The sequence below is a fragment of the Cardiocondyla obscurior genome, linkage group LG20 (assembly GCF_019399895.1).
Source record: "Cardiocondyla obscurior isolate alpha-2009 linkage group LG20, Cobs3.1, whole genome shotgun sequence".
Classification (NCBI taxonomy): Eukaryota; Metazoa; Arthropoda; class Insecta; order Hymenoptera; family Formicidae; genus Cardiocondyla; species Cardiocondyla obscurior.
The window spans coordinates 2,636,227-2,770,832 of NC_091883.1; the positions used below are offsets into that span (position 1 = coordinate 2,636,227).

General features: G+C 41.7%; 11 protein-coding genes and 1 long non-coding RNA gene across 32 annotated transcripts; 7 read left to right on the forward strand and 5 right to left on the reverse strand.

Moving 5' to 3' along the window:
* Nucleotides 1-19,010: 19,010 nt before the first annotated feature.
* On the forward strand, nucleotides 19,011-20,370 carry LOC139110359 (uncharacterized). Its single transcript, XR_011546987.1, has 3 exons — nucleotides 19,011-19,234; nucleotides 19,349-19,603; nucleotides 19,724-20,370. It is a non-coding gene; the product is annotated as an uncharacterized lncRNA (long non-coding RNA).
* A 3,343-nt stretch (nucleotides 20,371-23,713) lies between these two features.
* Nucleotides 23,714-68,329, forward strand: Lubel (Linear Ubiquitin E3 ligase). 12 transcript variants are annotated; one of them, XM_070670068.1, is made up of 21 exons: nucleotides 23,714-24,035; nucleotides 32,908-33,012; nucleotides 50,639-50,728; nucleotides 50,894-51,298; nucleotides 52,563-52,751; nucleotides 52,945-53,169; nucleotides 53,330-53,799; nucleotides 53,881-55,154; nucleotides 55,992-56,275; nucleotides 56,347-56,442; nucleotides 56,612-56,770; nucleotides 57,145-57,504; nucleotides 57,575-57,758; nucleotides 57,870-63,436; nucleotides 64,236-64,433; nucleotides 64,525-64,803; nucleotides 64,880-64,969; nucleotides 65,049-65,205; nucleotides 65,657-65,987; nucleotides 66,705-66,873; nucleotides 67,630-68,329. In XM_070670068.1, exons 3-21 carry the CDS (start codon nucleotides 50,666-50,668, stop codon nucleotides 67,657-67,659), a joined length of 10,530 nt encoding a protein of 3,509 aa, XP_070526169.1. In that variant the 5' UTR covers nucleotides 23,714-24,035; nucleotides 32,908-33,012; nucleotides 50,639-50,665; the 3' UTR covers nucleotides 67,660-68,329. The 12 variants fall into 12 exon arrangements, with proteins under 12 accessions (XP_070526169.1, XP_070526168.1, XP_070526170.1 ...); XM_070670072.1 differs by lacking the exons at nucleotides 23,714-24,035; nucleotides 32,908-33,012 and adding an exon at nucleotides 48,324-48,429 and having other exon boundaries at nucleotides 57,870-59,726; nucleotides 62,196-63,436; XM_070670067.1 differs by lacking the exon at nucleotides 32,908-33,012.
* On the reverse strand, nucleotides 28,331-46,517 carry Hil (peptidase hillarin). 2 transcript variants are annotated; one of them, XM_070670081.1, is made up of 12 exons: nucleotides 45,876-46,517; nucleotides 40,871-41,331; nucleotides 36,822-37,050; nucleotides 32,502-32,618; nucleotides 32,182-32,354; nucleotides 31,489-31,732; nucleotides 31,031-31,257; nucleotides 30,488-30,709; nucleotides 30,240-30,389; nucleotides 29,632-29,821; nucleotides 29,188-29,445; nucleotides 28,331-29,057 (listed from the first exon to the last, which is right to left on the reverse strand). In XM_070670081.1, exons 2-12 carry the CDS (start codon nucleotides 41,212-41,214, stop codon nucleotides 28,746-28,748), a joined length of 2,466 nt encoding a protein of 821 aa, XP_070526182.1. In that variant the 5' UTR covers nucleotides 41,215-41,331; nucleotides 45,876-46,517; the 3' UTR covers nucleotides 28,331-28,745. The 2 variants fall into 2 exon arrangements, with proteins under 2 accessions (XP_070526182.1, XP_070526181.1); XM_070670080.1 differs by having other exon boundaries at nucleotides 36,822-37,083.
* On the reverse strand, nucleotides 68,199-69,573 carry LOC139110358 (uncharacterized). Its single transcript, XM_070670092.1, has 3 exons — nucleotides 69,466-69,573; nucleotides 69,160-69,296; nucleotides 68,199-68,938 (listed from the first exon to the last, which is right to left on the reverse strand). Exons 2-3 carry the CDS (start codon nucleotides 69,246-69,248, stop codon nucleotides 68,305-68,307), a joined length of 723 nt encoding a protein of 240 aa, XP_070526193.1. The 5' UTR covers nucleotides 69,249-69,296; nucleotides 69,466-69,573; the 3' UTR covers nucleotides 68,199-68,304.
* Nucleotides 69,574-69,775: 202 nt separating this feature from the next.
* On the forward strand, nucleotides 69,776-72,400 carry LOC139110357 (type 1 phosphatidylinositol 4,5-bisphosphate 4-phosphatase). Its single transcript, XM_070670091.1, has 6 exons — nucleotides 69,776-70,038; nucleotides 70,135-70,319; nucleotides 70,412-70,621; nucleotides 70,697-70,837; nucleotides 70,933-70,987; nucleotides 71,088-72,400. The coding sequence occupies exons 1-6, from the start codon at nucleotides 69,954-69,956 to the stop codon at nucleotides 71,171-71,173; spliced, it is 762 nt and encodes a 253-aa protein (XP_070526192.1). The 5' UTR covers nucleotides 69,776-69,953; the 3' UTR covers nucleotides 71,174-72,400.
* A 129-nt stretch (nucleotides 72,401-72,529) lies between these two features.
* Nucleotides 72,530-74,652, forward strand: LOC139110355 (lipid droplet-regulating VLDL assembly factor AUP1-like). Its single transcript, XM_070670088.1, has 3 exons — nucleotides 72,530-73,005; nucleotides 73,277-74,184; nucleotides 74,299-74,652. Exons 1-3 carry the CDS (start codon nucleotides 72,965-72,967, stop codon nucleotides 74,526-74,528), a joined length of 1,179 nt encoding a protein of 392 aa, XP_070526189.1. The 5' UTR covers nucleotides 72,530-72,964; the 3' UTR covers nucleotides 74,529-74,652.
* Nucleotides 74,526-77,931, reverse strand: Ssadh (succinic semialdehyde dehydrogenase). The gene is made up of 2 exons (XM_070670082.1): nucleotides 77,792-77,931; nucleotides 74,526-77,645 (listed from the first exon to the last, which is right to left on the reverse strand). Exon 2 carries the CDS (start codon nucleotides 77,618-77,620, stop codon nucleotides 76,097-76,099), a length of 1,524 nt encoding a protein of 507 aa, XP_070526183.1. The 5' UTR covers nucleotides 77,621-77,645; nucleotides 77,792-77,931; the 3' UTR covers nucleotides 74,526-76,096.
* A 58-nt stretch (nucleotides 77,932-77,989) lies between these two features.
* On the forward strand, nucleotides 77,990-79,941 carry LOC139110356 (peptidyl-prolyl cis-trans isomerase E). Of its 2 annotated transcripts, XM_070670090.1 has the most exons (5): nucleotides 77,990-78,128; nucleotides 78,305-78,474; nucleotides 78,792-79,151; nucleotides 79,257-79,584; nucleotides 79,801-79,941. In XM_070670090.1, exons 1-4 carry the CDS (start codon nucleotides 78,095-78,097, stop codon nucleotides 79,572-79,574), a joined length of 882 nt encoding a protein of 293 aa, XP_070526191.1. In that variant the 5' UTR covers nucleotides 77,990-78,094; the 3' UTR covers nucleotides 79,575-79,584; nucleotides 79,801-79,941. The 2 variants fall into 2 exon arrangements, with proteins under 2 accessions (XP_070526191.1, XP_070526190.1); XM_070670089.1 differs by lacking the exon at nucleotides 79,801-79,941 and having other exon boundaries at nucleotides 79,257-79,628.
* Dhrs4 (dehydrogenase/reductase (SDR family) member 4) lies at nucleotides 79,859-81,213 on the forward strand. The gene is made up of 5 exons (XM_070670289.1): nucleotides 79,859-80,004; nucleotides 80,192-80,369; nucleotides 80,477-80,701; nucleotides 80,816-80,950; nucleotides 81,043-81,213. Exons 1-5 carry the CDS (start codon nucleotides 79,859-79,861, stop codon nucleotides 81,211-81,213), a joined length of 855 nt encoding a protein of 284 aa, XP_070526390.1.
* On the forward strand, nucleotides 81,213-98,731 carry LOC139110351 (BTB/POZ domain-containing protein 7). Of its 4 annotated transcripts, none has more exons than XM_070670078.1 (11): nucleotides 81,213-81,550; nucleotides 83,024-83,283; nucleotides 83,538-83,920; nucleotides 84,066-84,616; nucleotides 84,686-84,849; nucleotides 84,922-85,306; nucleotides 85,388-85,540; nucleotides 85,628-85,781; nucleotides 85,963-86,141; nucleotides 95,044-95,259; nucleotides 95,640-98,731. In XM_070670078.1, exons 2-11 carry the CDS (start codon nucleotides 83,045-83,047, stop codon nucleotides 95,934-95,936), a joined length of 2,721 nt encoding a protein of 906 aa, XP_070526179.1. In that variant the 5' UTR covers nucleotides 81,213-81,550; nucleotides 83,024-83,044; the 3' UTR covers nucleotides 95,937-98,731. The 4 variants fall into 4 exon arrangements, with proteins under 4 accessions (XP_070526179.1, XP_070526177.1, XP_070526180.1 ...); XM_070670076.1 differs by lacking the exon at nucleotides 81,213-81,550 and adding an exon at nucleotides 81,831-82,173; XM_070670079.1 differs by lacking the exon at nucleotides 81,213-81,550 and adding an exon at nucleotides 81,840-82,173 and having other exon boundaries at nucleotides 83,556-83,920.
* On the reverse strand, nucleotides 86,287-92,949 carry LOC139110354 (uncharacterized). 5 transcript variants are annotated; one of them, XM_070670084.1, is made up of 4 exons: nucleotides 91,745-92,949; nucleotides 88,668-88,848; nucleotides 88,085-88,213; nucleotides 86,287-87,994 (listed from the first exon to the last, which is right to left on the reverse strand). In XM_070670084.1, coding segments are annotated over exons 3-4 (1,227 nt in total). In that variant the 5' UTR covers nucleotides 88,087-88,213; nucleotides 88,668-88,848; nucleotides 91,745-92,949; the 3' UTR covers nucleotides 86,287-86,769. The 5 variants fall into 5 exon arrangements, with proteins under 5 accessions (XP_070526185.1, XP_070526186.1, XP_070526184.1 ...); XM_070670085.1 differs by lacking the exon at nucleotides 91,745-92,949 and adding an exon at nucleotides 90,680-91,737; XM_070670083.1 differs by lacking the exon at nucleotides 88,668-88,848.
* Nucleotides 98,732-102,213: 3,482 nt separating the features above from the next.
* Apolpp (retinoid- and fatty-acid binding glycoprotein apolipophorin) lies at nucleotides 102,214-127,548 on the reverse strand. Its single transcript, XM_070670075.1, has 26 exons — nucleotides 127,360-127,548; nucleotides 120,553-120,579; nucleotides 120,250-120,434; nucleotides 119,997-120,179; nucleotides 115,285-119,856; nucleotides 114,653-115,162; nucleotides 114,143-114,332; nucleotides 113,815-114,031; nucleotides 112,650-112,942; nucleotides 110,747-110,941; nucleotides 110,407-110,633; nucleotides 109,453-109,945; nucleotides 108,546-108,727; nucleotides 108,234-108,454; nucleotides 107,439-108,012; nucleotides 107,062-107,309; nucleotides 106,531-106,774; nucleotides 105,760-105,996; nucleotides 104,798-104,937; nucleotides 104,234-104,388; nucleotides 103,880-104,063; nucleotides 103,651-103,792; nucleotides 103,370-103,558; nucleotides 103,051-103,296; nucleotides 102,736-102,939; nucleotides 102,214-102,584 (listed from the first exon to the last, which is right to left on the reverse strand). Exons 1-26 carry the CDS (start codon nucleotides 127,427-127,429, stop codon nucleotides 102,561-102,563), a joined length of 10,152 nt encoding a protein of 3,383 aa, XP_070526176.1. The 5' UTR covers nucleotides 127,430-127,548; the 3' UTR covers nucleotides 102,214-102,560.
* Between the last annotated feature and the right edge of the window lie 7,058 nt (nucleotides 127,549-134,606).

The following is a 134,606-nucleotide window of genomic DNA, read 5'->3' on the forward strand; positions in this document are numbered from 1 at the left end:
GTACGTACACGCACGCGGACTTACGCTGGCGCGAATCGCGAAGGGTGCGCGTACGGCGACGGTGCCCTCCGCGAATCGAAACGAGCAGCGCGAGTTCCCGCGCCCCCTTCTTGGTTATTTCACGGGGTGCGGAGCGATCGTTACACCCCGCCGGGAAAGACCATTAATCCGACACCCGGTATGGCATCTCGCAATCCGGCTCGCTGTCGACGGCGATGTAGCGTTTGCCGATTCCTATCTCTTTCGCCGCCAGCCCCGCCGACTATATGACGTTTCTGCAACGCGGTAGCTATGCGGGACGTCCGAGGAATTTGGCAAAATTTCGATATGCAAAATCGTTGAACTTGCCTCTTTTTTTTTTTTATTTATTTTTCTTTTTTTTTTTTACGTGAAACGAGAAATATCACAACGGCGCATATCTCGCACAGGCACGCGACCGTCGCTCTTCCCAAACCCTTCCCTTATTTTTGTACAAATATTAAGAGACCTGACGTATATTAAACGCGTGGAAAAAAGAGTTTCAGGAAATATAGAAGAAACAATTGGGTTTTTTTTTTTATAGTTTATTAAGAATAAGTACATCGCACTGATTACTCATATGGCATCTTGTGCAGATTATTTGGTTGAGAAACGTACGATTCGCGTATCTTTGAAAATGTCTTGCGGTCCAGTGGTCGAAAAGAAATTTCGAGGCCAGCGGGGGTCGATAGCACGGTTTGTAAACTGCGTTTAATTGCCGCCTGCAAAATGCAAATTTCTCGATGACAGGCCGCGTGAAGCAAAATTACATTTCGGCGTATTGCACACGCCATGCGAATGCGCACGTTCGCGATACGGTAATTAAAGCGATGGCGGAATGATTATGAAAATAATTGTGACGATCCCACGGCGAGATTTTAATTAAGCTTAATCTGGAAATTCACATTTACGTATGACAAAGGCTTGTTAGCGAGCCGCCTATAAAATGTATTAACGAGCTAATAACATACCCGCGAATTGGGTCCGCGGCATAATTAAGATAAAAAGCCCTAAATGCAGCGAAATCGATAGCGCACGATATCTCCCGTCACAAGTACTCGCGTTTATCCATTCGCGTAATAACGTGAGCGTGCCGCGAGCGAGGGGGAGAGAGGGGGAGGCATTACCGAAGACACGAGCCATTATACAAATTAAGTTTTACGATCGCCCGAATCGCTCTGTCACCGCGAAATCCTCTCGCGATGGTTTCGCAAACCGGGCGCCGCGAGGAAAGTAAGAAAATTTACGACCGCATACGCACCCGCATGTGTGGCAATTCTGGAATAAATTTAATTAATGAAACCGTTGGCGCGATACGCTTTCCAACATCGGCGCGCTCAATCCCGACGCTTTCAGCAAAAGTTCCATTAATTCATAGCAGCTAATTAATTGCATTGACTCGTAAGAAATTTATAGACACAGGCAACTTTTAGTTTCGCCGCGGAGCACGTTGCAAATCGAATTACGTGTTAAATGTAAAAATAAACCCAGCTATTCCCGGTCACTCCGCTCTGCGGCCCCGCGATCCGTCGACCGTGCGAACTAAGCGTGTATCGCGTTACTCTCGGAACTTTACGTTGCGGCTCGTGACGTTCGATCGAGCCTGAAAGTTCTTCTTACGGATTCTGATAGGCCGGAGTCTCCCTCGTATCTCTCGGCCCGATCCATCACGAAATGCTGGACGACGTCGAGTCGCACCCGCCGCCGTATACGACATATGTTAGGAACGGCAGTTTCGAAGTGTCTCTCGGCCGAATAAAGGAGGAAGAGAGAGCGACGCGGGAAGCCGTTGTTACGCCGCGGGATACACCGACGTCCCGCGGCTCCTCAAGGCGAAACTCACCGACGACGCCGACTGCGGGAACGTGTCAAAGTGACTTACCTCGATGTCTCGCGGCTCCTACGTCCCGTTTCCGGCCGACGTGCCGTACTTTCGGGTGCGACTCCACCGAGGAGTCGCTCCCCTTTCGGAGGGACGAAAGGAGAGAAAGGCGCCGTGCCCTCGTACCTGCCCTCCGCGTCCGCGGCGAGCGCATTTTTTTTTTTTTTTTTTTTCTCGCGCGGCTTCCTCGCAGTTAACCCCGGGCCGCACGTGTGCCAACGCTATATCGCACTCTTCAGAATACATTACCATCTTTTTTATCGCGCCGCCCACGCCCGTCCAGATCCTATCCCTGTCGCGTCGCCGGGATATTGCGATACGGCTTGGCGCGGCACCCCCCGCCGCTGATAACAAAGCCGAATTCAGAAGGATACACTCCGCCGGATATGAGCGCGCACGTGTTTACCTGGCGGATCGATTTCCCCGTCGTTTATATCCGCGGCAGTTATAAACTCGGCGGAATACTGCTATTTTCGGATACCGGCCAAAGACGGCGACCGATTGTTGCGCGCGGTACCACACTTTCACCCAGGAGATATGGGCCACATCGTTTAATCGCCTTCGGGAATATATTACCATTTTTCCCTCTTGGAAATCAAACCGACGCTTAATCGATTTTTCTATAGGCTTGTAGTCGCAATATCATCTGATTGCTGTCTAAAAAAAAAAAAGAAAGAAAAAGAAAAAGTAGGGGTGAGAAAAAAAGAGAAAGAAAGAAAGACAGAGACGGACATTATTATTATACGCGTAGAATAATACTTTTAACGTAAGTAAATATTTTTCCAAAAACTCCAAAAACTAGAAAAATTTAACAAACTAAAAATTAAAAATCTCGCGATCTAGATAAGAGGCACGGTAGTGCGCTGCGCCTATACTTGGCGCGAGGCACTATCGTGCCTCTTGATATTAGCCGATGCTAGCTGACTTTCGCGATTGATAATTCGTACGTGTAGAATATCCGTGAAGCGAATATTTTACACAGAATACTAGTTTTAATCATATGGCAACGACAGCGCATTTAATTTTCGTCATTTATACTAATCGAATACGACTCTTTTTGTTTCAGATGGAGACCCGGAGGACTTTCGTTGAAGGGGAGCACCAGCCTGGATGGAAATATGCGGAAATGTAATAAACGTCGAATGTTCTACCGTTACAGGTATGTAACAATTTTCAAACGTAATTACGTAATTCAGTTATATATGCCAGTTCCGAAAACTAGACGCTGCGATACATCATTAAATTGATTTATGTCGAACGATGGAAGTACGCTTGCGATCGCGTGTACTTGTACTTTCGGGCCGCTATGTATCGTTTCGAATACACGCCAAGAGTTGCCTCCTAGGTGCACGGTGACATGTATCTAGCATAGCATTCCGGAACTTCGTCCCGTGAAAGTTAATGGCCGTAATGGAGGACGCGCAACGATTGTGAAATAAATTTTACGGGTTTTTTTTCCTCTTCATTTTTTTTTTTTTTTTTTTTTTAACGACTTCCACCGCGCACAATGAAAGAGTCCCCGTGATGACTGATCGATACCCGGCTACGGTACTAACCAGTAGTCAAAATGATCGATCTGCCGTTTCGTTCTTTTTTTATATTTTTTTCTTCTTTATTTTACCGAACGCCATAAGAAATCTCGCGTTCGACGCGACAGCGGGATAAAAGTTACAGCCCCCGACGGGCAAAAGCATTGTTTAATCGTCCGCGATAAAGGTTCCTCGATTGCGCGTCGCGAAACTTTAAGGTCGTCGTCGCCGAGAATTTATCATCCCCGCGGACGTCCGCGTATTTCCATACGTAATGAAAATGTACGATTATCGTGGGGAGGCGATAAGGCCGCATTACGGACAAATTACCCGGCCGCGGCGGCGCTTCGCCGCGTTGACTTTCTTACGCGAGCAGACGCGGTAACATCTTTATAGGCGCATGCGATTCATCGATCACGATCAAGTTAGGCAGGCTACTCTTTCACGTGGTCTGACGATTGCCGTGTAAACTCATTACTCCGATCGGAAACGCCGGAATGATTAAAGGATAGGCTTTACCTGAGGCGTCCGGGAAGACAAATCGAATTCAATCGACCGGCGGTCGATAGTCGTTAATCATCAAAACTGCCACAGTCATCTCCGTCATTATCACCGGACGCTGCCCGCTTCGAATGGACCGGATAGACTCGTCGATTTTGAACCATGCATTCTGCCGAATTCAATATTCGGCCGTGAGTTCAATCAAGCCCCGTGAAAAAGGTGCTCGTCAAGATTCCCGGTCATTATGCGTCTTATTCAGCGCCCCGGCATTCGCAATCACCGGCATTTTTAATATTCATTGACACGTCGGGCCTGAATAAAATTTGAAAATCAACTATACACCTAATCCTTTAACGATCTAGCTATACTTCTGTTTATTCTTTTTCTTTTCTTTTTTTCTTTCTTTTTTTTTACCGCTATTATGTTTTATTGAAATCATAGACCTCGTTACAACTCGACAATACATTTGTAGATTATTTCCGAAACCTGCAACCGCCGCCGTTTGTTTCGCACCGCGAGTTGTCCGAGGGGCAACGTAACTTTGACCAAAACGTACAGGAAACGACGGCTGGATAATTTAAATTTGTAGCGCGTTTGTTTCCCCGAAAATTTCTGGGACACGGCGAAAATCCATTATCGAAGCGAGGCGAGTTTTATCGGGGAATACGAGCACTTTCGGCGAGCTCCGTCCCACTTTGGGAAGGCGAAGAGAGAATCCGCGTCTTTGGCCTCGCGCCAAGGTGCCGGGTCGGTATCTTCGAGTCGTGCGTTCAGTCGGGATATATATTTACGCCGAGAGAACGATCAAATTTTCTCATATTGGCAAGAATCGCGCGAGTCCTCTTGCCGCTAACGCCAAACCCGGAGAAAGTAATTTGCATTTACTCGTCGCGAGAGCATCGTCGACGCGCCGCGCCGCGTTTAGAACGGAGCCGTTGTCTCCATCCGCGGAATTTCCGCACGGCCGTCCGCGACGCGTAAACGGGTCGTGTGACAAATGACAATAACGACACCGACAAAGAAAGCACGCGAGTGCATATGGCGCGTGGTCCCCGTGTTTATTCACGGTGGTGATAGGCGCGCTGTCGTATATAAAAAGCGAACGGGACGACGAGACGATACTCGATGTACGTGTACGTTAGGCAGGTATCCGCGTGTGCGTGTTCCGTCGTTAATAATATCCAGTGCACCACAATGGCCACCATGTGGCAGGTTGTTTCGCGGTGGACTGAATGAGGCTGATTAAATTGAAGGGTCGGGGGAAAATAAAAAAAAAAAGGGGGCCTCACCCCGCTTCCCTTCCCGTGGGTGAAGCGTGCTTGAGCTGTGAAGGGTTGCTACTTGCTCGGTGCACCGCGTGCAGCCACAGGACCGTGTCATCGGCCTTATGCCGCGCACGGAAATTAGCCGAATCGTTTTGCCTGCTCTTTTGTATTCATATCGTGTCATCGAAATATCTAATCGGCGATCCAGCCGGCCGAACGAATCGCCACGTTTACCGAATTAACGCCGTGTGTATATATAATTTCTAAAATATTCGCGAATCTCCGTTCTGCGTGATTAGCGCGATTAAATCGCATAATTCGAGCGGGCGCGGGGAGCGTAATCTCATTCGCGGGTATCGTTATAAACCGCGAATGTAATACTATAATATACATTTGTTATTTATTATTTCGGTATTACGCAATCTCGTTATTACAATGCCGGGCGCTCATTAGCATCGCGCGCGCTACATATTCCGCGTATATTCCAAGAATCCCGCCGCGCGTTGGGTAATAACAAATACCTCGTGGACGTTACCGGGGATGTCATAGGGGCGCGAGTGTCATTGCACGTCGCGCGCGGTCATTACTCTTTCGTTTACGCGGAGATTAACTAGCGACACTGTCGCCGGCTCGTCATCCGTGTTACGTCATCCGGCCACGTCTTTTCGGGACAAAGGACACGGCGCGCGGCCATGGAGACGAATCGTTCACCGTTACGCCCGCGGCCGTGATAATTCATTATCGCGTCGCGCGCGTCTCCCCCGTAAAAGTAGACCGGGTGATTCAGCGGCTTCGCCGCGCGGTGAGAACATCCCAAAGATAAAGGCTCGGACCCGCGGAATGCGCCATTGTGAATATTCTTTTCAAGGTGGGAAGAAATTTGGGGAGGGGAACCCCCGGGCGCGGCGCGTCGTCACGACTCGTTTGCCACGAATGTCGGCCCCGAATGCTCTCCGCGTGACAAAACGCGCGGAGAACTTAAGAAAGTCCGCGCGTTTTGTCACGCATCATACGCGTCTCTCCCGTGCGAACAAAAGGACGCGCGGGGATCGGTGGGACGGACGGAATAACGCGCGTGGTGGCGACTTTTATTCAGGAAACCACTTTCACATCCGTCACCCAGGCCAACGTCTAGGTCTAAATAAAGGGAAGAGCCTCTTCAAAACGAAGGGAGAGAAAGGACAAATATTTTAGCCTAATTGAAGCTGATTTTCCGGTCGGTTCCGCGCGAGTTCTCCACGAACTGGAGCGATGTTTCGTACCTTTTCTTTTTTTCTTATTTTTCTTTTCTTTTCTTTTTTCTTTTTTTCTTTTTTAATCGCGTCACATCGGAATTTTAAATTAAATTTTTCTCTCCGCATTGGACAAGTCAAATATACGGGGATGTTGGATTTTTGAATTCGACGCGAGTCCGCTACATATCCCTGATGTTGCGCGGTACTCGAGAGCATTTTGGTAACATAAAGGGCGGCAGATGGGGCAGCATCGCCCGTGCCGGCCGCATGTCAGATGTTCATGCAGATGAGAGCTTAAGAGACCGCTTTTAATGCGACTAATTCGCTCGGTAAACGCCGCGAGGCGTTTAGCAGAATCGCCTAACGCCCAACGATCGGTCGGACGAGTGTCGCGCCGTGAGAGATCCTAGAACGCGCGAGTTTAACGGCACGTGAGTTACAATACCGCGATGGGCTCTCGTAGGCAATTAAACGGCTTATTAATACCTCGGGCATTGCGCCCGAGATCGGACGCGATGCACCACCGGCCATTATCGAATCGCGCTCGCCCATGAGTCCGCAAAAACGGGCGCCCGTGTCTCTGGTACGTGTTTAGCATGCTGACGCCGCGGAGATCGTAATCTGACACGAATCGCCGGCCGATGAAAAAAGTAATTTTACGATTATTAAATTCGCAATAGCGTCGAGCGAGATTACTTCTCGCATAATTGAGACGTTGCGCGTTCGAAAACGATCGCGCGTCTTCCGAGAGGTCGGTTTCGCCGCTCGCGGGGATTTATTTACTTTTTATCATCCGTAGAAACAAGGTGATCGTCTAAATCGCCAGCCGAGACCGCTTTCGACTTTACGCGCCGCTTTACGCGAGCAGCGTTACGCGTCTGCACGCGCAATTAAACAGCGCGCGCGTAAAATTCGCGCGAGACGGGAAATACTAGATAATCTCTCGCTGACGGACTCGCGCGAGAAAGATGAACGCCGCGGATACTTTAGCAATAGATATCCGTTAAACGCCACGTGAGTTGGGTCTGGGTTTAGAGGAAGGATTAAAAAAAAAAAAAAGAAATAAAATTAAGGAGGAAGCCGCACCGAGATAACTCGCAGATAAAACGGACATCCAATTTTCGTCATAAATCGTTCGCCGCCGCAGATGCGCATCATAATTCGCGGGGTAATTGATGCGCGTGATTATCCCCGGCCCCACGCTCAAGGAATGCCTATTCTAGATAGAGTGCTCAGGCTTCGCCGGTGTGTGCGTTTTTTTCAAAACCGCCCCTACCGCGCCGCGATTACGGCCGGTAGTTTGCGGTTTGCCGGAGGACGTCGCTCCGACGATCGACGATAAGCGGGGTCCCTACGCTTATTTTTATTTTTTTTTTTTTCAACGAAGCGACGCACCGTGCGCCGGGCCGCGTTTCTCGTCCCGCCGCGGATTCTCAGGGAGCGCGGGACCGCCGCGATAACGGCGCGATGTAACGTAGCTGGTGGATGACGGGAAATCGATGCGGGATTTCGCAGGCTTACCGATCGCCTCGGAAGGGACGCGGGAAAGCGACGTCACGCGAGATATTTTTCACGCACGTGTAATTATTTTTTTACGCTTTTTCCTGACGCTCTTATATTTCTGATATTATATTATTTTTATTAATGTATGGTTTATTTTGTGAATGTCTATTTTATCGAACGCTTTGACACTTCCACTGGTCGATACTTTGGAGTTTCATATGTGTGTGTTTTTTATTTTTTTTAATTTTTTTAAATTGATTTTGATATACATATAAATTAGTTTTTTAATATTTTTTATTTATACAATTAATGTAATATATTTTTTTATTTAGATAATTTATCTCTTGTAACAATCTTTCTTTTTTTTTTTTTTTTTTAAATATTGAACGAACATTTCGCTCACGGTTACATCTGCGCGAAAGAGTGTAGGCGTTAAATAAATATTCACGTGCGTTTGATTGATAAGCCATAGACCCTATGGTGAGATGCAATCCATTGGTCAATAAAACAAGACTATTTACAGTGCGTATCAAAGCTACCGGGAACACATATTGATGATTATCTTGATCGAAAAAGCAACGACACCGTTGACAGAGAGTAAAACTTTTGCAAATACTGACCCGTCAATATTTGTTTCTATTGATCCAGGTTACCGCATCACCTTGCGTTTTCAATTTGTAAGCCTCAACGTTGTTCCACGAGTCTATTTTTATTATTTTTACGCTTGAATATTTAGCTCTTGCATGATTAAACGCATATTTATTTTCGAAATAAAACATCGGGATTTTGTCTAGCGATAATTTTTCTTTTTTTTTCCCCCCGCAACAGTTTATTTGAAAAAGAAAAGCTTTTATACGCAGCTGGACACGTAAAGCAAAATACAATTTGTAATTAAATCGTCGCAGAGGTAGCAATTTTAATCCTTAAATTTTCCCGAATCACGCAACGGATATTTAGCGCGACCCGGAAAACCGCGCGATTACCGCTGTGCAGAGTGTTTATCAGCGAATGTACACCGGTACATTGAGTTGCCGACGTTGTAAGGTCGCGCGTCAATGAACCTGACGGTCGTAAAGAGTACGGCGGCGGTGTAAAAAAAAAAAAAGGAGAAAAAAAAAAGGAAAAAGGGGTCACGTGCCCTCGGCTACGCAATGCGGTAGAAGATACCGCGAGGCCGCAGACCGCAGACCACGAAAAGCCCCGCGGTTGTACAGCGAGCGAGCAGCCGGCCTTTTCGTATTAGGAAAGTCCTCGGGAAATTGCGGCGGGTCCCGCCTTTCGAAGAAAAGTCAGCCCGGAGCTGAGAAACGGGGCTCACAATGGACCGTGCGATTTGATCGCCGCCAATATTTTGACAATGCACCGGCTATTGACTGGCTGGGGTGCCGCGGGAGACGCGCAGCCACCGTAGAATCCTCCCGAGGGGTTGCCCCGGTCTCTCCCCCCTCCCCTTTCTCTCTGGTAATGGTGTTGGTGCCCCGTCGTCGAAGGGAACGTCGTGTACGCGCTGCTCGAATGAAAGCGATCGCGCGGAGGGTCGGTTCACCGCGGCGACACAACGCGTCGGTGTTGGTAGCGGTTTTATTGTCCGAAATCCACAAAGTATCGGCTCAATACGGGAACGCAATCTGGCAAATGTCTCCCGGCCAACTGCACCTCCGGTTGCCGGCACCTAAGGCACCAACCATCTTCTTCCTACCGGCCGTACCCTATCTACCTACCTACCTATCTACCTTTCTACCCACCTACCTACCTAGCCACAATACCTTGTTGCCGTTGTTTATGTAATCCTATTATTCCGTATTGTGCCGCTCAAGAAACATTCCCAGGGATGCTCATTTTATCGGTGCGGCGGTGGAGATGACAGGCGGCTTTCTCTCCCTGGTAATAGGATTGCGGATTACGTAACCGCGCAATTAATACATTTTTTAATCCGATACTTCTTCCTCTCTCTCTCTCTCTCTGTTTTATAATTTTGTAATGACAAACGTGGACTGTAGAAAAATTTAAGCACGAAGATAAGTTTGTTTGCACGAAGCTTCTTCGGGTACTTTAAAACTTGATACTTATCAAAGTTATTCAACGTATTAATGATTATTATGATATTAATTTTATAATAAAAAATTTTTTTATGTTAACCGGCGTGAATTGGTACATAGGAAAAATCGTGATGTACTCGGGGATAATCTGAATCCCTTTAGAAATCTTCGCGCCTTGTAAAGTATGTGCGGAATAGAGAATTATGAGTTCCTCGCCGGGTCGAGTGAGGACACGAGCTTGAGAAACTCTGACCGCACGAAGTCAGGTATGTTAGGAAAATATATAAATGGGTTCCCCACAAAACGGAGAGAAGTCTGGCGGTTGACAGGCAGCAGGGTGCACGATGCCTCATTGTTAGCTCATTGTTGGCGATTCCTTGTGCTTTATGCGCACGTATCTGGCTATCTTCTCCGCCGGCACGGTTCTCCAAATTACCGAAGACGTCGCGCGGGCAAAGAGGAACGAGGTTGAATTTAGCATTCATTGTGAACGGCCACGGAACTGGACACCCCCACTGCGATAGAAACACCCGCAATGTAATAAAAAAAAATTAAAAAAAAAAAATATATAAAATAAAACCTATACATATGTAAGACTGGAAGGAACGCGACACCTACGACTTTAGGAAAGAGAAAAAGAAAGAGATAAGAAAAGGAAACCCTTCCGCTTTTCAATGCTGTCTCGCGACGGCGTATCTGCGACGAATCGGCCAGTGGTTCCTCGAATAAGAGCCGGCTGTTGTATCGCGTGAAACGTCCCACTGCGTTTCAATCAAAATCATCCCTTGATGAATTCGAATTATATTTATTATATCGCGGGATCAAAAAAGAGGATTATTACCGTGGGAATCCAATTACGATTCTGGATTGTACGGGTTTGAGATTGTACCGATAAAAAAAAAAAAAAAGAAGGCCCCCGAGATGTTCGACAAAGATACCTAAAACAAGGTTTCCGTAGCAGCTATAATCTAAATCCGGAGAAAAGTCTTTATTACAATTTATCTTTAAATCTCGTTAAAGAGCAGATGGGCAGTTGTTTAATTTGTATAACTGGATTAATTTGCGAAACATTGAAACCCATTGAAAAAACTTATCTTCGTTCGATTTGGTTTACTCTGTTCGGTAAAAAAAAAAAAATAAAAAGAAAAAAAAAAGACAGGAAAGCGCGATAAAAAAAATTTTTTTTAATTAATAAATAAAAAAAACTGCTGCGCGAAGTGCAATCTGACGAGCGGAAACTTTCGCTCGACGTTACGAAATCGGGCTCGACGCTCAAAGGCTCGCGGTCATTCGATGATGGCACACATTTGCGATGCACAATGCTCCTCGTTCCATTCTCCTCGCCACGTACCCGTAGGCCCACCCAAGGGTCCCGAACGCACCCGTGCGAGGCGAGAACCTGAGGCCGTCGTTCCCCGTGACAGGAGGATACGGTTGCCACGAGATTGTTACTCTTAAGATATGAGACGAGCGTGAAGTAAATAAAGTATCCGGCGAAGAAAGCCAACGCGGATTCCGTCCGTCAATCGGTTAACAAGGTTGATTTTTAGACCGGCCCGGGGAGTACGTGCGATAATAATAGCAATGACTCGTAATCGATCTTAACTTTACACGGGAGATGAATCACGGAGCTTAGAGGAAAAATCTTACGTCCAGCGCGAGCGCGAGCCCGGTGATATACAACCTCTAATTAAGTTCCTGTCCTTCGCGCGATATCGCGGCGAGAAAAAATTAAAAAAAAAGAAGAGGAGAAAAAAAAAAAAAAAGATTTTGCCAGATACGTTATGATCGATACGCCACATCGAAGTCACGTCAGGTTAGCGGGGTTAATTATCCGACAGATACGCGCCGAGGAAGAGGATGGCACGCCGTCATTGGGCCGTCAATACCGGTATCCTCCCAAATCTGGCTGGGTAAGAACATTTCCATGCGAATGGATTGTTAAGGATGCCGTTACGCCTTGATAAAAACCGGTTCTCGAATCGCGAATCTAGCTATTCTTGCGGCGCTTCTCTCGCGCGGCCCGGCGTGACTCGCCGTATTACTCGCCGATTCGACTTTTAAACCGGCTGATGCTGACCGACGGTGTGTTTTATCTGCCGTCCGATCTGACGTTTCTCAAACCCGTTTAGAATACCGAATTTCGTGGCCGGACCGCGGGCGCGCGTCCGCGGTACGTAAATATTTCGTTTTCCCAGGCGCAGAAGGGGAGGCGAGGTGGATTATCGCCGGCTTGTTAATTTTAAAACGTTTAATTTATTCCGCCGATCGTTCCAGCGTCGTTTTCGCCGGCGAGCCGCGTGAAATAAAATACCCGCTCATCAGACGTAAATTATCCTCTATTGGGCTCTTAACGCCAACGCCAATTTATACAACGCGTCTCTATCTTGACGCATAATTAAGGAATTAGGAGGATAACCGCGAGGCGAACGACGCCGGCGACACCGCGACGTCTCTATTTATAAATAATAATCCGCTCTTGCGTTATTATTTATTGCAATTTCCCCAGTTAGTGCTTGCGGCGCGATGGGTAATTTAAATTGCCGGCTCGGAACAACGGGCGAATGAAAATAATTACGATTTACATTTAATGCGCGTGTCTTTTTAAGACAATTTTCGAGAGGTATTAAAAATTAATTTGCGATCGTAATTAAAAGATGAAAAGAATTTTTATATTTGATCTCTTGTTTTTGCTTAACTCACGTCGTTCTGACGATGTTAAACTTAATTCGCGCACCGTCTTCGGTGCTGGCTACTGTAAAGTGAGCGGCATTTTTATATTAAACTCCCGAAATCCATGACCATTAAGATAATTACAGTAATTTTTGAATGACAAATTTGTTTTCGGCGCAGTAATAACGCGGAATGTCGACCGAGCACGGACGCAAGTTAATTTAAGCCTATGCGCGCCGATCGAAAAGAGAGAGAGAGAAAGAGAAAAAAAAAACTGTTAAAAACTGACGGAATCGATTGAGAAAGTATCGCACGTAAAAGGAATTCGGGGTAAATTCGCAAACACATATCAGGTAAACGAGGGCAAACACGGTACGAAAATATTTCCGCGGCAATTTATTCGCAGCACGTTATTCCGTAATGCACCTTTTTGCTCGATAAACATTGGGATCGGTGTATAAACGCCGCGGCTTGAAATAAAACATACCATTTCGACAAATCTCCGCCGTTAAACGAGACATCGATCGTATTTTTCTATGTTCGAGAAGAATGTTACATATAAACTGCGTGGTATAATAGACGCAGGGGGAGGAAGAGGGGGGAAGAGGGAGGGAAGGGGTGCGTACCCTGTAACCGCAGAAATGTCGAATATGCATATATAACGTGTGAGAGCCGCCCCGTTCAAAGCCCGCATATTCAAGTAATGTATGACGTATTCGCGTACGCGCTCCAAACTGCATATAGAATATGCATATTCGCCCGTGCAATTTCGAGCTATATTACGCGCATATTTTTCTTTCCACCCCCTTTTTTTTCCACCTTTTTGTGTAGACCTTTAACCGGCGATGCGCGATCTTCCGTTATGTAATCCACAAACATTCGCGCACTCTTGTTCGCAACTTGCCTGATGAACTATCTTCATCAGCATATGCAGATATTCGACGTTCGAATAATATTCTGTTGTCAACTTCAGCGAAAATAATTCTCTTACAAACAAACAAACAAACAAACAAAAAAAAATAAAAAACTGTAAAAAAGGAAAACATTTGTTTGAAAAATGAGGTAAATATTCAAATTAAAAATTGCGCCACAAAATAAAAAAATAAAAATAACCACCGACGAAAATAATCGCACGAGTTTGTGCTCGTCAATTATTAATCTAGCTTTAATAAAAGAAATCCCCCGCGTTTTCGTACGGTAATCTTCCTCGACTCTGTATCCGAATGGAGTCTCGGACAATCAATTCGCCACGGTTCGGTACGATATTGACGGCGTATCAGCCGTCCGCGTTACGAGTAAAGGTCGCGAAGTAAATCGGCGTCTAGTAGCCCGGTAAATATTCCGCACCCCTGGAATTAACTATCGGTGGATGGGTTTAGGGGAGGTCATGACGGTCGCTACGGCTGTTTGTTCTGCTTGGGAAATGACAGCTGACTCGCAATCCCAGTCCTCAGAACCGCTCTAGCGCGAGAGACCGGCGGAAATAGAATGAAAAGGGCGAGCGGCGGCCCTTCTCCGAGTCAATATAGCGACGCGAAGTTTCTTTTGCGTACGTTTCCAGTTGCAAAAATGACTCGCGCTTCCTTCGGCAAAAGGACGTGCCGCGGAGGAGCCCTCGTACTGGACGCCTTAAAGTCCACAAAAATTGTTGTTCTTCTCCCGCCTTTCGTTCCGCGCGCAAAGTGCATTTTCTGATACCTTACCGCGGGGTGGAAGGAATTAATTCTAAAATTTTCAGGCCGAGAATTCCCCCCCCCCTCTTCCCGCCCGCCGATGCACTTCGCGGAATTAAGGGATTCAAAATAAAACTGCGTGCACGGCTGGGCTTTCAGAAATTTTCCCCCGCGAGGAATAAAAACGTTACGGTGATATTTTTTCACGACCGCTTCACGCAACGCATACGTTGAGTACACGTAAGTCCGCTGAGTGTGCAAATAGCTGTTTCTACATGCAGACGGTGTTGCGAGATCGTGCTCGCGAAGAGCACTTAGGCTTTGTCTTTAGAATCCGGATTTTCGAGTACTGTCGAACATCGGCGGATATATCGAAGCTGCACCTGGACGTACGTGGTATAAATTAAATGCACACGCTGCGCACGCGATATTACGTAGATGCGATATATATTTGGCTCAATCATATTTTTGTACTTCGTAGATTTTTCTTTTATTTTTTTTTAAGAGAACATTGAATGTTACAAACGAACTGTATCTAAATCACAGGGCGAAGACGATATAAAAACATTTTGGCGGAACGGCCTGGGGTTCGGGGCTCGTTACGCGCGAGTTATCGGCAAAAATCGAAGTTATTTGACACGGCTACGCGGGAAGGATCCAATTAGGTATACAACGTGCGCATTCGCGAATTTATTTACCGTCACATAAATCTCGTCAGTTGTAATATTTCGGTCCCGTTCCATCTTTTTTTTTTCCTCCCTTTTCTTTTTTTCCTTCCCCTCCGCCCCCAAATGTTTTCGTCGACGGCACTCGTACAGTTCTCGCGCGCGCGCGTAAGAGAGATATTTTTTTTCGCTTCTCTCCGACCGGGGAGAACGAGAGACGATGCGCCACATATTGCACATAAATTTCGCACGCTTCGTCATAAAAAGTCCACCGCGTCTCTGTGCATTATATCGCCATAACGGTGACCAAGGCCGGGCGTGCCTCGCTTTTCTCTCTGTCCCGCTAAGGCGGAAAATAAGATTCATTTTTTCTTTTTTTTTTTTTTTTGACAATGGCGATCCGACAAATCGGCGGCGTGAAGCGCGATTTTATACGGAACGCCCGAACGCCCGGCACCGGATGAGTAAATAATCCAGACAGGGTTGTCTCGGGTGGTTTATTTTTTACCGCGTGGCCAATCTCGTTTGGCCGCAGAACGCTAATAATGACCGATCGTCCGCGCCGTCATGTCATCGTTCTCGAATTCGACATTCTATTAAACGGTAATAAATGCATGCGTCCCTCCGGGCGCGATAACGCATCTGTCTGAGAGATATCGCGAAAGACGCTGTAATAATTGTACGTTCGTACTCCGTTTGGCGCGCGTATGAAGACATAAATATTTGATAAGGCTCGTGAATACGTATAAATACGTATAAAGCTAGAGCGAAAACCGAACGGAATATAGAGTGTAGATTTTAGCACGGAATTTTAGCTAATTAAATGCGTGTAATGCATGTTTCGTTGACGTCGGTCTCGCCGGGGCTGCTTTAATTCAATCTCGCAATGGTGAAACTGATTTTCTTTCAGATAGAATCTTTCCACTGCATATGCAATTCGTACATCGCCCAGCGATGACAAGGTTGGAATTCGAGTGGCGAGGAGAAATGATTTTCATATTGTTAATTAAATAATTTAAATTACCGAGTAATAAATGCATAATAAAAGGAATAATGAAGGCACGGTCGTAAATTTATCTCGTTACGCACGGGATCTTTTTTTTTTTCCGAGAAATTGATTAAAGTTGCGAAGAAATTAAAATGTTAAAAGAAAAAAAGAAAGAATAAAGGTTGGTTTAATATCTATCCGAAATGATGATTTAACATAATAAGCTTTTAATTTATTTCTTTAATTTTGCAAGTAACACCTTCGATCTCGTCGCCGGCGCGATATTATTCCGTTGTGAAATTAAAATGCTAATACCGCAACTTCCGCGAGTTTATCGCGGGATTAATTGGCAGGTGAGGGCTGGGAGGGCGGAAGGTGGAGCGTACGGCCCAGGCACGAAGCTCCTCATTTAGATAGTTATTTAACCCGCGAGGAGTATATCGATAATCGGACGGGAAGAAACGCACCAAGTGCAAGGGACGGTGTAGCCGGGCGCACAAAAGCGCGGAGTTCATTTCATCTTCGATGGGCCTGGACGCCGGACTTTTTCCGATCCCGCAACAACCAGGTGGATCGATTCGATCGATAGTCAGTATTCGGAAGATCGAACCGATCGATAAACGATCCGGGAAGCCGTCCTGGCCACCTTTTTCTTCCGCTGCATTTCTCTGCATAGGGCCATATAGGAACCGCTAGAATTTTTCTTTTTTTCTCTTTTTTTTTCAAGCGTTTACGGGACGCAGAGGGAAGGAATCGGCCGCGATTGGTTCACGAGATTGCACCTTCTCCTAAATGAACCGTGCGTGCCTCGGATTGCGTGAACCACGCGTTCTTCTCGAGTTCTTTCGAGCAGCGTCTCATCGCCTTTCCTTTCTTTTTTTTTCTTTTTTTTCCTTCTTTTTTTCTTGGTATGCCAGATGCCGCCGAATTTTCTAGATGGTAGTTGATAAGGTAATAGGGGCCAGTGAAAAACAATCCGGCCACGTGAGGCTGCTGAATTTTATAATTAACCGGGCCGGCCAGCAGGATTATCGGTTTTTGCTCCGCGCGGCGCGATAGTATTTGGAAAATAACTCTATATCGCGCACCCGTGAATTTATCTCTTATTATTATACGTATATAATTTGTTATAGGTTTAATATTATATTACAGAATATTATAATGTACTGAATAAAACGCATATCGTCAGAGTTCTTATTGCGGATCTTTTGTGCGGAAAATTTTGCAATATCCCCAGGAATTTATGCCCCGTAACGTTTTATAGTAACATTTTAATCTGCCGCATGACGATGTCAACTCCACGTATCGTCGGACACGTCATTGTGCTGTTGTGACGTTACAGTATTGACAAGCAATTACGTGGGCGTTTAACGTGGCTTATAGATTCCTTCGGAGATTCTTCGATAATGCATTTTAAGAGATGCTCGTATTAAATATTAAAAACGCTCATTCTTAATACGTTTCCCTAAAAATAGGTAGCGAAAAAAATAGAATAACGTAGTATTTATTATTAGGATCGATAAATGGTGACGTTACAAATTTATCGCGCTCAGATTTTTCGAACATTTTTATAATCGACATTCTAGAACGAATTTCACAGCGAATTTTATCCGACAGTTTTTAATCCACAACATTGTAAATATCTCGGTAATTAAATTAAGTTTTTTATCGTATAAATAAAAAAAAAAGGAGTATCTAGTCACGAATTCTATCTTAATAATTCTATTTTAAGTTCGAACGTCCCGAGAAGAAGCTGGACACTCCGACGGGAGGTTTAATATTCTGAGAGGAGGAGATGGCCATCGTGCATCAACGGAGCAACTCCAAAGGTAAGAATCACTTTTTTGAAATACAAATCTAATAGCTCATCGTTAGAAAAAATTTATTTTTAATTATTTAATTAATATACCGCGGACATTCTTCTTTAAAGATTAAAACGTATCTGTAAACGGGTGTGAATATATATGTGGCATTAAAAATAAATCTGTATCATATTAATTAACATCAAGATGTAAAATACGCGTAAGGGTGAGACGTACAAGGGGAGCCCGGGGACAGGTAGGGTGGTGAGAGGCGGGGGTGCGAGCGGTAGGCGGCTAGCGGTGAGCGCGAGCCGCCTACCGCTCACACGTACGTGCTTCCCCCACCATCTCACTCGTTCGGCACATGTAGACTGTACAGCACGTAGTTAAAAGAGCACGCGGTCGTACCGGAAGTAAGGTGATTATTCGATATAGAGAGACATATCCCAGCAAGAATCGCATCTTCCACTCTTCCCTCAACACGGAGAATACGGGCGAACAGTTCCCGTTCCTTTAAAGTAAGTTTAATCCCCGTTTACGTGTTATACGCATATGTGTGATATCCGAGGCGGTCATCTTATTGTTAGCTCGTCGATTGCTGTAGATTCTGTTCCGGTCAAGCTCCGAGCAACCCGATTCGGTATATATTCGGTATAAATTTCGTATAAATTCCGTCGTGCGACGTGTACCTGGGTGAAGCGGGTGAGATTGCAGCGGTCGCGACACAAAACATCGCGTGGTATTCACGTGATAACCTTGATCGCGCTAGCTGCCGGTCGAGGATACAGTTAGAACGCATCGACAAATATCGTCATTTAATAATCGTTGTTCTCGTTTCTGTTTTAGATGAGGAGAAGCTGCAGTACCTATTCTAGACATTTTGAGAGGAGGAGGAGGCCTCGTGCCTCGTGGCCTCGTGGAAAGGCACCGTGCTTCGACGGAGCAGTTCCACGGTAAGAATTATTTCTTTTTTATTTCTCTGATATTAATAGTCTGTCAATAAATATTAATGTGAACGCTCCTGCAATTTAATATTAATTTTTGTGTTACAGGATCTTGGTCTGCTTTACATCCCCGACATCCTGAGAGGAGGAGGAGGTCTAGGAAAGGCATCGGGCATCGACGCAACATCTCGAAAGTAAGGATCACTTCGGCTTTACTTAAAAATTTTTTTTATTAGACTGACTTCATTTACAGAATGTTACTAATTTCTATTTTGTATCTTTCTTTTGTTACAGATATTATAGTGCCGTTATCGCCGAAATAAATGATTTGAACGAACCGCAGCCGGTTCGTCGGGCGTTCGGGAGTGCCGCAAGTTTTCCGGCGTTTTTTTATTACGATCTTTTATACGGAAATGCGTTCGCGAGTGTCCAGTGCGCGGAAGGATGGCTCGTCACGTCCCATCTGAGTGGAGGAGCAGGTCCGGGGGACATCATGCATCGGCGGAGCAACTTATAGGTGAATATCAATTTTTTAAATTAAATTAAAAAAAAATACTTTTACTTTTTTTTTTTGTTAAACTTATAAACTAATTAACACGTCTACATTAATTTTTTTTTCTTTATGTTACAGCCACCGGCAGTATTTTACAACTCCGCTGTCTTGCAGATTGGGTAAGTCAGTAACTTGTATTTTTTTCAGGATTTTCTTTTTCAGGACTACCGAAATATAACGCGCGAATGTAATCAGTAAATTTCGGGTTTCTAAATTCACGGTCGGGGTGTTCGCGAGTGACATGTGCGCGGCGCGGAAGGATGACTCGACACGTCCCATCTGGGAGGAGGAGCAGGCCCGGGGGGCATCATACATCGGCGGAGCAACTTATAGGTAAATATAAATTTATCTTTATAAAATCTGTAGAAAAAACCTTTACCTTTTTTTTTTTATTAAATTTATTAATCGATACATCGTCATGTCTACATTAATGTTTTTCATTTTATGTTACAGTCAAAACTCTACAACTCCGCTGAAGGTGAGTCGCATAATTTTTCTTTTCGTAATTCGTAATTGAAGTCTTAAAAAATAGCGCGCGCGTATAGTTTCTTCTGATTGTTAAAAAGGAACGAGATTTATATAAAGATTATACACGTCCCGAAGCATCGTGCATCACAATTTGTCCACGTAGATTAAGAGAAAATATTTAAACATCACGCGCGTATTGCCCAGCGTCGGCCGGATGCCGTTTCCATGGAATTTGCTTCGTCCGTGGGACATCGCTGACAATATACCCGTAATCAACTACTCGTTTGTCTCGCGTCAGACGATAATAAATGTCTCTCTATACATATTTCGCCCCTCGACGCCCGCCGCCGCCGTCGTTTCCCTGGGTGGTCGCGCCGCAAACTTTTGCCGGACAATAAAATACCGAGCCACCGTAAACATGCAAATGGAAAGATTCGCGCCGGCTTTCGGTTAGATCCCGCGTTAGGCTGCGACTAATGGGCCCCTACTTCGTCATCCATATGAATTTATATCTGCCACGGGAATAAGCCGCGCTGATACCTTCCGCACGCGGTGGAAGCTAGCGCGGTCACGTAGTTTAAGCGGTGCGGAGTTTGCTCTTCCTAGGGAGAAATAAAAGGGGCTCTTAATGTTTCATGAAACTTTGTAAAAATTGTATTTACGAGCCCCATACATGCTGTTTAAAATTTCATCACGCGATATCCTTGTATAAAAAAAAAAGGAGAAAAAGGAAAAAAAAAAAGAAGTATCCTCAACACGCGTGTCCGACGAGATTTGTGGAGGTTTTGTAATGAGCAAGGTAGAGCAATTTCGAGCTTCGTTTTTATTTCTAAGAAAACGAGGAAATTTTTTCAAATGAAAGAACTGAACTTATTATACATCCCGTTATATTATACGTCCCATTTCTTAATGTGCGCAGTTTGCTCAACGAGCTCAACGAGCAATAAAGAGTGCTGCCTTTTTAACGTACGGGGAAATTATTTCAGCCAAATTATAACAGTAAAAAGATTTGTAAAAAGCATATTCCGCGATATGTTACGTTTAGAACAGGAAGTGATTTTTTATTCCTTTTTTCTTATTTAAACAACAGATCTTACGATATTAATTTGTAATGTATATCCGAACGAATTAAAAATTAATTTATATATTATCAGTTAATCGTGCGTAAGGAAAGAATTTCTATACGTCGCTTAAGATTCTCGTATACGTACATAAAATTACGCGTTTCATTCAAAAGTATATAATCAGCTAAAGTGTAGGAACGTATAATCAAAAGATACTGAATACAAGAGGAAACTAATTAGAATGATAATGCGAAGGAAGGAATATTAAAACGCGGGTTCGCTTTCCATTAAGCATATAAGGCGACACGTACTCGTTACAGAATAGAACGTTCGTAGTTTGCATCGAATCATGTCGATTCGATTCATCGCGCGATAAGGTTTCCTTTTTTTTGGTACGACGGCATTGTTCGACTATTGGTGTCCCTTTGGCGAGCCCGGTATGTCTCTTCTTTCAAATGCATAACATACATTTTAAAGAATATCTAGATTACCTTCTCTTTGTTTCCGAATTATATTACGAATAAAAGAAGGAATAATGTAACAACTGATTATCATATCGTTTACATAAGTATGCTATACGTATAATATATCGCCAGTTTTTATATAAAATTAAATTTCCGGTCACGTATAATTAATATAACATTAATATAACACCGCGTATATTTCAAGATAGTATACAATTTAATATCTATGTATTTTTTATTATTTTTTTTTTCTTTAATTAAATGACGGTGAGTTAGCATTTCGTATATTATTCGGGCACTCGTTTCGGGGGAGATGCTTCGTAATTCAGCGATCGGATAGCGGAATCTGTTCTCCGGTTTCTTCGGTAGAGAGGGCCACGGCGGACCGATATGTGGAAATCGTTTTCCTCCTCCCCGAATTGATATCTCGATCTCGCGATCCTCCCGGCCGCGGGCGATTACTTTCGTTTCGGATTCTGGATAAATAATGCATCGTTCGATCTGCCTTGGCCGGGGCCAAGATCGCGTTCTCCGTCTCGCGTGAATGCAGAGGAAGGCCGCGGCGATGTATCATCGTGATGTCGGGCGCGAAGGGACGACACGGCTGCGTTATCATAAGGGCGAGGGGGAAGAGATGTTCGCGCGCGCATGAAATGGTACCATTACGAATAAATGACGCTTCCCTCCGCCTTGCTCATCGAAATACCCGACGAAACGCCCAGTGGACCGATATTGTTATTATTTGACAAGTCTCGGCCCTTCAGTCATTCTCGTTCCGCGACAACATCGAAGCACTCTCACGCTTCGTTTTATTAACACACCCTCGATAGGTTCTTTGCGTTGTCCCTTGTCCTAAGTGTTATGACTTTCCTAAGTGTCGTTTCCTTCGTACTTCGGACGCTCATCTAGTAATATCGAAGAAAGGATTCTTTAATTTTATTCGAATAATACTCTGTTAAATAATTTTTTATTTGTACTGCAGGAAATATTTATATTGCTAAACGCAAGATGATCAAATTCAATCTAAGAAAAAGAATAATGGGATTATGTGTAAATTGCTGTTAAGGATCGCTTTACAATGTGTGATTTTTTAGGAAAATATATATTCACGCAACAGAAAAATATTTGGATTATTATATTATTTTTGGAGCTTGCTCGAACAGCAATTTTATAAGTATGACGATCGATTTCGCAGCTCGAAAGTAACAGCTGATCTTGAGAATCGCCAGAAAATATACTCTAGCATTAAGCAGGACGCATTTCTGTTTTGGGAGACTCGTCTCGAGCTCGACGAGCGCATAAAAAAAATGTAAACAGATTAACTCGGCGTCGTGGTCAGTATTTCCGAGAACTCGGCGCGAGAAGGACAGCGTTCAATAGACGATCGCACCTATCGCTGTCTCACTCTCTTCACGCGGTATTCTCTTTCCCTCTAACGGCCATTTTAGTCTAGTTGCGGAGATTCGGGCGTGCGGACGTGTGCTAATCGCTCCGCAATTACGCGTATTTTTGACCGCGCATAGGAAAGTCTCGCGTACGAATAAACGTCGACGTTATCGAGTCGGGAACGGAGAATCATTTTTTGCACGCCTGAGTTACGTCAATCGTCGTTTTGTGCTTTGTTTCGTACTCTGAAAAAGTACGTCGGAAGGATAAAGTTACATGGCCGGTGCAGCGCAACGAGCGTCCGACGTGAATATCTCCGCGTATTATTCGGACATTTCCGACGCCGAGCTTCCATTACAATTTTCTTCGGCGGGTTCCGGTAAATCGCCATAGTCAGAGTGTCAGGAGATGTGCACTTTGCCCGCCTTTTCCGTCGCGTCCGAGACTCATTCCGTGTATAACAAGTGACTGTCGAGAAATTTTCGGAAGAAAAAGTGCGCGGGAAACGTTTTCTATCGCGGCCGTCTTGTTCGCCATCTTCTTCGGCGGGTTCCGGCGATTGTCAGTGCAGAGTGCGGAATCTGAACCTCGCCCGCCTTCTCCGTCGCGGCCGAGACTCTCATCGCGTTTACAACAAGTGACTATCGAGGAACTTGAGGAAGAAACAGTGCGCGGGGAACGTTTTCTATCGCGGCCCGTCTCATTCGGCGGGTTCTGGCGATCGTCAGTGCAGAGTGCGGGATCTGCACCTCGCCCGCCTTCTTCGTCGCGGCAGCGGTTCTCATCTCGTTCGAAGGCAGTGACTTTAGAGGAACTCGAGAAAGAAAAAGTGCGCGGGGAACGTTTTCTATTGCGACCGTCTCACTCGCCATCTTCTTCGGCGGATTTCGACGATCGTCAGTGCAGAGTGCGGGATCTGCACCTCGCCCGCCTCCTCCGTCGCGATCAAGACTTTTATCCCGTTTACAACAAGTAACTTTCGAAGACTTTGAGGATGAAAAAGTGCGCGGGGGACATTTTCTATCGCGGCCGCCATCTCCTTCGGCGGGTTTCGGAGATTGCCAGTGCAGAGTACGGGATCAGCACCTCGCCCGCCTTCTCCGTCGCGGCCGAGGTTCTCATTCGGTTCGTAGCAAGTGACTGTCGAGGAATTTGCAGAAGAAAAAGTGCGCGGGGAACATTTTTATCGCGGCCGCCATCTCCTTCGGCGAGTTTCGGCGATCGCCAGTGCAGAGTGCGGGATTAGCACCTCGCCCACCTTCTCCGTCGCAGCCGAGACTCGTCCCGCTTAGAACAAGTGACTGTTGAGGAAGGAAGGAAGGAAGGAAGGAAGGACGGACAGACGGAAAATAACCTGCTCTAACCTAGCCGGATAATACAAAGGTAAGTGAACTGGCAACACGCCGTCATAAATCACTCAATTGCAATCACCCAAAATAAATTAATACAATTAATCAACACCCGAATAACGCGCTCAAGTCGCGCGCTCTATATCTCTATCATCATAAAACCTTAATAACCTCGTAAAAAATTATTTCCCGTAAAGATTCATATTTTATAATATTTTACATCTAAAGAACAAAAACAGAAAGCACACATGGCGCGATAATTGTGTAAATGATTCGGTCTGATATCCCGCAATTTAATATCGCTTTACCGCAATCGAATTATTAATAAAAAAAACTCGCCTTGTATTTCCGTATAATTTTGCTGACGTGAAATTAATTGCTTTCGGTGCATTTCGTGCTTTGTTAAAATTATATTCTCCCCTTTTAAAACGCAGTTAATAAATCCACAAATTTTTTTTTATTTCCTCTCTCCTTTTCTCTCTTCTTTCTTCCCGCGATATTCGCCTCTATCGGAAAGGGCGGCTTTACAGATTTTCGCCCCGGCACGTAAACTCGCACGCAAGGGGGGGATCGTGTTTCCAAGCTATCTTATCCCTTTACCGTTTCCGTCTCGTCGCGAGAGATCTTCAACGATCAGCGGCAACCGTTGTCTCGCGTGACTCACCGTCGCGCGCGCGATTCGAGGGTGCCTTCGCCCCTTCGGGATAACAGCTCCGCTACTTTGACGTCCGATATTTCGACTCTTTCTATCCGCGGCCCCCTCCGAGGGGTTGCGTGGGATTAGAAATACCCTCACGGCCCCGGCATGCATTATAGATGCTCGCGCCTTAGATTATAGGCGACGGTGGGCGTGTTGCACGCTCGGCGCCCAGCAAAAATAGTCCACTCGTGAAGGCAAATAGCTTTTACAGCATGGCGTATATATTTTAAGCGAGGCGACATGATGCGCGGGATTGCGGTGTAATGCGTCTGATGTTTTGTTCGGTGGATTTAACGAAAGGAAAAAAAAAACAGAATGGGGAGGGCCAATTAAGTAGAATTACATTTGCACGTTGTACTTTGATGTAAAAGAGAAAATTCTTCACGCTCCGCTGTGAAATTTCTTCGCTCGACGTTGCGTAATATTTACGCGGAGAATATATGTTTGTAATAAGGAAAATATGCTCGTTAGAAATTCGTCGATTAAATCAATCGCTGTTTTTTTCTTAACGCGGAAGCAGCTAGAGTAAATGACGCGCGCGCTCCGTAATGTCTATATGTATATTAATAATAATAATAAAATAGAAATAAAAATATTTTATAATTGTAAAGCATCTTCTCTTTTGCATCGTTAATTAAACTTTTAATTAGCAAATTTTTAACGGCACTAAATGACGTTACATAAAAAGGACGGTATTAAGAAAGTACATCAAGCGACTGCTTGATATTTGCACTCGACGGTTATTAAGATGTTGCAGCTGGAACACCAGCAAATAGACGTATACATTAATAGCCGTCCATTTGCGGTGAGCAATTATAAAGACGTTTCGTCTAACGGAAGCGTGCGGAAAGAATGAAAAAAAAAGGAAAAAAAAAAAAAAGGAGCAAAGGAAAAGGCTTGTTAAACACTTTGAGTCCATATCATCTTCGCGTGGCGTGTGTATAGAGCGTGAAATACTAACAAGCAACCATCATCAAACAATGGAAACTGAAACGAAAAGAGAAACACGTTTCAGCAGTAGCTATCAAAACCTTTTAATTGCTCCCGCGCCACAATAAGCCGGGTAATCAAATATCACACAATTTTTAGCACAAGAATATCTCGCGCGAACGTGCGCTCCAGCGTGGAAAGAAAAGAAAAAAAAGAAAAAGAATAAAATAAAAATTTGCGGCCTCGTGCTACGCGTACAATAAATCGCCGTCGATCGAAGTCCCTCGGCAGCATCGATTAAATCGCGTTATATCTCGTAAGAGTACTAAAGACCGTAATTTTATGTTAATAAAAATAAAACGCGGACACCTCACTCGCCCTCTCCCTTCGCGCGATAAGTTCTACCGTAAGTGCCATTAAAAATTCTAGCCGCGCCGTCCGCCGCGAACAGAAATTCCCATTTCCGCGCGACGATAAGGCGAGAGCCAGCTTCTAAATCCCGCGTCCTGTCTCCGCGGCCGACGCTGATAATAACAATAATGGATGCCCTCATCTGCAATTACAATAAGCAGTTAGCGAGCTATAAATCACAAAGTGGTCCGCCCGCGCGATGAAATCTTTCTTTTCCGCGCGCACCGCCGTGGAATAAGGAAACTTCTACCGCGTCCCGGCAATTCCGAGGGATATCGTCCGCCTATTCCGGAAGTTGACGGAGGGGGGAGGGGATCGTGCTTCTGACCAGGGGGACCGACTATTTAATTAGCGACGAACCGACGACCCGTCGTCGCAGCGCGAATAAAGAATCCTCGGCCTCGGATGACGATTCATCTCCGAGCTAATGCACGGAATGAATCCCGGTAAATTAGTTTTCACAATAAGTAGGCAGGGAGAAGCTACGAGTCGGTTCGAAGGGAGGGAAAAAGAGAAAAAAAAAATGTACAGACGAAAAAGTAGACGTTTTACCTCGTAAAATTTTATTACGATAAGTTTTATTCGGTGACCATCGCGCGATACCTCGGCAATCCGCTTCGTGAAAGACGATATTCCCCACGTTATTAAGTATATGTCTATCGTCGGTATTTTTGACGGCAAATTTATTAACAGATCTGTCAAAGGTCGTTGCCTTTGAATCTTTCATTGATTGCCACTTATACGACATACGTATCCGCAGTATTTTCGGCTACGGAGTTATATGTCAATGTTAAGCATGGAAAAAGGTTTCCAAAATAAGAATTAATCGATGGATAAAAATCTCATAAAGTGTGCAGCTTACGTCACATGTTTGACGATTGATATATCTTATCTATTAGAGAAATTATTGATTATTCAGTTATTTTGCGACATTCAAATTTACTGCCGTGTTACGTAAAAGTTCAAAATAATTTCCATCTGAATTCGATTATTATTTCATCACGATTGCGAATGTAATAAACGGCGGGAAAATTTGGGTGGGGAAACACTTGGACGTTTCGCTAAACAAGTCGCATGTTATTTTTGTGGAAATCGATTTATTAAATCTCTATACAAGAATATCAAATTTTATTAAAATTAACTACAGTATATAAAAAAATTAATTTACATACTTATAAACGTTAATAACAAAATAGGCTTTTGTAAATTTGAATTACATCTATTACGTAAGGCAATTGCGGGGGGTTTTCCTTTGTGGTTAAAATTTTAATTAACAACAAGATTAATATTACACGATTAACAAATATATACCGCTCTTTTTTTTTTTATATTTGTCACGAACGACGATTTTGCTCGCATAGTCGACGGTGCGAAATGCTATCCTACATACCTAAATAGTTTTACGACTACTACTCGATCGTGCGAATAATTATAAATGATAATACAATATAAAGTATAGCACCTGTGCATTTCGAAAATTGCAACTTGAAAATGTGTCGGCTTCCAAACGCGGATCGAAATTTAACAAAATCGATCGATATAAATTTCACAAAGAAAGCAATATACACTTAAAGAGCACAAGAGAGTGAAACAAAATTAAATACGTACTTTTTCAGATGTAAAACAACGTTGTCTTTTTTTTCTTTTTTTTTTAATATATAGATAATGATATTTTCAAGTCGTAATTATACGTACATTATATATACAGAAGCATCTTTCATACATAAAATATATTATATTAGCTCACGATATTCGATCGACGCGTCACGCGCTTTACAAATCCGCGATCGGGGGGATGTGCATTATATTTAAGTGGTACTGAAAATAATGTAGTATTAGCGATAAATATGTATATAAATCTGCCGGTGAAAGTAAAGCTCCGAGATGAAATTGTTACAATGGAATCGCAAATCGCACATGATTTATTGCTCGCGCGAGAGAGACGCGATCGCAGGAGGGGAATTATTATACGGAAGTGCTTTGGATGATGCAAGGGAGCAGACCGTAAACACGCTTCGAATGCACCGGGTGTCCAGGAAGCCGCGTTAAACCTGCCGTTTATACGAAGGTATATATTCTCGAGGCACGTCGAGAAAGGCGCTTCCCCCGGCCTCAAATAAAAAAAGAATTCCAGAGTTAGTTTAACATTAATAATTATTTCCAAGTCGTAAGCTTACTGTTAGACTCGAGGTAGCGGAATTGCATAAAAATAGTCCTTGAAGAATGACGTGAAACGTCACTGCTTTCACCATTGTTTCTTCGTCATCATCGCCACTTGACCGACCTCATTTCTTTTTTTTTCTTTCTTTTTTTTCTTTTTTTCTTTTTTCTCTTCACCTCATTTCTTTCTCTCTTCTCGTATTGACGATAAAGCGCCGTTGATTCGTTATTAATAGTCGATTCACTTTCGGTACGATTACGTTAATTAATCCTTCGCTTTCCACGGATAGAATGAGTTCGTACGGCGAGCGTAAGTCCCTCGGATTATTTAAAACAGTTGTCTCATCGCGATGACGCGCGTGCGTTTTTTTTTTTTTTTCAAATCGGTTTTCCATTTCGAAACGTTTTCCGGAAGTATTGCGAGACAAAGGCGTTCGTTGTCGTTTATCGGCGGGTAGTTGGAATTTCGCTGGAAATGATCGTCCAGGGCTGAAGTAGATATTTCCGAGCCGAGCCGAAGCCTTGAGAAATCCCCGCGCGTCTTCAATTCCGTTTGCTGGAGTTGATGAGATACTTGCAGCAATGCGTGAGCAAATGCTTCTCGCCGGTGACGTCGTGTTGAGTGGCGGGCGAAGCCGTGGATTCCCTGGTGTAGACGTCCAGTCCGTACTGGCCCTCTTCGGGGAAACTTATAGAGAAAGTGACCACGTCGTCGTCGGCGATGGAATGCGTCACGTACTTAGACAGGCGTTTCTCCTCGATGCCGTTCTTGTGCAGGGTCGCCATGAAGTCGGTCAGCGGCCTCGACATGCGGAATTGAATCTCTAGCTCGCGCCCCGCGAACACCAAGGCGTCCTGAAATCATTCAATCTCCGGGTTAATATTCATTTTTTTAATGCACGCGGAATAGTTGAAACTTAGTCTATGAAATTTACACGCCGCGGTACGCGACCCCGCGTTTATCGACTTTCTTCCGCAATTTTACCTGATGAGTTATGGGTATAAGACCAAATAGTCGGGTAGCTTTGGTAGGGCCCCATTCACCGCTGGCGCAATCTGGTAATGGTACCATCACCGTCTGCAGTTCTTCGCAGGCGATTTTGAATTTGCAAACGCTCTTGAACTTCATCGGTTCCCCAGTCAAGTATTCCTTCGGCGTCACCGCATTGGCGAATATGTCCAATAGAAAAGCGCCGGAACACGGAGCGTGGACTCGGAACGCGACTATATTCCCCACGACAGACTAGAATTTAGAATTTCCAAAATTAATTAACGTTACATTGAACTCGTTACGCTGAACGAAGCTTAATGTCATCAGGCGTTAATAATAATTGATAAAAAAATTGCAGAATTAAAGACGTAAAAAAAAAAAGATTAATTAAAATCGAAATAAATCATCGCGCAAATAAGGGAGGTTTGTTCGATTTACCTGCATGACGAAACGCTTGAGCGACACACCGTCGTAGCCGTCGCCGTCGTTGTCGTAAAACTTGAGATTGTAATGAAAGATAAGGGATGATTGCATATGCGCCGGCATCGCTATCCTCACGGTCGCAGCGCCGGTGGAATCCGTATACATAACGGCATTCGTATTTGTATCCGGAAAGTAAAGGCCGTACCTGTGCACGCAGAATTTATCCGTACGGTATTTTCGCCGCGCAACTTACGGTCATTGTTAATAGACCAATATCTCGCGCGAGATCGGTTTAATTGCACGCTCTAACGGTCTTTAGCGTGTTTCAACGGGCGGATTTAATTTGCCGATATACGTTGCATACGAAGAATTTTACTACATACCGTATACTATTTTTACAAAATTTAAAATAATGCCGAGCCGAAATATACAAATAGCACGACGTCGAGTGATAAATTCCGTTAAGCGAAAAAGCAAGGCATAAAGCATAAAATTATAGCGCGTAATTACTTCAATTTATGTATGAACGTGAATTTTGTTTTTTATTCTTCGTGTGCGTTTCGGAAAAAAAAAAAAAAAAATTAAAGAAAAACCGAAAGAGAGAAATAGGAATGTTGTATTACCTAAAGAATAGAGACCGGACGAAAGGTAATTCCTCGAAATCCTTGAGTGAAATCGGTTGTTTAAGCAACTGCCATTCCTCTTGCAGGGGGAAGAATTCATATATGAATTCCCGTGGGTCCGTCAGGAAGTAATGATCGTCGTATTCGTACCTAAATGAAACGTTCTCTCGTGATCTCATCGATCGTTTTATTATTTGCGCACGCGAGCGTTACAATCACGATACCGCGGACTGCGGTGTTGCCCGTACCTGAGGCTGTCGTTCTTAGCCTTCGCTTGACCGGGACGCGGCACTTCCTTGGCATTGACGAGATGTCGTGCCCCCCAATTACATTGGACAAACCGCCACGCACCTGCCACGTACACGGCATTCCAGCTGTTCCGGAATCGGTTGTCCTCGAAGCAAACGCCCGGCTGATAGCCCGCCGACTTGCTGTAACCCTTGATGACCACGCAATGCAAGCCCGCATAACTGCATTCAGTGTTATTTAGCAATTTAACTGCCAGTTTATCACGAGAGGGCAAAACATACGAGAATGCATATCAAATTTTTACGATTAATCGTTAATAAACTTTGTTGTGCACTTGTTGCATGGATAATGCAATACGAGTAAGAAAGAAAAAAAAAAAGAGAGAACGTTTTTCGTACAGGTTTTACGTTTCCACGATATAAAATCTCAAATTATTATATGTTATTTTAGGAAACGATCATTCTTTCGTTCTGTCGTATTATTTAGTACAGAAATTACTTATAAATTTATTTATTTTATAATATTATCGTCGGCGAAATTACCTGCACAGTCGTTTGAATAGAACGTGATAGCTTTCCGTCCCGTGCTTGATACCCCTCAACAAACCCATGGGAGTGTCGCCCCGTAAGTTTTCGTCGAACTGCATGGTATTCAGATTTTTCACGGTTATCCATCGAAATATCGTTCTCGCCTTTTCAATATCCGATCCGCATCTGCTCACCAACTGTCGCACCAAGTCGGTGAACGTCTTTTGATCTTCTTGGGCTACCTAAGAGCAGTAACGAGACATTGTCAATCGCTTAGTAAAATTTCAAACAAGACTCGCGTATTTTTTTTTTTCAAAAAATCTAATTAGATTAAGCGCGTGATGTACTAGATTTAGCGTATGATGCGACGATAGCAATGCCCGTCGGAATACTTGCGAGATAGACGATGCGTCGGAAAATCTGGTCCCGGCGACGCGCAAGGTAGCTGAAAGAATTCCGTAGTGAGGTCTTACCGAAATAGCTATCTGATCCATGTCGGCGAACTCCAGGGGATCATTGTAGATATAATACTTGGCGAGGGCTGGCGGCTGCGGAGGTGGCGCACGCGATGGATAAGGCGGAGGCGGCGCTTCCTCGGCATAACCGTCTCCTTCGTCAAGATATAAACTCTCCTGCAGCATGTACTCGCTTCTCGCCTCATTGATCAGCTCCAACATCTCCGAGCTCTGTTTCTCCACCAGCGCGGCGGTTGCCGCCCTATAAATTGATCAGGAGTAACGAGAAGCTTTTGTGAGTGCGAAAACTTGGCTTCCCGGTTCGCGAGCGCCAACGCACGCGAGCTTGTTTATCGCCCGAAAAAAAAAGAGGGAGGGAAAAAAAAAGAAAAAGAAAAAAAAACAGGGGGAAAAAAAAATGAAAGCCACGAAGCCGAGCTACCGCGGCTCGTAACGTGTTACACGCGTAAACTCTGCCGCGCGTTCCTCCGCAACGAGAAATGAAATCGATATTCGTAACCCCGTTTGAGATATTCTGTTAATATAATTAATATTAGTTGGTATCAACGCAAGATTCTCCCAAGTTAGGTATTTCACCGCGCGAGGCGCGTAAAAAGTATCGGTTAAATTGCGACCGGCGATGCAAACGTTATCTCCGTGGATCTAAAAGCTAAAGGGCTGGATGTCGCGTTAATTACATATAATAAATACCGTTCGTGCTCCAGCATCTTGCGCGTGAGACTTTCTTTCTTCTTGTCCCTGCGTAGAGTCATGTTCTTCTCCAAGTCCTCCTTCTCCTGCTGAAATTGTTGGGTTCGAACTCTCCCGCCTTTTTCGCGTTCCCATCTCGCCGACAATTGCTCCAGTTCCTTCTCCCACTCGTCCTTATTATCAAATTATGCGTAAGTAAAATTGCGCATCGATTGTTTTATTTTATATATATATATATATATATATATATATATATTATAAAAAGATAATTTTTTTTATATAGAATAATTACATAATTTTTACTTGGATATTATACATACCCGGAACTCCTCGCGAATTCGTCGATCCTCCTCTTCGCGATGGTGCGCGAACTTTCGATATAAATCATCCTCTTCCTTCCGGTGTTTCATCTCGAGACGCGTCTGCTGCTCGCGATCCTGGTGTAAGAAAAATAAAAACGATGTAGAATTTAACATTTTGCAACTGCGTTTTATTTCTATTAGTGGGGTGTCTTTCTTTCTTTTTTCTTTTTTTTTTCTTTAATCATTGCAAGCACGGTAACGTTAAAAGTATATCAGCGTGTTACATAAAATTCAAGTTGTGTTATGTAAAAACTTAGAAGGTGAAATAACACACCTTGAAAACTCACGGACTCGGTGCATAATTTCGAAACGCTAATGTATACGATCGACATGGAGCTAATTAAGGATTAAAATGTCGTTGCAGGTCGGGAAGCATTCCGCCGGTCGTAAGAAGACGGAACTCGTAGATACGGTCGGACGCAATGAAACGTTTCTATTTCTTAAAACGCCTGCAGCACTGGTCTTAGAGGTAGGCACTCTACTTTTTGTATAATTTACTTTCACGTCGCGTTTCTGCTTTCGTTCGCTTCCGAGAGAAGTCGACTCGGGGGAGTCGACAGCCTGCCGGTCGACAAAAGTGAACTAATCCTCTTCCGGTGTATTTTTTCGAAAACGGTACGAGCCCCGCGACCCTTTTCGCTCGTTGTAGTCACAACCGGAAATATTAATGCAATGAAAATACGAGGCAGAGAGGGAGGGGGAAGGAAGGGGGAAACGTTGCGAGAGACAAACGCGTTCTTTTGAAGCCGCGCGACGGGATTTCTTCAGCGCAATTTTTTTCAATTCAATTTCGAGGCGAAGCGAAGAAAGGGAAGTAACAATTCGTTACGTATAAATAATTGATAGCCATCCGCAAGAAAGTTGGCGTGCGCTTTACAAAATCTTATATTCGTTTACGCAGTAAAGTAATGTATTGTATAATTTTTTCTCTCGCACGTGCCCTGATTAAACCTGCTCGGGACGTTTTTCGGAACGAGACCCGCAAAACACGGGAGTTCATCCGGACATAATTCAGGGACGCTTCTCTTTAATCGTGTTTTCGGACTCTCCGCCCGGGGAAAGCCGCGTTTGTGCTAGGAACAGACGGGAATCACGCGCGTTCCGCGTGGCGGAATAAAATTTTTTTTATTCGAGGCTTTTAGTCGCTAGCGGTGCACGCTCTTCCCGCGGAAAGACGTTGCGATTTCGCGGCGAGATCTGTCTGCCGTTTCGGAGCGCGTTCTCGGAAATGGGACAACGGCCTTTAATGGATTAATTTTCCCTAAGCGTTTACGCGCGAAGGCGCGTGAGAGGCGGCCGGGGGCAACACACGCGCTATCCTACCGCCGGGCTCTTTACGCGGCCCGGCAACGATTCTCTAATTAGCCATCAAGTGCAGAAGTACCGCAAGCGGAAATAATTCTGCCTGCCTGCCCCCCACCCCCGCCTCTTCGTCCGCCCGGCTGCAGACGTAAAGCCTTACTTCGCGTGCACGCGGCGCGGTACATCCCGACCCGACCCGGCACGGCGGTTTCGCGCACGGGGGAAATAAGACGACGACGGTACACGCGTTCTTCCGTGATAACGATTTGAATAATCATGAACGACAACGACGCGCGGCGGCGCCGGCTCGCGGCATTGTTCTCACGTCCCGAGGAAAACGCGCGCGACAAGCGACGGGAGTTTAACTCAGCTCTTGAAGAGCCACCGCGACGTCTTGTGTTTTGGATGCGTTGTTCGATTAAATAATTACTTAATCTCGTAAGTGTTTTTTTATAATTAATATTTCAATGATTCTGCGGTATTATCGTATCGTTGCAAAGAGGAAGGGTTAATGTAGACGGTCAAAAATCATGATACGTTTCGAAGACAGTCCTTATTAAATTTCGGGATTTTAAATTTGCTGGTTGTTGTATTTTTATTCCTTTTTTTTATTTATTAAAAAAATCTTTAACAAACTGAGTTTAATAAATGGAACGTAATTTTCTGAAACGATGTACGTTTAAAGAAGGAATTTACATTTTATCGAGGAAGAGGAAAAAGTTTCGCGCCCAGCGCATCCAATATGCTGCGTTTACATTCTTCGCAGATTATTATTCGTAATAATCAGTATAGTTTCGTGCCACGTGCTTATTGCCAACGCGAAATTCGGCCAAATATTCCTCATTACGAAATTAAAGGGGAAAAAAAAAAGAAAAAAAATTAAATATGAAGATATCTAGCTATATTATTAAATCTGTGAGGTCAACCTTATTATACACAAACACTTTCCGAGGTTTCCTCTCAATCATTCTTTTTTTTTTTTAATTAGAAAGTGAGTTTCTATTTTAAATTTTAGCAATAAACGCACGTTTACGTGCTACGGTTTTCCGCTCGCTTTTGATCCCTATACCAATTTGAACCGTACGGTTCTTAATTTCGCTCGGCTCGCGGTGGTACCTGACACACCGGAGTATAAATTGCGGTCGCTCGATCACAGTCACGCTCGGCGATCTGTTACGCGTTCCCGTCGCTCCTGAGATTCCCGGGGGTGTTTCGCCAATTAAACATAATATCGATGGCCGCGTAGCCGACGCGAAAAGTCGACTCGATCACCGCGTCGCGAGGTCCGACTCGAAACAATTATCCGACGACCGGCAGCGTGTGTGGGCAGCGAGAGTTCGTTCGACTGTGTCGCCGGCGGTGCGCGAGTGTAGGAGGGCCTCCGCGAACAAATACCGGATAGATCGCGCCCGTTGATTATTCCGCCGCGGAAAGAAAGAATCGCGATTGTCTCGCGTCTCGGCGGGGAAGCCTCCGCGGCATTCCGCGGTGAATTTTCGTAGGACGAAGGGAAGGACGCGAAAGGATCCCGATACCCACGCTGCTTACGCTCGCGTAGTCCTACGTGGGCCGGCTGGACGTTTAAATAACTATATAAATAAAAGGATCGATCGGCGAGCGGCGATCTCGCGGCACGCGAAGAGCGCATTGGGAGAAAACGCGGCCGATAGTGGAGCGACTAGCGGCTCGGCCTTATTACCCGCGGCCGGCGCGCGGATGGGAAAAGCGGTAATCTCATTTTCATGTGAGGTCCGTTCTCCCGCGACGGTTCGCCGCATTCCTGCGCCGTGCCAAGCGGACGATTATTCGCGTATGGAAGTCACGCGGCGACGCGGTATGTATGCCGGATCGCACTCTCGTGGATTTCGGATATTCGGAAATCCGCGGTACGGGAGAGGGCCCGCGGTTACGCCCGGCCGAGAACCGTGAAACGGCGAAATTTCGAGTTCACTCATGCGTAACCTGCATCTCCGGTGCTGATTATCTCTTGTACTTAATTAATTACGAAGCGATGCACTTCCTCGATCAAGGTGTAATTTATCGACGTAATGCGCGATACAGAAATATTTATTATTACTGTAATCATTTACGTTATTCTATTTTTTTTTTTTTTTTTTCATTCCGATATTGTATAAAAATACTTCAAAGCGAACTCCGCAAATGCGTTTTACATTTATTTGAAACGAAAATTAATTTCGAGTTTATTATTAAAAGAAAATAATGTTTTTTTTTTTTTAATTTTTTTATTTGAAGGTTTTTTTAACGCGCGGTGTACCGAGGCGTAACATATTCGATTCGTTTAGCCGCGGTTTAATTAATTAACATTTGTAGAAATCAGCTGAGAAGAGATGCTCGGTAATGGCGTTGCCGTCAAACGCAGATATCGTTGAAAAATTAAAAGAGCCGCGGCCCGCGTGCCATTGATTCTGAACTTTATTACTAAGTACGGAAGTAGCTGGCAGCCTATTGTGCGTATTTTCGCTCGTGCACACAATGCGTCTCCCCTTACCCCTTTACCTTCATTTCAGGAAGGAGCTAATAGCACCAGCGGACGGCGTATGCGCGCAAAAAGTCAATTACCACATCGCCATTGTTCGCTTCCCTACGCGCTCCAAAATTATCACTGCTAACTCGCGTTATTAATTACCGATTATTTTCGTAAAACCCCTTCGTGCTGCCTCGCGCCGCGCATTATCGAAACGTCGTCGCATCTCGCGCGGAACGATCCTCGCCCCGACGTATCGCTCTCTTCGAAGATGCTGAGTCGCGATCTCCGTCGAAGAGAATGGTCTTCCGGTTTCTCCAGGAAATTGCGTGCTCGCAACACGCGGCGCGTTTAAACGCAATCGCGTAAGCTCGCGACGCGACGCCGGGGCGCGCGCGTGTGTCGGAATAGTAACGTTCTCGTCCTTATACGGCGACGACCGTGACGGGAGCGGTTACATCAACCGCGTTGGCTCCGACCAAGTGACTCACCAGATAGTAATCGATGGGCTTCTCGCGGGCCTTGCTGTAACCCTTCTGTAGCTCGGTCTGCTTGAGTGCATGGGCGATGTGTAGGGCGCTCGCGTCGAACCTGCCGTACTGATAGCTGCCGTCCCCGGAATAATTGTGATTGTACGGCGATGAGGCGCCGGTGCCGCCGTGGATGCCATCGCGCTGGGACGAGTTAGCCGCCGGCGGCGAGCCGTGCCCGTTCAGGTGCCTGGCATAATTAGGCGAGTCTACATTATCGTAACTGCAACAGAAGCGTGCACACGGGTCTTCAGGGGATTGCGAGGGTTCACCGGGCACGGTGGACCGCGCGCGGCGGTGGGTCCCCCGCTGCGGGGATCGAGAAGCGATAACGCGTTAACTCTTCCGCATTAGCGGAAATAATGAGATTAGTCTCACGGCGATCTCCCCTTTCCCTCGGACTTTGAATAAATTACCGCCTCGCTGCTGTGTCGGCAATTTTCGTGCAAACCGTATTAATTATCCTGCAAGTTAATCCGCGATATTGCACAGCTCCGTAACTCTGAAGAGAAACAAAAGAAAAAGAAAATAAAAAAAGAGAACTTTACCGAAGATCAACTCTTTCCTTTTCGGATATTGTAGTCGTAGGAATGTGGGAAGTAAGAGCCGCGTAAGCCGTAAAAGCCAAGAGCTGCCGCGGGCGACAGGTATTAGTATCGATAATGGAATAAAAGCGAACACTCGGAGGTAACGCGGTGTCCTTGATACGTTGCTCGTTACACGGCGACGTTGGCAAAGAATCCGGGTCGACGGATTACGTTAACCCACATATCCGCAACAATCGCCGCATCAACCCCCTCTTTCCCCCCCCCGTCCCGCGCGTCTGACCCATAATTCCGGATAACTGCCATAATACGCGTAATAGACGCCAATTACCGCGACGCGAGTCGCGTCGCAATTAGCGTTGCGGTTAAGCTCAACGGGCTGCGATAAATAAAAGTCTCACCGCAGGCGCGATACTCCGCGCCTCGCGTTTGTGAGAATTTAGTGTATCGCTTAAATGAATGTGTGCTACACCTTTCCCGCTCGTTCCTGCTGGGTTCATTCACTCGCGCGAGCAGAGCCTCACGCTCTCTTTCTCTCCGTCTTTCTCTCTTCTCCTTTTCTCTCGGCTTGCCTTTTACCGTACTCGTCCTCTCTTTCGCCGCAATTATCAAGCCGCGGAGGCTCGCAAAAGTTGGGGTATAAGAAACAGTATCGGGTTCGCCAAACGGTCGGATCGGTAATCATCTACCAGACGAGCCTCGAAGAGGGTCTCTAAGGAGCTTTCTTGAAGAAAGTAGAGTAACGTAATAATTACCGGGAAATAAATGAGAACAATATTTTACACCGATTTATTTTACGAGTCCGCGATATTAGCGGGCGAATAATAACAAAGTTGCACGTGCGGTTAACAGAATTTGTAGCGAATGCATTAAAAAGAATTATCCATCCTTCGGATAATTAAATAATAGCGACGCGGCTGAATAAAAACATTTCTTGCGGGTGGGAAAATGTGTTAAACGCCAGATAGGAAAATACAAATGAAAAGGTTGAAAGTTGAGCGACGCGAGCTCGAAGAAAGCCATGGGGCACACTCGCAAAAACCTCTTCGCGTAACGTGTGTATGTAGGCGCGGAGCGTACGACTTTAGCGAGGCAGTGGCCATAAAAAGGCACGCAAAACTCACGCGTGCGTGCGTGACGTCGCATGGCGAGATGTTAAGATCGGCGACAGGCCGAACGAGAGTTTGAAATACCAATAACTCCGAGTGGGTCCCGGCGATACGCGGCCGCGATAGCCTTTAACGCGAATGTGCGTGCGCGTTAACCGTGCGTTTCTAGCAGGAACCAGATTGCAATAACGTGCAATAAACTGATACGGCGATTACGCCGAGTGATACGACGCGGGGCGTTCCTCGGGGCGATACCGCGATCTTTCGTTTTATCGGAAACTCGCGATCGCGATTTCTTAATAACGCTGACACCCCGAGATCACATGTAATTCTTTCTGATAGCAAAAGGAAGGTAAACCGTTGAGATAAACTGATTATTCCTGCTTCATCCGATTACAGACGCGACGTAGAATACTTTTTTTTCTTTTTTTTTTTCTTTTTTTTCTTTTTTTCTTCATTGTTTTGGAAATATTTTTCTTATTATAGAAACGCGGGAAGGATACGTTAATTCTATATTGACACACGCTAGCTTCATATTGACTCTGCCGGCTTTACAAACACGTAGAACTTAGGTCTCTCAGAGAGTTTCTCGTGGCAGGATACCAAAGGATTTCAATTTCGTATTTCGCGTTTATGAAAATTATTGATTTTCTCTCCTCGCCCCTTTTCATCTCGATTTTCCCCTTGATTCCGTCAGACGGTAGCGTCCTTGAAGTGCAAAACTTTCCGGAAGCTAATAAAACTTGCGAAGTCACTTCGTACGATCGCTCGGCGCGATTCCTGCGGAAAGAAGCACAAGCGCTCATTAGCATTCAGGTTAAAGACCAAGTGCAACATTTGTACACAAAACTGTCGACTGCTCGGACTTCATTCCAGACTTCGTCGGATTAAGGCCAGAGTAGTCTTATTGCGTAACGGAGCGAGGTGACTGGTGCAGAACAAAAGGCCGTGAGATGACAGAGTCAAAGAGAGCTCAGATATATACGTGACTAATAATTTTCGCGAAAACGTGTTTGCGCGAAGCAATTATTTCACCCGCTGGCAAAAAAAAAAAAAAAAAAAAAAAAAATTAATGTCATTGAATTCTCGAAGCGAAAGATAGACCGTTTAAAAGGCGCAAAATGCAAAAGCGTAAACGATGCCAGATTTACCTCCGTTAATTATCCTTCCGTTAATTTCTGAGTATTTATCAAGTACACAAACGCGCCTTGTCGCGTCTAAATATCTCCGCCCGATAATTTCGCGTAAAGGCACTTTCGTAAAAAGTAATAATTTTCCATTTACTGAATTGCAAAATTCGAAACAAAGGATTACCAAGGCCGTGAAGAAATAGAAACGGGGAAGACGGGCGCGAGCGGAGGTGTGCTCGTTGCACCTCCGCGTATTTTCCGCGAAACTCGATTTCGAGACGTCGGGCTATTATTTCCAGCAGCGTTCGATCTCGATCGACAACAAAGGGAAAGTGGAGAAATTGAACGTAAATTCTACCGAGCGTGCCCTCGGCGTTATCCCTAACGTCGGAGCGTCATTAAAATTGTGTTTTGCGCTGTGTAAATTTGTGTTTTTTCGCGCAAAAGAAAGCCGGACGAGAAATGACAGGGAGATCCGTAGAAACGTTAAATAAATTGAGAACGGCGGTCGATATTTTTCCCGTGCGGGATTACTTCTGCTAATCGACGGAATTCAAATACGCAGCACGGGAAGGCACGCGTTGTAAAGTATCGCATTGTTCTTTAATATAGGAAATTGGGGTAAAGAATCTAGCTTCGCGCCTATTTACGATTCAAATGAGCTCGGCTGAGAGCGTTACGTATTTAAATCTATGCAACGTTCCACTTGGATCACTCGGGAGAATTATTTGCTGAAAGAAACCAGATACGTTCACAAAGGGGCATTTAAAGCGTCATTACGCTGCGATTTGTTATCGCATAGGATAGTGCCGAAATTACTTCGGATATTTTTTTACTTGGCGGGAATAGCAGTAATTTAATACAGTATAAAATGTAAAAACTAAAATAAAATATATAATTATAATAAATAGAAATAGATAAAAAAAAAAAATTAATTTTTGTTCGTTACGATAAATTTCTAATTATTCGAGATTAAAATGGGGAAACGCGATAACAGGTTTTAAGAGGAGACGCCACCTTACGCGTGCAACAAAAATTCAAAACAATCGCGATGCATCGCAATTTTATAAACTTTTAATATTTTATCCTTCGTTCTATCAAACGGGTGAGGGAGGGGGTGCGATTTACAGCCAATAATAGATCGCTTGTAGATTTCGTGCGTGAGAATTAAAAGTACAGATTATTATTAAAAAATAGAATTAAAAAAATAAAGACAGATTACTCACCAAGGTGGATAGACGCCGCGCGGCGACGCGCCACCCGCCCTGATCTGCTCGTTAACGTAACCGCTTCTGGGTACGTTAAGGGCGCTTCTGATACCCACGCTCGACCCATCTAGAGTCCCGGGGCCAGGTTTCGGCACGTGGCTGCTGCAGTACACCTCCTTGTCGTTGATCGTGTGCTGGTTGTTGTAGTAGGTCTTCAAGGTAAGCTTCGTGCCGCAGATCGCGCACTTGAAGCAGCCCGCGTGGAAAAACGTAAAGTCTTTCAGCGGCCCCACTCTGTCGACCTGGTAAACGGTCTGGGCGCATCTCAGGCACGTGCTCTCGTAGAAGTTCGGCCGATACATGATGCCCGTATCGACGGACCGCCGAACTCGGTATCAAAATCCTTCCCGGCTGCTCGCTGCGATCACCGCTCGCTGCAGTCTCGTACGGCGCAGTGTTTCGCTCTCGATGCGTGCGACCTTGTAAATTAAAGGCCTCGATCAGGGAATAGAGAAATTACCTCTCACCGTCGGGATAAATATAAGACGACGCCGGCGAGACAAATAACTGGACATTATAGAGATCGGCGCAAGATTCACGTAGCATAACCGTACGTTTCTAATTTCTCTTTGATATTTCTTTCGAAGAGAGCGCCGCGTCGATCTTCTCTCGACCCTTATTCTTATAAATTAGGTACGCGAATTAAATTTAGGAAAAAAGAAAAAAAAGAGTTACAAAGTGATAATTAATTTTGACGAAACCAGGGGTAATTAGAAAACGGAAGAATCGTTATTTAGTTCGATACCTTTGTACACCTTCGAAATTACCTAAGTCATGCCTGTGGTATGCGTTTAATAATCTCTTTTCGCACAACCGGATATGAACGTGCGAGATGCCGAAGGTGGGAATCAAACGCACGTACAGGAATTATACGCAATAATTAGTTTGCAACTGTTAATTACGCCGGGAGTCTTCTCAGCGTTCGCAGCACGCGAACGTGGTTCGTTTTACGCTCCAATTCGACAATGTAGCAAGTTTTCTTCTCTCGGCAAGCCCGAATCGCGGCACCGTTATCGCGTGCAACGTGGGAGCTTTATCGTGGAATTTCTAATTCTATCGGCGCATCCTTTGCATCGGATGCATTGCCGAGCCACGTCCTTGATATACGCTCCGCGGAAGGGTTCTGAAAGATAATATCCGTCGTTAGATCCGAGGCCTAAGGTACGCTGGGCGAGCCCGAACCTCGTTCGCCGACACTTTCCTGCGAAATTTTGCAACGAATCATTGCCAATACCTCACGAAGTGGGCGACTATACACGGAGGCAATTGCAACACGTTTAATGACAGCGATATGCCTATGGTACAACGTCGGCGAGAGTTTCCCACGTATCGTTCGGCCGGGTAGAATTTAATCAAATTTCTATCGCGAGTTTTCTATATCAATAAATAACTGCGAGACCCGCTCGGCGCATCATCTCGGTTATTTCTCTCTCGTATTCCCGATAATTATACATTATTAAATACTTTTACACATGCGCAAATGTGTAAAGCATGGGCCAAATGAGTAAAAGCTGATGTATTTTATATGGTCTTTGCTTGAGGAAAAAAAAAACGTCATTAATATATAAATTAATTTTTTTTTCTTTTTTTTTTTTTTTTTTTTTTTCCAATTCATTTATTTTAAAATAGGTTTGCAGTTGTCGATTATCCGCGAAAACAAGCTCGGGTGGAACATAGTAGTGTAGCTACCTAAATTGACTGAACGCACTACTTCTTGCATCTATCTGACCGCAATGCTTTCTAAATTCTTATAATGCCGCCATTATCACAACTACTAGCGATCAAATAAGCATCATTTAGAACTGATATTTCACTAAATCATTTCTCGACTTTCTCTCGCCGGTAAATAATATTCTGAGCAAACATTTAGATAATCGACGATCGAGTTACTTCGGTCCCATATATTTTAACGTTAATGTGTCTTTGTACGTTCATTTAATCGGCTATCAGGAGCTGAAGTTGACTTTGCGGAAACGCGTCGTGGAACAGTCACGGCAAATTCTTTGTACATATGGTTAGAACAATGGCGCTTGCGTCATATTATTAGCAACGCATTCGTGAAACGCGACACGTGCCTAATCTACGGGCTCACCTTCTTTCTCACGGAACAGCGAATTGAGCTTTTCACAGCCAATAGACGAGGTCGTCGTCCTCAGTTTTTTTATTCTTTTTTTTTTCTTTTTTTCTTTTTTTTTTTTTTTTTTTATTTTTTTTTTTTTTTATTAATTTTACTTTCACAGTTGTAACTTCTAACGTATCCGTGATTAAATTCGACGCGTGCGGTACACGCAGTCGCGATTTCGACGCGGTGACGTACCAATGGAATTTATCGGAAAGTTCCTCTTTCCGAAGAGCGAGCACGAGGTGCATGCCTCCATATCGGGAGAAAGCATTTTGTACGTACATCGCCGCACGTATCACGGCCCTCGCATCGCGAGAGTATGAGCTAATTCTTTGTAAATGAGGCCACGGTGTGTACGACCTGCTCTCGCCGCTGTGGGATAGTTCATTGACTCTCGACTAAATCCCGAAGTACACCGCGAAATCCGTAAAAGAGGAAAAAAGAGAAAAGAAATTTTTTTCTTACAATTACAACGGGCTATTAATTAATTTAATTTAATCGAGGACGCGGAGGACGTTTCTTCCTCCGCTATTATTAACGAAAATGCCATTAAGCGAATGATATAAAACGTACGACAGTACATCTAAGATTTATAAATAATATCGCAAAATCTATAAGTACTAATGTACATTCTGCTGACGTAAGAACGGCGCCTGTACACTCGGAATTATTAGCGAATGCGTCCTTTGCATATCGAATTCTCATTTTGCCGGATACTTGACGCGATCGTTATCATGTAGGTACATAGCTGAAATTATATCGGCCGAAGTTTATCGGCGAGCTAACGCTTATGCTCGCCGCCGCCGCGTTGTACATAATCAAGCCAGTCTTCGCCGATAACTGCACCGGCGATGGAACTAATAACGCGTAATATTGATTATGACGCAACTGTGCCCCCGAGAGCGTCTCGCGTCGAGTTATCCGCGATACCTGCGGCCGCCACGCGCGCACAGGTGCGCGAGTCCTGTTATCCGCCGATAGAATATGATAAATCGACTGTAGCAATCTTTTTACCCTTCCTGCTCTCGCCCCGTCCCGCGCGGTGCCTTGACATGTCCCGGCAACGAGCTACGATTCAATCGGAATAAATTTTCTGCGATGCAACGCCACGCGATTTAATTTCCGCGTCTACGCCAAGGCTGAGCGCGCACGCCTCTCGCTCTTGTAACGGAAATCTTTAACGCGTCTCATTAAGCCGCGCATTTCGCTCCGCGCTCGGTGCGCGCCGACGAAGTGCGGAAATCATAAAATTCCTATAAATTTCGCCGTCGCGGGCGACTTTTACGCGCGCCGGCCGCGCAGGCACGGAGGGTACGAAGTCGAGTTCGACGACGCGCGGCGCGCCGCCGATTAGGCGTTTATGCGAATGGACTACTAAGGGGACCGCGTTCGATCTCGAAAGAATCGCCGGAAACCAGCTTCGAACGAAATTATCCTACGATCAATTCCGAGATCTTTAACGCGTATTCCGTTTACTCTCGGCTCTGGCTCCGTCCCTGCGATCAAACGGCAGTCGGCGCTTTGCGTTCGCCGAGAACAGCGAGACACTCTCCGAGGAATGCGACCGAGGCGAGTACGATTATGGCGAGTTGCATAACTCTGGAACGAGGAACGGAGCCCCGGCGTCGATGCGTTGATCGCGTAATGGCGCGTTGCCCCTTTTATAAATTATGCGGTCTTCCGGCGATCCGTCGAGAGGAGAGAGCAAATGCGTCATCTATCGCGGCGCGCTCCGTTATAAAAAGCGGGATGGTGTAATCCCCAGCACCTACGCGTGCCCACGCGACTTGCGATCCGCGAGAGGTATCCGCCGACGATAAAAATCCCGGCGCTCGGCCCTCGACGAGGCCCCGGATGGTTCCGAGGGAATCGGCGACCGGGGGACGAGACCGAGAGCGGCTTCTCGGTCGAAGTAGGGAAGAAAGCGAGAAGCGGATCGGAACTACGGCGCGGCGTAAAAATTATTTATGGCATTCCGCGCGTCGTTTATCGCGCGATAATGTCCATTCGAATGCCCGCGTGTCCCCATTCTGGCCCACCTTCTTCTAGGTATTTATGCGCGCCCGGCTGCGAGCCGCACGCACGGGCCTCTGTGCCACGCACGCCGCGATACACGAGAAACTTTATTATGAGGTAAATCGCGGGGAATGCGGCCGCAACTCTCGATTCGGATGTGCGCGCACGTTGTTCCACGAAAGCAACGAAATAACGAAATGCGCCGCGCGAACGGGAGAAGAAATTCGTTTAATTCTGCAGCCGAAAGATTTACGTCGATTTCTTAAGCGAGAAATTTTGTAATAAAAAGAAAAAAAGAAAAGGAAAGGGGGGAAAAAAAAAATTGTGCGTATACTTGCAAACGTTTAAGAAACAAGTTTTGATTTGCCGGGGAGTTATCTGATAATGATAACTCGCAACGCAAATAAATGCGACGATAGAGATATTCATTAGTCCACGTGTTCTAATTTTGTTTTCATAGTCTCCCGCGAGCCGACCGGTGAGACCAGTCATTGGTGCCATTGAATTAAATTATCCAAAGGATCATTATTAAAAGAAAATCAACAAGGCGAGCGTGCCACCGCGAAAGGATACAGAATTGATGCGACAGACGACTACTCGCGAATCATTCAGCCAGTTCACAAATAATCCTCCTCGCAATTCTACACGGTGTAAATTTTTAATACATATATTTTTTTACATGATTCATCGAAAACCACGGAATCGTAAAGTAGGTAATATCGTTCCGGGAAAAATAGAGCGGGTCCGGTACCTTTTTTTATTTTTTTCTTTCTGGGAAAGAATTAAAATACATCAACTACTTATCCTCGAGCGGTGGATACATACGTCCTCATAATCCTCGCTTCAGCGTCGTCCACGAGCGGTCTCGATGACTTCCGTGACCGCCAGGCATGTCTCCTTTTTCCTCCAAACGCCTCGGCTCGGTCCGATCCTCGGGTATCGCCCTGGGTGCGACCGCTACGCGGCCAGGCGGAAGATCGGAGATAGCGACGAGTCCTCGTACACTGCGTAAAGACCCGCGCGCGCGGTATCACTCGCGGTCCCCTTTGGCCCACCGATTATTTCTGTGCCGCGCATCGAAATCACCAGGCAAAACACGCCTCGCTTCCGCGCTGGGTAACGCTTCGTGCGCGCGCGTTCTCGACGCGGGCGAGGTGAAAACGGCGAAGAGGAGCCAGTCGTGCGGGGGTCCACCTGTTGACCAGCGATCGGCCGTCGGCGGAGTGTTTCTGACCCGCGGTACCCAGGTTCCCGCTATCGCCGGACACGCCTAGCACTCTCCGGCTACACCGCCGCGGCGGAGTATTATCCTACCGACGGAATTACACGCGCGACCGTCCACTTTCGACCTTCCAGCGCGGCCCGCACGTACGTCTCGGGTGACACGGTTTCGGCTGTTCGCCACCTGGAATGAGGTCTCGGCACTAAGCGAAGACGGCCCCGCGACTGGTATCGGACCTGAATATTGCCCACCTGCCTCCGTCGACGTTCCAAGAAGGTCTGAGGTGAGAGGAACAGCCATTTTGAGGCACCAGACGATGAATCGACTCAGGTGGCGCTTTTACGTGGAGAACCGGCCCGCGTCCTACCTGCGTTCTACCTGCGTAACGGTCACTCTACCGTGCGCGCTCACCTGGCGAGGACCCCGGGATCACCGTCTGTGACGGCGTATCGCGAGACCCGATTCGGTATTCCGGGACAAAATTCCTTCTCTCTTTCTCCCGCGAAAGTTAGGATAAAGATTATTATATTTATATCCCCGCCGCGGTGAATCCACGATCGGGAGGGCCACATAATCCGCCTCAAGATTTTATTAATCGTATTCTCCACAGAAATTCCGGAAGATTTAACGCCTCATGAGGCTTATCATAATTTCTAATCACGCCGGCTATTACAAAAGCGACTGCGGCGATAAAGTAATCTTCTAATTATAGATAGAAATACGCTCGCGGGAAAAGAAAAAGAAAAAGGAAAAAAAAATAGAAGTAAAGTACGTCGTAGTTCCATGCAAATGGTATTATATTCCCTATAACTGTATAATTTATTCGCTGCGCGCCAGCGTTATCTCATAATTATGCTGCAACTGCCTATATAATAACTTAATGTACTGACTTAGCATGACGATCCGACAGATGCTGTAATAAATATACGACTACAAGGATCGGTTATTTATTATATGTATATAAATATATTTAGTATATTCAATGAGGCAGCTAGACGTGATCGAACGGAGCTCGCTTACCGGCATCAGACTTCGCGGATCGCGTAATTTTTTTTAAAAGGTCAGAGCCGATCGTATCGCAGGGTTTAAAAATGTTTCTCGGATCACTCGCTTCCTGGGAATCGCCATTTCTAGGCAGAAAGTACGAGATCGGCCGCGCATGAAAGCGCGGTGTGTGCTCGCCTACACACGTGAACGCGTGAATGTCGCAAATACGTGGGAAGCGACCTGCTCAGGAAGGGAAAAAAAAGAGAGAGAAAGATGGAATGATGCAACGTAGAGGCAACGACAGATTACACCCTGCCCGACCGTTACCACAAGTTTATACACTCTGTTATACTCTATTTAGTTCTAACGTTTCACTGAGCTCGTTTCCGCCACGCAAGGCTGGAGGATAATAAGCGGTACGAAGCAAGCGGCGTCAATTAAGACTCGCGTCGGCTTACCGGAGTCAACGGCGGTTGCATAATGTCCTTTTTATTGGTATGCGATAAGCAAATAATATACTTTCCGCGGGAACGATGATGCTCTCACGTTAAATGCGAACGCTTCACGGTGACAGTAGGGCGCGCCAACAAATTTGCCGTGTAAATTTTACGGATTCGAGGATATGTCAACCGCGACGAAGTCAAGACCAACGGTCGCATCGGCATTCCGTTAACATATTCTTTCCGATTTACATAATTGCAGATTTCTTTCGCGGCGTACGTCGGCGTTTCCTTATTCCGTTCTCTCCGGGAAAGTCCTGTCGTTTCCGAGAGCCCCGAAGGCTTTTAGTCATTTTGCTTAAATAGCCACCTGTTTGCGGAGACCTAGAGACAAAAGTGGCTATTGTTTCCGCACGAAAACCAGACATGGCTGCAGCTCGCGGCTGCGGGTTCTAAAGCGAGAGTAGTTCGAACGTCTCTGAGGCTACGCGGCGCGCGGCGGGATCGTGATATATTTACGCGGCCGAGGAGAACCCGCGGTAGGAACGGATGGCAGCGGTCCAGCAGACGCGGCGTTACGGAAATAGATTTTCGGCGGCAATGCAACGGCCGCCCGCGGACGAGCTTTGCGGCATCCGAGCCAACATCGAAGACAGGGTCCAGTATCGCGCGGACCAGTTCCCTAGAAAAACCGGAAGAGTCAACCCCCGGCGAGGTGTCCCACATGAACGTGAGTGCCGATATTCTGTCCCGTGTGCAACCCCTCGCCTCGAGCGCGTCTTCCGCCTTAAGAGTTCTCGTAACGATAATTTTTTACGTAAAAAAGAAAAAAGAAATTAAATTAAATTTAGACGCGCCGCTGATAGAAAAGCATTGCCGACCGATTGTCCGGGACTTTAGTGCCGACGTGATTCGGGAAACGGTTTGCGAGGTGACAATAGGTCGGCCGGCTGTGGATTTTCTTAATCAGAGCTCGCTGTGTATAAACTTAAAGAGCGTACAGCGCGTACGATTTAAGAAGGGTGTAATTTTTAATTAAAAAAAAAAAAAAAAATGCACGAATTATACAGCAGCAAGTATTTAATAAAAATAAATAAAATAAAAATTAGGCGCATTCGTTCCGAGGATAATAATTTAATGCGGCGCGTCTAAAATCCATGTCGTTTCCTCGTAATTTACAAGTCTCGTAGTACCTACCATGCGCCTGTCCCTTCCTTTATGCGGGTACCAGCGAGTATTGGAATAACGTAACGAAAGATAAAGGCGGGGACCCGTTTCTCACACCACCGCCGCGCGGAAAGTTAGGCTTGCGAATTAGCGCATACGTGTTATCTGTAACTTGTAGCTCCGTGTTTCCACTGTGACAGTTACTTCCGGTACGAGATCCCTTACCGGATTGTGCCTCGCATGCTAACCATTGTCTAATTATTCCGTAACTGTGCGATATCGCGCGTCGCTGCCGGCGAGCGGCGAAAACATAAATGGATCTTTAAACTGCGTTTAACAACCAAACTATCTAAATAAATTAAATCTCGTATCAAAATGCGAGGCGGTGCCTGAAAGAAATGCGTGGATGGAAATTCTCTTGGATAAACGAGAGAAGTTGGATGATTTCCAGCTTGCACAGTTGCATGCAATCTCAACGAGAATAGTTTTGCAATGTACGCTCGATTTGCATTTCTGGTTTTTTTTTTTTTTTTTTTCTTATTTTTCTTTTCCTTTTATCCCGTCACGCTTTAAGACAAAAATGCAAATGGAGAGAATTGGGAAAGAAAACTTTAACAGTAAATGAAAAATATAAATAGCACTTTAATGCCGTGTACACGGCTTTAGTTTTGTCAATTTAAATAAATTATATTTTTATTCCTTTTTGATATTAAGACGCGGGAATATAAAATCTTGAGAAGAAAATTCAAATTTTTGTTAAGCACGGCACGCTGCATGAACTTTGATGTGTTTGTCATAGATTTCGCTGCCATATAAAATAGAAAACAGAAATAGACTAAAATTTGTGCTACAAGAAGAACAGAAGAGTGAATGTTCTAAAGATACGACCGGCTCTAATTCAAGAGATTCTCGTCTCGTCGCGGTTCTCGACCGAAAGCTTTTCACGGTGTGGCTACGTTTATTTCCGTTGTCCCATTTTGGCTAACGTCATATGAATAATATCTCAAAATAAAATCAAACTAATGCCTTAACAGTATATCGCGGCTCAATAAAAAGATACAGCGAAACAAGTAAACGAAGGACGAGGTCTATGATAAATTAATACAAGATGCCAGATAATTTGAAACCAATTTAATTAGATCATTTTTTTTTTCGTTAATTATGCTCGTCAATTTTATCCCAAAATATGGTCCAATATATTTCGGGATTAAATTGATAACGCTGGATATTTTGCATGGAGAAAACGATCATCGTTGTCAGCTATCGGTGTCACCCACGCCCTGAAAAGAAATAATAAATTAAAATAAAAATAAAATAACGTCGCATGCCACGCGGCTCGGCTTTATTTCTAGACGCGGAACATGCTTTTTCCCGGCCGCGAAAATAGACGCTATCGGTCCCAGCTTCCGGCGGTGGACCACCGTTCTAACGTCACGTTTTCCCGTGATGGTGCCCACTTATACATTCGCGACGGTGCAGCAACGACGCCGAAATTATTTGGGCTTCGAACGCGCGTACCCGAGGTGTGATGACATCAATTCACTCTTGGCACTCGGTTATGGCAGTAGAAAATTGCCAGACCTTTAACGTTGCCTAGAACTTTGATATTTTGATTCAATAATATTATCGCTGTCCACAAAATAATTATTTTATTTTTTTTTTATCTCTGAACGATATTTAAAAATTCTTTATATTAATTTAGTTATTATAATTTTATTTTATTCAACGATTGTTAAGTGTTTTAAATTAATAAGGGCTTTGTTGTTTTACAGAACCCGGGAGCTGAAAAATGGCGACCGATGGCCATATCGAATCCGTCCACCAAGCTGCGAATGGCAAGATCTATGCCCCACTGGGTCATGGTAAGTTTCTTTATATAAGAAATAAATAATTATTAATACGTATATTATTTTAATTATTTGAAATAAGTCTTAATTTAATTTTACAATTAATATATTTGTTCGTAAATATCGGTATGCAGAATTGATTTCTAAATTAAATTAAACATTTCTATCCGACGAAAAAAGCAGCAGCAGCAGCGAGAAACAGACCAGCAGCTACAACGTCGACCCCCGACGCCCCCGAAAATCCCGCCGCCGTCGCTCTCCGGGGACTGTGGTGACCCCGACTACGAGATCATCGAGTTTCCGACCCGACCGCAAGCCCAGAAACCCTCGACACCCCAATCGAATGTCGGTAAGTGCGCCCTGTGCGGCACCGAGAACGTGTTCGCGCGCTGCGACACGTGCAACGAGAACTACTGCGAGGCCTGCGACGACATGAACCACAAGCATCCGAAGCGGAAGAGCCACGTCCGCAGAAGGATCCTGACCGACAACGCGAGCAGAAGCAGACCGCCCCTCCCGCCGAAGGGCGAGAACCTGTTGAATCCTCCGGTGCCGCCGCCGCGGAGGAATCGCAAGAGCACTCAGGTAGGCTGCATTCTGGCCTGAATCTCTCGACCGCTCGTGAATCTTCTTCCAGGCACCGACGCCGGTCGTCGACCGTGTAAATCCTCGATGTTCCTCAGTATTAGCGCGCCCAAGGATCGCTTCGGAATCGCTCGAGCTCGATCGGAGACCAGGTTGCCACTTAAACGGCCGATGAATTTACGCGTTCGAATGTTCATTTTCTCGGCGACGCGACGCCGAGATTAAATCGGTGACTAACTGGGGGGTCACCGCGGTTACTTATCCCCAAGCACGACCTCGTCTCCGTCGCGTCGGGTGTTCTCGTAGAATCGAAATCGCTGAATGCTGAATTTTCTTCCGACGTTGTTGGTCGAAACGACGTAGCTTTTGCTCTTACAATGGTCACACCGAGGCGTTTCTTAACTGTTACTGCCCTTTGCGAGCTTTCAATGATCGTTGACATTGTTCTACATCCAGATTCTATTTTACGCTCAGATTTTATTGTATGTTGACGTTGCTTTTTAATACACCATGTTACCGCAAAAGACACTGATTGCCGTATTCACTGAACCCGTTCTCTCTTCCAGTTCTGCGCCAACGTAATGACGCGGAAAAGACGAACGTAGCGCTTCGGCGCCGTTGTAATGCCGGGGCATTTGTCGTATCGTGTAATCGAATCATTTTTTTTTTTTTTTCCGTTTTTTTATCGCGGATTATCTCTGCGGAGTGGTGAATATGGCAGGCTACGGTGAACACGGTGAACACGATCATTTTCGTTTACGATTACAATATTGTATCGGCATCCGTACCACTCCGTATTTCCCGTACCGTTACGGCGTGGTACCACTACAATTTATTTTTACACTCGGCGTACCCCACCTTCTTTTCAGCACAGACGGACTATCCAGCTGCTTGAACCTGCCACGCTCACAAAATAATAGATACACTTTTTTTAATGACATTATTATTTATCAGATTTTTGTTTGGAATATTCTTCGGCGCATTTGATATCCAGAAACGAGTCCGCTTGAAGATTTATTTTATGGTTTATTCCTTTTTAAGCATTTAATCGTTTTATTTTATTTTATTTTATTTTATTTTTTCTAATTATTTGTTTTTAGAGAAGAGCTTTGATCGTAGCCGTAATTATTTAAATTTAACGTATTATTTTAATAACAATGTTAGCGTTGTTTCACAAAAATATCGACAGTGCTCGCCAATATGTTCAAGTGCTGTCCCTTCCTTATGTCCACGATATGTAATTAAGTTAAAGTTTCGCGCTTAGGCTAAATCTGCGCTAGCCAAAGGATCTGCGCAACTCGCTTTGCTCGACAAGGTCGGGAGCTTGAAGCGCAATTTTTCCAATGCAAAACCGTCGGACTCGAGCGCCAGAGTATCAAAATCTTCGAACACTTTAAATATACCTTTCAACGATGCTTCCGGATCAGGAACCGACAAAATGACCACTCTACAGGTAAGGAAAATTGCAACTATTATTTATGAATCAAAAAATTAATCGACAATTTTAATATTCACCTATATTTATTGAACAAACAAAATTAAGTAATAAGTACTTTAAAAATTATTCATTAATTAAATTTTGTAAAATACGACTTAGATTTTTTTTTTTTTTTTGAGCACTGAAATTAAAAATTACGAACTTTTAGGAGAGATACAAAAAATATCAGGAAGTGATGAAGGCTCAAGACGTTAACAGACGTCGGCATATGACTATTGATACAAGGGATACTTTGAGCGGTAGATCTAGCAACGTAGGTAGTCCAAAATCGACACCGCCGCTTCCACCTCCGCCACCCCCTAGGACTATGATACAATCAGCCAGCGTTTGCGACTTGACCGCTGCTCATATGTGGAATCCCGGAATGCATCAGGTGCATGTGTTAACATTTTTATAATTGATTTTATTTTCATTAATCGTTCTTCTTCAATTTATCCTTGCAATAATAATTATAATAAAAATTACGTGTCACGTTTCAGATATTTAAAGGCATATAAAAAAAATGTATGACTGATAAACTTATTATATTTCAGGCCCAATCGATTGCACATCTCGGGCCTGGCAGTATGCCAATGATGTGGTACCCGCCGGCTAACTCCTGGGATGTGTCGATGGGAGGTTCTACCATGAGTCTGCACCATCCGAGCATGTGGGGATATCCCATGGGCTATCCGTCAGCACAAATGCTACCTCCACATTATCCGGGATCTCTTTCTCGAGGGCACAGTCCGGCCAGAAGCGTCAAATCCAGCAGAAGATCGAGACCGGCGTCTCCTTCTCCCAGTCTGAAGTCCAGAAAGTCTTATGCTTCGAGATCACGATCGAAAAAGTCGCCCGGATCGCCGTCGGACGCGAGCTCTGAGAATTCCGAGGAGTCCGATATAGACGACAGACTTTCTCGCGGATCCAGAAGTAGACGTGGCAGCATCCCCAGAAGCATACGACAACGAAGCTATCACGACGAGGATACCAGAAGCCTCGCGTCAACGAGAGGTCGACTAGAGTAAGTGTAAAAATTACATATTTTATTCGTGACTTTATATTTCAATAATTTTTTATGATTATTATTTTTTTTTTTTTTTAGGAGATTAATGTCTGAAGAGAGAACAACGAATAGTGAAGACCAATGGTCCGAAAGCCCGTCGAATAAACGATACCCGTCATCCTCGAGAAATTATGATGAATTTCAAAACAGCAACACTATTGCTTCTGGACGTCGTTACGTTCACGATGATCGCTCGACTTTTAAAACGGATCCGCGGTTGGATCGCGTTCAGAATGGAATTTATCGCGACCGCCGAAGGCGAAGTACCGACGATGAGTCCTCCGATCGAAAAATTAATACTCCGGGTCGAGCACGTGTTACAAGCTCATCTGATGATCATTTTGAGAGGGTAGAGAATGCTTTAAAAAGGGCGTCGTCGCTTCGAAGAGACATAATGCTGGACGATTTGGAACGATCCTCTACTCGTCGTGATTCTCGTAGATCGTCCTTCGAGAGCGACGGTCAGATAAAAAAGACGCCGTCCCGAGATGTAACCTCCCCGAAAAGAGCACCTGCGGAAAGAACTCGCCTCCTGGAAAGACAGTCTTCTCATTCGGACAAAGAACGCGCGAACATTGACGAGAACGAATTACGCTTAATAAGAAGAGAGCAACAAATGCGCGATCTCTCGCGAGAGCGCGAACTTCTTGTGAGAAAAGAATCGCTCCGGCGAAAAGACAATCTTGACGATCTTGATCGAACATCTAACAAACGAAGTTCCGGCAGATCTTCGTTAGAATCCGACAATCAAGGATCAAGGAAAACGCCTTCTAAAGAAATACCGCTAAGAAAGCGGAGAGATAAAGAAGATGAGGACCTACCCGAAACGATAGATAATTCTAAAGTTATGGATTGTCAGCGATCGTTTGATAAAAATCGTCAGGAAAAGGATTTGATACGAGCCAACGAGATTCAACAGAAGAAACAAGACAACGCCGAAACGAAACAACAGCAGGTGCGAACAACTCAATTTGAAAAAGAACCTAAGGTAACAAAAAGAGACGCTGAAAATACGCCATCCAAAAAAACCACGTCCAACGAAATGACGATGGAAATTCCGAAAGAGGAATGGGCTTGCGAGCATTGCACTTTTATCAATAAGATCAACGATCGCGTCTGCGTGGTTTGCTGCAAGACGAAAAGCAGCGCTCTACCACCAAGCACCTTGAATGACAATCTCGGTCCGATCGAGCCGCAAGCGAAGAACGAAAAATTGAATAGCGTCGGTAATTCCAATCATGATTCCGAGAAGCGGACCAAAAAGATCTCCAACAGCGAAGAGAGCGGCGACAGCGGATCCATCAAGAATAAAGGTAGACCGAAGCGCAAAATCAGCTTTTCCTTCGGTACCAAGTTGTCCAAGTGACGTCACGCGTGACGCTTACATTCTATGTGATGCCCACCCGCGTATTCCCGTCCAGACATGCAGATGACCCGGATTACACGTATCTTTTTCTTTTATTTCTTTCTCTCTCTTTCTCTTTTTGCCTCAATTTTTTTTTTTTTTTTTTTTTACGTAAAACGGCAGTCACAAGCCGTACAACTGGTTATTCTTTACCTTCGATGTATTCCCTTGGATGAATAATAAAGAGACATGGAAACTGTTTTTCGTACAACGCTACAACGACACCAAATGCATAGTCGTATTTGAAATTCGGCCATCTTCTGTTCATGTCTGAGGCGTTATATTATTCATTCAAGCGATGCGACGGTTTCAAGCACGAGCGTGCATTTGGCATATGTTCCTTTATTCCGGGCAGACCATCGATGGAAATCACTGCCAAAGCATTTGGTTTGACGACATTGAAGCGCGTCAGCAGCAAAAGATTTAGTATAAGCTTAAAACAAAATTTTACAATAATATAATGTATTGAAATCCTTTTATTTTTAACCACTTATTGACAGCAATTTCATATCGATGATATTCATTGTTAACAATTTTTTTAATCTTTAGAACAATAAAAAATGTAATATAGTGTATATACAAATATTTAAATGACCATGGAAAAGATATACGATGATGGCATATAAAATTTTGTTATACGCAAGGCGAAAACACAGTAGCATTTAGAAAATGGCATATTTAAAACTGCATTTTAGCATTAAATTTATAGTTGAACTGAATTCTAAAAAACCTTTGTAATTTTCAGAACCGATCGATCCAGATAATGATTCTCTTGTAGAGAACTCTAAAACTGCAATCACGGCTGCAGCTTTGCAAACAAAAGAAGCGGCAATAGACGCGACATCGCCGGTCGATGAAAAATTATCGTCAGAAGCATCGTCCTCAGCATTGACGTCTACTTCGAGTGCGAGTACTTCTATGGTAGACACAAACGTGATACCACACGAGGAAAAGATTCGAGGAAAACTTTCGAAGAGCCATTCTGTGTCTACAGGAACGTCTCCTCCGCCGCAGAGTATCTCGACTCAAGTAAGAACTGTATAAATAAAACACTTTTTATAAATATTATTTATAAAAAATTTATATTAAAATTTTTTTAGACTTATGACTATCTCCCTGCAAAAGGAACTCTCGGAAGATCGGCGTCGGTATCAACGCCAAAGAGTTATTTGTATTACGACGATAGCGACGCCGAGGTGAGTAAACTTGTGAATAAATTAACGAATAATTAATTATTAAATAAAAGCAATCAAATTTATAATTGATTAAAGTCTTTTACGGAAAATTAAATGCCCTGCGTCCATGTAGGTGCACAATCGCTTGTTATGCGTTCTAATAAAGAAACTAATAAAAGAACAAAACTAGCATTTGTTTCAGGAACAAGCTAGATTCGTAAACAGTCCCGATTTGTATCCGCGAACATTACAGGAGCAGTATCTTCAGCAATTAATAACCGGACCGCGGAGCAGAGAGCGGACTAGAAGAAACTCCATCGACTCGTCTCATCTCTATTATCGTTCCAGGGTAAACTCGCTTACGAAAAGGATTTTCATGTACGCTTCGTCATCCTCAGTCCAACCGTTGTGATAATTAGCCTCGGTGTGAACGTAGGCAGGATATTTTTATTTTTTTTTTTTAGTATTCTTCAACCGCTTAATTTGATTGATCGCTCTTTCTTGTCCATTTATTATGCTTATTTACATAATGTAACATTTACAGCTGCTGGTAATTAATTTAGACATGCGTTTAACAGCACATAATTAAAGATAATCTGTGACGACGGAACCCCCGCATTGTAACTAGCCATAGATTAAGTAACATCGACTTAATGGGTTTACAGTTTAGTGCTTTTTGCAGATTTTTAATTAAACGATCGTTAACGATGGCTTCTGTTTCAGGAACCTAGCCAATCGAGATTCGTGGAAGCAGGTACCGGTGCCAATCAAGGGATCTCCACGTTAACACGCCAAGGTTTGGAGATAGTAGAAATTTTGCGAGAAGCCGAGAAGCAGGGATTCACGACCGATGATATCCAAGTTGCATTAGCGCAAGGCGCAGCGAATCCGATCGAGTGGCTTCAGACGCAGTGGCCGCATCTGGTAGAGACAGTGCAAGTCCTGGTGACTGCTCAAGGCAAGGAATTAAAAGAGAACAGCATCGGTGTACTCTCGCCAGCCGAGGCGAAAGAGGCCTTGCGATCTGTCAAAGGTGACATGTGGAACGCAGTCGCAACGGCCATCCAACGCAGGCAGCAAAAGGTACGCGCAAAAGAAAATCTAAAAAATCTAATACATTTACGATTTAATTAACATTAATTTCAATTGGCAGTGCGAACAGATTATGGCGAAAGGAAATTTTGCACTCATGGACATTGTCAGAGCTCTTGATAATAATGCCGGTATCGAGGACGCCACTTTGCTCGAGCTGCAAAAGAACCAGCTCAAGCCTTTTTTAATGAGGATCTGGGGACCTCCGGTCGGGGTGGAAAACGAGGAGGCTGCACCGCACGGAGGTCAGTGAAAGCTTTCACTACTACCAATTATAATAATATTAAAATTATTAATATTTAAAAATAAAATTATTTAATAAGGTCATCGATTATGCACTTTTCTTTTTGCTGCAGACGCAGCGGGTGCGGTCGGCGGAATGGGAATTGATCCTAAGGAACAAGTTCCGAATGTATCTGATACGGAGGCGCAGAAGCAGGTAATGTCACCAATTGTTGATCATTTCGTGGCGTTGCAGGCCGACTTTCAAAAGCAACTGGCGGCCCTCAGAGAACTGACTGATAACTGGCGACACGAGAAAGATCCCCCGAACAAATTGGGTAATAATAAGTCTGATAATCTCTATGACCGCTCTGATGATCCCACTGTTCTAATCGATTCCGATCTGGTCCCAAGGGCCGTACAACAAACGCCCGACGTAACGGAGCCAAGCGATCTTGCGATCACGCGGCAAGAACAGGCGACCGTAGATTCGCAGAACGACTCAAAGTACTTGTCGAACACTACAATAGAAGTCTTAGACCAAATAGATGTCGCATCGCCCACGAAAATTTCTCCAACTACAGTCGATGACGTTGTAAAGACAAGTGCAATGGATTCCTCACGTGCACCTCAAACAACAATTGACAAGGCCGAAAATTTGACTGGAAAATCATTAAATGATACTGAGAAAACTGTTGTACAAATTATTGAGTCCGATTTGTCAAAGTCTAATGCACTGAAGAATGAAAATGATGACGTCAAAGTGAAAGAGGCCACTCAATTACACGAAAAAATGGAAGCAATGCACGACCAAACCTTAAAGACGTCGATTGACGAAGCCGCAGTAACAACGGAAGTTACGAATTCACCGAAACAGGAAAGATTATCGTCAAATGACGCTGGAGTTGAAGTATCCTCATCGCATGAAACTTTTGTGCTTGACACAACGAATAATACGAAATCGGGTCAGTCCTCTTCTAAGCGCCAGGAAACTTTGAGTGGTCCTGAATTACCTTTTGATATAGGGAGGCAGAGCACCGCGATAGAAAACGAGTCACTCATCAAAGTTGGAAAGTCTATGGAATCGAGTGGCGCACTCCATATCTCTTTTCACAATTCGAGCGTTTCTCAAGAAGCCGATATATTATCGCCGCGAAAATCATCGGAAGACAAATCATCGATCGTGAACGAGGCAAACATGACGGAGGAAATGCATGCAGACTCGGCCGAAAAAAATTCTTCCGCACAGGAGCAATCTGATCGGCGTGTCATAAAGGAAATTCCTAAGCAGAACGACGAGCCGCGCGTCGTGGCGGTAGAAGCTCTGCTGTCTGCCGTAAAATCGCTGCCGGAGCAGTTTTTAACGCCGTTCATAACTGCGATGCACATGCTATCGCCCGAAAAAGGTGATGTAACTTCCGACGTGCAGCTTATGAACCGATTAAATACTTTGCACAATATGAAAATTGATGGCCCCGAAACCGGCGTGTCTCAGCCCGAAATCAGCGATAAGACGAACGTCGACGCTCTTCGAAATTCGGTAATAATAAAATCAAAGAATGCTGACGACGGAGAAATGCCAGCTTCCTCAGCCGTGCTGGAAAACAAAACTAGATCGCAGTCGCTTCAAAAGAAGGATCAAGGAGATAAACCGAGCAAAAGTTCTGAAAAATTAAAGAGCGGCAAGATTATCGATAAGGAGATCGACAAATCTAAGTTTCCGGATTCTCTGATGGCAAAGTCCCGTGCGAGCGTTCCAGATATTAAGCAACAGCATCAGGATGTCAGATCGGTACGTACAGATACGAACGAGTTTAACATTTCACAAACTAACATCTCGACGGATCTGACGTCCGAAACGTTTTCCGATTCGGTGGACTTAATGGGTAAAGACAATCCCGAAGACCCAAGGACTATGAGTGCAGCGGAGACGCCGGGGGCAGGAGTAACCGAAATATCGCAAACGGACGTCGCCAGGGAAACTTATTCACGTAAGAATTCTTTAGAGATAATTAATATGTCTGTGAAAAATCATAATCGAGAAAAACCTACTGCAAACGAAATCATATCAAAGGCAGGATCAGCCGAGGAATTGCATTCAGGTGAATCATCGAGTTCTTATGTGCAATTGTTAACAGCATCGTCAACGCATAATCAATTAGTCGAGAAACCTCTCGAGCTTTCAATCGCGCCCGACGACGGCTCGATTGGTACATCATCATTATCAAAGGAAGCAAAAAACTCTTCCGAAAAAACATCTCATGAAAATCTTTCACAAAATGATGCGATCGTTCATAATTCTAACGCTGATCATACACCTGTTTCGCTTGAAGCAGTAATAAATGCAACTAATATGCAATCGATAAATAAGCAAGATGTTAACAAACGGACCGAACGACGATCAAACGATTCATCTCACACGCATGTTTTAACATCAGCGCCATCAATCTCGGCAACCTCATTACCCGCAAAAGTATCCGATCACTCTCTCAACGTTAAATCACCGCCCGTCGAAATATTCGATAATCACGAAACGACATTGCGTCATGATAAAAATGATACAAAGCCGATCGTTCCGAAAAATGCGGTGCACGTTTCGGAAAAAGTAGAACAGACAATTTCGGTCACATATCATACTCCCGCGAGCGACGATAAAAATGAAACTACGTTGAAAGAAAACGTGCCCGTTGAGCAAAATACGGCCAATGATTTATCCATTACTCAATCGCAAACTGATGAAAATATTCTCTTACCGTTAACACATTCGCACGCTTCTGAGGAAATGGATTTAAACAACTTGCGTAACGAGGAAACGGAAATTACAATTATTACGGCAAAATCTGACGGCTCGATGATTGACCAGACCTCAAACGTTACATTTTCGACAAATACACAGGACTTCATAAATAAAAACGCGTTATTCAATCCGATAAACGATGAGGAGCCTCATCTCGAAGATGAAGTTTCTCAATCTCACGATGACGAGGAACAGAACGCACAAACGTCAAACTCAGCAACAAGGAACATCTTAGACGCGCTTAAAAATTTTAATATACTTTTTACAACGTCGATCAATGAGAGAAATATCGTTTCAACAGCCAACAAAGACTCTCTTCCAGATTCTATTGTAGCGAATATCAACGAAGTAACACCCGGAATACCCGACACTTTCGAAATAAAGATATCGGAATCACCGGTTACGACGGTAAATGATTGCGCGCCGATAAAAAATATCGCGAATAATATTGAACACGGTCAGGTTGAAGCTGTTAACACAATCGATAAAGAAAATGCGAGAGATATTAAATCGCTCGGGAATGAAATTTTAGTCGTCGCACATAATGAACAAGTTAAGCCGGTCCCAGAATTATTAAATAATGAAAATTCGGTAAAAACTAATACGAAACAAGTAAACCAATCCTGTAAAAGCGTAATTGTGAAATCTGTCGTGAAGCATAGATCGAGATCGCCTCTTAAAAAGATCGTCCGTAGAAAGTCGCCCGTTAAGATGATGAAAAAATCAGGTAGCGTACCGAAGAAAAATTTTGCCCGTAAAAGCACAAGTCCATATAGCGCGACCGTTACAAAAGCAAAAGCGACGGCCACCGAGATTGCTAAAAGATCGAATCGAACAGCGCAGTTTAATAAATCGAAAATTAAAGAATCCTCAAAGTCCGCGTATGCCACAAGTGATAAAACAAACGGTAACAATAAATTAATCGTCGACGATGATATTTTAATAAAAGCTGAAAAAAGTAGTTTAAAATTTAAAACGTCTTTGTCGTCAGACATATTAAACAAAACCATTAAACAATCAGTAAATAATAACGGCGTGCAACAAATTACAGGAAGCATCAAAATAAATGATAATAAAAAGGTTTCTGCGTCCGGTACAGAGAAAATATCGATAGTTAATAACGCATCCAATTCCGAACCGCAAACTAAATTGCCTATTGTTAAAAAATATAATGGAAATAAATTGGAAAATTCTAAAAAGAGCACGGTTGAATGTTCTAAAAACAAAAATATTGAAGATGTCCAAAATAAACGTTCAGAGAGCTCAAAAAGTGTAAAAGCACATGGTTTAGAAAATCAAGCAATAAAGAAGAGAAATTATAAAACTGATATAATTATGGTAAAAACTAAGAAAGATAATTTAAACTTTAAATCATCTTTACCGTCAAAAATACCCATTTTAATACAACGAAAAAATCTGCGATCGACAGATACGATCTCGTTAAATTCTTCTAAAATAAACCTAGCTAACACGTCTTTATTAAAAAGCGGATTAACAAAATTACCAGTAACATCGCAAGCAGTTTCGACATTATCTTTTAAAATTCGTGACAAAGGTAACGTATTAAACCCGCCATTCATACGGAAAATTGATTTTGAGGATACTAACAAACTGATGAGAAATCAAATTAAATCTGGTAACGGAAGGGAGATTGAAATTACAGAAAATGTGAAAGACAAGCAAATCTTGGAGGGGAATCATGCTAAAGAGAGTACCGTGGAAAGTGAAGAAACCGAAGAACCTCCGAAAGTTAAGTCAATAGAATCGGAATTAAACGAGAATTCACAAGCGTCGAACTCGAGGCATAACGATCCATCCGCGAATCTTGGCAAACAATTGGAAGTCGAAAACGCAATCGAGGAAAGCTCGGATGCTTTCAGCTCCGATCCCGAGTATTCTGAAGAGGACGAAGACACAGGAACGACGAGGTACATTTCTGATCATAACTCGGAATACAATTCCGTCGAGGAATTCACGGACGCGGAATTGTTGTTAGAGAAAACGCTAAATGAGATAAAATCTGAAATATCGGATTCAGAAGAAGAGGACGCAAGCGCATCCGAGGAAGGTGAGGAAGTTACTTATTCGTACGAGACGGAAAGTCATGATCGAGATTCTACATCGTCCGACGGCGATGAACGAGAGATTAACTCGAGCGAGCTTGAAGATTCGCCGGAAGAAGATGCGTACGAAGAACTACCATCTGAAGAAGAGGCGAATGAGCAGGTCGAAACTTCGGAGCAATGTGAAGTGCCTGATAAAGAGACCAACGATACGACAGCCAACGAAACGAATAACAACGAAGCCAAAGTTTCGAACAGAACCGAAAGCAGCCTTCAAGTAACGCTAGAAGACGAAGGAAATAATTTTAATTCACCAACGGAACCTGTGATCATTAAATTATTTCGGCCAGAAATAAATGCAAGTATTAATGAAAAAACATTAGAAGCTTCTGAAAGCCTTAAAGCGGATCCTAACGCTGTTATAACAGATTCGGTAACGGCGTCTACAACGAAAGCCAAACAGAGTATAAAATCTAAGGACGTTCAGTTAAATAAGAACGACTCGAAGAAAAATAAAGCGAAGCTCGAAGACGTGAGCGAAACTGAGAAGAGAGGTCAGTCAGCAGTGCAGAAAGATACGCTAAAAACTGTAAAGTTTTCGAGTTACGAGTCACGATTGAAATGCGGGAAGATAGGTCGAAGGGCGAGCACAGGGAGTAAAGAGGTAAAAATTGAGAAAGACGATACGTTAAAGGGGGTGGACCAGGCGCGAGTGCTTAAGAAACGATTCTCCCTCGTGGCCAGTTGTATCCGTCGGTTCGAGGGCGAAGAAAATGCCGAAAGGGCGCACATGGAAAGCATCAGGCGCAAGAGACAAGAATCTCCCAAAACGGAGCGGGAGGTCAGTAGACGAGAATTACCAAGTGATATACGACCCTCCCTCTCGTAGAAACGTCAGTTGCCAAAAAGTCCAATGTCTACAAACAGCTCGAAATGCCAGTGGGAGTGGAATCGAACTTAATAATTGTTTCAATGCTTTAATCGCACGCTAATTAATTAATCATTTAACCATGGCAAGATGTAGCTAGCGCGGAGGTAAGTATTACGCCGTGATCGATACATTGTCAAGAGAAAAGAATGTCACGCACCTTCTAAAATATCATGATATTTAATTTATTAAACATTTAATTAATTAAACAAAGAATAGAAATATATTGGATACCGGCTTATTTAAATTTACTCGCCAAAATATTAAAGTTACCACTGAGATTTATGTTTTTCGAAAAGTTTGCATTAAATAAAAAAAAAAAAAAGAGAGAGCTCGTTTCTAGACGTTGGCGCGGTCTACTTCCTCTTCTCTTGCATGAAAGAAATGTTGAACTTCCTACTTTCAAAATATTATTAATTGCTGATTTATATAATGAACAACAGCGTACTTTACTTCATTTTCTGTAATTTAACTGTTGAATTTCGATACGAATTATGCAAACATTAATTTCCGTGACATACAAACTGCCGTTTTAAGTTGCAACAGTTAGACCTGTAATAAACGATCAGATTTATATCGATGGACGATAACCCTCGAGTTTTCCATCGTAGGTCGAGATTTGTAGACGAAGCTAAGATTCCATTTTTATACGATATGTGGAAATTGCGTACGTGCCGATATCGAAGCAATCTTATGTCCGTCACGTTTGCAGAGAATAGCGCGTCGTCTCTTGGCGGAGGGTCGAGCCGCGAATTACGATGAGGCCGAGGTCGCAGCTAGTTTGCTGGCCCTCAAGTTCGGGGACGCCGAGGCACTCCAAGCTGCAAAGGAATGCTCCAGCGTGGAATCGGCATTGGCCTTTTTGCAGCAAGAGTGCGAGCTGTGCACCGGTCGCTTTGCGATGAGCCAAGTGAGTATTCAGTTGTCGCTTAAGCGGCATTTAATCATCTAATCTTATTTTGTAATTTTATTTATTCTATTTATCGATGTCTTTTTTTCAGATGGTGTCCATGCTCAAGTGCGTACATCGCTGCTGCAACGACTGCGCGAAAAATTATTTCACTATTCAGATCAGCGACAGGAACATCACGGATGCAGTTTGTCCGTTCTGCAAGGAGCCTAATCTAAAGGACGCAAGCGAGGACGAGGTTCTTGAGTATTTTAGTAATTTAGACATTCAACTGAAGACTTTGCTGGACCCGCCGATTCACGAGCTCTTTCAAAGGAAGCTTAGAGATCGGACCTTGATGCAAGATCCGAATTTTAAGTGGTGCATTCAGGTAATGATATAATGATAATTTTAAGCCTCGCCATTTAAAAGAAAATATTTTTAATAAATTATTTTTTATTTTTTAGTGTTCGAGCGGATTTTATGCCGATCCAGGCCACAAGCGTTTAATATGTCCCGATTGTCGTTCTGTTACTTGTGCCTTCTGCCGGAGACCGGTGTGTATAATACGAAACTTACACAATTCTAACATTTATATTAAACAATAAAATATTAATTTATTTTTTAACATTTTAGTGGGAAAAGCAACACGAGGGAATCGCCTGCGAAAAATTTGCCGCGTGGAAAGATGAAAATGATCCTGATAATCAAGCCGCAGGTTTGGCCAAACATCTAGCTGACAATGGCATTGACTGTCCTAAATGCAAATTTCGTTATTCTCTGTCTCGAGGAGGTAACTAGAACTTCTATGCTTTATTTTAAAAATAATTAGTTTAACGTTTACCGTCATTTTAAGTATTCAGTTAAATCTATATTTTCTGTTAAATAATTATTTTCTTATAACACTTGTTTGTTCTTCGATGTTAAATATTTTTAACAGAAACCCATTACTATATAAAAATTGCAAAATATAAACCATGCCATAACTGGTTATTGCTTTTACAAAAACAATATGGTAATGCAGAATTAATGAATGTTGATTCCAAATATTATCTTAATATGCACGGGACCATTTTAATACTGCGCTTTTTTTTTTTTTTTTTTTTTTTTTTATATATTTTTGATCGATCTCGGATGAGTTTAAAATATGGGGCGAGATATTTTTTCTAAATTATTCGATATGCATATCACACGAACATTTTTCGAAGCCACTGAAAAAAAAGAGGGCTCGTGAATTTTTATAGGTTGCATGCATTTCACGTGCAGCCAGTGTAAATATGAGTTTTGCTGCGGTTGCGGCAAGGCTTTCATGATGGGGGCGAAATGTGCGGTCAGCCCTTATTGCGCCAAACTGGGCCTGCACGCTCATCATCCACGCAACTGCCTCTTCTATCTTCGTGACAAGGAACCGGCGCAGCTGCAGCAATTGCTCAAGGAAAACGGCATCGATTACGATACCGAAGGTCCGGTCGGACAACGCAGATGCAAGGTACAACTGCAAAAGGAGACTCCAACCGGGGTCGTGGACGCTGTGTGCAATTCCGATGTCGTCGAGGGCCACGCTGGTCTGTGCAGGTAATTCTCTCGTCGTGAACGGTGTTTGAATATTCACGATAAAGTATATATAAAATTAAAAACTGAATTACAAAGCTGAGAGACAAAAATTAAAACATTGTGCAGCATTTACAGATTACAGTAGGTCGCTCAATAATTCTTAAAAAAATTAATCAGTCAAGATTATGAAGATAAAGCATCCTTCTCTCCCTCTGAATACCGAGATTATTATGAAGTTACTTTAGTAATTCTTCAAAATCGAAGCCTTAAGTCTCGCCAGAGATTCTCAGGGTACGTCCCGCGACGCGTTCGCTGATCAGCGTTAGAATTTTGCTCACGCGCGAGTATATTGGGGCTATTGCTCCCAATCTCACCAGCGATCTTGGACGTTTTCTCGTGGCGATCTCGCACCAAAGCTACCCCCCGTGCCACCCCACCCGAAACCCCACCCGCCTGAACCCCCCCAGTCGAACGCTAACGAGATCCTCCGTGTATCTCCCAGGATTCATTACGTCGAGTATCTAGTTCGAAAGATCCGTTCGATGCAGCTGGAACCGCTGCCCTTGCTAAACGTGGACGATCTTGAAACGTGCGTGAGACGCGCCGGGGTGAAACTGCCCGCGAACTGGTACGGGCGCGACCCGGAGCATTACAGGAACGACCTGGTCGAGGTAAAAACAAGGCGGGGAACCGCGTGCCGTGGGCCTGACTAAAATCTTGGGTACTTTTCCCCCGCAGGCAGCACTACATTGAGTACTTGACGGGCCTGGTGCTAAAGGGCAGGCTGGATCCCGTGGCGATCTTTGACTTGAACGACGCCAAGCAAGAGTTGCGCCGACGGGGAAAAGTTCCCCCTGCGAAGGACCAGGAAATGTCCGAGCGGGATTACCTCGAGGCTTGCATTCAGGTGACTAACACGATCCCTCCTCCTCTACGTCCTCTTGCTCCGTCCTCTTCCTCCGCAGCCTCCGATTCTACCGATTCCTTCTTGTACCACCTGCCGCAACCCACTGACCGAATTAACATAGTGGTTGCATGAAAGAAGTACTGCATGCACGAAATGTTCTGGCCGAAAATCGTAAAAGCGAATAGATCGCCCGCGAATGACGCTGTTGCGCGGCCGCATTGCATCCCGTCGTATTGTTAGGCGCATTATAAATGAGCTGGAAAAGATTTACATTCTAAATTATTCAATTTATAATTTACGTAACATATAAAATGATTGTTCATTATTGAAAAGAAAAAAAAAAAACAATCGTTCTCTTTCTTTGCTATTTTATTCCTTTAGAGAATAAAATTATCGTTAAAATTTTATCTCGTAATCAGAATTTAACTGTATCAATAAAGGGATGTAAATCTTTAACAGAAATATATTTCCATTCATTCCTAAAATTTTTATAAATGATATTTCAAGAACTAAGAAATTCTATCGTTTTTTATTTCCGCTATTTAAAGTGAAATAAAAATTTAATATCCAACGTCGTGGTTCCGTGCGGCCGTTCGCAGCTTTCCACTGCGTAAATAACGATTTCCCTATCCTGTGTGAGTTGCCTTTTTTATGCGGATATCGAAGTAAATAAGGTATACGAGCAAGGTATGTGCCGCGGGAATACATTAAAATTCTACAACTTCACCGTGCATAAAGTATACCCCAATGTTGCAGGTCGTAAAGCAGGAGATTCCACTGGAGTGACTGTGGAGGAGAATCTCGGGGAAAAAAAGAAAGAAAAAAAAAAAAGGTAAGCGACGGACGCGCGTATCCAAAGCCATAAGCGACAGACTGTATATTGTACAGTGTATTTATTTTATTTGCATGGACCATAAAGCCCACAAAGTGAAAATAATGTAGGACCACAAAACTGAAGTATTGTAATAACGTTATTTAGTTATAATACCAAAAAGTTGTTTCTCTTCTTTCGACGTGGTATAACGCGATTCATTAATTCACTGTCTTACCGATAAATATTCGCAAATATTCAGCAAGAAGAAATGGTGTTCTTCTCCACGTATTTTATTTGTGCAGCAAAAGATGTGCAATAATATAATCAAATATTTCTTTACTTCTTGATGGATGGAGTAATTAACGGTAAAACTTAATACTTATGTTTGAGAGATATGTATTTATTTCTGCTTTATATTACTGTTTTCCAAGAAATAAACGATTTAATTTAAAAAATCGTAGAGTACTTTCAGTAGAGTTTTTATTGCATTTTTAATAATTAAAGTCGGACGTTATTTTTATCGTTTATTCAAAAAAATGCTATTGTACATTATACTGATATTTACAATACATACATATTACATACGGGATGTCCCACAGTAATCTCTGTATATCTCTTTAATATATTTCGGTTAAAAAATTGTGCAAATTATTTTTCTTCGTAGGTGTTGTCACATTATTTTCCATAATACGTTTCAATCGCTCTATATTAAATTTTTTCGATTTTTTAGGAGAAGCAGATGACTTTTTACTTTGTATTGTTTTAGATATAATTGCAGGTGATGGTGTAGAGATTTTATAATTATTTTTCTTGTTTGCTTGCACAGATGTGCAGGCTGTGATATTTAAACCAGCAGTTTTATCCTTACATTTCTTTTTTTTCTTTTTACGGTTACTTTGCGGCGTTTCTATTTGTGAATTATTCAATTTGACCGGTTTTAAGTGACTAGTCTTTTTAAATGGTACTTTGGTATTCTTGGAACAGACGGAACATTTAATGACCAGTTTACTCATTTCATTTTGTATAGATTTGTGTGCTAAAGTTGCACGAACTTTTGGATTCCTTTGATCTGGATTTTCATTCATGTGTTTTACAATCTTTCTTACTGATCTAGACATTCTTTTACCACTTAATATCCGAACTTTATGATCCACTGTACTCCATAGAGATCCACAGTATGAACATGTTACCGACGATCCAAAATTCTTCTGTGGCAGTTCCACACTGTGGCTGAATTTTTTACATTTTTGCCTGGAAATATTTCGGTAAAAATTAAAAAGAATCTTTTTTAAAAAAAAGTTAATCTGCTTGTAATAAATATATTATCGAAATTTATCAAAACGTTAATATTTCTGCATATGCCTAAGTACTTAACAGCAATAGTCTATATTAATACTGAAATTAATTCAACGTTTTTACATATGCTGTTACGTCAATAAAAAAAAAAAAAAAAACAATTTAAATAAAATTACATGTAAAATATCTGCAAGTCCTTGACCATCGGGCTCTTCAGCTTCGTCATAAACTGATTGACATTCCACAGATGTTTAACAATCTCCATAATTGTTCCGAAATAGCTTTCCGCATGCGATTATACGGCTGATCGCACCTGCAAAACGATCATTACAGCTGCTGCGTGGTTTTCTCGCGCGATTATCGCATCCAATCGTCAAAGGACGACACGGGAATGCCTCGTTAACCCTATCACCGTCACGCGGCAATCAGCGTAAATTGAAATTGAAATTAGGGTGCCTAGCACTTTAGAAAAAAAAATTTACCTCGCCTCCGTTTCATAACCAATCTCGTATGTGTACACACACCCCGTCGTGCATTACTCATATCGACATCACCCAACGCAGTGCGGTCAACCCAAGAACAAGCGAGAGGCTCGGCGACGTTCCGAAAGGCATTTAAACGCGTGTTACACGCGCCTCTCGCGCGACTGCGCATCACGCAGCCATGTTCGCAGCTTTCGAGCTTCCTCTCTCTCGCGTCAACGTCAGGTCGTGCGGCTGTCCCTCTTTAAACTCGAACTTCCGCTCGTTCGTGGCATCCGGCGAGGAACGAGCCACGTCGGGACCCGCGGTTTCCCATCTTCATTCTCGTAACGCCGCGTACGACATAAAAGTGCAAAAGGGGGGGGGAAGAATTTTCGTATTTTGTCATCCTTGTCATCGATGCACCGGGAGTTCTGTCAAACAATAGAAACGAACCGTGTCTGTCGTGCCGGAGTCGTGGCAGCGAATTGGTTCCGTCGTAGTACGACATGGGAGACGGCAAGGAGGGCGAGCGACAGCCGCTGCTGAAGAACGAGAACGTCACCTACAGCTCCCATGGCAGCGATGCGATCGGTATGAGGTAGTCGCGTAGCCCTCGCTCTCTCGCGCGAGGATCGCGTCTCACGGGAATTTTCGGCGAGTGTCATTACGATCTGTCTGTCGTTTCAGACGAGACGCAGTCCAATGTGCACACCGTCTCTACGATCGGGCCGGATGAGCTGCCGCCGCCTTACCAGTCCGCCATCCAGGGCGGCATGCCGATGGTGACCTGCAGAGTTTGCCAGGCGATGATAGACATTTCAGGGAAAAGGGATCAGCACGTTGTCAAATGTTGCCAGTGTAATGAGGCTACAGTAGGTCTTCCAAACTTGCTTCCCGTTTTCTTTATTTACCGTTTTGTGACGACGTTAATATTCTGAATTTCCATTGTCTCCTTCCCTTACAGCCTATACGAAATGCACCGCCTGGGAAGAAATATGTACGATGTCCATGCAATTGCCTGCTAATATGCAAAAGCTCTTCCCAGCGCATTGCCTGTCCTAGGCCAAATTGTAAACGTATTATCAATCTAGCCCCTAGCCCGATAACCCCACCCGTTCTGTCTATGCCAGGTATGTGCAGGGTAGGCTGTGCACATTGCCATGACACATTCTTGGTGAGTCATTATTGATAACGATGTATTAAAGTTGCATTCTCAATTTTTATTTCTTTGTTCAAATGTCTTTTATAGTTTAACACATTAAATAACGCATTGGCTCGATGTCCACATTGCCGTAAAATATCTTCCGTTGGCCCAGACTTTGCTAGAGGAAGAGGAATTGTATTCATTATTGTTGGGATTATAGCCTTAATAATTGCTATAGCTGTAACGGTGAATATTCAAATTAACATTTTTTTTTTTTAATGAATAATTTATATATTTTTTTTTATTATTATTATATAATATTACATTATATACGATTACAGGTTGGGACCTATAAATATGTAAAAACAAATGGTGGGATATATGTAGCTTATATTGGTAGGTATAAGCAATGTTAGATTTTGAAATCGCGGTAATTTTTATTGTTCTATTAATTTTTAAAATTCACACATAACACTTTTAATTATTATGTTTTCAGGTACATTTCTTTTGGCCCTCTTATGCTTGGGTCGCAGCATTTATTACTGTACAATGAAAATCAGTTTGATTGAGGGTCCCATGTAGTCTTTCACATAACAGTGAGCAATCAATATGAAATCGAGTTCATTGAGATGAATGTCATATAATCTGTTTAGAACAAAGGTTTATAGCAATGTGACATTTCAAGTCTTTTTGAGGCAAGAACGATAGTTATATACATGGCCATATGTGCGTATGTGCAGACCTGTATTGTTTATTATAATGCATGTATACATTCTTATATAATTCGCCTACACATATGAACGTGTTTCGTGATTGGAAAGAGAGCAAACGTTTACGACGCTTTCCTCAATTAAGATAACAATCGTAAAAAAATTTTTCTCGAAAGTTATATTTTACGAAGAATTGTTTCTATGCACTTTTATATGTACACTGAGAGGCAGATATGACTTTTGCAGCGACGGCGGCTAGTGTGCTTGACACTAGCGTGGTGTGCGCCGCCGAGGAAGGAGATCGAGAGGACAAGGATAAAAGTAGTAGGGCGCGTTCTCTCGCTCAGTTCTCGGCGATTCGTGTGAAACTCGACACGCATCACGCAAGTGTCACATACACGGAAAGGCAGATACGACATTTACGAAGCGCGTAATACACATATGCCGCGGAGCATCAGCCGCTTTGGTAGCCGAGAGAGGAGATCGAGAAGACGGGAGAAAAAGCAATGGAGTTGTTTTTTCCTCCTCAATCCTTCCTCGGTGATCCTCGGCGGCTGGTGCTCCGTGGCATATGTGTATTACGCGCTTCGTAAATGCCATAACTGCCTCTCAGCGTACAAGCATAGGAGCAAAGCTGTGGATTCCGAGTTTTATTTTCAACCTACTGACTAGAAAATATGCTCTATATAAATATACGTACGTGCTTTCTATAACATTACGTGTACTAAATGCACATAGATAGAATCAAAGTGCAAATGTGCTCATATTATTCCAAATGTGTATTAAGTAAGTTTTTAAAATCCATATATAAATCTGAATCTTAAGTTTTCTTGCGAATGTTTTATGTTTTTAAATTTGTTTTCTTACATTCTCTATAAAAGCATTTATATTAAAAGCAAAAAAAAGAAAAAAATTGCATTATTAAAATTACAAAAAAATCGTTGAAAACATTTCTGAGTTTATATGGATTTTGTAGTACACGTGAATGAAATTACGTGGGAGATACTAATGTATATAATACTATTATAGATAACGCACTTAGGTATTACAGATCCAAATGTAGAAGTATCTTGATTATTACATGAAAAATATTATAAGACGTTTTTATTGTCGTATTTGCGATATCACCGGTCATAAAAATTAAATTTTTTTTTTTTTTTTTTTTATTGAACTTTTATCGTACGATTTATAATGCTCTTTCTAATATAATTTCTTTTTGACAGTTCTCATCGACATTATACAAATTTTCTTACCTTGTAATGGACAATATGTTACATTTATTGAAAAAAATAAATTCCATTTGGTAAAAAAAAAAATAGTAAACCATACTATTTATTATATAATGTGTGAATAAATCGTGAGATAAATGAAACGGCCTATGTTATTACATTTGGTATGGAGCTTGAAATTCCCGCTGAAACAGGAATGTGGAAAAAAATCCCTAGTGTCGTCACGCAACTACAGAACAGCTGATTGTCGAAAGTGACGAAAAGGAAAATTCACATCAGTTAGGAGGTTACTGAGAAGTATGTGAGAAAAAGGATTAAATAATACGCTTGCCACAGTCTGAACGGTACTTGACTTAACAAAACTTGATTATTAACAAGAAAATACGAACAACGAGTATTATATCTTTAATTGTGACAGATGTTTGTTGTAAGAGATGTCACAAATTGATATTCAAGATTTATTTAACAAAAGCAGGTAATTTGATCGTATTTGCAAATTATTTTTTAATAAGAAACTTTTAAATACGATTAACATCATTTAGTCACGTTATTTTTATCATAAATGTTGATTAAAAACCGTAACAATGTGAAAGTATTAATGAAAAAATACTGTGTACTTCTGTGTCATATGGAGTATCCATTGCATAAACTTGTTCAGAAAATAGAGACTAATTATTCTTTATTACAATTATCTAAATGTAATCTAATGTATTAAAGTTTAATTAATTATATTATTATGAATTTAGGTTTCCTAGTGGTTGGAGCCTTTTACTTTTAATAATATATTCACCAATAGGATTTGTACTTGTATTATTTCGACTATTGGTGGTATTATTACTGTGGCTTCTAGCATCACTATTACCTGATTGCAATTCTCTTCGAAAATTTTTAAGTTATGGTGCTAGAATTGCTTTTGGTATTGTAATAAAAATTGATAGCGAAAGTGAACCCAGAGACAAACAGTCAAGGATAATAATTGCCAATAATGTATCTGTTTTGGATCACTTTGCTTTACGTCGTGCGACAGAGACATTAGTCCCTACTGTTTGGGAGCTGCCTACTGCCTTGAGTAATGTGTTGGGATTGCAAAAAATGAATATGAACAGTAAGGAGACATTAATTGCCAATATAAAACAATTTCTTTCCACTTCTACATACAGTATTGCTGTGCAACCCGAATTTGGCACAACTAACAACCAGGTTGCTCTATTGAAATTCAATTCTTGGCCATTCAGTATAGAAACAGCTGTTCAGCCAGTGGCTATCAAAGCTTTGAGATCAGAACTTGTACCTGTACATGTTACCACATTGGCTTCAACATGGTTGACAGAAGTATTTTGGTTTATGTTTGTACCCTATACAGTTTTCACACTCAAGTACCTGAAAATTAGACGAAACTCCGATCACGAAATTCTTGTTCGAGAAGTAGAAAAAGATATCGCAGACGCTCTGGGACTTCAAACATGCTCTCATACTGTATCAGACAAAACTGAGTATGAGAAGCGTTATCGCATGAGAATACTCAGTAACGCGCGTCCCAACAGAAATGCACCAAACTCGCAAGTTATACATAGTATAGAAATACAAAGGATGGTTCGTCAAGTTAGCGAAGTACTTCCATTGGTTCCACAAAATGTGATTCTACGAGATCTCGGTATGTATATGTAATTACTTAAAATTTTTATTTGAATTTATTAATTTAAGATGTATAATAATTTTTTAAAATACAATAGCAATTGTTAAATATATTCTATTACATTTATCGCAGTAAAAACTCGAAACGTCGATGTTACGATCGCCAATATTCTTGATGGCATAGTTACTTATACTCCAGAACCCAATCCGTCAGCTCAATCATCTGTAACATCATCCAGCGGATCTTCAAATTCTACTAAGGATAAGGTATTGGGTACTACTTCCTTTCAAGAGAAAAAAGCTAAAATGATACAGGAAGCCAGAGAAAGGTATATTAAAAAACATGGACTAACAAACTGCTGACATTCTTATTACTGTTTTATTCTGGTTATAACACTGTCATTATAATAACATCTATATAACATGTTTTACTGTTTGTGTATTATATTTACTATTACTTCATGTGAATACATCTTTATTTCTAAAATATGATCACACGTAATTGTACAAATACCTATCCATTATAATCATAAGCAATAATTTACAAAAAAAAAAAACTATTATTCTTAAATAATGCAATTTAATATCGGTTATGCATATGACACATAGGTATCGATTGTAATAATGAAATTACGTATTTGAGCAGCAGGGAGATAAACTTTTGTATTGGACTAATTATTTCATTATGAGATACACAAATCACAGGTATATACCATACTTTTTTGACTGTATATACGAGAGGCCAAAAAAATTTATATTATTTTTTAATGTAAAAAGATGTGTACTAATTTTAATATAAAAATTATTTATACTTTATATATTATATATAGATTGCAGAATTATTTATAACATTTAAGTCATAAACGAATAATTATAGATAAAAATTACACGATTTTGTTAAATGATATACCATGTTTTCTTTTTATGGAATTTTTAGAGAATTTGAGCATATTATTTTGATACTTAATTATTTTATTGATGTTAACAATTTAGTCGTAAAAGAATATGTCAGACTAAAGAGATTGATTAAAGAAGCAATTAAATGGAGAAAAGTATGGGATACCTATGTAATAGCCTATATATATATAGACTTAAAACTTATATAATCTTATAATTATACGGTTTGTATATATCTATATATCTCATATTATTATATATATATATATATATACTCTCTAAAATTTTCCATGGAGTTCCTCTCGTAATTCCTAGTAATTACGATACATAATTAAAGCATATAATATCTATGGAAAAACTAAATTAATTCCTAGGAAAAAACGTACTCGTGCTTCACTTAAATATTTCGTATATATTATATTCTCCATTTATAAAAATTTGGAAGACTTGTTTTGTACTGTACGTCTATATGTGATATAAAAAATATAAAATTTAATATAGGAAAACAGATTAATAACATAAAATTAAAAACTATACTTTTATACTAGAGTTAAATTATATATCGCACTATAGAAACTTAATAATTACTATATAAAGAGCTAAGAACCAGAATAAATTAAATAGCATTTTTTAAAAATGGAGAAAACAAAACTTAAAACTATTCAAGCAACATAATTCATTAAACACATTTTGTTTCTTCATTTTTTAAAAACAGCATCTGAGTCATTCTAGTTTTTAGCTCTTTATATTTTCATTTAATATTAATAAACGTATGCATATAATAATAAATTGTTAACTATAAATTTTAATAAATGTATATACATATACAAATTAAAATAAAGGTGTTTGAGTTCTAAAGATTCGAATTATATTGTTATCAATTTATTACTATAAAAACTTTAAATATGTGAAATTAATTTTCTGTTTCATTGTATTATTTAATTATGGCACATTATTGTCAATTATTGATAAGTTGTAACCATTATAATTATCTGATAATAACGATAAAAATGCATTTATAATATATGTATGTTTTAATATTTCAGATTGCCAACGCATACGTATTTAATATCAAGAAAATCTTCGACCCCATGACGAGATCCTTCTCTTCCTAAACCAGATTCTTTCACCCCGCCAAAAGCAGCCTCCGCGCATGAAATTAATCCTTCATTAACACCTACCATTCCGACTTCTAGCTTACGTGCAACTCTAAATATTTGCGATATGTCTTGAGAAAAGAAATATCCAGCCAAACCGACGGGTGTATCGTTAGCTTGTCTCAATACATCTTCCTCGTTGGAAAACTTATTAATTACAGCTACAGGTCCAAAGATCTCTTTGTTGTAAATTTCCATATCTTCGGTTATATTAGTTAATAACGTAGGTGCATAAAATAACGGCCCGAGCTCCGGTAATGAATTTCCACCGCAATGTACCTTAGCACCTTTCTGTACTGCATCTTTTACTAAACCATTTACCATGTCTAATTGACTTTTCTTGATAAGCGGCCCATGAGTGACGCTCTCATTACTACCGTCTCCCAGCTTGATGTCTTTCTCAATTTTTGCCACAAATTTTTTAACGAACTCGTCAAAAATATCAGCTTGTACGAAAAATCTGTTTGCCGAGACGCACGTTTGGCCGGTATTACGAAATTTGCTGGCCATAGCGCCGTTTACAGCTAAATCTACATCCGCGGACTTGAAGACGATATACGGCGCGTTGCCGCCCAATTCAAGGCCAAGACGTTTCATGGTCGAGGCGCATTGCCTGTACAAGATCTTTCCCACGTTTGTCGAGCCGGTGAACGACAATACTCTTATCTTTGGATTTTCGCACAGCTCTTTGCCAACGGCAGCGGAATTTGTTATGCTTGTAGTGAGTACGTTCAGAATTCCAGGAGGAAAGCCCGCTTGTTCTGCAAGGTCTGCTAGCGCCAATGCTGTTAACGGGGTGTCTTCGGAAGGTTTAATGACGCACGTACAACCGGCGGCAATTGCAGCGCCTGCTTTTCTGGTAATCATAGCATGTGGAAAATTCCATGGTGTAATTAAAGCAGCTACGCCTACTGGCTGCCTTAACAAGAACAATTCTCTGTTCGACATAGGAGCCTGCAGTACTTCTCCTCCTATTCTCCTAGCTTCCTCCGAAAACCACTCGACGAAAGAATTTCCATATTTAATCTCCGCTCTAGATTCGGCGAGTGACTTGCCGTTTTCCTTCGTTAAGATAACAGCCAAATCCTCGGAATGCTTGACCATCAAATTATACCATTTCCTGAGCAAATCGCTTCTTTCTTTCGCTGTGGTTTTACTGAACGACTTGAAAGCTTCGGCGGCAGCGTCGATGGCCACTTGAGTATCAGCAATATTCATGTCAGGAACATGAGCAATAATGCCATTATCAACTGGATTACAAATAGGAAACGTCTGCTTGCTGCTAGCGCCTATCCAGTTCCCATTAATGTAGGCATTATCTCTCAAGAGATGCATTGCTCTGCAGTTCAAAGGCACATGAACTGGCAGCAGGCACCTTTGTAACAATTTACTCCCGAGCATCTTTTCACATACGACTAAACGTGTCCTGCAAAAAATGAAGCCGTAATAAAAGAATACTCAATCTACGAAATAGAAACGTACACTTATAAAGTATATTCTTAAATTGTTAATTTATATGTTTATTTTTTATTCTGATTTTTATTTCGAGTATCTTAATAATAATTTATTTACCTTCAACAGCTGATTAATTTGGCGAGGAGCACTGCGCATCACTGGCTCATTGAACGGTGGGTTCCGACCGTTGCTGCAAATTTATCAATTGAAAGGTGGATTGATAAAGTGACCTTATATAAGTAACGTCCTCCTGCTGTCGGCCGCATCTCGCTCGACTTATAAATCCTCGGCCGTAAACGATGAGCCGTGGCTGCCGACGCGTCGGCGTCCTTCAGTCAATACGCCACACTTCGTTATCGGATTGTTTGTTACGTTTAACTTCTACCGGATAAGCGAAAATCCAACGAAACTTTTCGCACAATGAGCGGCAACACGAAGCGGACCATCTACGTAGGCATGTATAATATAATAATCGCGAATTCGCTAATGCGCCGAATAGCGCCAGTGGCATAACCTAAAAACAATTTCAAATTTCTTAGAGCTGAATTAATTCTCTCCACGTTATACAAACGAGAAGTTAACAATTCCGTAACATAATTTTTAATTAATTTAATTCTTTTTATTTTTTAGGTGGCTTAGCAGAAGAGGTCGATGAAAAAGTATTACATGCTGCATTTATACCTTTTGGAGAAATCGTCGACGTTCAAATACCATTAGATTATGAGTCGGAAAAGCATAGAGGATTTGCATTCATTGAATTTGAAATGGCAGAGGATGCAGCCGCAGCTATAGATAATATGGTATGTTTGTGAAATGGTATTAATAAGCTATGGATTATTTGATAGCAGTAAAGTGATATCAAAACTTTTTGGATTTTGCTGTTGTAGATAATTTATGAATCGTTTATTGATAATGTCAGCTGTCACAAGTCATTGATAGATTTTATTTAGAATCAATCACTTAAAGGCTACAAAGAGAGTACCAGTATTCTTTTGATATAAATCTGACTTCCTTTTTTTTCTTATCTAATCACTGGAAATATGTAAAAACCGATATGATGTATGGCTTACATTTGTAGCATGATATTTTATCAAATATAATCTATGTTGATTAACAGAATGACTCGGAACTGTTTGGCCGAACAATAAGGGTAAATATTGCTAAGCCACAAAAGATAAAGGAAGGTTCGTCGAAACCGGTATGGGCAGATGACTCTTGGCTGCAGGAACACGCGGGCGAGACGTTAAAAAGTGATGATAGTACAAAAACAAATGAAGTCGCGCAAACGAAAAAAACGAAACAAAATCCTCAGGTTTATTTCGACGTAAGCATAGGAAAGCAAGAACTTGGCAGAATTATCATGATGCTGCGAGCAGATATTGTACCGAGGACGGCAGAAAATTTTCGGGCACTTTGTACACACGAAAAGGGATACGGATATCAGGGTAGCACCTTCCACAGAATCATTCCAGATTTTGTATCCTTAAATACTGTGTTTCTTTTTTATTTCCGTTTGGAAATAATGTTAAATAATTTTATGTCTTTATCTTTTAAGTAAAAATCCTTAATGCAAATGTCACAGATGTGCCAAGGAGGTGATTTTACAAATCATAATGGTACTGGCGGAAAGTCCATTTACGGCAATAAATTTGAGGACGAGAATTTTGAACTGAAACACACAGGCCCAGGAACTTTGTCGATGGCGAATTCTGGCCCAAATACAAATGGCTCACAATTTTTCTTGTGTACAGCGCGAGCAGACTGGCTGGATGGAAAACACGTTGTTTTCGGGCACGTTCTCAGTGGATTAGACGTACTTAGAAAGGTTGAAAAATGTGGAACCAAAGCAGGCACACCGACACAAAAAGTCGTTATAACTGCTTGCGGAGAATTAGTATAAGTATTTCTATGTATGTGAAAGAATTTTTATAATAAAATAAGATAATCGCAAGAATTTTATATTTTAGGACCGCTGCTATTATTTTTTAAATCGTGTAACTTTTATAAAGTCTGAATTTATATTTGATAAATTGCACAATAATTATATTGATCTCACGATATATTATTATACGTATAATATATCGTGTTTGTATATACATATATATATTAATTTCATTTATCGTTAGAGGTAGCGGTATCAAAGGTCAATTTCCCACTACTGGCTTACGGTTATGTTGCTGCATCATGTTAAAGTTATACGTTTCACAATTAACAATGTTACGTTCGTCAATCAGTCAAAATATTAGGAAATTCGGTGCTAATGCACCGTCTTCGATAAAATGTAGTCGACTGGAAGGAAAAATCGCGATTGTGACGGCGTCCACAGAAGGGTAATATAAATGTATACTTAATTTTTAATCTTGATAAAAAAAATATTAATGTGACGAGTCATTGTACATGTTCAAAAGAACTTAATTACTTTTTTTTACGTTTATTAATATGGAAATTAATTATATCAACGTGATTGTTAATTTCTGAATGCTGTGCTTAGGTTAGAATTTATTTTTTTTTTTGCAGAATAGGCTTTTCTATAGCGAAACGCTTGGCGCAGGAAGGCGCCAAGGTAATGATCAGTAGCCGTAAGGAAACGAATGTGAAAAGGGCTGTAGAAGAACTCAAATCTGAGGGCTTACAAGTTGATGGTACCGTTTGTCATGTAGGAAAAGCAGAGGACAGAAAAAATTTATTTGAAAAAGTAAGAGATATAAAAAGTTGCATTTAATTTTTCTTTTAGTTACAAATTGCATTTTTTAATATGTTTAAAAATATATCGAGAAGTTACAAAGCTGTAAAATGTTATAGACTAAAACAAACTTTGGAGGCTTGGATATTTTGGTGTCCAATGCAGCTGTTAGTCCAGCAGTTGGTTCAGTATTGGATTCTTCTGAAGAATTATGGGATAAAATTTTTGATATCAATGTCAAATGCACATACTTGCTGATGAAGGAATCTTTACCATTTCTTAAATCCAGCAAATCACCTTCCATCGTTATTATATCCTCAATTGCTGGGTATCAGCCTTTTGATGTGAGTTTGATTATACTTTTTACTTATATATATTAGATTAGTTTTTACTTATATATATATTTTTTTTTTACATACATTAAAATGTTTGTGTTGCTAATTTTTTTTTTTTTTCAGTTATTGGGTGTATATTCAATTAGCAAAACTGCTTTATTGGGCCTGATTAAAGCTACTGCAGTTGATCTTGCACATAGAGGAATTCGTGTAAATGGCATTGCACCAGGAATAATAAAAACCAAATTTGCAAAGCCGGTATATTTTTATAATTGTTATTTAGAAATTATACAATCTTGTCAAAGCCATATTAAATAGATATCTCGTGCATAAATTATTATATTTTTTAGTTGTACGAAACGGAAGAAGGGGATTCAATTTCTAAGAGCCAAAGTATGATGCACAGACTTGGAATGCCAGATGAAATTGGAGGAGTAGCTGCATTTCTAGCAAGCGACGACGCTTCTTATATTACCGGCGAAACCATTATAGCATCCGGTGGAACAAATGCTAGGCTTTAACAAAGTCATTTTGCAATGCAATATTATTTAATACGTATATATATGTATAAAAGGGTGCGAGGTTTTTTAAAAAACTGAATATATCTACAAATTTACATTAATGTAATGTCTGCACATATTAATGTGATATATTTTTGTTTTTAATTAGCAAATTAAAAGCTGGTTTTTTCCAGTCGAAATTGAACAGTCTACTGACGGATGTGAGCCAATGATGTCACACAGACAAGTAAAAAAAGCAGCTCGCGATTGGCGCGTTATCTCCTGTAGTCCGGTCCCAGCTCTCCGAAATGTAATTTGTCCCAAGAGACGACTTTCATCTCGAAAGTATCTGCGAGAGGTATATGCAATAGAAGTTTCAATGTCAAGTTTTTGACGTAACTCCCTAATTAGGTCGCGCGTGACGAACATTGTTCGTCAGTACGTCATCATAGTAGTGGCGGTGCGCAGTGACGATAGCGCTCTGGCGTCCACCCTCCTGACGTCGTAGCTGACGTTAGTCGCGGCACGCGATCGATTCGTTCGATTCGAGCTCTCGAGCCGCCCGCGGCCACGACGACGACGGCGGCGACACCGTTAGGCGGCGGAGCAGCGGAGGCGCCGCGACCGCGATCTTCGCTCGCTTTTATTTACTCCGCACGCACACACATACATACAAGCGTACAGTGCGTGCATATGGAGGTGCGCGCGCGCGCGCTCGACGTACCGCACGAGAGACGCTGGACACGCTCGGCCCGCTCGCTCTCTCTCTCCCGCGGATGATAAACATGGCTGTCGTGCTTTGTGATGATTATCAGCGCGAGTCTGTGCGGCCGAGTGTCGCGCCGAGTGACCGCGAGTAATATGGGCCGACAATTAGTTATGAGTGGCTGTATCGAACCCGAACTAGGGATCGGGAGCCATTATTATCGAAGAGGAGGACGCGAGTAATATGGATGAGGGACGCCAGTCCCGGGGACCCAGGTAAACGGCGACGCCGAGCACTACGTCCCTCCCCCATCCCCTTTTCGGTGTTTCCTTTTTCCGTGGTCGTTGCCGCGCGAGATCCCGCGGATCTCGCTTGACGACAACGTCGGGTGTTCGCGCGCTGCTCCGCTCGTTGTCGTTTCCCCGTTTACGCGACCCCTTTGGCTTGGCCCGCGAGCGCTTCCTATTTTTCGTTCTCTCCTCCCCACCCTTGCGAAGGTGAGTGAACCTGCTGCGTGCAGCCGTGCACGTCACGAATTGTCAACCGCACGGCCCATCACGCGTTATTCACGTTCCCGCACGGCCCTCCGACACTGTCGTGTGTCACCAGAGAGTCGCGCGTACCGTCATGGCACCGATTCCGCGAGCGTGGAAACCCTCGCCAGCCGACTCTTTCCTTCGCCTGCAATCGGGTACCGATATCACCTGGAGAACCCCTGGCTCCTGTTTCTGTGCAATGCATTATCAATACGTTAGTATCTCATTTATTCAGCTCAGAAGTTCAAAGTTTTATTTGCTGCTTAAATCACAAATACCATTTGTACATTTAAATTGAAACTGGAGCAAATTTAAACTTATTGGGCACTTAACAATATTTTCTAAGCCAGTTACAATTTGCTTGAGCTTAGATTTCTTGCATAAACATGAGTCTCATGTTTATAATCTTAAGTAAAATGTTTAAGCATTGATATATACATAATTTTAAAGTGGGGGGTAAATGTTCAGTAACAGCATCGATTTTCGAGAATGATAATTATTTGTAGTTTGTTAGATAAAAGGTACATATATATAGATAGTTAATTGAAAAGTATATGTAAAGAGCTGACAAAAAAAATATTTATTTTAGGCTGTTGTGTCTGGGTGAGCAATGAATGTACTTCGTATTTTGACACCGTGTGTGTTACAACGCAGACGTGTAAGTGGTATAGATAATACTGATAAAAGGGACTCCTGGTTCATGAGAAGACAGCTTGGAGATGCCTCTCACATGACACATAGAATGGGTGCTTCTGCATCATCAAGCATCACCAGTGTAGGTGGAGATTCAGTCCAAGCAGCCAGACTCTCGGCGTCAAGTAGTCCAGAACAACATGGCATTGCAGTTAGGTACATTATCGACGTTTTATGCAATTTTTAATATTTATATTACTTAGCATTTAAAGTTTTCGAATAAATAAGATCGTATTAAATTTTGAGCGAAGTATTATCTTTAAAAATATTAAAAATATTATCTTAAATAAATGTAGAAAAAAAAATTAAGAAAATAATAACATATACTGTATTATATTTTATAATATGTATATAGATAATGATCTAAAGATGATAGTTACATCTTTGACCGCACATCAAACTTTTTATAGTTGTCTATTTATGTATAGAGAGAAAAAGAAGAAGATGACAGGATTTGCGACGCTACGCAAAAAATTTATTAGGAGACGCCGCTCCTCTAAAGCGTGTGATCATGGTAGAATTGTTAGAGACTTGGTGTGTACATGGAGTCACTTAGAAGCGACCGCTCTGCTTGAAGAATATGAGGCGTTAGCTGCGTTAAAAGATCTTCATGTTCAAGCCGAATTAGCTAGACCGCCAGCTGCTACTTTTAAGCAAGATCTATCAATGTTATACGATTACAAACACTGCTCCGATGTAGATCTTGTATATAGAGGAGCGTGTTTTCCCGTTCATAGAGCCGTGCTTTCCGCCAGATGCCCATACTTTAGAGACTTGTTGGCTGGTTGTCCTGGTACATATTTAATTAACTTACATTCTGTTTATAAATCAATAAAAAATGTTTTATATTCTCCTTTACAATGTAAAAATTAATAGTGTGTAAAATAATATTATTACATCATTCGCGCATTATACATATATTTTATTTAAAATTGCAGGATATGGTGCTAGAATATGTTTGGAGTTAAGAACTCCGCATCTCGAAGTACAGATGTTCTCAGCATTATTACGATATCTTTACACTGGTGATATTTGTCCGCACGATGCGACTTTGGAAGCGAACCTACTCCGGCGACTTGGAGAAGAATTCGGAACTCCAAATCCACTGGAACATGATCTCAGATATTTACTGGATACCGGTGATTATGCGGATGCCGCTCTCGTATTTACATCGGACAGTGATTATCAAAGACCGGATAGTGGAAGTTCGGAGTACGGTTTTCGCCCCAAATTAGAGCTGCCATGTCACAAAGCGATACTTTCCGCAAGATCTCCTTTCTTCAGAAATTTGATACAAAGACGGACTAGATCGGGTGAAGATCACACAGAAAGGGCGTTGCACATACCTACTAGAATAGTGTTGGACGAAAGCGTAATACCTAAACGATATGCCAGAGTATTGCTACATGCTGTGTATCTAGATACCGTTGACTTATCATTAATACTGAGAGGAAGTGGTTGTGGAAATAGCGCTGGTAGTTTGGGAGAGGTAAATAAGTCTTAACATAAAAATATTTTAAGCTTTAATATATGTTAACTCCTATATTTAAACTTGCAGGTTCAAGCTTTGACACATACTGGCAGAATGCGACCAAGCCCATTAGAAGAAGCGATGGAATTGTATCAGATTGGACGGTTTCTCGAGCTCGATATATTATCGCAAGGCTGCGAGGATCTTATTTTAGAGTATCTCACCTTGGAATCACTACCGACTGTTCTCAAGTAAATCTTATTATTAATAGGTCTTTTATTATTAGAAATTAGATTTTTATTAAAAAAAAAATTTCTATGTAGATGGGGCAGTCAACCTCATGGATCGGCATGGGTGCATAGACAAGCGTTACATTACTTAAGGGAGGAATTTCAGCCAATTGCTTCGTCCTCGATTCTTCATCAGTTAGATCACGCCCACTTAGCGAATGTTTTACAGAGTCATTTTTTACAAGCGAGTGAACTTGAAGTACTGCAGGCAGTGCTCAAGTGGGGCGAACACGAATTAGTACGTCGAATGGAGGATCGGGAACCTAATTTGCTTAGCCATACTGTGCACTCCGTGACGAGAAAGGGTATTAAAAAAAGAGATCTTAGTGACATCGAGTTACGGGAGATACTAAGCGAACTTCTACCGCTTGTTAGAATAGATCATATATTGCCGCCAAATAGCGAAGCATTAACACAGGTATATTTCCTACACATTATTTTTAATTCTTTAGAAAAGTAAATTTTTTTTACTAATATATTTTTTATGTTTATAATTTAGGCTATTAGAAGAGGATTGGTTTCAACTCCGCCAAGCCACATGATAGGAGATGAAAGAGATAATTTGAGGGTTAATGCTTGGATAAGAGGCGGAAAGAAAAATGGATTTTTTGTGAGACCGAGGCTATTCATGCCTTATTACGAAGAGATTAAGGTAATAATATAATAATAATATTTTTTAAATCATACATTGGTAGCGATAAAATAAATTTTAATGTATACTTTATTTATGCGATATTAGTCTTTGGTGGAGGAACAAATGATTCAGGAAGCTGATCTAGTGAGATTACGAAGGCCACGATATGCAGATATACCAGATGCGCTGTACATGGTTGAGGAAAAACCAAGAGCTATGGGCACCGCTGGTGTTGATGTTCTTGCAGCTGCGTTTCCAGGTATTACAATGTTATTAATTTTACTCATTTATATTTTATTTAAAAAGCCGTATAAAATCGAATCAAAGTTTATAGATTATAGATAGACAAGTTATTAAATGTAAAACAGTTTTCGTGATCTGTAATATTTTGTTAAATTTAAAATTGATATTAACAAATTAATTTTTTTATTGTGTTACAGTACCAGACTCTGCTACGATGGCCGCAATGCTGAAACGGGAGCAGAAATTGAAGCAATCGCCCAGTTGTCAACGAGCCATAAGTTTACCGCTTTCTTCGCGACACGAGATTAATCGACAAGTGCGATTGCGCGTTGTCAGGGAGTTCAACTTACCAGACACTGTAGCCGATCTTCTGGAGGTAAGTACTTTTTTCTTACTGATTACTTTTTTAAATAATTTATTTAAAGCAATAAAAATACCGTATTGCATGGGAGAAATTAAGAACACGAAAAATCAATATAAAATATATGAACGAAACGGGAGATTAAAGATTTTAGAGACGATTAAATCATAATTTAGTCTTTCTTTTATTAATCTTTTATTACAATTTTTTATTTTATTTCTTTATAATGTACAATATTTACACAAGCATCATCAATTTTTGTGTCGGTGCTATATACAGTATAAAACTTATCACTATTATCAAAAGCACAAAATTTTGAATTTAATAATATAAAATTAATATTTTTATTAAAAAAAAAAATTAAATTTTATCTTTAATTTGTTTCTATACGCAAGTGCTAAATCTACTTGTGTATAATATATCTTAAAACTTTGATTAAAAAATGGTATTATAAATATTAATCGTATTTTTCGCGTGGTAGTATATTAACAAATTGATTGTGTGTGTCATTATTTCTATTCTAATAGTTCTATATTACACAGTATAATTTTTGTTGTCAATATTTTAAAAGTGCTTATTATATAAAAAACTAAGGCATTTTTGAAAGAAATGTTTAGTATTACGGATGGAATTTTGCGTCTAATCAATTTATAAGCCATCCTTTCTGGTCGAATGTAGATACAATATGTAAGAGTTTTTGTTTGTAATTGTCGTCATCGATCCCACCTGCAAATACTCCTTGGTTTGCTGTTTCGGTCGTTTGCGTAACAGATCCACGCGCCGCTTGTATTACTTGCACCATCATAATGCACTGGATAAATTTTACTGGCGCGCATTGATTCAATTGCTCAATAAATTGGCTCTTGGGAAATGCATTTGTGTCCACATTCAGCGATTTTAAGCTCTCGATGAAGGAATCGTAATAAAAGTCAATCATGTCATCAAGATGATTGTCAAGTATCTCCTTCCGGGAGCTCGATATTAGGAAAAATATGAGATCTTTTACACCGTAATCGTAATTTGTCAATTGGAAGTCCACAATTTTCATATTAATCAGTTTGCCCGTGTCGTCATATTTGAACATCATGTTATTTACCCAGAAATCGTTATGCACTAGTGTCGCCCAGGGTTCTTTCGGCCTTACATCATTCTTAAATCCATAATCAATCGTCTTTTTGATTTTGTCCAGATAAACTCTCGCTTCACTTATATTTTTGTAATCGTTGTGTGCCTTATCTACCATATCCAATACGCCTTGCTCCGCGTTTATAGCGATATTTATATTTGATAGCACTGCCTTTTCGAAGACTTCAGGCTTCTTGAGTTTCACGCCGATCGTGATTGCGTGCAGCTTGGCTAAGTGGCTGATTGCAAAGTACAAGTGTTCCTTATCCAGACCAGTGATACGATCCTTTATCACGTAGTCGTGAGTCTTTAGATTTTCTAAAACGATGGCGGCCTGCTCGTCGAAGCATTGCGGATCTCGCAAGCCTAATCTTCCGCCTAAAAAGTGTGGCACGATGACGCTCAGGGATTCCCGAGGGATCCCGCTTTCGATTTGTATTTTCAAAAATTCAGGTGCCGTCATGCTATAAAACTCCAGTTCCTTTCTGAACGTCGATGGGCTATCGAACAAATCTAATAAGTATTCCGATTTCGGTGGTAATTTCACAACTACGTGCAGAGTCTTCTTCTTATCATTTTGTTCGGCGTTAACATTCACGGCCAGTATTATGCTACCAAAATTTTCACCCGGGTCTGTCAAGTGTTTCCATTCCACGTCGTTGATTCGAAAATCAGGGCCATACGCTTGCACCAACAATGCATCCAGATTTTTAACAGGAAGCGTATCGAGCGACGGCGTTTTCCTAATTAAAGTAAATTTCGTATTACACAGTTATTATTTTAAACAGTTTAATTACATGCAGAATTATCATAAAATTAAATAATTAGCGTACATTGTATGTGTTTTATCCGTAGAATCTTTTGGAAACTGTGATCCAATCGATCTTCTTTAATTAAAACTTCTCTTTAGATTAAATGCTGTTCAATCGTCAATATTATATATATTTCCGGGAACTTTAGGGCTGTAAAAGAAAGAATAAATTCAAATAAAATATATGATAATTTTTTTTTTCGGTTTATCTCAGTTTAATGCACTTTAGTTTTTTTTTCTTTTTTATTATTAATAGGACGAAATCACAATAGTGAGATACCTATTACCATGTTCGCAGAAATTAGATTTAGATATAAATTAATTTAATTTAATAGTTAAATTAATTCAGACATAACAAACATACATCAAATTAATATCTCTACATAATTGTAGAATTGCTAATTCCACAACGCGGTATTAACAATTATTATTAGATAATTTAACACGTGTTACGTGACAACGTATCATTATTTTTATTTATGCGAAATATAAATTAAAATAACGACTATTTTAATCCGGATTTTGCATCAAATTGGTGTAATTGTCTATAAAAAGGATTTTATTTTAAAGATCAGTTTTTTTTTTCAATGAAATAAGAACGTCACCTTGTCGGTCGGTTTTCGTTGTATCTTCGGTATAAGGACTTGTTTATTACTTCCTAACGTACGTGTGTACATTGTAGCATCAACTGTCATTATATTGTGCAGCGTTGCTGTTTTATATTATCATTCACGTCATTACTGTCGGTATATTTCTCGCCAAGTACGCCTGGCCCTCATGTAAATTCTGTTCGCAGATAAGCTAGCTGTTTTCCTTATCGTGTGTGTACAAAATACATTTTAAAATGCAACGAGAGTGAGGAAATAGTTTATAACGGCTTGGGTTTTTGTCGAATAAATGACGTGGCACTCGATTTACGGCGCGTATCGGAAAGCAGAACGCAAACGTCATTATTTTTCACTTACATGGACGCAAAGTGCATCGGGAGACTTGCAATTAAATAAACCTTTCTGGCCGGATTAATCGGGCATCGTGGCCAAATAGCGCGCAACCTATTTATAGTACGACACTAGAAACTTTGAGCGTTGAGGTAAATGCTGAAACGATGTCAAACGAGCTCGTCGATTTAACTAAATTTATTTTCAAAGTCTTGTCGAAATTCCTGTTTTTTTTTTTTTTTTACAATTTACGACTGCAGTTTTGCCTACTTTAAATGACCTACTTAATTAACACTTTCAATGCGCTGCGTACGCGTCGTGTTTTTTTTTTGTTTTATTTGCCAACTACGATAAATATTAAAAGATTATTTTATAAGGCTGCGTTTCATGGCTTATCGTATCAAGACGTTTAATTGCACGATGCTGTGTGTAATTGCTCAAATGACTCTATGTATAATGACAAATAGAGCCAATGTGAGTCAACATTACGTGATATTTTACTTCTGGCAGTAACACGAATTTATTTTTAACTGTTACGAATAAAGATATCGGTTTATATCTATTTATTCGGTGAATAATATTAAAAGTCGGTAACATTATAATGTTGTTACACAATACTTATAAACTACGCGATCTCTCTCTTTTTTTTTATTATTTTAAACATCCTAAAATAGTACAGTTTAGATAAAATATTTTATTTAGAAAAGAAAGCAGTTAAGATTAATAAATAAATTATCAATATGCATCATATGCGAATATATATTAAAGTGCATATAAATAATTTTATAGATTTGCGTTTAAATTATCAGTTTTTTTTTTATTTTACATTTTCCCGGAATATGTTCACGTTTGATAAATATTAATATTGAAAATTGAAGCGTTAAAAATCACTCAAGATATTACCGTGACTTATATTCTTGTATAGTTGTGAGGATTCGTCAAAGTATTTTTATTAAATTGTCACATCGGCAGGATATTCTTTTTCGTTTTATCCCCGGTAAATGATAAATTAAATACAAGAAACCGTTATTTATTATAAAATTTTTTCTCGGCATTAAACTATATTTTAATAATACTTAATAAGTTACTGGAAGGCAATTGCAATCTACGAAGTAATTGAACGAGACGAATAAAAAAGATGAGGAAAACTGAAGACAGTATATTTCTTTTTTTTTTTCCTTTTTTTTTGCTCATTATTATGTCAGATATTATCGGTCAATAATCACATAACTGTTTGTCGTATTCGAGATGATTATTTCTCGCTAATTAATTTAATCGCACTTTTACGCATACGTAAATGTATTCTTAACACGGAAGCTGGTTCGGTTAAATTATCCTCCGGATTCTCATCTCTCTTGACATTATTTCAGCATTTAGTGCGAAATATCTTTGGCTCAGACAGCTCGCATTAAGATTCTCAAGCTTTCATTATAGTAGACAGTAGAACAACAGAACGGCATGGCATTGTCTCCGGTCTAAATATTACTCTTGACTTACACAATTCGGAAACGTGTCTGTTTTTCTTTTTTTATTTATTTTTTTTTGGAGGGAATAATTAAAGGTAACGATATTTCACAAGTGATAAGTACTCGCAGATAAGTATTCCTTGAATATAATTATGTTAGACAAAATAGATTTTTTTTTTCCACAAAGTAGAACAGAAATAAAATTTTACCTACGTCTCTTTGCGGCATAAAAACGGCTTTTCTTTCATAACAATCGATTCGATTGCCGCACCACTATTATATACGCGGGAGAATGACTGTGCGATCGAGATGACACAATCGCGATTGTAACAATAAGCAGGTGTCGCGAATTAATTCAAATCGCAGGAAGGACTTGCATGCCAGACACGATCTCAGCAGCTGCGCACATAGCGAACTTTATGGCTCGTAGAACTCGGAAGTGTTATGCTTATTTTCCTCGCGGAGTTTAAGACTGTGTGCCACTTGAGCGCGGAAATGATTGATCTATTGACTCGCGTTTGACGATAATGAAGATAATGCGTCGTAAAAAAACACCTCGGTGGCTCAAAAGCAGCCAAAGCGGCGCGATTAAATAAGGATTGAATTTCACGTTGAATTATGCCGGGCACGTTTGCGGACGAGGTTCCAAATGCATTTTATATTAAAATCGAATTTGTATTCGTTCGCGCGACGGCCAATTAGCCGATTGTAAATTCTTATCATTAGGGCAGATTTTCTGCCCATCTGTGTCCGGCCAGTCTGGCTGATAATCGCTATCTCGATTGTGTAATCGTCGGCCTTCGCATTGCGTAAATGAATATTTTCGTTCGTACCTCTTTTTCGCTAGAAATGTTACGGATCTATTATTAGAAAATGAAATTCCACGGGAACAACACCGGAATTTTTGTCCATTAAACGCAATCGTTTTAAACACCGTTTATTTCAAGTGGCAATTAAATAAAATTCACCGCCGCACGAAATCGGCGTGAAGCACGCGCGAAGATCCTCTCGAGTTTAATCAGCATGACTGGGAGTTTCTGCTTGCAACTTGATACATTGATATAATAATCGTAATCTATGTGCGCCTTAAAGTCCACTCGCGCTATCCAGTAAACACGCGCACGGTCGGCGAATTATTTTATTTAAAGCTCGATCGGAATAATAGACAGAGAGAGAAAAAAAAGAAATGATTTAATTTTATAATTGTACATGTCAACACTCACGTGTTCGATCTGTCGTGCATTTGCATATATTACTATTAATGAGCACGTCATTTACCTTAACACTGACGGAGCAAATCGGAGCACACTCGTCGCGTATGCGATGTCATCGGCGTGACGTAGATGAAATCGTAACACGCGTGAACTCGGTGCTAGACGACGTCAAAATCTCGTTTTCTGTTTTTCTCGTTTTTTTTTTCTTTCTTTTTTTTTACTTTTTTTTTTCGCAACGCGTTACCTTATGCACCGGCAGCACGTGGATTTTGCACGACACTTTGACAGTGCAATTCGCGACTAACGTCGCGAGCAGACTCTGGCCGCTGTTAAACTTTGCCTCTTATTCTCCCCCTTTTTCTGCACTGGTGTTCGCATTATCTGCGTCTTCTAGCGCAGCATCGAATTAAACGCACGATAGAGACGTGGCACAATGAGCGCCAGTGAACTGAAACGATACGTGACGTGAGATGCGTATTTTGTCTCAATGCAATGAGATGCAAACGAGTCCTCGAGAGATTTTTCCGTCCTTCCTCTTTGCGGAGCCGTGATTTTTCCAACAGCTACGACGCGCTAAGTCGCCGCAATGTTAACAGACGTAGCTTCGTTACAATGCTTCTATTGCAGAAAATTAATTGGGTTAATACCGCGTGCAAATAAAAAAAATGTACCACTGTAGGTTTCATATTGTTTTTTTTTATTTTTTTTTATTTTTACATATTTTTTTTTAATTCGTAAAACGTTACACTTTTAGATCGTCGTGCAGTTTATTGTAATAATAATAATAATAATAATAATACAAATATAATCTTCACCTAGTGCACATATATTTAATTAGAAGTTCTCTTATTTTTAAATGAGAATAGACGAGTTATATTTTATTGTTAGAAATATATTGCACTCCGTTTCAACGAAAATTGTTCACACCAACTATTTAACGACGACGCGACCGACGTGCGCGATGATTATTCCGAAGGACGACTGTCCACCAAAAATAATTTATTTCTGCTGTCCCTTTTCAAACGGGCGGTTTGTACGTATGATTGATAAATATACGTGGTGTCGCACCGGGGTGACAAGCGGATGAATCACGGAACGACACTTGTGACTACTGCCAATCGGATGAAATGCGTGCAATCTCTATAACGCAGCTACGTGGCATTATGCATGAATAAATGCGGAGGCACGTATTATCAAATACTCGGCGCGTATTGCATCACCGCGACTTCCGGTGCCGCGGGTAAAATCATGCAAATTGGACAAAACGCATTGCGGACCCGTAGCGCACCCGAAAATTACCTCGGCTCGCCTCTAAAATAACGGGGACTGCGTTGACAATGCCGGATTTAACCTTAATCCGTGGAGAATTAAAGTATCGCTTATGCATCACGCTTGCTCGCCGCGATGATTAATTTACAAACGAGCTAAATAAATAAGAAGGTATCTTAAAAATAATTTTGAAATCAGTGGATGAAGGGAGTTAATTAAAATTTATTGTCGTAACGGGAATGAAATATTTTTTTAATGCACAAATGCGCGCGGATAGGAATATAATTTAATTTTATATTATCGGGTCTTTGGTTTTTTTTCTTTTTTTTTTTTTTTTGTTTGTAGAGAATGTCAAACGAATCATTGGACGTGTTTTATAATACAGGCGACACACGAACGATGTTTTTTTTTTCTTTTACACGTTTACGTGAATAATGAAATTATATACGGTTTAAAATTATCTACGTCGATGTCGCACGTACGTGGTTGTCAGTACAATGCATTATCGTCATGCACGATGACATAACGTTTCCAACATGTCAAAACAACACGTGCCGGGAGAACTTTGGTGACCGGCTGAAAAAAAAAAAAAAAGAAAAATGTCCATTTGTTGCTTAGATGACGCGAAATTAAGAAGCAATCTCGTCATGCTGAAATTTGCATTATCTAGCGTGTTGTTTATTTTTCAAATGACTCAGGAATGCGAGATCGATCTACGAGGAAAAAAAGATTTCACTTGATTCAAGAAATCGTCCGCTCGGGTTCGATTATTAGTTCTTATTAACGTCTCGCTTACGTCTTTACGACTTTACAATCAATATTCATTGAAACTTGTTCTTCCCGGGGAGAAAATACTTTAGCATAGCCGAGATTAAATAAAATATAAAGTTGTGGCGGAAGTTAGTGAAGAATTTTTATTACTTAGGTGTTGTTACGTTTTTTTTTTTTTTTCTTGCGTGCGCATGGTTTGATGAATCATTATTAACGTTGACAATTACGTTCAATTCTCTTTAATTCCCAGAGTCAATTGGTTTTAATTGGCAATATGTAACTCAATCCTCATAAATTTCATGTCAATAGCGTACTTGTTACTCGCGGGTTTGAAGTTTCGTATCGCGATAAGCTTGTTTAACACGTAAACATTATCCTAGATAATGTTGCGGAAGTTGTGCGGCATAATACCTTGATATCATCATTCGCTATTTTGATTCATGCGACGCGAACGTAATGGTTTAATACTTTCCGGGTTAGAAAAGTGTTCTAGAAGTGACGTAATAAATTTCCGGGTGAGAATTGCGGCCTGGAGAACGTGTTAGATAGTCGAAAACACGCGTCAACGGAGACGCGAAAAGGGAAAGCAGAAATAACATTATTGAAAAAAAGAAGAAAAAAAAAATTAATAATAATTATTAAAGGGAGTGCTTTGTCATTTCTTGGGCGCGTAATTTCACAAGTCTCTCAAGCGTGTGGATCTAATGGGAAGATTCGACACCTCGGACACAGACGCGAATTTCGCGCGTACGCGCGCGAAATAATTGCGTTGTGTGGCTGGTACCGCTCGCTAATTCGCGACGTTCGCATAACGTATGCGAGGGATCGCTCGCCATACGTTCGCTGCATTAATGTGCGTCTTCCTAGGCAGCGCGTGCAGCACACGTCAATTAGGTCACGGCCCGCGTTCTATTTTCGGCGGTCAGGTGCGGAAAAGGGGAAGCTCGTCCGAGCGCCAGGGACTCTGTTCACGAGTTCATCTCGCGGAACCCTCTCAGCCTTTCGACCCCTCGGCGTCGCGTAATAAGCTCTGATTCCTCGAGCATTTGCGACACCGACCCATTGCGCCATCCCCCCTAGTCTCAGCACTCTGTGCGATACCCCTCGTTGACGATCTTCCGATTAATATCCACCGGCGCGATACCATCAATGTTCCACAAACCTCTGGTCTTTCTCCCTTCCCTCTCTCCCTTCCCCTCCCCCCCTCTCTCCCTCCTGTCCGCCTAATCGCGAGGTCTTTCCCCTCGTGTATTATTCCGAGCTTTTAATGCATCTTTCATCCAGCGGACAGCGCGCGATAAATTGCTGGCGTATCGATTTCAGAACACAGCGTCTTACAGTATGAAAGAGCAAAACGAGCAGAGGATGACAGATATAGAGGACATTGACTCGCCGGGCATGGGTATTCGTGTGAGAACTACCGCTCCGGTGTGTTACGGGAGGAACATGACATTTCCTCGGCCGACTTCGTCTTACGCACATAGACACGAACTTCCAGCTATAGTGACCGAGGGAGAGAGCTGCAGACTTCTTGCCGAGGTAAGGGACGGTTCGCTCTCGTTGCACCAGCTCACCCTAAATTCTCGCACGATCCCCGTCCGCCAAGGGCCTCGATATTTTTAATTAGTTTTCCCCTCCCGATTCCGATTCCGCATCACGTTTTTATAGTTGAGAAACGGTAAATTACCGGCCTCTCGCTTAGTTATCCCAGCGCAACCGGGCGGATTCCCATGCCCGCAGGTTACGAAATCGTTTTCCTCTCCTTTCCATCCCCCCCCCTTTTCGTCTCTTTCTCTCGTTTTTGCATCGCGATCGGCCCCGGTGCAACGCACGTTTGATTAGCCAGCCGGCACGAAAAACGCATTACGCAAACGGGTGCAATGTGCGGCCGCCGGTTTACCGTTTCTCTCGTTTCGCAGCAGCAAGAGGGTAATTCCTGCAGCGACGGCCAACTGTCGGGCGTGATGCCGGACGTAGCGATGGCGACGGCCTCCTTCGGCGCGCTGCATTTAATCGAGGAGCAGGAACTGGAATTAGATCTCGGTGACGGGGCGTCGCACCTTTTGCCGCACGTTTCCCCGTCTAGCGGGGGAACGATCGAGCCGGCCGGCCACCGTTCGTCGCTTCCTCATCAGCATCAAAGGCACTTCTCCGGCCCGCCGCCTCCACCTTACGTGTACCACCGTGCTGGCACTGCCTTACCGAGGTTTATTTGAAATTTATGTATGATATGTGGACGGAGCGGCAACTATTGACGGTGCCCCCTTCTTTGCGTTTCCCTCTTCTATCTCTTTCCTCCCCCGTTCGCCCTTCATTACATAGTCTGCTCCTCTCTGTCTCTCTCTCTAACTCTCTCTATCTCTCTCTCTCCTTCGTAGCGCGTATCGATCATACCTTGTTATTGCGGGTACAAATTTATTACAAGGATAATTGTATTTACGTTATTATTTAAAGCAAGCTTAAAAGAAGGGTAGAAAGTACTTGGTTTAAGTGTCCGTAATCTTACCGGATCTGAAAGTCACACCCTGTGAGCACACAAAAAAACCTTGATGCTTATCGAGCACGATGCGAGGGCGGTGCGGAAGGTTCACGCCGTGCGACCTATATATAAATATATATATATATAATTGAAAATATATAAATATATATAAATATATATATATATGTATATGTAACGATTAAGTGCAATCGTGTATGGGAAAGAAATTGCGATTGTGATTTATACATATAAAACCGTAATCGTGATATGTGCATGTGGGTGTACTTACGTGTATGTGTGTACGTATGCGTGTGTAGGGGAGCGTAATGCGTGTTTGCGGTTTCTGGATTCGAAGTGTCAAGACTGCTAGGCAAGAAAGTTTCCAGAAACAGAAAAAAAAAGAAATGAAAAAGCAGGAACAATGTACGGGATATTAAATTTAAAACCGGAAAAAAGGGGGTGAGAAAAAAACGAAAAAATAGGAAAAGAAAAAGAAAAAAAAAAGGAAAAAAAAAAAAAATATCGCGCCTTGTCACACACCATCATCCTTGTACTCCGCATAATTATTACAGGAAAGTGAAAGTGCCGCGTTATTCCTCGTACATTTGTTTCTTCTTTGCGGAGAAAGCGTGGCGGCGATGACGGCGGCGGCGGTCGCTCACGCGAGCGGAGCCGCAAAGCGCTTGATGACATTTTGCCATGCTAAACTTTTTAATTTTTCCTCTCTTCTAGGGCAGTTTCGATGTATGACGGGCTATAGTAAGACTGTAAGTACACAAGAGAAATCCAATCGATAAAACATATATCGCGCGCTTAGAGATGACGTCCGGGGCGACTCGGGTCGTAAAAAGTGTGCGTGACGTTCACGATATTTAATGGGTTAATTAATTATCGCTAAGTGCCCGGGTGCATGAGAATTTTCTAAGAAAAAGTTTTCCATGAATTTAAATGTAACGCTCCCGCCGGCCTTGCCCCGCCGCAGCTTTTGTAATATATCCACAAACAGGGTACGTACTATATTACAGGGTGACCCAGAAGTCACGTATTATCACGTATTATCACGGAACGCTAGTCGAGGAAATTGTGGGAAAAAGAAAAAAAGAAAAAAGACATAGCGCTGTAATTCTAAGATATTATTTTTTAATTATCCGCGCGATCGAGTCGCTGGGAAATTAAAATTAAAGAGATACGCAATTGCCTGTAATCGTAATGAAATCTGGCGCAAAAAGCTGAACAAGAGTTAACTTTTAATTGAGGAAAGCGAGATACTGAGATCGCTGTATTGAAGGAAACGAAAAGGAGAGGCGGCAGCTATTTAAATAGTCACTAATTTCTCTTTTAGATAAAAAGAAAAAGAAAAAAAAAACCCAACGACCACCATTGGCTTGATCGATGATGAATTCGCAACAAAGTTCTTTCGTTTCTGGGTTACCGTGCGTATTTTGTTCCGCAAAAGTCATAAAATGTCACTTTATTTCAATACTTCCGTACAAGTAGTAAACGGTGGAAAACTAGTCACTTTCACTTTCGTTGAGGCAACAACGATCAGGCGGAAATTAATCGCTATAAGCGTACAGATTAATATGGACAGATAGTAATTATTCCTTATTTAAATATGGCTCCTCGGTGTCGACATGGGATGTAATTATTAAGCTACTCGATTATAGCGTTCGTATATTCCAACAATTCCTTTACCGTCCTTATATTAAGTATCGAATTATTTCCTGTGTGTGTGTATATAGTATATACAAACCGCGCCCGTAAATTAACCGTTTAATTAACTTTGTCATATTACGTGCGTTTTTTTCTTTCTTTTTTTTTTAATTTTTTTTTTTTGTTACGTTTCGAAGAACGCATTTCGCTAGAAATGAAATTCTCGGCGTGGCTACCGCCGCTGATATATAAATTGTGATATTATTCGAAGGTTATTGAGTTCGATCCACTTATGGTTCATAAATGAATTTTATTCGCAGACCTGGATAGAAGTATGTTATATGTTTATGTAAAATATCGTTAACTGTACGTGATTCACATAAGCTATAAATACCGGTCGTCTGCTTTGTAAAACGTATCACTCGCGTTAAACTATCTTGCGAATCGTAAAATTAAATTGACTCTGTATCTGAGAAATGATGTTAGATCGTGAATCCACAACGAGCGTCAAGTAATATCAAGAGCTGCGATTCGTGAATCCACGATCGATTGGCGATATGATTTAAATAAAGCAACTAGACCAACTTTTAAGACCAGAATAAAAGAATAGTTATCACGTAGATAGATTAATACTGTATAGACTGAGATATATCGCGAGAGTAGTATTTTGACATTCATATAGTTCGTTCATCGCATAAAAAAAAAAAAAAACAAATTGGGGGAAAAAAAAAAAAAAAAAAAAAAAAAAAAATAGGTTCTTCCGTTTCAGACGTTCACGTTCGGCTGTCCTTCTTTTTCCTTCCTTGAAGTTGTTGATTTTTGTAAGCTGTCACGGATGTGTGATTACGTTTGCTGAAGAAATAAAAATTTCGGACAGTTTATCTTTTTTATGACTCACACGATAGATTGCTCGCTAAAATATATTTAAAAACAAAGTTTAATAAATATTTCAGAATGGAAAGAAAAAGGGACTCGTTATTTCTTCGTTTTCAGCGCAATTCACTGGGATTTTCGTGTAAGTATTTGTCGTAGCAAGTGCACGTTGGCGAAATCGTAAATTTATCCCCGCGTTCAACTCTCTTTTTATAACGTCGTCTAATGATTAACGCTTTTACCTAAACGGGGTTTAATATAAACGGGGTGAAATACTGTTTTTAGCGAAACAGCGCCGAGGAAATTATTAGGAATAATTAAGTCGTTCGCTTCTTTAAAGAATATTGCAAATGAAAGGGTAGAGTCGACGACGACCTGTGCCGTTCACGTGGAAATTCTTGTCGCCCTGTATTTCCGTCGTTGCAAAAATAAACCCGTCGGCAAGGACCTTATCGCGTGAATCCAGCGTTTAATACCGGCGAACAAATTTACTGTGAATAATAAGCAGCTGGAAAATAAACAAGCGGCGATTCCAATCTCTTCACGTCCAATTTAAAATTTCTTAAAATATATTCGCCGCGGTGAACGCCGCAAAGTAAAATAATAATATCTTTTTTCCGAGTAAAACCGATGTTTTGCCACTTGTTACGTAAGTTATTGCATTCGCTTCCTCGAAATTGTTAGCGGCTTTCGTTACGGACAGCTTCTTGATTTAGGCCCGCGCGATTGCATACACTTACCGCAAGTTGCGTGTTCTTTGATACGCGAATTTAGGTTTAATCACGAGTCTCGACAAAATTCGAGATTGATTCCTTCCTAGGCGGAAACGTCGTTTATAATTTTCGAGCTAGAAGTGATGGTTTTACGCTGTATCATTTTGTCGACGTACTTTCAGTCGAATCTTATATATTTGCTGGTTATGAAAAGAAAAAAGGAATATTATCGTGGTCTGCTTTTTTATAAGAAATATCGGAAATTCCGAATAATGTTGAACTTGGGGAGATAAACCCATGGGATTTAACCGTGACACGTTTGAACATCTTGCAGAGATAGAGGAGCAGGAAAGCGCGTTATCTTATAGCTGCAGAAAAAATGCTGTTATCAAATAACGTACGCGATATTGGCACAGCGCGTATTTTATATGCAGTATGTGAAATAATTTTTATTTTTACGAACATATAATGTGCAGTAATAATAATATTAAAGAGTACTTTTTTATTTTTTTTTCTTTCTAAAATATTGAAGAAATATCGCGAAACTATAGTTGAAAACATTTTTCCATTTCAATTTATTCGAATTAAAATGTATCGAAACTTCAGCTATTTTTAAAATTTGTTTTAATGGACATTTAAAAAACCCAACAGATTTTTTTTTATTTCTATTTGTTCTACAACATGTTCCGAATATGCTTGTTAATTAATTTAAAAAAATGTTTGATCTACTACAGTTTTTTTGTTACAACACTTTTGTTGAAAGTTTAATTACGAAAATATATAACGTTGAAAATCGAAAGCCGTGAAAAATAGTAACTCTTGACATTTTCGTGGCATCAAAATCAATTTCTAGATTGGTCACAGCATGTATCAAAGTCACGAGTTCCAGAGTAATTAATCACAATATATACGTACGCATATTATAGTCTTGGTCATTACAATTCGATAACGCTCATTTAGTTCTTTTTTTTTCTCCACGCAATTAAATCACTCAAATCTACATATCCTTATGATTTGTTTAAGCATTCAAGCATGTCGAATATATAATCACGTATGTTTAATTTCGCGCAAGACAATTGTATACTTCTTTTCGTTAAAACTTCGAGCTCACCGAATGCATCGAAAGAAGAACGTAAATTAATTAACTTGGCATTAAGCTTGGCGCTTCCGAAAATTCCTTGAGAGAAGGACAACGTTGACCATCGGACCTATTTCTGTCTCACTTATTTAATATGGCTGTCTCTTTCTATCTAAGGGCCGAATCTCTACCGGTCAGTCTAATTGCGGGGTCTCGGGCGTGAGGACGTGTCCTAATCGCTCCGCAATTACACGTTCTTTCGACCGCGGATAGGAAAGTCTCGCATGCGAATCGGCATCGACGTCGAAGACTCGGAAACGGACAATCATATTTCGCAAGTCTGAGTTATTCCGCTCGTTGTTTTGCGCTTCGTTTCGAGCGTCGAAAAAGCGCTTCGGAACGGAAGGGTTATGTCGCAGTCGGAACGCGCGGAGCGTCCGACCTGAAGATCGCCGCGTTCGACCTGAAGCTCGACGCGTCGGACAGCGCCAACTCGCATCTCTCGCCGATCTCCTTCAACCACGTTCCGGCGACTACCATTGTTAGACTACGAGGTCGCTCGTCACTTCGTCGCGGTCGGGACTCTCATCCGGTTTCGAAGTGATTTTAGAGGAACTCTAGAAAGATAAAAGTGCGTGGACAATTTCATATCGCGGTCCATCTCGTTCGCCTTTTCGCAGCAAGTTCTCGGTATCGATTCGTTCTTAGACTTCGCTTTGTCGCGGTTAGTTTCTCGGGCTCGAGGACGATCCGAGTGAAGACCCGGCGGAACCAAGCAACGCTGCGAACGTCGAGAGTGCATATTTGTACGTCGAAAAGCAGGTATGGCATTTGTTACGACGACGGATAGCGTAAGCGACTTCTACCGTCTCGATCCCCCTCCCTCGGCCGCCGGGAACGACGGAAGTAGGAGTGGGGTGCGTTCCCCTCAGTCCTCAACGTCCGGCGCTCCACGGCACACGTACGCACGTGCTCCGTGTGAGAATCTACGTACACCACGTCGAGGTCACGTACGCTAGCCGCCGGTCGTCGCTTCTAGCACTATATCTGCTTTCGGCGTGCATACAACGAATGATCGGTCGTCGCGCTTCTTAATTATAATCGTAAAGAAACAATCGCCGCGATAATCCACCGTCATTCCTTCGGTCGTCCGTTTCTCGTGTGACGGTATTCGTAATTAATGATACTGACGGTGATTATAAAACGGAAGTAGAGCAGTGTGACTTAGTGCCAAGTGATTTGAAGTACTACAACGCTTCAGGATGATCCAGAACGCTGCCACGGAAAGAAGGAAGGAAGGAGGGAAGGAAGGACGAACGGATAGACGGAAGGAGGGAAGGACGGAAGGACGAAAAACAACCTAGCCCAGCCGAACCGAGAGATTTAAAGGTAAGTGAACTGGCAACACGCCGTCCGCTGCATATTCTCAATCGCAAATCGCTCAATTGTAATCGTCTTAAAAAAATTAATACATATAATTAATTAACGACCGAGTATAATAACGCTCGCTTCGCGTGCGCTCTGCGATCTCTGGTATTAAAAATCGCGTATTAAAAAACCTATTAGAATCTGAATAAAATATAATCTTAACGATGCCAAAGTGGCATTTCGCGTTTAAACGAATTAAATTATATATAAAAAAAAATAATAATTTATTCGCGCTGGTTAAGCGGAGGACGCATAAAATACTAACAAGCTTTCATTACACGAACATTACGTTCAATGTTTATTTTTCTCCGTAAAATCGCTGATTGTAGGTACATCGATAAACGATATATCAATTTATTGCATTCGCATCAATTTACGCTCATATCGGAACTACAAAACGAAGGGCAGGCACTTATTTTATTAGGCACTTTTTAGCATCCGATATTGCTCCTTTCGATCTATTAAAAAATCGGCGACATCGACCGAATGACTCAATTACATCACTTATCATCCTATCAAACGGACTTTTCATATTGTAACAAAGTAACAAATAGATTACATCTAAATTAATTAGTAATAATAGTATGCATAGTACTGTGGCTCCTTTCAACCAGAGTTAGACTTCTCTCTTCGTGTGTCTCTGCAATATAAAATGCATAATTAACGTCGTAAAATAAGCCGTATCGTTTCTAACACCGATGTTACCTCGGCTCGCAATTTGCATATCGCGTTAACTGCCCGTATAGCGTAGCTCGCGATTGTTATCGCGATTATGGCTTCAAGCTACTCACCGTGGGCTGTTCCTTTTCTTTGCGACCCACGATCTTGCAGCGGGGACGTGCGCTCGCGTGGGATTGGTAGCACGCGCAATCCTGTTCAATTTCGGTGCTCAGGATATCCTCGACGATCTTTCTGGCGGTAATCTGAGCGAACTGCCGCTTCTGATTCGGTTTAGCGTCCACGAGGTTGCTGGAACTGAACGCCGCTCCGCCGGACTGAAATATAATTTTACGTCGCGTATAATAATCTAGCTCTTTCTCACATTTTTTTATTTTATTTTATTTTATTTTATTTTATTTTTTTTTTAATTCTTTTCGCGCACTCACCGCAACGGCAAAGTCTGCGCACACGTCCACCGCGGGTAGGACCATGTTGTTTTTGAGGTCGGCGTTTCCGCTCAGTGGTTTTTTCTTATTGTCACCGAACACGTACGCACCATTGCTATCGTACCCAACGATGTTCTTCTGCGGCTTGCCGGAGACCTGGATCTCGTTGGTGTTGTACACGTGATAGTAAGTCAGGCCCAGATCTCGGTACATCTTCCGTCCGATTATAAGTCTCAATTGTTGCAGCTGTAAGATCGATTCTCTGTTAGCACTGGCGAGCGAATTAGTTCGCGTGTAAGTTAGCGAATTGGCGTTTTACCGATATCGGCAACGGAGACTTCTCGCAAGGAGTAGAAACGACCGCTACGACAGCCTTCGCCGCGGCAGGTCTGAACGGATAGTTAATAGCTTCTTTGTAGGCGTCGCTTATCCCCAAAGTGCCCAATTCCACGTCTATTTTTTGGTCGAGATATTGCAGTTTTGTCTCAAGGTTACCCTTTTTAGCTTCCTGTAAATTCACCCATTGAAATATATAATATTTCCCAGCTGGAAGGGATCTCAAACGTCTCGTTTTAACTCGGTGAAAAATTGTTAAGTTACCTCGAAGGTGATATAATCGTTTGATTCCTCGAACTTCATATTTTTCACGTCGCCTTCGATGTTCGTGCTATTGCTGTTCGTGGTGTAATGCTGCGGCCACTTCAAGTGATCAGCGAAACCGATCAAGCCTATGTGAACGTCCCTAGAAAAGAATTATTAAGAATATTACGATGCCACCCTCGCGTCGCGATCGTAAATTATATTTTTCATATTTTATTAAAAGGCGTACGTTATGCCTTGCTGCTTCAGCTCGTCTCTCAGATCGGTTATCAACGTTGGTATCAGGTCTTTGAAAACTTTCTCGTTCTCCTGAACCTGTTCGACCACCAGAATGATGTCGGCTTGACCCTTCGGGCTTTTAACGCTGAAGGTGTCGCCGACGGCGATCGTGTTCTCGCCGACTTTGCAGCTCGCTGAAACATCATCGCCCGCGTTAAAATTATTCAGAACGATCCCGCGTATCTCGCATTCGCGTAAGTCTCGAATAAGCTGACTTCCAGTTTAGAGATTTCCCTTTTCCGCGTATTAAAATTAACATTCGACCGCGCTTTGTAAAGTAGTGCCAGTCAACAATTTAACTTACTGCAAGTGGATGGTATGCTCGTTCCGAAAACACCCTTGTAGTAGCAACTGGCGTAATAAGCGGTGGCGAGCAAGCAAGGAGCTTGCGGATTTCCGTTAGCCGCAGCGTCGCAGGCATCTCGGTAATGAGTCGGATTAACGTAGTTGAAGCAGTTTCTAAAACACGACGGAGAAACATAATTTCCAAGTTTACCTCTAAGTTGATGAAAATGTTTATGATAATTATATTACTTTGAATATTCGCGGAATACCGTTCTGAAATATACATGCGCGTAACCCGCGGGGATATCAGTCGCAACGAAATGTTGAGATATAATATTTTTCGAGACCCGTCCTCGTTTTCCGTCGCGATAAGTACTTTATCTAATCAGTTTTTTTTTTGGTCTTTTTTTTAATATCGTTATTTGTTGAATCTCTTAAACGTCTAAAGTGCTCGACGGTAAATCGAAGCTATTTAAACTTTTCATCTTAAATAATTAGACTTACGGTATTATATTTCTTTGCGTAATCTGGAAAGTTAATTGTATTTTTTTCATTTTTCAAACCGGGGGAGGAATATACTTACTTCAACGTAGATTTCTGGCCCGAGAAGTAGTCAGTGCAGACTGGATTACGTTGCTTCGTCTTGTGATCGATCGCGTTCACAGCCGCGCAGTCGGGCTTCAGTTTGTATCCGTTAGCAAATTCAGTCTCACTCTCGGTAATCTGTTTCAATTGCGAAAAAGGCGCTTTTAGAGATCACTGCAAGCACTGCGGAACTCTGTGTCTATCGTTTTTACGTAAGATCCTTTCAGCGGCGAAACAACTCGGCGCGTGTTTATTTTTACTTTTGGAAGTGGAACGTTCAATTTTATTTCTCCCGACAGAAGATGAAATTCTGCATATTGAAATATGACGTCTTTTACCTTTTCACTTAAGAGATACAGATATAAAAATACTGGTTTGCCGTCCCAGTTTCGCGGACAAACTACCGACTCAGGATATCTATTTCGCAACGAAAGAATGCCCGATTCCATCGGGAGTTCGTGATCCCTTCGGAAAAGAATGCCGTTCAACGTAGACATTTGTCTATTGATCGAGGTGAAAACTTTTAAATAAAAGCGCACAATGAACATGATTTATAGTCGGACGATATTACCGCAGGGCCTTATGAATAGAAGCGCGACGCCGTGAAAATGAGGGACGAGCTTCCGAGAGCAGGAAGCAGATTATATTAAATATTTATAACGTGTGTACATTTTTCATCTCGCTTCCGACGTACTTAGGGTATCGATTCCGACTTTTCCTCGCGGTGGAATTAATTTAAAGAAGAAGAATATACATTATTTTACGTTAAGCTGACGCGCAAAGCCGCTTTTCCTTCGATCGATCGGGACGAATAGTTAATTTGGATAATTATCGTTAACGAAATCCTTTTAGGGAATATCGATATTAGCCTTAACGATATTAGCGATCTTACGTCTCTGATATTCTACGCGCCAAGTTATTTATTATATTTAAACGGTAAAACTAACTCTCTACGCTTACCTTTCCGGAGGGCAGAGTATAGTCGTCGTAATGTTCGTTGTTGCCATCGCCGAGAAGACCGCGTAATTTTCCGTGATAAAAGCCAGACACGAGGACCGTGCAGACCATAGATTGTTTGTTGGTGCATAGAACGTGCACGCCGTAGTCGGACTTTACATTTACAGTCGAGGCGACAAGGAACGCGTGCAAATTCTTCGTGCTGGCCGGGAAATTGCCTGGCTTGCTGTTCACTAGAATCTGTAGGGGAAAAAAAAGAAAAAAAAATAGAGAGAGTAAAATACAGTCGTGTGCGAACATTCGACCGAAAATATTCGCGGAAAGATTTTTTTTTTCTTTTTCCTTTTCGTTAAGTAACGCTGAGCGCGCGGAAAAATAAAAGCGTAAAATTTGCAAGGCTTAAAATCGGCGTGATAGAACTCGCGCGAAAGACGAACAACGGCGGGAGCTTTTTTTTTATTTTTTTTTTTATTTTCTATTCTCTCTTCGCTCAGTCTGTGAGAGAAGCGACGCGAGGATAATACGGTTCGACTTGTCAGCGAAGTTTGGACTTTCCCAGCAAACTTACAGGGTTACAGTTCAATACTGGATTGCATTATAAGACTCGTACGCGGAATACTGTATGAGAGCGATCTGGCGGTTTCACCCACATCGACCCTTTCTCGTTTCCCTCTCTTCAACCCATTTACCCCGTTCTCAATTCATGTCACATATCCCGACGTAACTTGCCGTCGCTATAGGAAATTGGTTAAGAGATAAGAGAAATAAACTTACGTTGCCATTGTTCTTCAGCGTGATGCTCTCTTTAGGCTCCGTTACGGTCACGCTAACGAGATGTCCTTTGTTAAAGTTCGCGACAACGGAGAAATTGCCGTCCTGCGTGTCTTGCGCCAAAACGTAGGTACAATCACCGGGCATGCTCAGGTGGTTGCCGTCGAAAGTAAAGATATGTCCTCCGTCGACAACGATACCGAATTTACTGAAGGGAGGTATGAGGTCGGAGGGCAGGAGAGTTGGTCTATTTAACGTGCAGAAAAGAAAAATAAATTCACATTAATTAGCATTATAGATTCTCACAGTAATTAAGAAAGAGAAGTCACGTAATAAAAAAAGAAAATGTTTTTATTAATACTATAAGTAGTTTTCTTTTAAAAAAAATTCTTTAAATATTGCTTTTAATTTTTTCACGCTATATTAACTTTGCTCCTTAATTTAATTAATTTTTTTATTTTTTCTTTATTAAATGTAAAACTTAAAAAAAAGAAAAAATACGTAATAAAATTAGATATAGTAGAAACAAGAGACCTGTAGGTGTAGTAAAGTTCCGCTGCTGTTGGCAATTCGTTATTGCGTATCAGATTGACGAGAGACACTTTGAACGAGGTGATCACTGGCAATTTTGTTAACGATTCGAACTGAACGGGAAGATGAGAATCAAACAAATCGTCTATTAGTTCGTCGAGAGCGCCGCTTGATTCCAGAAGCTTGTACAGGGAAGCAATGGCATCGATCGCACGATCGTAGATCTTCTTGATCTCGTTAGTGTTGTCGACCTGCGCGAGACAAACATTTTTATTTTTTTTTAATTAATTCGGCACCCTTGCTATTTCATATGTTTCATAATTTTGGATCATTTGAACTGAATTAATAAACCGTGACGTTAGGCAATTAGTGGCTCTTACTTTTTCGTGTTTGACGTGCTTCATTATATATTCATAAGTAGCGCTGAAGAGCTGTCGAAGTTCTTCAGTCGGTAGCATAGACTTTACGACCTCGCTGAGCTCGTGAATAGAAGCCAGGACGGTTTCCGGAATTTGAAGGTTGATGAGATCCTGGTACTGCTCTTTAGCAATCTCGAAGATCGGCAATGCTTTCATTTGATTTCCCAACAAGGCGGCGAACTCCTCGACGTCTTTCTTGATTTGAGTGACGGCCTTGAATATGATCTTGCTGATGTCGTGAGCGAGCTCCGAAGCAACGATCGCTAATTCCTTCAATTCCTTTTGATGCTCGTTAATGAGATCGAGTAACGTCTTGAAATAGGCCATCGATACGTCGGCGAGGCTATCGACTAGATTGATGTATGCGTTAGCTATCTTGTTGTAGGACTCTTTCAGCTGCGGATAAATCGTTTTCCATGCCTCTTCGATCTTGGAGACTATTTCACCGTATTCTTTCTGAAGTTCATTTACTTGTAATGTTATTTGTTTCATAGTATTGGTTATGGCCGCAATAATAGCTCCGAAATATTTGTTCCTGAAAGAATGAGATTGGTAATGCGTGATTTAATAATTCAAAAATTATTCTGATAAATTATTCAACATTAAATTTATGAGGACATTAGAATACAAAAATGTAAGAAATAGATTATTGTTTTTTTTTTCTTTTCTTTTTTTTTTTTTCTTATAAATGTATATTAATAAGTATTAGTACTGAATAATATAAAATCGAAAGAAATGTATTTTTTAATTTCTTACAAGGTGGCCTCTATATCTTTGATGGTCTGATCAGCGTTGAGTTCGTTTTTCAACTTGTTTAGTTCGTTTTCGTAATATTCTAGCAGTGGTTTAAAGTTCGGTTGGGCTTTCTTCAAATGGTCTACAAGATCTTTCAATTCTCTTTCTGCTTCGTCGACTATTTCGTTGGAAGCGTCCTTTAATTGTTTTAATAACTCCTTGGTGTTTTTTCGCGAATGCTCCTAAATTTCGTAATATATATATATTTATTCTTAATTTTTTTTATATTGCGAACATGTAATTATAGTTATAATTACACGAAAATCTACTCACAAATAGGTGGACAATATTATCTTTAGTGTAGCCGAAATCAGGTTTTAGGAACTTTTCGTCGTCAAGATGAACCAAAGCGTGGAACAAATCCTTTTTCGCACCATTTTCTACATGTTCGGCATGAATTTCGGCTAGTTGTCCGAGTACGATGCGTCCGTTAACGACGACTTTGTTAGGATTATCTAAAAAAAAAAAAAAAAAAAATTAAAAAATAAAAATTAAATATAAAAAAATACTAAAAGTGTTATATCTACTCAAGTGGAAATTAATTCCCACCGCTACTTAATAATTAGCCAGCCGATTCGCGGTTCGTCTCGTGGCTGTCTAGCAAAGCTGTCCAGCAAAACTGTCCAGCATTGAGTCAAAAATGTAACGCTCTAAACGTTTGATATCTAAACATTTTTCGCCGCGGACCGAGTCTACTCCACGTCTTGACCTACCTAACACGTGCTCGTTTGCCGAGACCGCTCGGCGCCGGGCCCGCCGACCGCCGTGATTGTGTAAGTACGTGCGTGTGTTTACGTCTGGCCGGCAGGTTTTTTCTCGCTCCAAGTTCGCAAGGTGGAGGACGCGCGGGCGGCGGACGGCGAGAACCGGTTCGCCCGGCGATTTCGGCAGTCGAGCGAGCTTTGCGTAAGATCAACGCGTAACAGTAAACAAGTACGCGACGAAAAACGTTTAGATATATCTATTTATATACACGATCCGCGCTGGACGATGCTTAGACGACCGATACTAGACAGATTTTGTTTCTTTTCTTTTTTAAACGACGTCATCTTTTGAGGATTAGCTAGATAAATTTCCACTCGAGTGCATATAATGTATTTGCATGTTTCAAGTATTTTTTTCTTTTTACTTACTTACTTACTTACTTAAGAAAAAAAAAAGACTGCGAAATATATTTTACCTTTAAAGTATTCCGTGTAAGTAAATCTGTTCCAATCATGCGCTTCGTAGTTGATTACAATAGGCTTGTTGCCCACGATCGAAATTTCCGTGTCGAACTTTTGCAAATTTTTCTTCAATTCCCATTTCGCGTCGGCTTTGATTAGTTCTTTATTTGGGGCGGTTACAAGGAGGTACGCTTCCGTGGGATTTAAAGCGACGAGAGCGCCGACGCTCTTTGGCTTTTGATGCACGTCCGTGTAGGACAGTACGCTGCCGAAACCAAATTTGTATTCCGCGATCGCCAAGTGGCTCTTCAGGTCGACTTTGAGTTGTTGTCCACGGCTGTTTATTTCAATCACGCTGGTCACATTGTGGCCTCTTTCGATATTCTGTCGATTCAGCTTCGCCACTACGTTGATCTTCTGCGTTTTCTTGGAGAAGACGTCGATGTCTACGTTCGCGTCTAGCAGGTGTTCGCCGCCGTAGTGAAGTTTACCTTTCACCGCCATATCCTGATGTAAAAATACGTATTCGATGTAGTTTGAAAATGAAATCGCAATTTATTCAACTAGCATTTGGGTTAAAATTGCGAAAATGTTATAAAAATGAGGGAAGAAAAAAAAAGGAACAAATTCAGCTCGCGGACGTAAATCGGCAGAGAACGTATTACGGTGCCTTTTTTATAATTTAAGTGGCTCGATATTCTCGCTAGATTGCGAGAAAATCGACAATAAAAGCTTTGTCAAAGTGCGTAGTCCTTCTCTCTCGCTAGTTTTATGGAAAAGGTTCGACCTTATATTCGCGGAGAAATTGGAAGCAAATTGGAAAATGCTTTTTCAGTTAAATTTTGTTTAACTTTGAACGTCATTCGATGTAATTTCAACGTTGTGGATTTAAAAAGCTCGAAGAATGTAATTTTTATGTGTAAAATTAGATATTTCATCATATATTATAAATAGAGTCGACGACGTACCTTCGGCTGAGATGGATATATAAATTTAATCTCTCCGTTAACAGATCCGCTGTTCTTCTCGATATTCACGTCACCGGTGGCGACAAGACCAGTCTTGTCGGACGGTTTGTTCTTTCTGTCCAAGTAAACGGAGACGTCGACCTTGAATGCTCCAGTTTGCTTCGTCTTGGGCAAGTCGAATGTGCCAACAATCGCCATTTCGCGATTAGGTAATGTCAGAATGGCAGCTGCGAACAAATTACGCGACTATTAATTTATTACCCCAACGATAAAATTAGAAATATCTTTCTTATCATTTTTAATAAAAAATTTAATAAAGAAGCGGAGCTTATCTCCTCACCGCTTTCTTTAGGATGAACGTAGAGTTTGTAGGAATACTGAGACTTGTCCTTCGACGAGTGTAAGTACAAGTTGGCAGAGTGATCGAGCTTGGACTCCTTGAGTTCGGTGCTCGATTTCAATCCGAATTCGGCTGGCACGTTGAATTTCTTCAGGTCCACCTCCACCGTTAGTTCGTGATTCAAATAATTCTTATCTGCGAAAAGGAGAGAGAAAATATTAAAGGAATAATTTATCATAGAAGACGCTTATTTACGCGATACTTTTCATTTTTTTATTTTTTTTTTATTTTAATTTTGTCACGGTTTACGGCGATTAAATAAATTAATAAGAATTTTCAATGGCCGTTGGATTGTGGGATTATTGTTCAATGAAATTAATCGAAGCCATTAGATGAATTAAAAATGACGTGTCCATAGTAAAATCTATAATTGTGATAAAATCGTGAAAGTACGAGGAGCGTGTGTTTCGCAGGGTTGCAATCGGGCAATCTTAAAAGAATTATAATACATTAATGTTCTCATGAAAAGCTCGTTTCCCCGTTTGGACGAAGACGGTTCCCGCTCTCGATATTAATCGGGGAAATTTTATTTCCGTTAACTCTCGAGGCCCGATAGGCCGCAACTGCCAAATTGATCTCGAGGGAGGAAAGAAAAGTAGGGGTGGGAAAGAAAAAGAAAAAAAAAAAGACGAAGTAAACTTTATCGCTCTACACGTCACCGCGGTGCTAGAAAGGATTAAGACGCGTGTACGTCAGCGAAGCACACGCCCTTGTGGCGTGACGTCATTCCGCACCGGCGGGCAACTTCTTTTTTTTTTTTTTTTTTTCTTCTTCCCTGTGTATCGCCCCGTGTGACTCCGCCACCACCCCTAGCCACCCGCGACGGTCACGCCTGTCCTCTCGCATCGCGAGCTCATTGAGCAAGGAAAAAAACGACGGAAAAAGGGGCGAAAGAGGGACCGGGGGAGGTAAAAAAGAAAAAAAAAAAAAAAAAAAAGGAGGAAATAAATTCTGTATTCGAGTTAATGCGGTGGCACGCGGCGTCGTCTTTCTCGCACCCGTTTTCCCACCACCGACCGCAACGTCGTCGTGTACAGGGATGCAATTCCAGAGCTCTATTAATAACCGAGGCGAGGCACGAATTAGGCGCAGATCACGCGAGAATAGAACGCCCTATCGACCGAGATCCGCGGCACGGCCTGTGCGAGCGAGGGGGTTGCGCAGCAGGGCGTCGGTATCCTCCCCTACGAAATTCCGTCGCGCCTACGCGCGCGCGGATACCGTACGTAGACGTTGGGATTGCGACGTGTTGCGCACTCGTGCGAAAAACGCACACGGGACGGTGGGACGCGGCCAGGCGTAGCGGCAGGTGGACGGTCCACTGTCGGGAGTTTCTCTCGTTACCTCGGAACGGGGCTCACCCGCTTGTACGAACGGAGGCTGCGATAAAGATGATTTCCTGGGAGACGCCCCGGGAAAACGGTTCGGCACCTCTCGCCCGTAGAAGCTTATCATTATCATACGGCCGCCGCGAACTCTTTTTAGCATTTTTACGAATTCAAGCGCGACGCAGAAGCGTATCTTAATAATGAAAAAGACCCGAGCCGGCGCGCGAAGCCGTCGGCGCCGGATGTCGTCGGGACGACGTATTTTCCGCGAGTTTTTTTTTATTTATGAAAGGCTTTTTATTACCGCGCCGTTCGCCTAAAACTCACGCCGCCGATGTTCCTTTCGCTCAGTTACGGTCGAACGTGTTCGCGCGCAGTAATAGCTAATTATTAACGTATCAAATCCGCTTAACGGCCGTTGTTGCAAGCGTTATATAATAATAATCCTCGTGACAATCGCAATCCTCTTTCCGCGGGTAAATAATAAAACCCGGCGTGAAATATTTTGGACTCACTGTCGCTGTCGTAGCTCGACTGTAGTTTGAAATGCGCGCAGTCCTTGCTCTGCTCGCAATAGCTATTGAAAACGAGGAGCTCCTTGTTCGAGAGCTTCAGCTCGCCCACAACAGCCGCCGGATCGAACTTGGCGTTCAGAACGATTACCACGCCGGATTCGCCGTCCTTCTCGCGAGTCAATTGCTGGCGAGTATACTTGAAGGAGGAACTCCTCGTAGCCTCGCCTATCTTGAGATTGCCATTTCCTTCGATGATAATTTTCCCGGCCTCCTCGCGCTTCTTGTAGTTTGTGCTGCGAACAGTTTTAAGCTTCAATACCTTCTGAATTCACTCTGCGAAATTGCATTTATTAGCGAGAGTGCATCTCTCCCTTCAGGGATATAGAAAAGAAATTAATATATAATTTTTGTGTACCGAGAGTGCTCAAACGTTCGGCGAAAGGACGATATTTTATTAGGCGAGAATATGAGAATAAATATTTGTTACGCTTTTTATAAACGCTTGGACGATCGATAATGCCGTACGCTTTCGGCTGAGCCACTTAACCCCTTTTCTTTTTTTATTTTTCTTTTTTTTTTTCTTTTTTCTTTTACGTTTCAGTATTCGATCGGGGGGAGTGATTTCGATGGGACCGCGAATAAAAAGGGACTGGCGGTTGGAAATGTATTCTCGGAAACCGCTTGAATTAATTTTAGCGGGCGAATCGATGGGAATTACGTAGCGGAACGAGCGGCGATAAGACTCCGGTTGTATCTCCGATCTCCTTTAAAAACGATCTCGCGTTTCGCCCGTTAATTACTCGAAGACGTACCTCGGTCTTTGTTGCGTCGTCCGCGCGGGGCGATCGATCCTTCGCGTACGCGCGCGAGATGTATATCCATCTCGCGGTCGGACGACACCGTTGAAAATTACTGCAGGAATATCGACCTTAACGGAAATGACAGGATCGTTAACGAGAACCAGAAATGTCAGGAAAGCGACCCGACGGTATTCCTACGCGCTTCTATTGCCGGGAAGAAAATTTTCCTTCGCTCGAGCTAACGTTCGGCCTCGTTATTAACGTTAGTTATCATTACAGGCGCGACGCGGAATCGTTTTCTTAGATTTATATTCGCTTTAATTGATACGTCACGTCGGTTTTGCACACACGGGGCGGCAGCGTACCTTCCGCTCACGATGTTTTTGCCGTCGCTGGTGACGGTGATGACTATTCGCCTGCCGGTTTTAGGAGTCGGGCTGTTCGCGATCTCGGCGTGCATTTTGCGGTGCTTGAGTTTGTCGCTGTCCAAATTAACGTTAATGACGAAGTTGTCGATACTTTCCAAATTGACGTGCGCGTCAGCAACAGCGAAGCCTTCTGGCGTTTCGACCTTCCATTCGCCTGCGAAAAAATTCGTTAAGCTCGTTGAAAAATATTTTATTAACTCATTATTAATTATTAATATTATTTTTTTTTTTTTTGAATTATTTTTTTAAGCGCGTTTTAAATCACCTGTATATTCGTGATCGCCGAGCTTGTTGAATTTCGAGAGCAGCTCGGTCTTCTTTCCTGCCGGGCAGGTGTAAATTATGTGTATCATCGGTGAAGTATCGCTGCCTCGGACTTCGGTGCTCAGAGTATGCTTCTTACTGTCCACGCTCAAAGCCACGTCGGTCTTCCTTCCGCTTCCGTCCTTTTCTCTCTAATTTTAAATAGAAGAAAAATTAGATGCGCGCGATAGATAGATAAATAATCGTCGCCCGCGGTGATCCCGCCGTAAATTTTATTTTACCTTTAAGCAACGAGAGCTGCCTACGTCGCCAGCTGTAAACCGTTATAAATGAAGCGGAGGATGGGAGGTATCGCGGGAGAAGTAATATCTGACCGGAATAATCCCGAGTTATTTGATACGGTAGATTAGCGGCTCGTAAGCGGTGAAACGCGAGGAATTTCAGCTTGGATTTCAGAGACGTTTCCTAAATACGGAAAGTAACGCCGTTGCGAGCGCCGCGAAAAACGTACCTGGTGCTTGAGTTCAAGGTCGATATTGTGCAGCTTCTCGTATGGGGTGGTGGCCTTGGCTTTTACGTCGACGTTCGTCAGATCGAGGTTGTACGTGATGGGGTTGAACGCGAGGGTGATCTCCTTCTGGTCGTATTTGACGACGGTATTGGTGGTGATCGTCACCTTTTCCCCGCTCGGCTCGTACTTGAAGTGATCGTTGAGGCTGATAGGCGGTACCTTTAGAATGTTCAAATCGAGCCGCAGGTCGCTCTCGTAAGGATGCTCGCCGTCGTAAAGTCCAGAGCTCTTAAAAGCACCGTCGACCTTAATAGACTTGTCGTCGTTGTAAGTGAGCGTCGTCGATCCCTTCGTGTCGACGACACCGCCCGACTCGGATTGGATCAGCACGTCTTGATTGAAGTCGAGCTTGACGTTGCGTAATTTTTCTGACGGCAATATCAGCTCCGCGTTGCCTTTCACCTTGCAAGGGCTATCAATTTCGTTGCCGGGAATATAATTTCCGGAGCTCTAAAAAAAAAAATTAAAAACGCACGTTCATGAGTTTAGTTTTACAGACACTTGTCGCGCCGGTATTTTTGATAACAGATATATATATATATATATTAAAAAAAAAAAATTACTATGCTTACCTTCAATTGGAAGTCCTTGCCGAAGGAAGATTCACCTTTGTAAGATAATTCGTTATTCTCTTCCTTCGTGGATTCGTATTGCAGATTGAACGGTCGCGGTAAACGCGATCCTGACAAATTCAGAGTTATTCCATGCTCCTTCTTGTTCCCTTCGGTTCCAAGATTTTTCAGTTTCAGCTCGAGCTCTCCGGTTTCGCCGTTGAAATCGACAGCCTTCACTTGAACGTTTTTCTTGAACGTGTTCGTTTTGTAGTCGACGTCGAGGAATTCTTCGTTGTATTCGATCTTTCGCGATTTACCACCTTTGGTTTCGTGATCTTCCAACGCGCCGCTTGCGTGAACGTTGTACTTATTGTTGCTATCTTTTTTGGACGCGTGCTTGACGTTGCCGGTTATGTATCGACCGTTTGGCAGAGTGACGTCCGCTTCGGCAGTGAGCTCGCCTTCGCTAATGGAACCGTCCAGCTTGCCTTTGCCGTTCAGCTCGAATTTATGATTCATTATCTCGATCACATTCTTCGTCTCGATGCCGTTCTTCTTTATGTCATTCGCGGTGGACAGTTTGATGCGTTTGTTCGGATCTTTTTCCACATCGAATAGAAGTTCGAAGTCGCCGTTGTGCTGCGAGCCGACGACCGTCAAGTCGCCGGTTCCTTTGATTTTTCGCTTAATTTTCGGCAAGTCGATATTGAGCTGCGCTTTACCTTTGCCATCCTTGAGCGACAGCTGTCCTGCAACGTTCAAATAGTTCTTCACGTCTAAAGTCAGGCTGCCTTGAGGATTCGAGCCCTGTCGTTGTAGCTTCAGCAGAAAATCGACGTACTTAACATCGCTCACGATGAGATACGCCTGTGACTGAATACTGTTGGGATGCTCAACGTTTAGACTCGTGAAAACTTTTATCTTTTTGTCGTCTAATTTTAAATCACTGTCGACCTCGAAATTCACGTTCTTATGATTGTCACTTTTGTACGTGACTAAAGCGTCGGCCTCGTATTTTCCTCCCGGTACGAGCTCGAGTTTGTTCTTGTACTTGCTCTTGTGCGGGTCAATGACCGTACGCTTAGATTCCAATTTTATGCTGTTCTGCAAGAGCTCGGCTTCGAAATCGAGCTCGTATTCGTGGCCGTTACCCGCCTTGGCTTTGCTGTGCTCGAGGAACAGCTTTGAGCCGAACTTGAATTTGTCGTAAGTGATGGCAATCTTGCTGTCGACGGAATTACTCTGAAGTTTGCCCTCGACTGCTAATTTCAACTTCGCGGCGGGATAAGAGATCTTGGTAGAGCCACCGATGACAGAGTTCTGCCCTTCTACATTCACTTTGGAGATAGCGTGATGCTCGAGGCTGAAGCGATTTATCTTCGAGTTCTGATCCGGGCCGTGAATGAAAATTAGATTATACGTGTACTCGTTCGGTTCTCTGTGCAATTCGGATTGAATGTTGAATCCGATGTTAGGATCCTTCGACGGTAATGCTGAGACGTTGATTGAGTAGTAAGTGTCATCTTTTTTCTTTCCTTCCAACTTGAGATCGACGGACTCTTCGCCGTAATTTACCTTCATGTTCAAGCCGGCGGCGTTTTCCGCGGAGTAGACGTAACCGTCGAGGCCGACGAGCTTGTGGTCATTCGCGACCAAGGCCACTTTATCGAATATGTACTTCTTTCCACCCTCGTAATCGGCGACTTCTACGGTGCCTTGTACCTCGTATTGCTGAGACTTACCCCCAGATTTGCCGCCCGTTAATTTTTCGATATGTTCTGGCACTTTATACTCCAAGATAGGCTTATACTTGGCACCGTTCGCCAAAAAACCGGCGCGACCGTAATATTCTTGATTATCATTCAGTACGGTAATCGTAAGCGTGTGCTCTTTAGGTTCGTCTTTTATCACCGCTTCGATAGAAGCCTTTTTAAACGGAGAATCGAAGGAGAGCTTAGCGCGTTTTTGCGGCTCGAGAGCGGCCTCGGCGTTAAAAGATACGCGCCTGTTAGTTTTGCTGTTCGGCGTTTCTAATAAAATCTCCAACGATCTTGATTTAGGTGTCTTGTCGTAGTAGATCTTAAGATGTACGCTCGATAAATCGCTGTTCTCAAGATTAATGCCGAATTTCGCCGGGCCGTTCAGAGGGAATAACGCTCTCTTTTGCACGGAGTCGATGCCGTCGTAGGGAAATTCGATGTCGCCGCATACCGTTATGCCTAGAACACTGGATAGCTGCTCGAAGCAGTCTTTATATATTTTACCTTTGCCGAATTTAGGAGCTTTGTACGTGTCGCCGACGCTTAAAAGAATTTCGCTGCTAACGCTTATGAGTTCCTCTTTTTTCTTCGGCGCACCGACGACGATGTCGACACCTTTGCCGTCTAATAGCTTCACCGTAATGTCATTGCCGATGTCTGTGTGCAGCGTGCTGATTACTTTCATGCCTGACTCAACGTCGAATCCTTTGACCACCAGATTACCAGCGACGCGAATAGAAGCGCTGGGCTCCAAGCCGAAATGAATGTCGGCGTTTTTCGGATTTTCTACGATCGTTGGAATATCTACTTTGCCGTAGGTTTTTATTTGAATCGCGCTAGTGCCGATTACGCTGAGAGAGAGAGCCATGCCGAGATTCGTCGGATAGACGACCTCCGCGTCGAGGAACTGCATATGATTTTGTAGATTGTAATCGAATTTCTTGAGCTTGTTCACTCCATTTTGTAGATCGCTGAATATCTTGTCGATGATACTCTCCGGCGTGAAGTCCGCGGGATTGCCGTCGTAAGTCAGATAAGCCAATTCAACGCCGAACAATTTAGCAGACAAATCGAAATTAAGCTGCTGGTCTACTTCGTTGCTCCTCAATTTTAAACCTTTCGCGAATTTGTCGAGCTCCACTTGTTTGACTTCACGCTTGCCGCGTAATTTACTGACTTTTTCTTTAATATATTTTACGATATTCTCCGTCTTATCGACGCCTTTTTCCACGAGATCGTCCACTTCGTACTGCGTCAAACGACCCTTCGGTCCAAAATAATGCTCGATTAATCTGTCGAGATTCTCAATGCGCGTATTGAGTTCCAAGAAATTGAAAGATCTTCCGAATATCTCGGTGGTTAAATTTACATTGATTGAGCGCGGCACGAAGCTATTCTGGCTGTAGATGACATTGCTTTCCGCGGAGGCACCGAGGCCGAGACCGCCTACATTATACGACAGTTCGTTGTTGAAAGAATATTTGCGGAAGTCCTCCGGGAATCTTGTTTGCGATTTAATTTGGCCGAGGTGCCTCTTCGCCTCGGCTTTGCTAGGATCGGCGGACGCTCGCAGGTTACGCAAATGACTCTGTATGAACGAGCCGACTTGATTCACCGGCTCCTTGTTCAAAGTTTCCTTGAGGCCGCTGGCGACGTGCTGGCAGGGGCAGGCGACCAAAGATAAGTAAGACTTGATTCTGATCTCGCTGTCTTCGTCGCGATTGCTGAGAACCTTTAGGAGGACGCTCTTCCATTTCATCGAGCAGCGCGTAGGCAAAGCCTCGATCGCGGCTACTCTAACTCGATTGCGGACGCTCTTGTCTTCGGCGATGCTAACTAATTTCTGTAGAGTGGCGTCGTCGAGAAACTTGGTGTTACCCAGGGCCTTTAAAGCCGAAACTATAAGACTTTCTTGATCTCTGCTCTTTGCCTTACCGTTGCCGACTTTCTCGCGGATTTTGTGTATAGCCTGTTTTACTTCGGCTACGTTCTCGCAGGTATGCTCCTGGCAGTATTTGCCTACCACCTGGCCGATGCCAAGGTACCCGAGGCGCGGTAAGTTCGGCTGATCGAGGAGGGAAGTGACCGCGGTCACCGACGGTAGATTCACGTGATTGACGAGGGCGAGACTCGCGTAGAATAACAGCGTCTGGACGCCGTTAAGCTCGTTGCTCTTCAACAGATCCACGACCACCTCCGCCGCCTCGCCGCTCCCGGTGCGGAAGAGAGCGTCGAGGAAGATCTTCTTGTCCAGAGTTTTGTCGAAGCCATTGCCGTTTTTCACTTTCTGATATATCGCTAGGATGTCGTTTTTGTTGCTGTAACGGAGGACCTTGACGAGATCCGCGAACTTTTCTGCCGCGTCGTGCTTTATGCTGTCGCGCTCTTCGGCGCTCGTCGCTTTCAAGGCTGCGGCGATGGTATCGGGAGACGATTTGACAACGGGATGCGGCGCCTCGAATATCAGGGACCTCGGTTGAGAAACCGGAGCGTTCGGGCTATCGCTTTTCTCACCCTTCAGCGTCAGGGTAGTCTGCACGATCGTCTTGGCGCTCACGTCTCCGTTGCTCCAGGGCTTCAATTTGTATGTCTCGACCGAGGTAGCTTTGTTTAAGATGCCGCGCTTGAAACGTTGCTCGACCCTTTGGTGCGACGACAGTAACGGAGCCGATTGAATGTCAGATTTATGATCGTAAATAGCGGACACGAGACCGTTTCTAATGCTCTCGCGATGAGAGCAACGGATCAGATTCCTTTCCTTCTGAATGACCAACGAGTCGCCGTCTTTGTGAAAATTGAAGTCAGTTGGACAGCCACCGAACACGTCAATCTAAATTTATACCGATTAAAATTATAATTACATATTTTATCGATATAATTTATTTTATTTTATTTTATTTTATTTTATTTATTTTAATTTTTTTTTTGGAGCTAGAACATTAATAATTAATATATCGAGACATTTAGTACCTCGTGATGAGCGGTAGAGCCAGATTCTTGTATAACAGCTGATTGAAATAACGAAGTGACTGCTCTTTTAATATTAAGAGACGCTTGCGAGTCACCGGGTTCGGTACAGATTTCCGTATCGATGTGTCCGTTGTGATAGTTGAATTGTAGCGCGTACTTTTCAACATCTGGCAGTAATATTGGCTAAAAGAACAAATATAATATTTACGACAGATATTTTAGAGACCGTAAGTAAGAGCGGCTAAGTACTCACGGCTCCATTAATTGATAGGCCTTTCAGTCGGATCTGTCGGACGCAATCAGGCTTCGCTGATAGTTCAACAGTACCTTTCAGTTTCAAAGTCGCGTCACCTTGAGCATCGGGAACCGACGTTACGGACGTTCCTTCCAAATCGTATAGATATGTGTGTCCCTCTTGATACGCTTTACCTCCGTGCACTGCAGAAGTTCAGAGATAATTTAAGAAAACGCGTAAATAAAACAAATCCAACGCGAAATTATTCGTGCGTATATATATTAAAAAAGAAATTTTTTTTTTAAATAAAAATATACTTACTTCCATGACAGCCGACTGTACATTTATCTGCAACGCAAAGAGAAAAGTTGTAGTAATTAATATGACAAACAGATTATTAATACGATAAATGCAATACGAATATAACCGAAACAATAAAGTAAACGAAGCGCCGTTTGTTCAAATTAAATGCCAATTTAATTTTCGAGCTTCGTCGAAATATGTAATTAAGTGAAAGGGAAAAAAAAAGAAAAAGAAAAAAGAAAAAAAGGAAAAAAAAAAAATGCAGACGGGACATAATCTATTATGCTTGACGCACAGATTACATTGAAAAAAATATATTTATGCATCGAGTGAACCCGGTGCTAGGGTCGAGCGCTGATAACGTGCTGCTAATCGTGACTTTCTTGACCCTGGACCATGGAACTTCCATTTTTGTTCGATAGAGCGTGTCAGTACCCGCGAGCCGGCGGATTTAATGGTGTGCCACAATAGTTTCGCCCTTTAACATTTAAATTGATCCGAAAGAAGTCGACGTGACTCTTTGAGCGGGAGCTATAAAAGGTGGCGTATCAATCAATTGGGCAATACCTATGGTAATTTGACATTTACATTACGCTCTTTTTAGTCTGTCCAATCATTCAATTTGCGCGAGTTTTAAGTTGTACAAAAGGGCCATTTATTACGCTGTTGTACGTTACGCTCGGATTTTAAACATATGCATGGGCGTGCAATAAATCTATTTTTTATCCTTTTTCTTTTCTTTTCTTTTCTTTTTTTTTTTTAATGTGAACTACGACTCGTATAATACGTTTGATGATAATGTAATATACATATAATGTTAAATACGTTAATGTATCGTACATTATGGCGGATTATCAGTACATATGTAATATTGATATTTATTAACATACTTATTAACATGTTGCGCTAAGTTTTATCTCTGATTTTACTTTATCTTGCTTACGCTTGGAAAAACAACATCGATGACACAATTCATAGACGAGCGCAAACAAGACACAACACGACAGATATAGTTGACTCAGTATATATGAAAAATCTTGATTTTTTTCCTCTCGCGGCGTGATTTTATAATTTTACTAAATAACACAACACTGTTATATTAAACATATTTCTATTAAAAGCAGATTATTTAATTTCGCTATGGCAGTACCTTCTCTGCGTCGACTTGTTTTCAAGATAAAAACCGCGCTATTAGGTCAATAATATGTAGAAACACGGATGTCATTTGGCGAACATGGCGGAAGTTTAAAGTTCACAAACTGCATTTATCACGAAAACATTAATATCAATTTTACTAGACACATAATCTATACGTTTGCTGGGCAACTTATATCATTAAAAATGCTAGTAAATAATAAATAACAATTCAAAATTGTGTAAAAAACGGTCGTATTATTATATTATTTTGTTCGATTTTCTTTACGAGCGTACTTCGCACACACGCTAAGAAGGCTAAGAAAAAAAAAAAAAAAAATATATATATATATATATATATATATTTACGAGCGTATATATTTCTTTAAAACAGATTACGAGCCGACTAAATATTACCCAATATCACACCGAGATTATTTCGCGCCGGGGCGCGTTGCATAATTATTTTCTTGACATTTGAATATAATTAATTTACATTCTCAGCAAGAGTTATCGCTTCTACGAAAATCCAAGTGCAAATAACGTGGCAAATAAAACTTGGACGATTTACAAATTGTCTCTGCAGGAGTTACGCGACAATTAGCGTTTTCCGTTGAAGCGATCGAACTGTCTCGCAGCGGAAGCAGTTAGATCTAATCCCGACAATTTATATTCGGTCAGATACGCGGGCGCGTACATAAAATCTGGCCCTACTAGGAAATTCACTATTCGCGGGCGGGGATAGAAGTAGGTGATTCTTTTAGAAGTAAATTGGTCGGGTAAAGTGGCTTCGTTCCGCGAAGGAATAATGCATGCCGGTAGGTGCTGCGATAAATAAAAATATCTAGATGACATTTTATTTAGACGGCGATGACGTAAGAAGTAGAGGGAGTCGGATAAAGGGAGATGGAAGGTAGTAAAATAATAGTGACCGAATAAACGAAGAGAAAAAGAGGTAGACCGTGGTGCAACAGGAGAAAGAGCAAGTTTCTTCAATAAGGGACAAAGGGATAAAGAATGACGCGTGCGAAAAGAGGGTGGTGGTCGAGGTGGAGGAAAGCGGGAGGGGAATCTTTTTCGCGCGCGAGAAAATAGACCGAAAGATGGATGAATTCGATTCGGCGAAGATGTACATTGTTTCCTCGTAACAATGCCGGGATGATCAAGCCCCCGTTTTCTTAATTGTCACTTCCGCGGGACGATCTCCAACCCGTCAAAACGTTGACGCGGCCGCTTCTCTTTATTTACCACCGGACCGATGAAATTTTACATTTTATCCGCGGCAAACGCGCTACGCGGGGATTCCTTTGAAATTGTATTAGCACTTTTATTTCTCTCAATTACTTCCAATTTTCTGTGCTTCTATTATTTGCCCTTTGACATGAAATCGAGTTTTCCGGACGACGAATAAGATATTTATAGGGACAGCTGAATATTTTTAGACGCAATCGATTAAACATTTTATAAATTATTTCTTAAGTACATATAGGTGAAGTCGTTTCGATTTAATATTTAGATAAATTTTGGGCGAAACTTCTATTTAATGTTTAGCGACCGAAAAACAACGACAAAAAAAAAAAGAAAAAATAAAAGAAAAAGATGTTTGATATCAGAGATAATTTTTTATTAAAATTTACTTTCGAGAAAGCCAACTTAAATTGCTACGCACAGAAGATGCGCGGATATCGCGCGAGTAAATTTATCATTACGCTCTTCAAATGTTTTTGTTGAATAATGCAACGTCGACAGACGTACACACAAGATGAAATACAAGCTCACTTAGAGAGAGTCTCGCCGGGATTTTGCTATAATCTAACAATTGCAACCATAATTTCTTGCGCCGCTCGCTCCCCCGACGTGCCCTCCGTCATTAGAGGCGCATCGTTCTTGTTACATTACTTAAACATACGCATTATGCAAATTCGCGGTGAACGACAGGGAGTATTCACTTTCATATTTCATGCTCAGGGACGCCGTATCTTTCTCGCGTTATTTCCCGGCGCGTTTAAACGTCGATCTTTCTCCTCGATGAACCCGCATTCTCTGCTCATATTTTTAACCCGACAATCGCGCTTTTATTTCTCGTATACAGGCGAGCCATTGTAATCATTTATCACGGATTTTAATGCACTTTTCAATGGCCGTCGAGTGGCTCGATATAACGGAGAGATGTTACGTTCGAAGGGACGTTTAGAAGAACAAAAAAAAAAAGGGAAAAGAAATGTCTTTCCCGCGGGATCGTTTCTATTTCCTAACGTTTCGGAAAATACGGTGGCCGACAGGCGATCAAGGGGGGGATTTTATCTATAAAAATTATATATATAATTTTTTTATTTATATTATATTTATATTAAATTATATATATTTCTTTTTGTTACAGATCGACGCAACTGCGTTCACTCGCCGTCATCGAAAGTGCCGTCACCGCCGGTAATAATAATTTTACGAACCGCAGTCGGTTCGTCGGTCGTGCCGAGAGTTTGTTAAATATTCGGGCGGAATTTTTTGATATACGATTTTGTTTTTAACGCGAGTACCGAACCTGAAGCGCGCGAAAGTGATAATTAAATAATTTTCGCGATTATCAAATCACGGTCGGGGTGTTCGCGAGTGACTTATACGCGGAAGGATGGCTCGTCACGTCCCATCTGAGAGGAGGAGCAGGCCCGGGAAGGGCATCAGGCATCGGCGGAGCAACTATTAGGTAAATATAAATTAAAAAAAAAAAATCTTTATAAAAATAAAGCTTTACCTTTATATTAATTAAAACACTAACATGCCTACATTAATGTTTCATTTTATGTTACAGTTACCAGCAAACATCTCCAACTCCGCTGAAGCCCATGCAGATTGGTAAGTCGCATGGTTTTTTTTTCGTAGTTTGTTATTGGAAGACTCTTAAAAAATAGTATGCGTAGCGCACACATGGTTTTTACTAGTACAAAAAAAAAGGAAACAATAACGTATATCACGATAGAAACCCCGACGATTGGAATCGGATGCCGATCGATTTGCCATTCCGCTCGAGAGAAAGAGCTCCGCGGGGAGAGAGAGAGAGAAAGAACGGCGATGTTCCATATCGTTTATACGCTCCCTTTAACGCACTTTAAAACGCGGCGGTGAAAGAACGTTTGTTACGTCGCAACGGTCAGATCGGATCTATTTTACTGGGATGTAGGGACGTCAGATCAATTTACCAAATGTCCGGTCGAACACGGGGGACCTGTAATCGTTTCAATGATACGGACCTCGTTCCAAGCACCGATACGCCGTACGCAAACTCTTTAACCATTATTTCGTTACTTCTAGAACGTACCAGGGTACCCACCCCCGCGTATGTGCCACGGCCGAGTTTACCTCCTTCGCGGGCTTAATTGCTACCGTCGTTACGTTAGAAACGCGACTGGCACGTTCGCGCCGGCCGGGCTAATATCGATTTGCCGGATCGCGTAATTTTCGTGAGCCCCTGTCATTTACGCGGACGAATTTACTACGCCGCGCGAATTAAATAAATGGAAACGCGTTCCGCGGCTCCCCTGGCGACTTTTACATGCGGCCCCGTATCTCGCAACGTGTACGAGCGCGAAAATGAACGCTGACGCGCCCGGCGGGTCTTGCCCTCGAGATGTTTTACAAGAATAATCATAAATAATCGTCGTGTAAATCATGCGGCTGTTCCACCGTGCGTACATTGTATATGTTAATGCACGTGATTACTCGAGATTAACTGGAACAACACTTGATCGAAAGAAGAAATATAGGAGCACGATAAAGCGTTATCAACGCCGCGGCGGCGTATCGTGGAAGAAGGGATGATTTCCTCGTATCGTTCAAAAGCAAAATATAAAATCGACTATTGTATTAAGAGAATGAACAACATTTTATCGGCCAGCTCCATGCCGATTGGGACCATGAGATAATGGCATGTAATTCGGCGGCTCGCATTTTATTTCATTCACATTCGTGCGCGCGCGGGACTCGAAAATGCTTTCGCAAATAAATGCGCGTCTTTCTCGTTTTCGTGAAATAAAGGCGCTGGCCGAATAGAACTTTATTCCTTCCGTTGCTCGCTGCAATTTGGCGGAAAATTAAAAAAGAAAAAAAAGAAGAAAAAAGAACTGATTAATTTTTTTTTATATGTATTTAAGCTGCAAGTACTTTTCACAAAATTATTTTATTGCTCGTTACACTTTGCTCGAAATATAATTCAACTTAAAACATTCTTTGTTTGTTAACGGCGGCCTCCGACATTATCTTTCCTTAAGCTAGCGCTGTAATCGAAGGAACAATTTTCTTTAATCTTCCTCCAGTAATAAGAAAGCGTTAAACGCGCTCGATAAAACTTACTTCAGTTCTTCATTCACAAACAGAAAAGAAGCTCGCGCGCGTGGACTTTGATTACTAATTAAAAATTTGATTACTAATTAAAATTTTGAACAAAGTGTAATTCAATGTGGAAAATTGTATGTTGATACAAATAATATCTGTGCCGGGGAATAAATTATGCTAGGATGATGGAGCGAAGATTTCGCGCGGAAGATTAATTATTTTTCTCTCGCTTACGAGAGAAAGAAAGACAGAGAGAGATTAATCTAAATTTAATGACATGTCAGATAAGTGCGTCACGATGGCTACGTCAAAGATGAGAACTTTTTTTTTTTTCTTTCCCCCTTTTTTTTCTGTAAATTGTAACGAATATATGTACACAACATTCGTAATCTGTAATTTCTTGCGTTAATTGCTAATGGAACAATAGCGCAGATAAAATTCCACAAATTATACATCTTTCGGGCTCGTATAACTCACGAAAATATCAAAAAATTTCGACACCCATTCGCGACGATAATCTCTATCCTTGACATAGCCAGTAACCTTATGATATTCAAACCTGACCGCGCCGAGCGCGTTGACCCTTTCTATCAACACTCGTGCATTAATCTTTAATTTGATAGAAAAATTAAGACTCATCGAAGTCATCCGGTCTTCTCGAAAGCTCCGCAAGGGAGAACGTGGTTTAAATCTTTTGTATCCGAGCGTCGGGATGCGAGCGAGCCTTTTGCGTCTTTGCGATCTCCTTCAAGAGTATCGATAATTGAGCCACAAAGTTGCAACGTGATTCGATCCTTTTTGCAAATTCAGTTTAAATATTTTATTAATCATCATTTTCATACATCCGTCTTGGAAACTTCAAAGTGCGAAATATCGCGATAACAATTTTGTAGCAAAACGGTAAGAGTACCGTCTGGTTTCGAACAACGTTTCGACTACCTTATTTCTCCTCCGCGTCGATAGAAGTATAAAAGTTACAAAATCGAAATCAACAGCCTTACGTTATCTCTTCGGGAGAAACTGAAACTCCCGGCGTGTCGCCTTATGTGCGCATGCATTTTTGCCGTCGATGCACTCGCTCAGTTTTCTCCGTGCTACATTTTTTTTTTTTTTTTTTCAACCGGGGGTTGAAGTTTTCAAGGAAAAATCGAAAATCGGCGTTACCTCGGTCTCGTGACTTTCAACGCTTCCGTGATTATCGGAGAATAGAAAGAGGAGCGGAACGCGTGAATGTAACGGCCGTCCAACTCCCTTGGGGGGCCCGGTGGGTTAGAGGGGCGGAGGAGGGGGGTAGATCATGAAGCACCGGAGTACTTCGCTGAAAGGGGATGAGCGACAGGGCGCATTTTCCGCTTTACTTACTGCCTGAGGCGTCGACCGCCAGGAAGAGAAGGAGACAGCTGGCGAAGACGGCCGCCCTCGCGAGCCCCATGGCTTTCTCTCCCCGAGTGCCGCAAACTACTTTAGCACTACTCTCGCACAATCAGCGGTGACACGATCAGCGGCCACGGGCGACACGACAAAAGCGTCTGCGCTTTTCTTCGTGCGTGCTTTTATGCTCTCGCAGCTCCCCACCCGCGCTTATAAATCTTTCCTATGCATGTTGGTCCATTCACACATATGTCCGCTCTTCGGGCCGGGGGCTTCGTCATCACCACCGTCAGAGATAAAGGGATCTCTACCCGCACTAAGAAAAGTCAAGCTCTGACGGTGAAAGCAATTTATCGAAATTTTCCTAGTTTATTTTTTTTCTTCCTTTTTTTTTCTCTCTTTCTTTTTTTTTTCCTGCTAGATTAGATGTAGAACGAGCGTTGTTTAGGCATACGCGTGCGCTCGATGTTATTCCCTTAAAGATACGGTTTTATCAAGTAAAAGTTGCGACCTAACAACATTTACTTCCTGCCATCGCCCCTTCCTGCGTGTGGCTGCATGTCGAATATATAAAATTAAGTATTTTAATTAGATATATATTTAAAATCTGAGTATATATAATTTTTAATCGTATATTTTTTTAACACGAAACTAAATTTGCAAAAAAGAAAAGAAAGAAAAATATATATTTAAAAATAAGAACGTGTGCACTTAAGAATTAAATCAACGTCGTTATTACGAACGATCTATTTCTTAAATATTTTAAATACCTAAAAATATTGAGGAGCTCCAAGATCTTAATATATTGCAACAGCAGGACGGTGCCATTAGTCCTTTAAAATAGAAAAAACTTATACCTTGTCACATGTTACACATATGTCTCACATATGATGGAACTTATTCTAGCTAAGAGTTTCGTTTTTTTTTTTTTTTTTAAGGGCTACAAGTTTTCTATTTCATTCAATTTCTGTTACTGTCCCGGTTAATGCGGTATTAAAACGTCACTTTTTATTTATTTATATGTAAAGCTATCTTGCCAAAGAAAAAGAACGTTTCTATATTTTTAATATTCTACAATATTGCTAATTAAATTTTTTTTACCTTGAATTATAATATTTAGAAATAGAAGATTTTTTTTTTTTATAGGAAAGGAATTTTTCAAAAAGTATTTAATGGATTATTTTTAATAATTAATTTAACTTTTCTCTTTCAAGAGAAAAGTGCCTTTTACATTTGAAGATAATGTGGACCTGTAGATTTGATTGTTTTACACTCACGTGAATGAGCTTAAGACTTATTTATGTACGCGTAGTATGGTACCAGATACTGATATCATTCTTAGTTTGCACTCGGTTTTTTTAAAAACGTACATATTGAATAACTCAAAACTTTAAAGAAAATAATACTTCCGTTGTATATTTTTATTATTTAATTCGTTATTAAATTTTTCCTTTTTTATTTCAAGTCCGTACAATAATTAAATTTTTAAAAAGCTTTAATCTGTTTTAATTTTTACGTTAAATTTTATATTAAATTTATATATAAATGTTAGATTAATATTTTAAGCCATCCTCTTTTCTCTGAATACTTAACTTATGAAAAAATTAATAATGAGAGCTGCTCTGCATTTTTATGAACGGCAGAGTTAAATTATATTCTTTTATTATTTTTTTTTTAATATATTTAAAATGTCTACTTATCTTATATACTATGGTGCTAGGTTGACAATTTATCAGACAGCGGAAATGGTAATAATCCTCATTATAGTTTTCATAGTTTTCACGGTATCACAGAATTTGAAGTCCATTAAATTTTTTTTTCTTTCATAAAAAAAAAACGCTTATTTACGTTTTTATGTCAGTTATTTCGTGCAAGGGATACAGAATATACAGGGATACAGAATAAGCTTTAGTTATATATACTCATGAATATTTATAAATTGTTCCACGAGAAAGTAAAGTAATAGGGGTGATCCAAAAAGAATCTCTCACGCTCAAGAGAAATCTGGCATTTCGCAATTATATCTGCCCGTCACACTTTTCGCTGATCAATAAATGTAAGTCGCTCATTTCAGTTAAAACTAAAAATATTAAATATTGATTGTCGTTCAATACTGGCAGGTTCTATAATTTCTTGTAAAATTGGTTTTTTTCTTTTTGTGTCTGAGCGCGTTGTAAAGAAACTAGGTAAATGGCTTCACTAAAATAAATCTAACCATAATTTAGGATATTCGTGTTATCGTGAACGATAATAGAAAAGCAAACAGTGAAGCTGCCGAGATTAATGCAGAAGCACGGAGTGTTCCGACATAGTACATTGTACATAAATGTTCCTTTTTTTAACATTACGTTACTCATTGAAAGTAGTATTTAACATTGAAAAAGTTAATTCCGAGGTTAATTCATATATGAGTTAATCAAACTATAATTAAAAAAAAAAAATAAATAGATAGCACATTAATTTATTTTCATAGATATACCGTCTAAATGCTTCTAGAAGAAATAATTATCAAACTAATGATATCACGCGAGTGGATACTAAGTGATTGAATAAGACAGGAAATGAAGAAAATAGAAAACGTTGAGCAAAATAATCGCTCTCGTCTAATTAAGCAATATAAAAAAGAGGGGGAATTAAATTAAAGACTTGAGACAAAATGTGTGAAAGATTGCTTCTGTACTAAGATATTAGAAACCACAATGATTTTAATACCGATAAGTTCAAAGTTTCAAACGTTTTAAGAGCTCGTCGAAATGTCTATGAGAACTCTCTGTCTTTCAATCTTCAGTTCTAATGCAATTTTCCTTCAATGAAAATTTAATTATTTTGTTTTAATAAGTAAAAATTTACGATAAATAATAGTCTCCGATTGGAGAACTATTAATGAAAAGTCGATACTAGATTAATTGAATTTAATTTAGGTTCGAATGCCGCCCCGACGGCTTGGCACAATTTTGTACTTAATGTTTAAACCTAAACGATTAATTCATTATTTGTCATTTACGTAATTCAAACGGCAACACGATTATATTACGCGCGATATACTCTCATATTATTTTTATCTGCTTACATTAACGTAAAAAAAAAGAAAGAAAAAAAAGAAAACAGAAAAGAAAAATAATATGATTGTATGTGCACGATAATTTTAAAGATATGTATAAAATTATGATTTAAAACTTATACTGCAAAAAGTGATAAAAATATAACGTCGAAGACAAAATATGTATTTCAGAGAAAACCACCGCGTGCCTTTCTATTTGACTTTCCAGAGTTTAGATAAGAGCAGTGCCTATCTCTGACAATGAACTCTCTTGATCTCCGACGATCTTTATCGACTCAATACACGTCTCTTCGTGCAATAGCGATTGAACAGCGAGAATCGCCGGCGATGATCGTCGGTGCATACGCGAATGTGTTCGGCACGAGATAGCTTGAGTGCGCGCCTCGAGAACGAAGCCGCAAATGACTCAAGCAAAAGCGCATTCCTATTTTCCTCCGGATCAACGGTCATCGCGTTATCGGGGCTTAAATTATCCGGCAAACTTGTAACTAACATCAGCATCTGGTGCTTCGACCGGATCGATGACAGAGGAGCATATAAAATTGTACGTCGGGGGCTTGTTACACGGAAAAGGGCGAGCGGTAAAAATCGTACGCAGGAAATTTAACGCCGATGCAATTTTAAATACCGAATCGTGATATCTCTTTCTTGTTTGGAACTATTCGTTCCACCGTATCTAGTATCTTGGTACAAATACTATAATTAAAAAATTTATATATATATTTTTTTCTTAACGATAACATTTCGATTATTTCGTATTCCATTAATTCATTGATATGTTCCGGCATTTCGTGTTTATGGATTAAAACGCGTAGCTATTTCTTCGTAAAAGTGCAATTCCATGTAAATCATAAGTACGACAGTTTTACGATAGTTTTTACAACGAATTTATAGTGCATACTTGATTTATATTGACTGCTTCTTCTTTTTTTTTTTTTTTTTTTTTTTTTCCAGACATTTATTTCGAAATTATTAATTGTGAGTTAATGCAGTCGTGGGATTATCGGACGCTCGTAAAGGGTTACGGGATCTCTTTTACATCGATATCGGGAGTAAATTGGAAATTCTGTTTTTAGCCATATTATTCCATTTGCAACTTTATTCGTTTCGTCCGTGCCTCGCGTTGCCACGTCGGATCTAAAATTGACGCAACAGGCTAAAATTTAATATATGTTATTTACGTCGGCGCCGCATGCAAAAGGGAATAAATCGGTAAATAGCGATATCCCCGGGAAAATCTTATTGATCTAATTGTCGACGACGATAATTTTCCTAAATGCATTTCTCGTAACCGACATTTAGTCTAAATTGGGGTAACAGTAATCTAAATGTTCCAGATCGATAATCGCCTACAACCCGTAACAGTTTTACATGATTGATCAAATTGGGTCAAACTAAATTAATTATATTTTAAAGTATTTTAGGTTTCTATTTCTGTACCTACCCAACAAGCAGCTCAATAAACATTGAACAGCTTGTTTCTTTTTTTTCTCTCTCTCTGTCTCTCTCTCCTTTAAAACTTAAAGTGATTTAATATTGCGTCTATCTCAAGATCATTGCAAATCGACAGCTCACAAAAATTACAAACGGTGACACGTTCACATTTTGCGGAATGGTATAAAGGTTCGGTAACAGTTGATAAACACTTTGAATCGTGATTCTGTGTGTAACATTGGTAAACCAATGCGCAATAACGTGTACTATTTGAAAATCAGAGAAGCATATTTCCAACGGGATATCGGTATTTCGCTGTGAATTTGAAAATATCAATACTGAAACTATCGGGCCAACGAACACGAGATACAATCTGCGCTTCTATCATCATTCTCAAGCAAAGTTTACGACCTCCTATTGAAGCGCAGCCATGTATGCCTGCGAGCATGCTTGGGTGCATCGCGAATACGCGATCAGCAACAATGAAAAGACTCGGTTGACGTAAAACTCTGATGTACCAGTTTCGTTTCAATCATCGGTTTTAGTCGGCAAGTATATTTGCTTGAACATGCGTGCTAATTTCAAGACCTAAAATCATCCAAAATATACGTCGCGACGGAATATATCGGTAATTAATAATAAATGAAAAAAAAAAAGAGAAAGAGAGAGAGAGAGAGAAATAAAAAATAAATAATACTACAATTTATTTAACCAAACATCGATGCTTTGGTTTTCTCAAGTAATTGTATTACTTCACGTGTCTTTAATAATCTTCTTAATCGAGAATGCATTTCCAGGAAAATGCCTTTTTACAGAAAAATGAGAGAGGCATTTGGATTTTTGATCTACTAGAATTACTCAAAGTAAAAAGATTATAATTAAACAATAGCAGAGGGAAATTTACCATTTTATTCCACTGTGTGTTTCCTACAAAAATATCTGAAAAGGTTGATAGTTAAAAGCTGTTTCATGTTACTATGTTATTGACATTCGTGCTTTGTTTTATGCGTGGGAAACAAACTCAGTTGTTTTAACGCCAATAGCTCCATTGTTTTTAATCAGCAGCCAAATGTATTTTTCGTTCCAAATTAGCGTGCGTCGCGAGACAATATTTTCTTTCTTTCTTGAATATTGCGTAATTATAGACAAGCAAAATGATAAAGAACGAAAGAGCAGACGCGGAAACATTTTGTTGCACGAAAAAAAAAGAAAAAAAAATCAAATAAAATAAAATAAATAAAAAATAAAATTAAATAAAAAAAGTCCGCGTACAACTCATCTGCGCAACATTATGATTAAATTCGAAACTTACTTATTTACAGTGCCCGAGTCTCTGGAGGTTCGGTAGGCGAGAGTATCTCATTAAAAGTTATCGAAAGCGTACAAGTTTGCATATAACGTCTATGTATTTAAAAGTATCGGGACTATATTTTATGTTATTAGCATATGCCGAACTCATTACGTCAACAGCCGATGTTCCTTTTTTCTTTTTCTTTTTTTTTCCCTCTCCGTTTTCTATCTCTTTGTTTCTTTTCCGTTCGCGTCGCTTATTTAATAATGAAAAGTATCGTAATTATTGCATGCCATACTTGTTACACCTATCCACAATGAAACGTACACCTCGTACCGGCTTCTAATGTTCTCCCCTACAGAAAATAACGTAGCAGTAATTGTACACTGTGGTAGAATAAATTAGCTCAATTTGTGTGCAGGGGTTATCATAATTTCATTTTCTTTGGGCAATCTATTTCTGGACGACGGACGTAAATCGCTATAATTACTTGTTCGAACGTACGACGAACCATCGTTAACTTTATATCTTTTCTACAAAACTGGTTATAAATAAATGAACTTTGAATCGATGCGACGGGAATAAAGAGCGACATGTAAATAAGAGGTCGACGTTGTCCAAGCAGGTGCTAAAAATTTCGTTCCTTCATTTGTCCGCGCATATACGAAGTGTCCCGGAGGTATTCCTGTTTCTTTTATAAATATCCGTCGTATAAGGAAAGCGACGGCTCAAACCATTTTTTTTAACGCTACAAGCCGTTCAGAATTAAACGCGCCTCCTCTTTATTCCTCCTTTCTTTTCTCCGTAAAAGAATAGCTTGAGCTTTTATTGATAAAATTTTATTAAATCTTCTTGTACATTTTTTTTTATCTTTTTGTATTTATATATTTAATTAAATTAGGATCAAATGAGAAAAGTCAGTAAAGGAAAGTGGAAACTACAATTCATCTCTCCCTTTTTTTTTTTATATATATTTTTTTTCTCCTCGAGATTAAAGGTGTGTCCGCGATAAAGTAATTATTACATGCGTTACAAAAGCACGAGTTTCGCGAAAATTTCAAATTTAACGAACGTATCGTCATGCTGTGTATTTTACGTCACGCACGTTAATTTGTGGCAGCAAACAACGAAGGTGTAGCCATTAGCTAACAAAATGGAATGGATATCAGCCTAGTATATAAAACTGACGATTAATTAATGAAAACCGTGGCCGGATCTCGTGGAAGAGTCAAGGTAATTTGAACGGCGGCCAATTAGACGTGTTTTTCGGAAGAAAGCTCGGCACGACCAACGTCATCCGCAAACACTCCCACGAAGCCGCAGCCAGGGTTACCGAGAGAACGAGACAATCTTCCGCGAACGTAGGCAGGACCTTGCGACATGCGTGGCCAAACAGTGATCGAAAGAACGTGCGTCAGATGACGGCTACATGGAAGAGATAGAAACTGGGCG

Excerpts from the sequence above, each read along its gene's own strand:
- Hil (XM_070670080.1), bottom strand. The coding sequence starts at position 41,214 with ATGTATCGGCCGAACTTCTACGAGAGCACGTGCCTGAGATGCGCCCAG. Across the intron at positions 31,258-31,488 it reads TGGATCAGATAGCTATTTCG|GTAGCCCAAGAAGATCAAAA; the intron begins GTAAGACCTCAC and ends TACTGCTCTTAG. Across the intron at positions 29,822-30,239 it reads GTCCGGTCTCTATTCTTTAG|GTACGGCCTTTACTTTCCGG; the intron begins GTAATACAACAT and ends CTGCGTGCACAG.
- Lubel (XM_070670063.1), top strand. Across the intron at positions 50,729-50,893 it reads CTATGCCCCACTGGGTCATG|CAGCAGCAGCAGCGAGAAAC; the intron begins GTAAGTTTCTTT and ends CGACGAAAAAAG. Across the intron at positions 52,752-52,944 it reads ACAAAATGACCACTCTACAG|GAGAGATACAAAAAATATCA; the intron begins GTAAGGAAAATT and ends ACGAACTTTTAG.
- LOC139110358 (XM_070670092.1), bottom strand. The coding sequence starts at position 69,248 with ATGGAGATTGTTAAACATCTGTGGAATGTCAATCAGTTTATGACGAAG. Across the intron at positions 68,939-69,159 it reads GACTTGCAGATATTTTACAT|GCAAAAATGTAAAAAATTCA; the intron begins GTAATTTTATTT and ends AAATATTTCCAG.
- LOC139110357 (XM_070670091.1), top strand. The coding sequence starts at position 69,954 with ATGGGAGACGGCAAGGAGGGCGAGCGACAGCCGCTGCTGAAGAACGAG. Across the intron at positions 70,320-70,411 it reads GCCAGTGTAATGAGGCTACA|CCTATACGAAATGCACCGCC; the intron begins GTAGGTCTTCCA and ends CTTCCCTTACAG. Across the intron at positions 70,838-70,932 it reads TAATTGCTATAGCTGTAACG|GTTGGGACCTATAAATATGT; the intron begins GTGAATATTCAA and ends ATACGATTACAG.
- LOC139110355 (XM_070670088.1), top strand. The coding sequence starts at position 72,965 with ATGTCACAAATTGATATTCAAGATTTATTTAACAAAAGCAG. Across the intron at positions 73,006-73,276 it reads GATTTATTTAACAAAAGCAG|GTTTCCTAGTGGTTGGAGCC; the intron begins GTAATTTGATCG and ends TTATGAATTTAG. Across the intron at positions 74,185-74,298 it reads TGTGATTCTACGAGATCTCG|TAAAAACTCGAAACGTCGAT; the intron begins GTATGTATATGT and ends CATTTATCGCAG.
- Ssadh (XM_070670082.1), bottom strand. The coding sequence starts at position 77,620 with ATGCTCGGGAGTAAATTGTTACAAAGGTGCCTGCTGCCAGTTCATGTG.
- LOC139110356 (XM_070670090.1), top strand. The coding sequence starts at position 78,095 with ATGAGCGGCAACACGAAGCGGACCATCTACGTAG. Across the intron at positions 78,475-78,791 it reads CCGCAGCTATAGATAATATG|AATGACTCGGAACTGTTTGG; the intron begins GTATGTTTGTGA and ends GTTGATTAACAG. Across the intron at positions 79,152-79,256 it reads ACAGAATCATTCCAGATTTT|ATGTGCCAAGGAGGTGATTT; the intron begins GTATCCTTAAAT and ends CAAATGTCACAG.
- Dhrs4 (XM_070670289.1), top strand. The coding sequence starts at position 79,859 with ATGTTAAAGTTATACGTTTCACAATTAACAATGTTACGTTCGTCAATC. Across the intron at positions 80,370-80,476 it reads GAAAAAATTTATTTGAAAAA|ACTAAAACAAACTTTGGAGG; the intron begins GTAAGAGATATA and ends AAAATGTTATAG. Across the intron at positions 80,951-81,042 it reads AAACCAAATTTGCAAAGCCG|TTGTACGAAACGGAAGAAGG; the intron begins GTATATTTTTAT and ends TATATTTTTTAG.
- LOC139110351 (XM_070670078.1), top strand. The coding sequence starts at position 83,045 with ATGAATGTACTTCGTATTTTGACACCGTGTGTGTTACAACGCAGACGT. Across the intron at positions 85,307-85,387 it reads ATAGCGAAGCATTAACACAG|GCTATTAGAAGAGGATTGGT; the intron begins GTATATTTCCTA and ends TTTATAATTTAG. Across the intron at positions 95,260-95,639 it reads GCTGCAGACTTCTTGCCGAG|CAGCAAGAGGGTAATTCCTG; the intron begins GTAAGGGACGGT and ends CTCGTTTCGCAG.
- Apolpp (XM_070670075.1), bottom strand. The coding sequence starts at position 127,429 with ATGGGGCTCGCGAGGGCGGCCGTCTTCGCCAGCTGTCTCCTTCTCTTC. Across the intron at positions 108,728-109,452 it reads TTACACGGAATACTTTAAAG|ATAATCCTAACAAAGTCGTC; the intron begins GTAAAATATATT and ends TTTTTTTTTTAG. Across the intron at positions 108,013-108,233 it reads AAAGATATAGAGGCCACCTT|GAACAAATATTTCGGAGCTA; the intron begins GTAAGAAATTAA and ends TCATTCTTTCAG.